This window comes from Neopsephotus bourkii, unplaced genomic scaffold (genome assembly GCF_033783945.1).
Source record: "Neopsephotus bourkii isolate Nb327-2 ecotype Australia unplaced genomic scaffold, CSIRO-AGI_Nbou_v1 NB_272, whole genome shotgun sequence".
NCBI lineage: Eukaryota > Metazoa > Chordata > Aves > Psittaciformes > Psittacidae > Neopsephotus > Neopsephotus bourkii.
Window position 1 is genome coordinate 8547397 of NW_026900781.1, and position 144179 is coordinate 8691575.

General features: G+C 38.6%; 1 protein-coding gene across 1 annotated transcript; it reads left to right on the forward strand.

The window, feature by feature from the left end:
• Window positions 1–16463: 16463 nt before the first annotated feature.
• On the forward strand, window positions 16464–95874 carry LOC133208425 (uncharacterized). The gene is made up of 12 exons (XM_061346251.1): window positions 16464–16617; window positions 33897–33952; window positions 40157–40223; window positions 40545–40721; window positions 52769–52855; window positions 56134–56217; window positions 62142–62311; window positions 77203–77312; window positions 78610–78757; window positions 80892–81131; window positions 94084–94347; window positions 95680–95874. The coding sequence occupies exons 2-12, from the start codon at window positions 33941–33943 to the stop codon at window positions 95872–95874; spliced, it is 1554 nt and encodes a 517-aa protein (XP_061202235.1). The 5' UTR covers window positions 16464–16617; window positions 33897–33940.
• Window positions 95875–144179: the final 48305 nt, after the last annotated feature.

Genomic DNA, 144179 nt, shown 5'->3' on the forward strand with positions numbered 1-144179 from the left:
ACTTAATTTGCCTTGAGATATCTGTATTGCATTATGTATGCTGCTGAAGTAAGATTTTTAAGATTGCAAAGCCAAATTTTACATTTCTGAAGTCAGGTGAACTTAGAGTTACCCATGCACCCTTTACTCAGTGCTGGTGAGGAGAGCTTTACCTCTCCCTGTAATTTTTATCAGCAGCATCCCCAGCCTGCCTTCCAGAGAGTCCCTGCTTCCTGTTCTTACCAGTGTTATCTCACTTCTGCTGCTGTTTGGCCAGCAGAGGCTCAAGGCTTTGCCTATGTCATTGTTTTGCAGCTCTTCTGGCTTGAATGAGAGGAACAAATTGAGGGACAGATTATAGGTTAGGTGAAATGAAAAGTTCCTAGATAACTTGTTGCTCCGGTTTATTAATAGGAAACCTAACTTGGCTTTTCTGCAGGTCAGGGCAACTGAATGCAGTGATGTTACAGTAGATAACTCTAGTATTCAAAAAGGTGTATGTGAGGCGCAATGCAAATGCCACTTCAGTCCATGAGGTTTTCCCAGTTGGCTTTCATGAGGAGAAAGCTGCTTTTCTTCAGCTGGCTTTTGGCTCAAGTGCTGTAGGGAAAAAGTGAAAGACTAGGATATGCCACCCAAAGCAAAGTGTGATTTATTCTCTGGTTAGTTGATATCGATGTGAAATTATCAAGTCTGTTATTGAAAGCTAAAACCTGGCATGGTTTTAGTCCAGCTAAATTCAAATATATGGTTCCACAGAAACACAACAAAGCTCTGCAGTGATAGTTACAGACATCCAGAATAAAGGAGAATTTATGGGTGTGGGGCTTTTTCCAATGGCAAACAAGGGACAGCTTGAAAGAAAGGATAGGAGGGAAGACCCTAAAAAAATAAACAATCCAACATTCCATATGCAGAGAAAACAATTTCCATGCCTCTTATCAAAGATGTGTTAAATCAGCTAACATTGATATAACTTCAAGCAATTAGGAGCACGCTAATAATGATATGAGTCTTCAGCTGTAAATAATTACGCTGCCTCAAGGCTATGCTTTAATTTTTGGCTTGCTGTATCTATAAACAATAATCAAACTGCAAAGCAAGTTGTGTTGTTTTTGTTCACAATTTGTGAAATGATTTCTGTACCCTACAGTGATGCTGATGGCTATTTTGACCTTCAGGAACTCCGGCCTGTGAGGCTAAGAGCTAATGTGTACTTCCATCGATCTGAGTTACAGGCACACAGCAGGTTACTGTGCCTGTTCTTCACAAGTACAAAAGCTGCTATCGTCAATCAGTGTGTGTTGTGAAAAGGGGGCTTGCTGCTGAGACTCAATAAATAGGGACATTAGGAGGAAATGTTATAATTGCTGCTACCCACATCTTGTTAATGAGTAATGTACAGTTAGACTCCATGCAATTGCAGCTAAACTGTTTATACAATTTATTCTTATGTTGCAACTAACATTTAACATAATGAAGTATCATAATTGCAGCCATTAAAGTCAAGATTAAGATTTGTTTAATTAGAATTAAGAAAATGTAGAATAGGCTTTGAAAATGTAGGGTTTATTGGGTAGAATCTGCAGCATGGAGGGAAACTCAGAGAATGGTTATTAAAGAGCTTTGTTTGTAGAAAAACTGTGCCGATGGGGCATGATTCTTCTGTCTCTCACCCCTGCCTTTTGTAACTCTGTTGCAAAATAAACAATGCACAGATGCGGCTGTAAAAACTGAGGACACAGCCTGGGCTTTAGTTCTGATTTTTAATCCTCTGATCAAATGTAAAATTATATTTATTTAGAAAGGAAAGTGTATCCTTGGCTTCCCATTTGAGTGTTAAATCACATCATCCAAAATTAGAGGGTCTATTTTCTCTCTGATGTAAACCTGAAATAAGTTTGCCATTAAGGGGAATTAGGAAGGGAATGATGACTCATGATGCAGAATTGGTGTGTATATATAGCACTTTAGGAATAAAGTAAGAGATTGCTCTCAGTTCTCTTAAGGCACTCTACAAACACACAGGCAGATTCAGGCAAGCACAAGTATTTGGGGGGAAATGTGTGGAAAACTGAGACTAGACCCCTGAAGTAGCAACAGAGAGAGAGATTTGTGTAAATACAAGCAGCTTTTCAGAAGTGTAACAGCATTCAGAGATGGCAGAAATATTGTAAGGCTTTATAAATAGAATAAAACTCTGTGTCAGACTTCTGATGGAGCAGAGTAGACAATACACTGAAAAAGTCATGTTGTTTTTGACACAGCTCAATTAGCTGGGAAGGGCAGTTGGGTGGGATGTCTCTCTCCCAGGGTTTGTATGTCCACAGGAAATGCCACCACTACCACTACCATTAATAATCTTGCCTCTATTTAGAGAAAAGTGTTTTTCCTATGTAATGATGCAAATAATACTATAGTTTTGGTTTGGTTGAGAAGTAACTATAATAGAACTTGTGTTTTGAAAAAACAAACAAAAAACCCCCAACAAATAAACAAAAAAAAACCCCAAATATTTAAAAACTGTATTGGCAAAATCTTCATGTTGTGATGCTGATATTTCTTTCTTCATTTTGAGGTAAGGGGGTAGGGGCTGGCCAGATTTGACATGGGCTGGTTAATTAGGCAGGGAATGGTTAATTGTTTTGTTTTGAGATGATGTGAATTTTCTAGTGAATAAAATTTTGTAGAGATCATAATTGGCCAAGATATGATGTTTGGGAATAACATAGCTTTTTATTCTTTTCATCAGTTCTAGAGGCTTGCAAGAAAATACACTTTTGTGTTACTTTCAGGCTGGATTTTCAACTTCCTCAGTGAATGCATTGCTATAAAGATTTTGATAATGGCATATTAAGAAACTCACTGATCATAAATGCTGCAGTCAAACATGATAATTTGTGCAGAGAATAATTATAGATGACAAACAGAAACAAAGGCCAATTAGGACGATTATTGCTATAGTGTCATATCAAATGAAGTTCGTATCATTCTTGTTTTCTCTGGAACAAATTTCTGGACAAACAAATAAACCTGTTGGTCATAGTTTTTAAAAAATGAACTGAATAGCTGTGAATACTGGTATGATGCTGAAGGTTACAAAGTGCTGGTTATTTAAGATTTAGAAGTCCATTGATTCCCTTTTAGAAGGATCCCTATACATATGGAATAAAATTGGCATTGATTTCCTTCTTGGGGGGGACCCTTGTAATTCAAAAGTTATATTCAGGTGTTTATTTAGCTGTAATTTAGCTTGCAAGTTGTAGTGAGTTGCACAGTTTTATGCATATTCTTACATACATAGTTGTATGTATGATGTTACTAGGCTTTCTTTCAATATGTAAAAATTAGGAGCTCTCTGATAACATTTTAAAATAAGTTATTTTAAATTGCTATTCTAAAATAAGTTGAAATGTTGCTGGCTGAAACACGGTAGTCTTGTTCTCACATGATGCATGCACAGGTAACGTGGATTCCCCCAGTGGCATGACTTGCTACTGGAATGATTTGGTTTTGAAAGCTAATGACCATTTATAGTTCCATTGCCTGAATTTTTTGGAGATGGAACAAAATGCCTCCATGATTCTTAATAGACCGTTTTCATCTTGCAATTTATTTCCAGCTACCTTTCCTATCTGGAAGGTCCATTTCTGAACTGGCTTTGGAAACAACCCACCCTCTCCACAGTCTGTTACTTGACCTGACTTTCCCTTTCTATCCCAAATCCTATTTCATATATTTAGTGGAGCTTGCTGCCCAGATGTGCTGCTTTTTTTGAACCTCTTTGTTGCTGTCATGCAAATAGTGAGTAGGAAGCTTAAAGCTCAGGGTTACCTGGAAAGGGCCATCTGAGTTATAAAATGAAACCTTGGTAATCACAGAAACATAAGACTAATTCAGGGAGGGCGGAAGTCATTTTTTTAAAGTGCCTTTAAGTAGGGAGTCTTGAGATGCTGTGTCATATTTGTTTTGAAGGTTATGAAGACTGATAAGATGCACTATTACAGAGGGCTTCTCATCAGCATCTTAGGTCCCTGCAATAGCAGGGGGTTTTCTAAGGTAGGTTACTCTGTTGGTTGTAGGTAGGGACAAAAAGTACCCAGCAGTCATCAAATGGACCTGAGAGAATTTCTTACCTGACCTTAAACTTTGCGATAAGGTTAATCCTATGTGAACACAGCATACTAGGCAGTCATCCTGGAGATTTTTAATGGCATTGGGAGCACCAGTCCACCCTGTCTCCAGCTGTGAAGTATCTTCTTCTTCCACAGAAATCAAGCTAGGCCTGAAAGAGGGGAGGGGGAACAAAAACTGCCTGTGCTCTCATTTGTTTGCAGCTGACAACTGGTCCTCTTACTCTAGAGAGCTCCAGATTCATTATTAAGGAAAAAAGAAAAATTAATTGTTATAGAGCTTATGGCAGTTATTTCAGAGGTGAAGTAGATGCTTTAAATCATATTTTTCAGAAATCAAAATGTATTTGGCATCTACCTTCCCTGCCCTTCACAGAGGACCCTTCCCTGGGTAGAGAAGATTTGTTGTGCTTTACTTGGCAGAGGCCTTACCAGGATTCACTTTACTTCTCAGTTGCCATTGGATGTGCTTCTGTGGGTTAAAAAAGATGAGAATAATAAACCCGATGCAAATTATGTATCTATGGAAGCTATTGTGCCTGAGTAGGTAGCACAAAGGGTTTCCAGCAGGGTGCCACCCCACTGAGCTGTGTTGTTGCAGCTCCCTTTGTCCGTGGCGCCTGGGATGCCGGTGTCCTCAGCTGACTCCAGCTGAAATAGGCAAAACAGCTCTTGGCAAGTCTTCACATCCCACAGCCAGAAGGGGATGCTCAAAAGTGAGCTAACCCACCCTGCCCCCTCCTCAGCCAGACCTCAGTTGGCACCCTATGCAATTAGGGTGTGTGACCCCTGTCACACCCTGTGAAAATATTCCTGTCTTTTATATCTCATTAAAAAGGCAGTTTTCCTTCTGCTAAACTTGGCTGGCTGGTAAAAGAAAATAACAGCGAAAAAAGATTCATCTTTTGGTAGCAGGAGGGAAAAATAAGCCCTGTTACAGTAGGTCTGTTTAGCCAGCAGTCCAATGATAACGGCTGCAGAGAAGTGGTTTTAGTTCTTCCCAGTGATAACAAGTTTACAGTTCCATAATTATTTAATACTCATTAGATATATCTATTTAAGTATGCTTCTTCTGATGCAAGATCTCTTGGTAAGCTAATTTGGAGTGACTCCCTGACAAATCAATATAAATCTTCTGGCAAATATTATTAAATATTTGTTTGATACCTATTTACAAGTAGGAAAATAATTTTGCTGCCAAGGGATTGTAAATGTGTGGAAAAACCCCTCTGACAGCTTACTTCACTCACTGTCTACAAGCCGGCGTCTGCATGCCAAAGTTGGTAGACTAAGATGAAGAACATAATTAAGGAAACATATGAAGGCTAGCACAGGGTTTGAGATTAATTAGCTGTGCGTCAATAATCTCATCAATATCCGATTAACAAATGACACATTGCCCAATGAAACATATTGATTCATTCACACTCCACACTGTTAATAAATTGAAGCTGCTTTGTTAAATGAGAAAGCTGACAAAATAACAGCTTCCTAATAATTCTCCAGTATTGTGATAAGAACATAAAATTAGCCCAAAATATACTTAATTTAACAGCACTGTCGCTGCACTTATGAAGCTTGTTAGCACAACAGTGTAGAAGATTTTTTTATAGTCTAATTATTAGGTTGGATACATTAATCCATGGATGCATATAAAAGTAGAAACATTATCTGTTTGTTTAGAACAGGATTCTTGGATAAATGAATTTCAGCAGAAGTGATGTGAGCCTGATGTATAAATGTTGGAACTGAAGTTTTAATGGGCAGTTTTTGTTTAATATGATGAAGTTTTAGTGTCCAAAATATAAAATTTGTCACTAGGATTTTTTTTTCATTTATTTAAGTACAAATGACATCAGTATTTTGCTTTGTGAAGACAAGATTAAAAAAATGTGATTTTTGATGAGGAAATTCAGAGAAGTTGATGAAGAAAGCAGGTGCAGAATTAAGGGATGTCCTTTTTTTCCCTTCTGTGCTTTGGAACACGCAGTCTGCTCCTATGAAGGAAGTTCTTCATAAAAATGTGAAAAATGTGTGCAGACAAAATGTGCTGTTACCTTATTGAACTGTTAAAAGTATTCAAACCTGCAGTACAGAAAACTCCAGTGGCGTAAATAACTGATAGGGTGTTTTTGCTATAGGACCAATACTACCTTATTGGTTTCTTATGGTATTTGAAAGAATACCGTAACAGAGCAACTGCAATAGCAGCTTGTACTTTGGCAGATTTGGCAGAGTGGCAGAGGAGCTGCTACAGCCATCAGGGTCTGGACAATTTTCTTGCAGCAATGAAGGTGGTAAAATACTGGCACAGGTTGCCCAGAGAGGTGATGGATGCACCATCCCTGGAGATGCTCAAGGCCAGGCTGAACATGGTTCTGGGCAATCTGGTCTAGTTTAAGATGTCCCTGCTCTATGCAGGGGGGTTGGACTGAAGAACTTTGAAGGTCCCTTCCAACCCAAACCATTCTACGATTATATAACATGTTTGTATTTTTTTCTGCACAGCAATGGGAAAAAGCCCTCCTTACAGTTTTGTGGAAGGAAATGCTGTTGTCCATGAGCTGCAGTTCAGCTTCCTGGTCTTCAGCGGTTTGGGTGAGGAAAGCCTGCCAGGTGACTTTCTTCTCCTCTCATCCCGCAGCCACATCTCTTGCTCCTTTGGTATAACAGCTATGTTCCAGCTAGCTGTAGTTGCTCTGTTGTGTGCAGGATCCCACCAGCTTTCCTCACCATCACACATCAAACCCCATGGGGCTGCGACAACCTAGGGCAACCTCCTGGGTCCCTCGCTGGCAGTGGTGAGTGGCAGGTGTGAGGGGGACTGGCAGTGCACAGCAGCAGCAGGATGCAGGGCAGCAGCTGTGCTGGCTCACTGCCTACCTACACCTGTGACATGCAAGGCTCCATGGGGAGTGGCTGCTGCTGCGACTGGCACAGTGACTGATACCCCAGAGTGGGGTCAAGCTGGGAAGAGGATCCCTCTCCTGCCTGGTACCCTGATGGCAGAGCTGTGGTATGCATTGACCTCTGTGGCTGGGTCTCAGAACGAAGATTGTTCTGCTGTTCAGGATGAGTTTAGTGGGTGATTCGGATGTTTACATTGCATCTGAACGTATGCCAAAATAACACTTTGGACAGGAGTCAAGGTATCTGGAATCTCTTGTGTCCAGACAATTTTGATTTTCCTACATATATGTATACACAACACATACATACATAGGCAAAATTTTGTTTCAGACCATTAGAAAAAAGTGACTTCTTTGAGCTTTCAAGTTACCTGGACCATGTTCTAGGAAATTTGGAAGGTTTGAAATCTGGAGGCCAAACCATTTGTTTTATTTTTAATGACTGCAGTGCTCTTGTAAGGTTTCTATTAGTCATTGTTATGCATTCAAAAAACCTTAACTCTTGACCTCACAAAAAAATTTATGACTGTGAATAGAGATTAGTGATCAAAAAGGCTCTTTTAAGTATTTGAGTTCATTGCCCTGTTGTTGAGGATTTTTCCCACACAGTGTGAAGTACAATTTCCAACCCAATTTTAAAAGAACCGGCTAGTGTTTGGTCCATCTGTAGCTGGCTCTTAACTGTCATTAACTTTTTAGGGCTCCATGATATGCTGAATAACTTGGGACAACTAATGATTTTATTACCAGTCTTAATATTTAGAGTTCCCTGTGGAGTCGTGTATGGTTCTTAATAAAACCATTATTTGCAAGATTAAAATCTCTTCAAGAATTCCTTTTTTTCCAACTGCACTGAGATTAGCACTCACTTGCAGTCCAATTTGGGAGAATAAAGAGCTTTATGTGAAGTGTAACACTTAAACCTGGTTTCTTTAAACAAATTATCTCTAACGTTAACAATCAAAAATACAATTTGCCAACTCCTACCCTATGTCGCTTTAGAACAGCTAGGTACTGTGAACTATTATTATTTGATTCTATGTTGGTTTAGGGCCTGTTGTTGTAACAACTAATTACTTGAACATGGAAGTACCTGGGTATTCATGCTGAAACAAGGATGTTGGCTTCTGCACTTTTATAATAGTAAAATATAGCCCCTGTCATGAAGGATGTCCTTGTAACCAATCTTGTGAGAGTTAGATTATACCACCAGGAGCACTAGGGGCATTATCTGAAATGCACATGTGAATAGATGTTAATTTATAGGAAAAAACCAAATTAATTTTTCATTGGGTCTCTAGCTGTGTTTTCAGCCTATGGTACAGTCACTGGGAAAGAATCTCATTTGATGCAAATTCAGTTTCAGACAGGGAGATTTTTGACACTAGTTAGTATGATATTAGCTAAATTTGTATCATGTTTCTTGTGCACCCACTGTTTTTAGAACTTAACAATACCCTCTTTCCACAGATATCCCCAATCTTCTGAGGCACTTATGAACACAAAAGCAATGATCTGATGCCTGTCTTGACACCAAAGGAGCATTTGGAGAGCTCTGTCGTGTTGTATAATTCATTGTCATGTGATGTGTGAATGCATGTCACTACCTGCCCTACCTCACTTAGAAGTCAGTGGAGATCACCTGCAGCTTCCATTGAAATAACTAAAGTTTCAGGTCCTTCTGCTGTCTCGTGATGTGGATGTTTTGACTAGATACAAATCAGAGTAATATCCCTCTCCATTACAGAGATGAGCAGCACCCAGGAACAGTAACTTCTCTAAGGGGCACATGTCCACCAGATATCATGAATGGACTCCAGACAGGTTCAGTCGATATAGTAGCTCCTGACAATAGCAGCAATATTTCAGAAGTGATTAACAAGGAAAGGATATATGTCTGCCTTCAGGGAATGATCCTCAAACCAGAAGGAGGAAAATCGAATTGGAAGCATCAAAAAAGGAGGGGAAAAATAAATCCAGTGTTATTAGGCCTATAGGACCTGAAGGAAAACTTAAGTAAAGCTTGTGAATTTTAGCTAGTGACTGGAGTTACTATGGCTTAGTAACTCACCTATGCTATGTCCATCCTGATTTCATAATTCAGCTAGACAGTCCTTTGCATTTGTACTACAGTTGTTACTTTGGTTTGATGTCTTCTATAATTAAAATTTCCACCTGAATCTGTTGGTTTTGCTCAAGGTTGAATGGTCCTGGTGAATTCTGCTTTATTCTTTGAAACCTTAGCTCATTTGTTCAAATCAAAATCTTGAGGGTGGTAATCTGGTGAAAAAAAAAAAAAAAAGTCCTAATATGCTATTCTTTTGGGGAAAGTGAGCTAACATCAGCCATTTTTAGCCCTTTTTTTCTCCACAGGGAGCAAAAAAGATCTTAAAGTTGTTCTGAAATGAAAAATCAAGTAGCTTCAAGAAAAAGAGGGAGAGGTTTCCTCACCAGCTGAATGTAGATGACTCTATTCTTTCTTTGTGTCGTTTTTTAAGAGCAGATGCCTTGGAGTTTCTGTAAGAGGGCTTACAGCTGATATGTGCCAACTGATGGGCTATGTGCCTAGGCCTTTGCCCTGCGCAGAAGCAGGCAGAAGTACCTTGCTGTGAGTTCTGTATGGGTCATCAGTGTGGTACCCCTCCTCCCTCCTTCTGAATGTCACTTCTAGGCATTTCCAGAATTCTGGGCACAGATATCTCCCTGGTTTATTGCTGCCGATAGTTGTAGCTTCAGCTGTACTGTTTGCATGGGTGAATGTTTACTCTGGGTCTTGTTCAAGTCCCAGCTTTTTAGGTTTCATGCCAGGGTCTTAGCAATCTCAGCAGTACAGAGTTCATCCTTACAGTCTGCTTGTTATCTGAAACACCTGCTAGCTCTCAAGTCCACAAGAAGGAAAAGATCCCTTGTATGTCACATCTCAACCTAAATGACAGATGAGAAGAGGATGCATGATGATGCTTTGTCAGTACAGGCTTCAATCTCCTCTAGGGATAGTTCTTCATTATAGCTCTACATCCTCCTGTGCTATAAGACCAAGTGTGGGGATGCCTTTTGTTTTCCACCAGGGAGTAGTCTGAAGGTGATGGTGTGTTGCATGGGTTTGAAGGTTATGGAAGAAAGATTGAAAGTGTAAATTTAGCAAATTTTGTGCTTCACTTAGTACAGGTGATTCCTGTGTTTTAATTTTTTTGGCAGAAGGAAAGCAAGTTGAAAATATCTGGGATACCTTTTCACAGTGTGAAGTGGCTGATGTTGACAGCCATTGTTCTGTTCACCAGTGCTGGACAGTAAAAGATGGGAATGTAAGAGCCAGTTCTATAGAGCTCCGCAAACCGGTGCTGAAGGGCCTTTGTTGCACCCCAGGTATTCTGCTTGTCTCTATTCTACATCCCTCCTTTCTTCCCTCCATCCATTCTAGGTCACTTCCTGGCATAGTCACTAACACTCTTGACATCTCTGGGCAGGCTTGTTAGATACATGCAGAGTAATACTTAAGCTGACCTAACAGAGTAAGCAGCAGAATTTTTGGGTTTCTTTCATGTAAGCTCTGGTTTCTGTGCCATACAGCCTTTCACGGGTGGGTGGTAACTCACTGAAATGGCAATTCTTAGAATTAGACACTCAAAACAAAAGACTTATTTTTAAATAACCAAATCCAGCAATCACAAAGAATGTAGCTTTTGAAAAATTGTCTTGTTTCCTTGAATCACATTTTCCTGCTAGTCCTCATCCCTTTATTGATGACAGATAGAAAAGGCTGTTGCTTGTGTTAGTTGTAAACTTCCCTTTGTCAGAAGCCTTTCCACCATCTGTCATTACATAACTGTATGTTCCCAGGTTTGTAGCTCTAATGTGTTTTTGCTGTTTTGTGTACAGTACGTTACAACTTATAAAAGCTTGAGTAAATAATTCATGTAAAAACCTTTGTAAATATTGTCAAACTGTGGAATAAATGATTTACTAAGAGGTCTCTTGGCTCAGCCTAGCAGCTTTATTACTGTAACTTGTTTTGTAAACAACCTCCTCTCCCCACCCTGTATTTTTTTCCATCAAGTGACTTTGTGTAAATTCTATTGCTAAGCACTACTATGGCGTTTCAATCACCATAAATAATGCAATATCAGCACTTTAACCACCTGGAGACTCTATTCAGAAGTCAACCAAAGGTGTAGTTTGTGCAAGACCCTTAAGGGAGTGTATTTTCAATGCCTGTAGAATAGTACACTTCCCACTGTTTTCATAGCTTATTGTATTTGCTGGAGATGGTTCCCTGTCAGCTGAAAGATGGTTTTCTGGGAGACTCCAGGTTTGTGGAGAGCTGGTACCTGTGCCTTCATCTCACATCCTGTGGATGTTCTGCAAATGTGGAAGTAAACCAGGACCTAGGGTTATGAGAGGTGGTTCTGAAAACGCTAGATTTTTTTTCCTAGCTTTTTAATAAAGTGCTGTCTGAGTGGTCGGAGGAAAAATAATCAGAAACATTTGTGTAAATGAATAATATGACTTTGCTTTGATGTATTCATGAGCCCCTTGTTAGCCTTCTGAAAATACAACTGAAAATGAAACGTTTCTTCAATAATGTTAGTGGAATGGGAAAATGTAAATGGGAAAATGTGTTACATCTGAGAATCCTTAAGGGGAGGGCACAGTTGTGTGGCTACATGTGTTTGTTCTCAGTTCATTCTGTGAAATGCAGGCACACTTAGCAGGTATCAAACCATTGGTAAACAACTACAGTAATCATGATCCTGGAAGCTGTGGACTATCAATTCTGTCAGATTGACCATGAATTTGAGTTAAAGCTTGAGTCCCAGAGTCTCTGAATGTGCATATTGGTTGCATGCTGGTTACATGGTGTGCTGGCTGGCATACAGACTGAGCAAACTTATTTTCAAGGCAGAAATACACATGCATTGCTGGAGAGAGTGCTTCACAGTGGATATATGCTGCTGCAGGTAGGTTAAACAGGCTGTCTTGGGTGTCCTGGTTCTGCAGACTTAAACTGAGGAGAGCATGGCTTTCAGATGAGATGGACAGGACCAACTTGCTTTCTGATCAAGGGAGACATGACCTGCAATTGCTCTGTTCAGGTGGGTGATGCAAGAGTTGCAGAATATGGTTTATGAGTGCAAAGATGGGGGCAGCTGGAGAACATGGGAATGATTTTAAGCAATCCTAAGAGCTGGTGGAGTCTCCAGGGAAGCAGAGCAAGCAGGTTATGGTGGCTTGCTTGGAAAGCTGCTCAGCTTGGCATGCCCACTTGCTCCATCTCACTTTGTTCTTATAGTCCATAGAAACGAACTATTCACTAAAAAGTCCCATGCCCAGAGACACCCTGTTTGTCTCTTGACCAGTTTTCTGCTCAATAGGTATGACCAATCCAGCATAAATGAACAGGACTTCCTCAAACTGGTAACCTCAACAGCAGATGTCTTCAGACACTACTGTTATGGAAATTCCATTTTCAGTTAACAGCTTTGAAGTGACTTTTTGCCAGGCTGGTCTCAGCAGCTTTGGATGGGCACTTCTAAAGATTTTTGACTCTGAGAATGGTAAAAAATCACTCACTAGATTCACGATATTATGTCTAATCTCAAAGCTATCCAGAAGAAAAGTACTGTTTTCTGGTTGTAGAGATGGCTTTTTTTACCTAATCTTAGGAAAGGAGTTGGCCATCTTTTTTAGTGCTTTATTTGGGTTTGTGGGGTAAGGAGTAAAGCAACCATGCCATCTGTGGCTTAAGAATTGAAAGTAAACTTCAAGAAAGAAATCTCTTGGTAAACCTGGCAATGGATTTTGGGTATTTCTTTGTCAGATGTAGTGAAGAAACCACCTCCTCCCTCTGGCTTTTTAACCCTTATACAAAGAGGATGGTAGTGTCCCAGTGTTGAACATAACTGAGTACATGAGAAAGAAGCTGCCGATAATAGTAGCATTTGATCATGTAGAGTTGATGAAAGAAGAAATAATGGTGTGCCCTCTATGAGTTATTACTGGTAGTTTCCATGAAAGTTAAGTAAATGAAGTCTGAGGCTCAATTAAAAAACATCTTTTCTTTCTTCTTGTGTGCCCAGGACAATACATTGTTTGCTATGAATAGACCACCCGAGGGCTGGTCATGTGTTTGGGTAAAAATCATAGCTTTGTCAAACAAAGCAAAAGACATAATTATAGTTTTGTTTTTTTTTAAATGAAAAACTCCTATTTTAGTTATTATTGTGCATTTTCAATTAGAAATGTGTTAAACAGTTGCCATTAGATGTTTAAAAATATGAAAAGAGCAAAATGCCAGAGAATTTGTTCTGCAAAATCCTTCCCCTGATCTGGCTCAGTAGCAACAGGGATTCCCTTCTCTTTTTCCTACGTCCTTTATTGAGGGGCAGGGAGGGAAGAGGGTTTTGAGGGAAAGGGAGGTTGGTGGCTCTTTTTTTTTCCCCTAGATGAGAAAATCCTTGAAGTCACGCTCTTTATCCCGAAAGGTATGGCCACAGAAAGAAAAAATAACTCTTGAAGCTGTAATTGGTTGTCGTATGAGATGTGAAATGCCTACCACATGTATGATTGTTATGAGATGTGCATTCCTTGTATAGATGAAATGTAACTAGCATAATGTTAAATGATTGTGAAATATAATAGATGGATATAGAGTGAGAAGGGTATACGTGCTGTACTTACAAGGTTGATGAGATCCTGCATGGTGTGGGGTAGGAAGAAAAAAGTCTCTTTGAAAGATTACTTTGTAGCCTCAATAAGCTTAGATAGAAGACCCCTTTAAATTTCCTTTTGCTTTTATGGTGTTCATGAACACGTTGGTGGTTGTTACCAGATCCAAAATTATTGTAATGAAAGCTATTTCTTGAGAGATCTGAAAGGGCCTTTTTAGAAGAGCAGGTGGGGATAGGACAAGGGGTAATGACTTTCAACTGGAAGAGGGTGGATTTAGATCAGATGTAATGAAGAATTCCTTTACTGTGAGGGTGGTGAGGCACTGGAACAGGGTTGCCCAGAGGAATGGTGGTGACCAGTCCTAGAAGTGTTCAAGGCCAGGTTGGATGGGAGTTTGAGCAACCTGAGGGGGAGGTGGGAGGGGGTGGCAGGGTGGTTCTGGAGCTGGATGATGTTTAAGGTTCCTTCCAACCAAACCATTCAATGGTCCTGTGCTCTGAGAGAAGCTTCTATTTATCTTTTATGTTAGTTATTTTAAAGCCTGTTCCTCTTCTGATTGTGCTTTTCTTGTTAAAATTTCATGTGAGCTACAGGCTAAACCTTGGAGACTGATCTATGTGATACTCTGACCTTGACTGTAACCTGTTCTTACCATGGAGTTAATCTGGGGGTTGTCACCTTGATGCTGCTGCCCGCTGTGATCAGCCTTCACTGTTAGACATCTATGAAGACTAGAGAACGAACGCTTTAAACTACATATCTTATTTCTGGGTCTTCCCAATGCTTGTTGACTTAAGGGCTTGTCAGCATCACTTTTGCTGGTCTGTTTCTCCTGGTTGCCTTGTTGGGGCTGGCTGTAAGCTCTTGATGGAAAGGAACTTGCATACCTGTGCAACTCTGCTGAGATTAGGACATAAACACTGGTGTGTTATCAGCATTATTTTCAGACTAAAGCCAAAACACAGTATTTTACCAGCTACTATGAAGAAAATTAACTCTATCCCTGGTTTAAACCATGACACCTTCTTAATCTGGTGACTTCTGCATCCTGTGGTTTGTCTGAGGGATATCTTCTGCATCACTTTACCATGAAATAGAAATTAATCATGTATTAACTAGGAGACATAGTTCTTCATCTGTGCTTCTGTTGTGTTTTTTAAAGGCAAATCTATTGGCTTCTGCTGTGCACCTATAGCTGGTGCTCCAGTAAGGAGAAAAAAAAAAAACAGAGAAAACTATCTCTGGATGACAAGATGACCTCTGTGTTACCAACTATGTAGACTGAGACACTGCATCATTTGGGTGCAGTCCTCACTTCTCAGGGGTTATACACATGACTAAGTCCTGTGCTACTGTCTCCTTTTAGGCTTTCTTGTGTTTCCTCTCAAACTGCTTTGTTTTTATATTATTGTAGCATCTAAGACTTCAGGTGAAGGCCGGGAACCCAGCATGAGAAGGGCAGGGCACAGAGCAACAAGCATTTACAGCCGAAGTGTTAGAAGAGAGATGAATAAGGACCAAGAAAAGAACACGGGGAAAAAAATCTCCATGCAGTAGGTATGGCACATCAGTAACCCAGCCTGCGGCTAGATTTTTAACATGCATTTAAAGCAATGCAAGTTTTGGTAATATACTGTTGCTATTATGCCTTTTCTGAATCGTACTTAATGTCTGCTTGGATATTAAAACCATCTTAAAATGATGGGTATATATATTTTGGCTGACTGGTGAAAAAGGGTGTGGAAACTTAAGGAAATGCAGAACAAATCTGTGTCTTTATTTCGTCTTCCAAACATTTATCTGGATCAAATATGACCATTAATATTTGAGCACATGACTATTGGAGAGGAATCACAAGGGAACTGATTGCAGTGGTGTATCGCACGCAGTTAAATTCTTTGGGCAAGACCTGCTGCTACAAGCACGAATGGAGTTCATCTCTTCTCCTTGCAGTGACGCAAAACTGTACCAGACACCTTCAGCTCCAAACTTATGAAAGGTCAGTAAAATACAGACAATCTAGAGCATCTACAGGGTGTGCAGTATCAACTTGTGGTGGCAGTAGACTGGCAGAAAGTCAAAGCTGTTACCCTAGCACATCTCCCCTGATTCAGGAAACCAGGGGGAAAGCACTAATAGGGGCTGCACATCTTCTGCTGTGCCTATATGATGCTACAAGAATGCATGTTACAATGGAGGTGTGTTTTGGCATTATACAACAGCTAGGTATATGCATCATAAAAAATAACTAGGACTATATATAATAGCTGGTGTTTTGTAAGCCCAGTGACTCAATGTGTCTTTCCTAAGGAGGGAAAGATGCACCTTTGCAGGTCCCACCTGCTGTTCCTTACTTAGCACTTGATAAAAATCTTCCCTCCTGCTCCTCTCTCCACTAACCAGGAGCCAAGAAATATCCTGTCACTGCTGGTTCCATGTGCAGGTGGATGGACATTGTAGGAGGTTTTAATCATGTTGCTTATCAGCTACTTCTACTTCATGACGCAAATTTATTGTCAAACCCTCTGGGAGAAATGACCTGTAATTATTTCATTCCGTGTAAGTTATCCAGATACGCTCTTTGATAGCAGTGCCATCACATTGATTTCTGGAGTAGCAGCAATTATTATTGAAGAGAAAAATAAAAAAAGCTTTTAGACCCCTTATTTAGACCCAGTTTCCCTCTCTTTAAGTATGAAATGGTGGTTTAACACTGTTTTCTTTACCTTATCATTCGTTAGATACAGTTTTGGAGAAAAGCATAGTGTCCCACAGAGGAGCTGGAAAGGCTTGTGGTGCTGATGTGCTCTGGCACCTGATGTGTGCCAGCAGCCTTCTCATCAAGGGGACCTGGACGTCACTGTCACCATAGAGACAGAAATGAGGATTCGATTTCAAAAGGTGAAGAGAAGCTGGCAATTAGGAAGGTAAGGCTGGGTCTGTCTCTCGGCTGTCTTGAATGATTGCAGAATTATGTTATATTTGAACGGAGGCCACAATAGAGGGATGCTGCACTGCATTTTTATACACATGTGCAGGCATGGGCATTTAAGCATACATGAACTGCTTTGAGTAGACTTGGATGAAAATAAACCCAATGGAGGTTTTTAAAAGACCTTGTTAATGTTCTGCCTGTGTTCCTCTAATTAGTTCTTCTTTTGCAGGTGGTAAAAACTCAAGACTTGAGTTCTTTTTAAATTTTATTCCAAGAAGTCATTAAATATTCACTAGCTCAGTATTTTCTGTTTTGCACAGAAACTGAGTGACTGGTGATGCATTGTAAATTAATGCTTTTCACTTCCGCCCCTTGTCATGGTCTGCTGTGCTGTAGCAATAATATAGATATAAAGCAATGGTGAATGTTGACAGGCAAGATAGGGATCAGTCATGAGTCATTGTTTAACCACACGGGACTTTTTAAAACCTAGGTTTATACTAGTCAAGAATAGTTTGCAAATAACATCTCTACTCACTCTTACATCAACAGGTAAAACCTCCCCTCCTGATGGCTTACCCCATCCTTTGCAGATACAACGTTAGTGATGTAGTGACTTGTTTAAAGCTTCAGTTTGCAGCTTGTTTATAACCTCCAGCAAGGTACTGGCCCTAAAAGGATTTTTCTTGCACCTTGAAAACAAATTATATCTTCCACAAGTATAGCTCTGATGGGAGGGGAATGGTGGCAAGGAGGAGTTCATCCAGCAAAGCAACAGGTGAACTATTAATGAGTAATGCCATAAAAGCGTTACTGCCTAAAAGGTGGTAGAAGGCTTATAGAGACTGATAAAAGACCTTGTCTGCAGTATCATGCAGTTTTGGATGCCACTGGAGCAGATGAGATGGGGCTGGAAGCATGTTTCTGATCTCAGGCCAGGGATGCTCAGCAGAGCCCTCAAGATCCTCTTGTCTCAGCCCACCATAGCTCCAGTGGGGAGTAGCCAGAACACAGCGGGTTTTTCAACCATGACACGCTTTTTGCCTTGACAGCTGGAGGAAGTCTGGCACGGGAGCCAAATCTGTTGGCTTTGTGGCTCTGGGGTATCTTTCCTGTTTTGGGAATTCCCCATTGTGAAGGTACCGCTGCAGTTTGGAGCAGAGCTGAGATCTCAGCCCCTGGGGCTGTCCACTCTGGGAGAAGGTCTTGGCAAGGATAAGTGTTGGGTTTGTGTTTTGTTTTGTTTTCTTTTTTTCTTCTGTTTCTAGGTCTCTTTGATTTTATAAATATCTAGGTGTCAAGCAAAATTTTGGTATTTACCTTATGGCTGAATTTTCCATGGGGATGTTTGCATGTGTGTGTAATACCGTTTGTATTTATTTTTCCTACTGCTGTTGTCACTCACATTTTTTGCAAACAGAACAACAGGCAGCTCCCTTTGCAGTAAGCTTACAGTCCAACTGCTGTGTAAAGACAGTGGAGGGCACAGAGAGCCTGGGGGGTACAAGGAAACCCTGGGACATTGCTTGGGCTGCTGTTGTCAGACCTCTACAAACAATGGTAATGTGTGTTTGCTTGATACTAATAAGAGGCAACCAGGGTGTATGGGAAGAACTGAATTCTCTATTTAGATGCAGCTGCTGTTTGCATTTTTGGGGGTGCCATTGTTGGGACATGCAGTGAGTTGGCTGACTTCCATAACAAACTGCATTTTTAACTGATTTTATCTGATGGCTGCTGCAGGATCTTGTCTACCCAGATTTTAGTCATTCACCCTGACTTCTGTTTTGGGAACCTTCTGACCAAATTGATCTTTGATATTGATATGACAATCTGTGCTGGTGAACTTTCAGGTTTGACTCACTTTCTGGGATCAGCCTATGTCTCAGTTATGGCACACTCTCTTTATTAATCATTTGATCATGCTTTTTAGGGAGAATAGAAACTGTGATTAAGTTAGATTCAGAGAGTTCATCCAGTTCAGCTCCCTGTCTCCCATGGTGGTGGTCTCCAGTTGTTTCGGAGAAAAGAAAAAGAAAACTTGTATTAAGCAGGAAGGAGATATTTTGTGATTCTCACTAAGCTTTAATAGAAAATTTGTTGCACTATTTCTTTAATTATTTTTAGAAATATTTTTATGTAACACATGAGAACATTCCTAGCCATGCAGTTATCACATTCTTTTTTGATATATTAAATTTTTTGGTTTTGTGGCATACTTTGACAAGTGGTTTTCAACTTTGCCTTCTCCTAGGAAGTATTTTGTCTTAACATTTGACTTACCCCCTTCAGTATATTGAATGCCATCTGCTCTTGAAGTACAAGACAAGCAAATGCAGGTCTTGTTGGTGTGTAGCCCCGGGTTACCCAGCGTTTTGTGCACTTGAGTGATGCTTTCTTCAGCAGACAAACCGTTCTCTGAGAACTTGATTACCAGTTGAGATTACTACAAAGCCAGATGTCAAGAGGAGTAGGATACCAATATTGTATAGGGAATCAGATATGAAATATTTTACTGATGCAGAAGCTGCTTCTGCGGGACAGCAGGAGGAGTGGACAGAAAGCTGTTTGATGTCCAGCCTAGAGCCCTGCTCTTGGCACATTTAGTCAGTTGCTCCTTGACTAGAGGGGACTAGTCCCTACTCTCCTTTTAGCCACTGCTCCTGTTGCTCACCCCCTACAGTCTGTCTTGCCATGGAACATACATGCTTAATCTGCTGGGGGGAGAGTATAAAGCATCACCTCTTCTAACAAGCACCACCTTTCACCCCCCCACCCCATTGTTTGTTAGTGGTGTGGGTAATATAATTCTTCTGCTGCTCATTATTCATTCTTCTATGCTGCTTCACACTTGACTTCCTGTGTCAAGTGGTCAAGACCTACATCTGGAAATTATGCAGTAACAACATTTTTGTTCCTTCCTTGCTACATCAGGAATATTTATTTGGACCAGGTATATACCATAGTCTGCCTGATGGTATGAGAAGTAAAGCAACATCAGCTATCTTTCTTATAGTGTTATTCTGTGACATTGTCACTTCATAAGATTTCCTGAGGTTTTCTTTGGCTCATGCTGTTAAAATTGGCCACAGTTATGTTTCTGTTTTGAGGATAAGGGAGTACCTGTCTGAAATCATGCTTTCATGTTCACCGGCATGTAGATAATTTACCAAGTTGTGTTGAAAAGATACACAAAAGAGAATGTGAAACTGACGCTGAGCATGATTTCAGAACATAGAACTGTTTGCTCCTGTAAGCAAAGTATCTTCACTGATCATAGCAATCATCACACAAAGTTAGATACTGCTTTCTTTCTGCACACTTCCATACTTTTAGATGCTTTTGTTTTCCAATTGCTTCTGAGCTCAGTCTTTCAAGTAACCCTTCAGATACTTACAAAGCCTTTATATTTTCATCTACACTCATTCTGTAAGAGGATGAATGAGACAATATAACTGTTCTGAGTGCTCAGTGTTGTAGTAAGAATATATAATCCCTCTTTGTGTTAACCAGTGGATTCTGGGGAGTGTTTCTGAGTATGTGGAAACCCTGCTGTGACATTGACATTTCTCTCAGAATGGGCCCTAGTCAGTGAGGATAAATTTTCAGGCAATCCAGCCAGGATTTTTCCATGTCATAAAGGGAATGGTGAGGAACTCTGAACAGGTGACTCAGTGCTGCTGGTGCTGAGTTAGACCTATCACTGTACCCATTGCACAGGCACGCAGTCCACACCCAATTTCATCCTCTGCCCACACACAAATGTGTCATCTACCTGTGCGTGACTGAAGTGCTCATATCAGACACATTTACTTGCCAGAATTGTGGGAACTGTCCTAAAAGGTTGTTATCTTCTTTTCAAATATTTATCTCCTCTCTGATCATTCTATCCCCTCTTTGGATCGCTTATATCTTCTAGGGTGTCTGCTTGTGCATGTAGGTCTGCATGGGAGAACTGCACTTGCAGAGGCATTTCTGAGTCATGTTGATCTAAGGAAAACTAGTGGGAGGAAGCTGCTAAGCTAAAACAATATATGGAATAGAAATGGATCCGCTTTCTTATTTTGGATATAGATATTGTCTCTTAATGACAACTATTCCATTCAAAGATTAGCTTGGGCTAGTGGAATTGTTAAAGGCGTATGCTCTTTATTTCCATGAACAGCAGAGGATTAAAATGTGGCCATGTCTGGCATGTCATATGCAAGCAGTGCTAGAATCAATTTAATTCTATGAAACTTAGTGCTATGAAATTAATTCACATTCGCCACACTAAGAGAGGCTGTGAATTCATTCAGCTACCAGGAAAAAGTTACTCTCTAATCTAAAGGTATGTGAACACATATATCTTAAGGCTTCACAGTAAATTTTCAGATGTATTAGAGATGTAATCTTCCAGGTATTTGGTCAGGACTTGAGTGTGTGTGTATCACTGAGATGAGGAACTTTAAGCAAAGTTCTCTGTGGTTTCATAGGTCTGCAGTGGTTTTGAAAATCTAAGGCCTCAAGCCGTCTTTCAGAGCACAGGAGATCCTGCGTTTCCTTAGGCAAAGGACCAGAATTTCTCTCAAAGCAAAGGTGGAAGCTAAGGCATGGTCCTTGAGAAAGTGGTTTCTAAGCTACCTCCACCAAAAGGGAAAGAGGAAACGTGATCTGGCTGGGAAGAGTTGCTCTAGGTGCTGCTTACAGACCAATTCCTTCCTAATGCTAAGCACCCTTAAAGTGAAAAAAGAGATTTTTCCTGTGAAAATGAGTAAGGAAGAAAATAGAGGAAAAGTAATTTTTTCTTATCCTCCTTTCCCTCTCAGAGGAATGGGGGATTAATGTTTTTTGAAGAAGGCATACATGTGGAGGCATGGTAGAAAACCAAGATTTACAGCAGCTATCATGAAATTTGTCTTGGTTCACTTTCCTTTGACCACTGGTCCCAATAATTCCTGATGTGAACTGAAACCTGAAGATTTCAGAGAGTCCTACTTATGAGCTGAGTCATGGCTGAGTCACATCCTGCCTTACCTGACATTGCACAAATGATCCGGTGAAAACAGCGTGATGTGACTCCTCTATGGTAATTTAAATGAGAAGAATGGTTGCTGGCATGCATTTCTCAACATGTGGTACAACAAAATACTTTTCTGCAGAACTGTCAGCAAAGGCTGGTGCAGAACAAAGGAGGCACAGGCATTAATCTGGGTTAATGATGGACAAGAGGTGGTGGGAGGAGCTGAGAAGATCTGAGTCTTGTAGCTTGTGATATTTTTCACTGGAAAGCCAGGAGCACAAGTTTGACTAGTTCCCAAATGAGTCTGAATTTTTGGCTAGTATTTAAAAAGCAACTTACTGTATTAATGGCAGCAATACAAATGAAAAGAGGAAGATCTTTATCAGTTGTCTTTACTTTGATTTTATTTAACTTTTATATCTAAAACTACTTAAATATAACTGTAAGCACACATCACAGTGCTCTTAGTATCAGAGTTAAGATGCTGTTACATGGAAACGAGAAAGAAGGAGCAATGTGACACAACATCTACAAGTGATGAGTACTGTTCCTCAGGGGTTGGTGTTGGGACTGGTGTTTAACATCTTAGTTGATGACATACACAACGGGATTGAGTGCATCTTTACCCAACTTGCCAATGTTGCCAAGCTGTATGGAGATGCTGACACACTAGAGGGAAAGGATGCCATCCAGATGGACCTTGGCAGGCTTGAGAGGTGGGCCAGTGCAAACTTCATGAAGTTCAACAAAGACAAGTGCAAGGTCCTGCACACAGGTTGCAGTAATCGCAAGCACAAATACAGGCTGGTTGGAAGAATGGATTGAGTGCAGCCCTGAGGGGAAAGACTTGGGGAAGTTGGTTGATGACAGATGATCATGATCCAGCAGTGTGCGCTTGCAGCCTAGAAACCAACCATATGTTGGGCTGTATCAACAAGAGTGTGACCAGCAGGTTGAGGGAGATGATTCTCCCCCTCTGCCTTGCTCTCCTGAGACTACATCTGGAGTATTGCTTTCAGCTCTGGGGCTCTGTTGTGGTTTAACCCCAGTCAGTAGCTAAGTACCACACAGCTACTCGCTTTGCCCTAGTGAGGTGGGGAAGAGAATTAGAAGGGTTAAAGTGAGAGAAATCATGGGTTGAGGTAAAGACAATAGGAAGCAAAACCCATGTACACAAGCAAAGCAAAACAAGAGCAAATTGTCATTCCCAATGAACAAGCAGGTGTTAAGCACCTTCAGGAAACCAGGGCTTTTTTATGTGTGATGGTGTGTTGTGAAGACAAATACCATAGCTCCGAACATCCTGAGACTATCACTAGCAACAGCCTGCAATGTTTGGAGTTTGAAGGTTGATGTAGCTCTACTAAAAAGTGTGGATAACAGCTTATGAAGGCTGAAGACCTGGCACAAGATCCCTGCTAATATCGACTGTTGTTTTCCTATTGTTTACAACTCCTTCATGTAAGAACAGGCAAACTTACTGCTAATATACAGCCCTACCTAACTGGGTTTCACATGGCCTCATTCTTCTATATCCATGATCATGGCAACCTGTTTCACACCCACATGTGATTTCTCAATTTCCGCTGCTGCCCCTTTCAAGTATCTTTGTGCTATATGAAGCAGGTGCTAGTGTTTAGTAACTTTCTGCACCTGTAGTGCTATTGGTTTTGGACACTGCAGTTGATTTTCCTCACTTGGGCATGTCAAGATGCAAAATATGCCTCTGGGGTTAGTGCTGGAAAGTATTCAGTAGCACCATTTGCAGATGGGGTGAAGGAAGCTGCTCTCAAGGCATCTTGTCTGTGTCACGGCTGAACGTTCATGGTCTAAGCTGAAGCAAATTATTTGACACCCTGATATGAAAGCAGCCTGTTCCTGTTGTCTGTGTGCCAAAGGAAGCTGTTTCTTAGTTGATGAATGAGGTATGAAGTGTAAACTTCACACTGAGACTTGTGCAATTACCTTGAATATTTTCAGGAGAAGGGGATTTAGTGTTCCTGGTCAGCTTGAACCAGATGTCGGCATTTAGGCTGAGATTTCTTTTTGAAGAACGGCATACAGACCTGCTCTTGGTTGAAACTGGAACAAGGGTTGTATCTTGCAGAAACTCATTAGGGACTGTAGTGACAGGACAATGGGTAACAGGTTAAAACTTTAATAGGGGAAGTTTAAATTGGATATAAGGAGGAAGTTCTTTACTGTAAGGGTGGTGAGGCATTGGAATGAGTTGCCCAGGGAGGTTGTGAATGCTCCATCCCTGGCAGTGTTCAAGGCCAGGTTGGACAGAGCCTTGGGTGACACAGTTTGTTGTGAGGTGTCCCTGCCCATGTCAGGGGGTTGGAACTAGGTGATCTTAAGGTCTTTTCCAACCCTAACTGTTCTATGATTCTATGATTAATTTATTTCTGTCTTCACCCCAAATTTAATTTCCAAAAAATGCTTTTTTTTTTTTTTTTTTTCCCCAGCACAGGTAACCTATGAGCACAATAGATGCACTCAGGTACAGTGCATGAGACAGCTCATCTCCTGGGGCAGTGTTGCATCCTTTCTTGCATTGCCAAAGCTGTTCCCCCTGTAGGGAATGATTTTTGTGCAAGGATGCTTTCCTGGTGGCTTCCAAAATCCAGTTCAGACAGGGTGAACTCTAAGGGCTTGAAAAAGGTTCCTTGGTCTGGCAAGCTTGACCCAGCCTTTCCTAGCTTGTATGCCCATGCTGTCCACCAGTCTTTGTAGTTTAACTTGGAGACTTGTCCACTGTTGCACAATAAACCTGAAGCAAAGCCAACAGCTGAATCTAAGTTTTTTGTGTCCAAGTAGAATATTTTGATTCCTGAAACTTCCTTTCTGTGACTTTTCTCCTTGGGGTGGGGAGGGAGAGAGAGTTAGGGGAGTTAAAAAAAAAAAAAAAAGAGTTAGTGCTTTTAACATACTGAATGTCTCCATATGCTTTGTTGTGGAATTTGTGGTGTAGTGAATCTGGATACATCTTTTTGTTAAGGTGAACCCATCTTTGAACTCAACATTAAAGACTACAGACCTATTATAACTCTTGTTAGAGGACAAAACAACTCTTGAAAAATATTATGCCTGTTGTTTTGCAGACCAAGAGGATTGTTGGTTCTGATCTGTCTTATTGTTTTTCTGTACTGTTGTAAATGGCTGATGGAAAAAAAATGAGTCAGTACAGTGAAGCGTCACTGTTAGCATCATAAAACCACTACCTTTAAGACTCCGCATACTTTCCTTCCATCCAAAAGTGTGCACTTCTGAATCTCTAGCCAAATACCCTGGATCTATCTGGTTTACTGGCATTAAACAATGTATTTAAGACAGCAATAAAGTGCTAGGAAGTTTATAGTGTGCTACCAAGGACCAGTAATCACATGATATTTGTTGCTGACTCTGATATGCTGGGTCTAGTACAAGGGAAAATAAAAGCTCTCGAAGTTAGAGGCAAGCTTTATAATGCTCATTCTTTGTTCTTATATATATAAGCAGAACATCTGAAATATGTTCATCTGTTGCAAGTAGCTGAAACAACTGTGTTTAACCAGGTAGTCAGAGGATGGTGTTTGCATGTTAGTCTCAGCCTATAGTCCCACAGTCATGGCATTTTAGAGCACCTTTGGGATCTTATGGAGTCCTGCTGGATTTTACTTGAGGAGTGTCTTGCCCACACACAGCTCACTGCAGCATAAACATCTTGTGATGAATCCTGCTTTGTTTTGCTTTATTTGGTCTTAATTAATTGAAATGCCTAAGAACCAGTTGAAAGAATACATGTGACGGATCAGTCAGCTTCACTCACTCAAGATGAAAATGTTTCCCAATCTAGCTCTCCAGTGCTCTGGAAGCTTCTTCGAAACCTCAGAATTTTTTAGGTTTTTTATGGATCTTAAGAAAGAACAGGGCAGACCCATTTCTTTTTCACCTTAAAGATAACCTTCAGGAAAGTGTGAAGTGTTAAAAGCCTGATTTAAAAAGTTATGGCTCATCAATAGCAGGAAGTTATTACTGGTCTGTTGAGTTGTTGTAACCAGCAGGGACCCATCTGCCACTCCTATTGTAGGTAAACCAGGTCAGCACAGGTTTCACTTGATAAGAAGAAGAGTAGCAAATAGCCACTAGTAAGAATTTTTTATGTAAATTATAATTTTTTTATTCAACTAAATAGCTAAGCCCCTTGTCAGTAAATGAACATGAATGAATTATGGTAACAAGAAAGCACATGTGATCTTGTGTTGTAGCAACACCTTATTTAACTCTGTGTTGATTCTGCTGTTAATGTTTGCAGAAGGAAACCCTCTGCTTTCTAGGGTAGGAAAGAATCATGTTAAAATTTCTGATGGAAAAGTGCTCAGTATTTGAGTTATCTTATATCCACTTTAATGCTTTCAGTTTTTAGAATGTGCAGTAAGTATTTGAAACTGCTTTCACCTTCACTAAATGAGAAATAATTCTCTCAAGCCAGTGAAATTATACCAATCTGAAACTGCTGAAAACGATGTTAGAATGAGCTCCTTATGTCCTTAATTTGGTATTTGGGTGGCAGAGAGGAAGGAAGGATGCAAGATCAGAAAAAAAGGAAGTGCAATCATACCTTTTTAGTTCTGTAGAAATTTTTACATGTTCTCTGACTACAAATGTTCTCAGTTGAGAATGGGTTTCTACATTAGTCTGCTATATTCAATGAAGTAATTAATGCAAACAGAGAAGTGTGTGTGTGTTTATCAGAATTAAGACCTATGAATTAGACTTCCTTTTCAGTTATTCTTCCACTTATTATGCAATGTTTTTCAATTGTAGTAATTGTCCAAACCAAATCCTAAACAGACAGTCACCTTGTATCTTAAATGACGGCTACATGCTTTGTAGAGTTGCTCTTCAAACTCTTTTTTCTGTAGTAGTGAAAAATACAGTATTTTTAGACTGAACTATGGGTGTGACAGAAGCTAGGAAAAGTCATGAAAGACAAAACTCAACAAAGGAAGAGATGCTGGGGAAAAAGCATTTTCTGGCTCAGCTTACCTGCGTCTCAAGTGAAGCTGTCTCTTTTGACAGAGGCTATCAAAATGTCAGTACACCATTAAAACCTCAAAATTCTCTGATCCGTAAGCCTTTTGCTTGCCCTTTACAGAAAGGCAAATTTCCTGTCATCTTAATTCCAGACTACACCAATCCCAGTCAGAACAACCAGTTTTGTGCAGCTGGTGGTACCTAAGTTGGTGAGAAGAGCGCAGGGCTTCCCCGCTCTTCCCCAGGCAGCAGGCAAGTGAGAAGATGTGCTATGTGCTATCCAGGAGGGCTGGACTGCAGTAGCATGTCTATTCTGTGGTTCTAAATCCTCAAGTCATTGCTGCATGCTACTTTGATGAAGTATTTCCCCCCTCCTCTTTTTTTTTATTAACAGTACCTATTGTAATAGAGAAGTTCTAGTAGAATCTGTTTCAGCTCTGCTGACATCAATCAGTGCAGTTTTCTGCTTCGTTCTGATGATAGATAAACATAAATATTTTCAGATCCTTAGTTTATGGGGCTGACAGTAAACTCTAACATCATTATGGGGTTGAGTTTCAGGATATACTTTCTCTGACGGGAAAGCTCTCTTAGGGATTTTCTTCCTTGATGGAGTTCCTTGTGCTCTGGATGTGTTGGTACAGTCATGTGCAGGACCAGTGAAGTGATTCAAGATAAATAATAAAAAAAGAAAGTGTTTTGGGGTCAGGTATTTTTAACCCAGTTTAGATCTACAGTAATATCAGCCCAATGAGACTGCAGTGAGCTTCAGCCCAGGGACAGGTATGAATGGCTGTAGAGAAGTGGGCAGTGGGAACTTATTAAGCTGCTTTGTCACCAAGGAAAACATGTCATGGGATTGATGCTGACACTTCTATTTCATTGGATGATATGGAAGTCATGCAGAGGGCATCTCATTTTTACAGCTACTCCATCAGTAAGAAACCAGCTTTGGGCCTATTAGACTATCCTAAAACGCAGGAATTTGGCTAAAGTCATGGTTGACTATCTTTTGCCTGCTGAAGGTCTTGTGGTGGCTGTTTTGCACATATAATAAATGAGACATTGCTAATATTTCTTTCAAAGGGAGATCTGGTTGTGAGAAACTGGAACAGGTTGCTCTAAGAAGTTGTGGATGCCCCCTCATTGGGTATGTTCAAGGTCAAGTTGGACAGGGCTTTGAGCAATGTGGTCTGGTGGAAGGTGTCCCTGCTCATGGCAGGGGATAGTAACTACGTGATTTTTATAAGGTACTTCCAACCCAACCCATTGTGTGAATTTGAATCCAAGAGTCAGAATACCCACTGCTGACCTTCTGGCTGGAGAAAAAGAGCACTGTTGCAGCTAGCTACACTGGCCAAGGACACATAGTTTAAAACATGGGAGGAATGATTTTCCAGCTATTATTGATTGAAAATTAATGGAAACCACTACAGACTTCAGGCTGTGTGTCTCTGGCTCTTATCAGCTAATCAGATCTTAAAAACCTAGCTGCAGCTCTGTTGGTTAGTCAAAATATGCCTTTACGCAACGCCATTTCTAATTAGTAGTATACAAACAGCATTGTTAAGCCCCTATTTTGTAACATAACCTCAGTTTCCCTTCATCTGTACTCATGCTTTGTTAACAAGTGCCTGACAGAGGAATGCACTCATTGGGTTGAATATATTGATATATATGTATAGTCAATGTCAGCTGGCAGACAGAAGAACATAAGGAGGAGTAATGTGAATGTATGAACAAACAGCCTATGTTGTTTCATGTTGACACGTATATGACACTAATCCAGAAACTCATGCCAGAGGCAAGTGAAATGTGTTTTGAACCACTAGAAGTATTCCTTCTGGGATTGGTCATATGGTATGATTTCTGTCTCTGACTGAAAGAAAACTCTACTGATTTATTAGCAAGAGGATTGATATCTGAAGTGGTATATGCGCAGAAAGTGTTACTTTTACAAGATGCATTTATGTGTATTTTCCAGTGTATCCTTGCTTAATTCAGAGACAAGACCTTTTAACATTACATTTTTATACATGCATTTGAAATCTTGATCTGTAACTGATTTACAGGGAAACTTTAATGGAGAATTATGCTTCAATAATCATAGGCCCATTCCTTTAACTGGAGAGTAAAAATAATTTCTGATTGGTTGGCTTCTCTTTGTAGTGGTAGTAGAAACCAGAGAATGAATTGTAGAAGTTCATGAGAAAGTGCTAAAGTCTATGGCTAATGCGGATGGTCATAAAATGGACTACTTACTCCCTGAAAATAAACTGGCGAGAAAACTTGGACACACTTTTAAAGGAAGTTGGAGCTGTTGTTGCCAAAGTTGTGCACAGGCAAAATGTATTATCTTTGCTGACAGGTTTACTGATGGTATTTTCTACCTGTCCAGATTTTTATTTACTTTTGCATATGGTGTCCCCTTACATTTTACAGTATTGTTTTTGCACAAGAAAAATCATTCACTAGTTTTGTTTTTAAAGGAGATATGTTCTTTATGATTTCATGTACAGGTCAGTACTTCTAATTGGCAAGCTACTGTAATGTGAAGGCTGTGTTATTTAAGAATTGTAAGTCACAAAAGTTTTTTGTAATGAGAAGAACCTTTTGTATTGGATAAGGACTGGGATGTATATAGGAATGGAGAAGTAAGAACTGTGGTGGTGATGAGGTTCCTGGCATGATGATGTTGTATCCAGAGGGGTCAGCAGAAATCCACCATGGCTGGTAAGGCAGGCAAATGCAGAATACTATTGTGCCTGTTTTACAAGTGGAAGAGATTTAGGCATTACCGTGACCATAAGGGAAGCTATTTCCTTATCGTGCTCAGTCCCTTGATTATGTTACCATCTTGACCTGAGCTGTTCCTAAAACTTCTAGTGGGCAGCCGTGCCAAAGAAAGAGCTGGCTGGCAAAACTGGCAGCTTGTCATCCTATTCTGGAAGGCCTTTTGTCCAGGCTGGGGCTGGCTTTGCTCTTCCTCCAGTACTGACTTTACCTCTAAAACTACTAGTACTTTCAAACATGAGTCCTGAAACTTCATTAGGAGATGATCATTCATAAACCAGGCTCTGAAAGCAATGTGATGAGGGTTTGTGTATGGTCCTTTCCTTTTGGTGGGAAATGGGAATATTGGAAAGGGGCCACCAAAATTAAAATTTGGCATTTGCTGCTTCTACAGGTATTGCTGACATTATCTAGTGTACTGGTTTTGGCTGAGATAGAGTTAAATTTCCTCACAGTAACTTGTATGGGGCTATGTTTTGAATTTGTGATAGAAGTATTGCTAACACAAGGATGTCTTCATTACTGATGAGCAGTGCTCGCACAGAATCAAAGCCTTTCCTGTTTCTCACGCCACCCACCAGTGAGTAGGGAGGGGGTACACAAGAAGTTGTGAGGGGACAAAGTTAAGACAGATGACGACCACTGATTGAAGGGACATCTCACCATACAATATCGTGCTCAGCAGTAATACTGGGGTTGAGAGGCATGGGTGGCAGTTGGCCAGGGCTGTTGTTGGAGACAATCAGGGCACCAGTTGGTGGTGAACAATTGTTTGACTTTGCATCACTTGTAATCTGTGTCCAGCTCTATTGCTTCTTTTCCTCCTTAAAAAAAAAAAAAAATAACAAAACTATCTTTATCTCAGTTCAGAGTTTTTGCCCAGTTACCCTGTTATTTCTTTCCCCCATTTCACTGGAGGGGAGGTTGGTGAGTAAACAGCAGAGTGTTGCTTGGCTGCCTACTGAGGTTTATCAACAGAAAAGTTGTTGATCTATCTACTTTTCCAAGTACACAGAAAATTATTAGGAACACTACAACATATCAAGAAAAGTAAGTGAACATGAGGTTAATTTTGTGCATTAATGATCTTTATGAAAGCATATTTGCAGTAAACTCCTTACTTTTAAATTAGAAATAATAAAAGGCTAGAAATTATGTGAGATTACTTTGAAGGACCTGGTCCCAAAATTGGTGATTAAAGAAGGATAAGCACAGCACTTGTGGCTTCAAAGGTCAGTCCTGCTGAATTTATGTGACTGATGGATTCCTTTCACCAGAGGTGCAATTTTCCCCTGAAGAAATACTTCTTCAAGACCAATGCTAGCCAGCTGGTATTTATAGGAGAGTCCAAAGGGAATTACAAGTAGGTTGTTAGGGTTATCATTTACTCAGTGGTTTCTGCCAATATTGTATCACAGAGATCCCTCAGCACTTCTTCTTAGCATGTGATAAATTGTGTACCAGGTGAAGGTGAGAAAGGAGTGAGGGCGGCCACTATGATGACAGACTGTTGCTTTGCTACTACTGCCATGAACCTGCTATTTCTCTGCCAGCAATCACCAGCACCTTAAGTGTGCCCAGCATTGCTCTCCTTAGCCTGTGATAAGATGCCTGCACATTTGGGAATCCTTTAAGGAAATGCTGAGTACATGGCTCAAACAGAACAATTTTTTCCTTCTGCATGCCACTGTGGCAAGGGCAGTACATTTTATGGCTACATTTGCAAGACCCTTATTGTATACCAGCTCTGCATACAGCCCAAGTGACTTCCAGTACCTGATAGAGCATAAAATATCAACTAGCATGAGAAAGAGGTACCTCAGCCTGCTCCAGTGGTAAGGTGTGCTGTTTTGATCTCTTCCAGATATGACTGGTGACAGGAGCCTGTCTGTACAGTTGTGGTGTTATAAGAGTTATTTTTGTTGCATCTCTCTATTTCATTAATTTTTTGATTAAAATCGGATTATTTTCATTACAGAAAGCTATTCAAGTATCGTCTGTATTTAATGTAGCTTCCTTAGGTTTTTTTCCGCACAAGAGGAATAAAATGGAAAAAAAAAAGAAGAGGAAGTATCCAGTTTAAGAACTTCTGCATGGTTGTTTTGCTTTGTCATTATACTGCAAATGTACTTAGAAGTAACTAAAGTCCATCCCTAAATCATGCAAAACTTTACATCAGATGGGTATAAAATAAGATATTTGGTGGGATCTGAAATAGATTTTTATGTTGTGTTTTGATTGATGGAAAAATCATGAACTTTCTTTCTGCTGTACTTTTTCAAGACTGCAAGCCAGTTTAACACTAATGATTCAGCTGTTATCCAGCTAAATAAAATAGGCTGTTGAGGTTAAGTAAGGCCACAGTCAATGTCAGTTAATACAGTGTTGAATGTGTTGCCTGGTTAGTATTACAAAGAAAAAAGGAAAAGCAATGTCTAGCACCTTCATTTAATAAAAACCACCAAAGTGTCCCACACCCAAATAAACAAAAAATTTGACCAGAAAACCCAAATAAAAGGAAGTTTCTGAACTCTAAGAAAATCTCTGTTAAGGCACTAATGTTTTTAATGTCCCCTCTGAACTCATTGTTTATATATCTTTGCCTTTGCTTCCCTAATTTGGTCAATCATATTCTTTAAGATTAGATTCCAAGTCTGCCTGTTAATGTTTGGATTCCTGGGACTACTGTGGCTTTGAAAGTCCTTATTACTGCATCTTTGGCTTGTCTTCAATGAGCAGATGTTGACCATGGATGTACGCTATAAATTCACCTTTTCCATCTTCACAAGTTCTTTCTGCTGACCTTTTTGTGGTTCTACTTTGAAAGGGAAAGGAGCCATTTCAAGCTTTTATTGGTTTTAGTTCATACAGGTTCTTTTTTGCTGCTCCCATTTGAGTCATAACAAGGAATGTGCCACGCTATCAGGATCAAAACTAGTTACCTGTTGCATTCAGTGGAGGCGCAATCAGATCAGAGTAGCAGCTGGAAAAGTGATGGAGATACTACCTTGGCCTGGAAATAAATCTCAGATTCTGTAATTGGGACTCTGGTGTTGTTTTCTGAGATATATCATGACTACATACATTACCTGAGCCTCCCTGTGTGGTCTTGGTGGGACTTTATTTTCAGTATCATGAAGTGCTATGAAGCAGAGGAATTTAGGCACTGTTTCTGCAACAGCTGCAGGCTACAGTACGAGGGCTGTTTGGGCAAGGCTGAACATAGGAGGACTGGAAGTTGCCAGAATCACAGTCCCCAGCATTGCTGCAGTGGCCTTGGCACCCCAGGGAGGGCAAAGAAATTGAGGAGTGATGGCAAAGGTCAGCAGGCTCTCAGAATCAGCAAAGCCTGGGCAAAAGCTCAGCCCTTCATTCATTACAGAACAACCAGAGTGACAATGCAGCCTTTTTCTGTGGAAAATCTGTGGCCCTGTCCACTGTCCATTGTGTTGATTTCAATGAAACTTACATGCGTACTCAGAATTAAGCACTTCTTTGCCTGGTGCTTTCAGGAGAGAGTTTCCTCAACTGGGGCCAAACATGTACTTTGTACAGGGCATCTTCTGACCCAAAAGGTCAACTAAAGCTTCTGAGGGACTCTGAAGGGATATTTTTAATTGTTCAAAGCCTTGTTTAGGTTTTCAGGCTCTGCAAAATAATTTGAATGTGTGTTTGTATAAATGCATAAGGGAGAAGCTGGCAAAGGAGGAAGCTTGCTATTTGTTGTGTTTCAGGTCTTGCAACTGTGGAGTCAGATTGAGTTTTGCTATTGATTTCAGTGAGTGCAGGAACAACTTGTCTAGCTGTTTAGAATTAATAAATTTTTTTTCCCACATGGAGATAAAAGTAGCTAGTACAAATTTGAGGCATTTTTGCTGATGTGATAAATAATTTTGAAGTTATTGTATGTTTGCTTAATGGTTATAAACTTAAAGTAGAGGATAATTTCCATCCTTCTAATGGAAATCCCAGTACAGGGAATGAGGCACAAGTGGGACCCACTTAAATACTGGATGACAGAAGTATTCCCAAGTCTGGCAGGTTTGGCATTGCAATCTTCAGGTTAGGTGTATTCCACAGCAGTCTCTGTGTTGGTTTAGCAGTTACTGCCTGGGGGCAGGAATCATCTAGTCATGGGCTACTGCCATGCAAACCCACATCTTTGGTGTTACTTCATCTGAGCTTAAGGTATGTTTTTCTTGTTTACTTTTGTTAACTGTTCTTTTAATGTGATCTGATGTAAAGCTGTTTTCAAAACATATAAGGTGAAGGAACAGCATTATATCTCCTCCATTTGCTGTTTGGCAAGGCAGGAGCAGGTACTGCAGCAGCAAAAGACACCCCATCCCAACAGGTTTCTAGGCTGATGCTGTTCAAGTCTGTGTGTTAAACCTTAAGGGTATTAATGACTGTGTGCAGACTGAAAATTCAGATGTGTTGCCTTTCCTTTGTTGCAGGAGAAAGCATTTTCTGCTGCAGGTCTGAGAAAGGGCAGGCTGGCATGGAGAAAGAGGTAAGTGAAGAAAAAACGTGCTTTAAAAGAAAAATTAAAGTGGTTATTCCTAGCATTGCTATTTCATAATATTATTTGTAGTGTGATGGGAGGGAAGTCAGCAGACGCTTAGGCTCCTTTATATCATTGACAAGTCAAGGGGATGATTAACGAGAGTACCAGACAATGTAATGGTAGGAGAAGGCCCACAGAAGTTAAACAAAAGTGCCTTCAGAATTTAGAGAATTCCCATGATCCATAGTAGAACCTCATTGTGCTTGTCTACTGTTTCTATTTTTGATTAGATTTATAAACACAGCACCACATATTTTCATGTGGCTCATAGCCCCGGGGCAGAGTGAGATTGACTGCACTGAAACTGTGAGGCTTGTGAATTTCGGGCAAGGGATGGAGTGAAATAAGTAGTGTAATTGTTTTTGTGGACTGACCGTGGGACCTCCTCTGTTCTGAATTACACATGGTTCAACCCTTTGACCTAACCAACCTCGGCAATGCCTGCTAGATCTCCTAAAGCTGTGCTGAAAGGTCCTATCAGTGACATGTTGGAACATTATCTGTCATGTGAGATGTGTGCCAACAACCATATTAAACTACATTAATTACTAGTGAGGCCATGTTTGTGACAATCTCAACTTCATTTAACCCATCATCATGTTAGTTATTGTTTAAACAGGAAGTACAAATGGGGACAATTTATGAAATCTAGATGCAGCACCAATGTTTTCTCTAATAAATTATGTGTTTTATTTTGTTTTAGTTCTTTTTTTTTTTTAGCCCCCAGCATTTTTGTTCTTGTCATCAACTCTGTAGCTTGAGGGTTTTTGGGGGGTACTTTTCTATTTTAAGAGCAAACAAGAAAAAGACCACTTCTTAGTAACTAAACTAATATGCTAGTTAAATGGGTTTTCCTTTCAATGCAATTGCAAATGATACCACAGTTGACTGAAGGTGCCATGCATGTTTTCTAGCAAGAAGGTAACATGTTAAGGTAGTTTATGTAAGGCTGAAAGATCACATGTGCGTTATTTGCTTGATGTACTCCTTCACTGCTTTACACTCCAGCTAGCGCATCTCTGCACAGCCATGCTCACATACCTCTGGATCAGGAGTGAAGCATTCATTTCTTTTGAATCCTTGGAGACCAATTTTCTCATAGGCCTGACCCTGCAGATAGCAAAGCATCCAGGGGGTCCTCAAGTGGCAGCCCAGTAGGTAGAAATTTGGAAGGATTCTCTGCACATGGTCATTTTCTGAAACAATTCTAAATTTTATAGTGGAAGAGGCAAAAGCTCTCCAGTATGTTCCTGCATGGGCAATGTATGGGTTCAATTGCACCTAGCTGTGCCCAGTATTATATTAAATTAGACATGGGGGTTTACATCTTCCACCTACACATTGAGCTCTTTTTTGACAAGGATTTTGCTTTAGCCTCATTTTCTAGATATAACAGGCTTAAATGAAGAGGGCATTTATTTATTTATTTATTTATTTATTGCTACAGAGTCAGCAAAAAAAATAATGTTTGACCCTACTAAATGTTGTTCTCATTATCAGTGAAGAGTTTGCTCAATGCAAAATCTAACATGGAGTGCTTAAAGCAGACAGGTGCAAATTACAAGCTGTTTCTCTTTAGCTGCCATCCCTTAAATAGAAAAATTAATAGGCTAGGAGAAGGGAAAAGGTTCCAGATCCAGCTGCATAAAGGAAAGCCTTATCAGGGACTTAGCAGCTGGTTGCAAGAATTAAATGCTGTAAATACCAACTAGTGCATTTGTGTGTGTACGTTCACAGAGGAATATGTTTTTAGTAAGGCTCCATTCCTTTCTATGCTACTGGATCATTCCTTGAAAACTGTGCCTTGCTTTATGTTGAAAGACTAATGCTCTTTCTGAAGTGAATGAGAGCAGAAGCCAACATACCTGTTCCTATTTACCATCATTACACTCCTCAGAGCATTTCAGACATTATTAGGTTCTTGGAGCTGTACCAGATTGACAATAATTCCAGCTACTTCTCTTTTGGCTGTATACAAACAAGGCCCCAAAGGAAAAAAAAAAAAGACCAAAGGAAAAAAAAACCCAACAAAACAACCTACCACCAAAACAACCAACCCACAAACAAAACCATGGATGAATCTGCTGAGCTAGTTTTCTGATGTTAGAAACAGTTGTTCATATTAGGAACACCTAATTTAATTTCATGAAAGAGACATAACATGCCAGTATGTGTATGAATCTAAGGTATGCATTTCCTAAAAGGAACTAAAACTCTGTCATTCCAAAGTTGCTCTTCTTTTTGACTTCCAGCTTGCGTGGGGACTGCTGTCTGGAAGCAGTAACTTTAACTTTAACTCTAAGGCTGCTGATGAGGTCTGTCTGTGTGATCTTCGTAAGCAGATAAGGGTAGGGAGACAGCTCAGAGCAGAGCTTGTTTACAGCAGGACAGAAGAAAACAGCTAGACATAAATGAGGGTTGACGGTTTCATGAAGCACAATTGGTTGATCACAGATTCAATATGACTGCCCTGAACTGAGCGATGATCCGTACAGTATGCAAAATTCACTTTCTTGCTGGTCTGTGCCCACCAGCCTTCCAGCAGCTTTCCCAGAGCCCCTCAGCCACGGCTTTGAGTGGAACCAGAGCTGAACGCAGCATTGTTGTACCCGATTCCTTTTGACAACAATCACATTCTTTTAAAAACTTCATAGGTTTTAGTTGTCACTGGTTATAAATGAGGGTTTTTTCCCTTGCTGCTTCTGCTGCTGCTGCAGCACTCACTGCTCTCCTGCAGACCCAAATGCGTTGTGTTCTGGTACTCCTGGTTTTCCTTTGTTCCAATTAGTATCGCAAAGCAGGTAGTGCATTTTCATGATGATGGCATGCAAAAAGGCATTTAAAGGTTTAGGTCACTTTTTGAATGACATGGCGATCAGTTTGTTCTGTGCTCAAAAACTTCTAACTCCCCTTGTCTTTGCTGTAATGGAGCGCACTCAAGGTAAAAAGGCATTAAAAAATAAAGAAGTGTAAAGGCAAGATGTTCTGGTTTTCGACAGCTGTGGTGGAGCTTTGAGATAGGGTCAGCAGCAACATCACCCTTTAAACTTGACTTTGCAAGCAAAGGACATCCCCCTTGTACGTGATGATTGTGGATGGAGAGATCTGATGTGTATTGTTTGTGGTTGCAAGTTGGACCACCTCCACTGCAGGTGTAAACCAGCACAGCCTTTGTAGTACTTGAGATTCTGGCCTCAAATTGCAGAATCCTGCTTTTTTCCTTTTCTTTCTTTTTTTTTTTTTTTTAATAGGAATGCTTTTTTAATGTTCTTTTTTTTTACAATTTTTAAATAATTGGAATGGTGGCTTTCTGTACAAATGTGCATTCATGCACATTTACCCAGGTATGCTCACACAACTGGACTTTGCCTGTAAATATAGCAGGTGGTCACTGAATGAGTTTTGTTTAATTTGCTATTGGCAACTTAACTTTTGCAGGTACATATAAACTGATTAAAGCACCATTGCTTTAGACATAAATTTGCACACATACATAAATTAACTAGTAGTGACTAATGGTAAAATGAATATAAAATGCCACTGGATAATTTCCTGCCTATTCTCTGATGAGAAGGCAAAATATCGTAGGGGGAGGGGGAATGAGAAGGAAAACCTAAAATGAAAAGGGTGTGGAAAGATTGTAATTTACACTACTTAAAAGTACTCGTGTAAAAGAGAGAAGGATGACGAAACTGGATGGAGAGAGGCAGTAAAAGAAAATATCTTCTAACTTCCTCTGAAGCACAAAGTGACAAGAACATGCGTTGATTACACAAAGGGTATCACCAAAATAATCTGTTACTCAGTTATACTGAGAAGTAACCCTGAAAGAACTCCTCTCTGCTGTTAAAAATCAGGTATTGCTCTCATTCTAAAAATATGAACTCATGAAAAGTACCTTTTGAAAACCTGATCACATTAAGGGACAAGAGCATCATTTCTTTGTAAGTAGGACTCACAAGCCTGTTAAGTCACAGCTATGTAAAAATCCTAATCTGCGTTTGAATGAATGAAGTGCCAAAGTGTGCCTGAGTAAAACAAAATTTGTTGATAACTATACTGAATGCTTAAACCTTAGTAAACAAACAAAAAACAAGGCACACAAAACCCGACTCCAAAAAGTCAAAACCCACTATACATCTTTATTAGATAGAGGGGAAGAAAGGATACTTTTTTTCTTCTTGCTGTGAAAGGAGCTTATGCATTTTACAGACTATAAAATTGAAAGTCAACTATATATATATACATATAATACATGAATAATATAGCCTGCAATTTTTTTTGCGAGGGAAATCTGACATGCAGGAGGAATACGTAAAATGTAATGCAGATCATCTGAATTCTGTTGAAGTTATGGATGTATGCTGATTTACACCAGCTAGAAATATGGTCCAGAATTTTTGTAGATGATGTTTTCTTTGGTTGTTAGCACAGAGTTCAAGGTTTTACATGATTACATGTAAAGATTACATGCAACATAGTAAGAATTATCACACAGTAGTATTATGAATACTGTTGAAATCTTTAAAACTTAATTAAAATTTTATAGCATGCAGGAGTGCAGCAAAGACTTAACATTGGAAAAGAGGTGCAATTCTAAAGATACTAGCTTAGCAAATACCTATTTTTGAAAGATTTTTCAGTTGGGGAAAAAATTGGAAGCAGTAGGGTAAATATCTGAACCTATTGAGCACCTGTCAAAATTATCATTAACTTCAGTTGTGCTGCATGTGACTTAGAGGAATTATTTCTGTTACAGTATTTATTTTTTGTAGCTTTCAGAAAGTGTCTGGTCATTTTCACACATACTTGCCTTTTGGTAGGGTAATAGTCTTAATTTAGAGCAATTCTACTGTTATCAGAATAACATGTGTGTGTGCATATATACATGTGGATATTAATATCTATATTAATCTGTGAGTGGTATGATTCGGTTATTTTTGCCAGATTTATTGATTTTGTCTGCTGGAAGCACTTTTCTTTTTTTTTTTTTTTAGCTAGAAATTGACACCCACGATCAAATGGGAAAGATGAATGCTGTAAAAACTGCAATTTTTCAATTACTCTTGTAATTAAGCCTCATGTATTGACAGTTTCCAGGAGCTATGTTGGCAGGAGTGGTCTTTATCATTGGACAATTAAGCAACTGGCTTGAACAAAAATAATGCTCTTTTCAGAAACTGCTATGTGATGTTTGAAAATAATAAATGAGTCTAAACTATTTTCTTACTTCGGTTTTGGTTTTGGTTAATATTCCCAGACATGCTTTGTTTTAGGTAATCTTTGCCTGCTTTGACTGTTAGCATCTGCTCTATAGGGGTCTGTAGCGATGTTCAAGCCCATCTGTGATTCTTGCTAGCGCTGCTTGAGGTATTATACAAAGATGGTGTTTAACACTTGGGCCTCTTAATGATAGTAACGTGACCGCATATTTTTTGAGCCCTGCATACCCACAGGAATTAATGTGGAACTTGACAGAGTTTAAGTCCTCCAAGATCTCTTACTGTTTGTTTTCTCTGTAAGTTGCTGGCATCTCTCTAATATAAGGTGAACTTTTCACTGTTGTAATGAGTCCTGCTTCCCCTCTACCCTGGACCAATGTTTTGTGACATATTATTCTAAATTGGTTTGGGGTTATTTTTATTTCATTACATTTCATGAAAGTGTACAGCTCATTCATTTTTAGCTGCTCTGTGATGAACAACTACACTGGTTATGTAAGTGGACCTAGAATATAAGACAACAGGGGATGTCGGGGAAGTCTGTCTACAAATACTCTGCATAACCAGACTTTTCTAAATGAAATGCTGCAGTTCTGCAAGTGAAATAAAGCAATTGCTGCAGAAAACATACTGAAAGACTAGTCATATAATGTTCTTCATTTGTTGAGGTTTCTTTGCATTAATTAAAATTGGGAAAAAAACAAAGTATTTTAATGTGACCTTCATTTGGCATTTTTTTTAACTTTTCTTCTATTTTATTTAATTCTTCCACTTCTGTTGTTCAATTAGTGTTTGACCCCTTTAGCAGAGATTTAAATTAAATGACATTTCAATGCCATCCCATATTTAAAATACTGTGTTAGTTGTGGATCATAAAGGATGATCTTCGTTCTTTAGCTAATTTATTCATTTAACAATTTCCCTCCAGAAGTTCCAGCAGAAGGCTCTGAAGCAAACTAAGCAGAAGAAATCCAAGTCGGCTGAATTTCTGATGGGTGAGCCTTGCTTGATGAGTTATTGCTCATAATTTGTGTAAGGATTAATTAACTAATTACAGACAAATGGCTGTGGGCGAAATTTTGCTCTTGCTTGTCAGGGTGCAATTTGTAATTATTTTAATCATTTATTCTTTCCTTTTTTTTTCTTTTCTTTTTTTTTTTTTTAAGAGTTAATTTTAACCTAATTCTGTTTTGGCGACATTTGAGGACGATACACTTGAGTCTTTCAGCAAAGGAATTACTAGAAGGAATTTTCTGCTTGTCATTGAAATACACTTTGCTATAATGTGGTCTTCTGACCTCCTTGTTTTCTTATAGTAAAAGAAGAGAGAGCAGCAATAGAAGGCATTGAAAATCCAGCTTTTAATGTCAGCAGCACAGATCTTTCAGCATATCAGCCTTCAAAAGAGAAAGTTACTACACATGACAAGCCAGATAGCACCCTTGCAGCTCACCAACAAAAACTCAGGCTACAAGCCCATGCTGAACCAAGAGGTGAGACATCAAACCTGATTAGCCTCAAATGCAGAGGCAGTCATTGTGTTCTCCATTCAACCTGCATGCTTCACGGCCTGTACTGGGCGTTCCCAACCTGATGTGTCCAGACAGGAGCCCCTGCAAACCCTCCATGGGAAACCCAAAATACTGCTGAAAACATTGGCTGTCTAAATATTTGGAGGCCCAAGCTCTGTCTCCACGCTCAGGTGGCACCCTGTAATGTGGTGCAGGTTGCACAGGGCTCCCTGCCAGTCGGAGGGAGCATAAGAAGCACTTACCCATAATTCAGGTTGGGTTGGGTTGCTTTTTGGAGGCACCATAGCCAGTCCGAACACACAGATGCTGCTCCCTCACATTAAGTAGTTTTAAACAGCTTATAGATCTATGATTGATTGTTGTCCTTAGGTCTCCCATATGCCCTCAGTCAATCAGCATCTTGCCACCTCTTTGGCTTCGTTATTTTTTTCAGCCAGTGTTGCTGGAGCAGAGTTCTGTTTGCTCTGCTTGTCCAAGGGAGTGATCCTGGCTTTTAAGCTCAGCTTTGATGCAGCACCAAAAAGAGTCACTGCCTCAGGAAACAATTTCTGTTTATTATTTAGGTTTATTCAAACAAACTATAAGGATCTTCACTGATGTCAGTTTCCCTTTCCAGAGGAAAAGAAATATTTTTATCTCTTTTAACCTTTTATTTAATTATTCCATTTAAAACTACTGTTACTGCTGAATGTTACTGTGAAGGGTTATTTTTGCTTAGTAATTCAGTGAGGAAAATAATTTAAAGACATCTAGTGAGCTATAGGAGTAAAATCTTAGGCCAAGACTTAACCTAAAAGAAAAATGCCTGAAGTCAGGCTGAAAATCTCCCTTAAGTACCCATAAAAAAACCCCAAACCCCACCTTATTGGACTGTGTAGTCTCATGAACTTCAAGTGGACTGTGTGCACCACGAATATCCAAATGTGCATCCAAGGCCTGAGATCTCCCAAGGTACCAAAGTAAGTAGTATGGCTTTGAAAATTGCTGGTTACCCAACACTTCCCATTAAACTTACAAGCAGCAATACTGCTCACTGAGTAACCTTGCTTGCCAGCCCAACTATTAAAATGGGCAAGTGCCGGCTGGTGAGAAGAACTTCAAGCATTCGCTTTTAAAACTCTGAACCTTGTTGTGTTAAGATTTTATCCTTGAGGGACTAGAGAGCCCACGGCTCCTAATGGCCCTTGCAAAATTAGGTTTGGTTTTCCATTTGGCCTTCATGTGACTCTGTGCAGCGCCGCATGGAGCAGGAATTCTTCGTCTTTCCTTTGCAGCCTGTCAGAACAGTGATTAAGCAGACAAAGGGATTGATTGTTTTTTAATGAAATAGTCTATCTGGCAAAAAATGAAGTCGGGCTCGCTGGAGACTATCCATGCTTTCAGTCGCCTCTTCAGAAATTTATGAATAGTTCCCGCAAGAAAACAACACATTTTTTTAAAGACTGAAATGTGTTTTTAAACATTTTGATTTTTCATCCTAAGTAGCATTTTGCTCAAAAAACCTTAACTGAATATAATCTTTGTGAAATGAGTAGAAACTGGTACATTTTGCCTGGAATGCAATGACTTGATACACTGCTAAGTGTTTCAGTAATAGGAAAGGGAAACTTGCCAAGAGTTGGAAAATTTTGTTTCCCAACACCATGTCTCCCTCCTTGACCTTCTGTTCATCCAGTTCACCAAAAGCTCAGTTATTCGCATAGCTCTGCCTCTAAGTCATGCAGCTATTAATAAATAAATAAATAAAAGATAATCATTCATTTATGCCATCATAAAAATGTCTAAATTGGAAGAGACCTCTAGAGATTAGCTGGTTCAACCTTGCATTAAATTATTCTTAGTCTAACTTATGTCAGGACTTGTTTGGCAGTCACAGGGGCCAGTTCAAATTTATCAAGGACTGCTAACAGAACAACAGCTTCAAGCCTGTCCTGAAATCTGGGGAGAAAAAAATGAACTAAACCTTCTGGTACCTTGTGAGCTAATTTTTCCCTATTCCCAAGTGTAACAATACTTCATTAAAGAGGGAAAAGGAAAAGCCAACTGCGTAGGTAAATGCAGTATTACATGAATGTAGTAATATAAAAATGGTTGTATTTTGCAGTCCTCAGTGAAACTAGGTCTACAGGCATCTTAACCATTCAGGTGGCAATCTCTTGTTGTCTTGGGCTGCCAGAGCTCAAGGGCTCAGTTCCTTGAACCTTCCTTCCTTTCCTTTGTTTCATGTTCTTAGCTGTTTTGTACAGTTGCTGTCATTTCACACACAGCAAAACCACACACGATGCTGAAAACTTCCACCATTCTTTACCACAGGGGAAACTCTCCTGCCTCTCAGCTCTCAAGAGCCACCGTGCAGTTCACAAGAAAGATTTTAGTACAAACGTCTCCTTCTCTTGTTTTCCCCTAAGAGTCAAGACTTGCATACCACACTGAAAGCTGTTTCTCTAGGAGGGGTGCCCACATGCCACAGGCGTGGCTTGTTGCCCTAAACTTTGCTATGCCAATCAAATGACGGTCCTTTTACCACTTCATGCCTGGCTTCCTTACCTTAAGGGAAATGCCTGACAATCACAACAACACAGCCTGTGTAAAACAAACATATTTGAGGGCCCTCCATGACTCCCTTCCTCTTTTTCCCCTTTTCTTCCCCAGATGCTAATAAAATACTCTTCCTTTTGGTATTTCCTCCCCTCCACAACCACTGGGTGCTTTTCCAGCTCTCAGCCCCCAGGCTTAGGTTCAGTTACTTACTCAGTGGGGAATGGCATTTGTCAATTCTAATGCTCAGTGTTAAACTGTAAAATCAGAACCAGTTATAACCTTAAGCATAATTATTTCATCGCAGCGTTTAGCAGATTACAGGTTGAAAACGCTATATAAACATCAGGCTGGATTTTCAGGCTATGCACTTGAAGGCAGGACATGAAGATGGCATTGCCTTTCCATTATCTCTCCACCCATCGCCCGTGTCATTAACGGCAGTGAATAAATAGCTACAGGGGTTGCTATCATTTCCTTCACCTTGCAACAGTGTCACAGCCTGTTCCTCCATCAGCAATTGCTGGAGGGAAGTGTTCTCTAGAAAAACCTCCACCTACTTTTGAGATGTCTTCTCATACACCTTCATGCTGTGTATTCCAGACACCTTTAAAACCTGTTCCTGAAATCTGGCTCTGCAGAACATGCATCACTTGGAGATTAAATAGCCAGTACAGACGTGCATTATATTACATCTGCCCCCAAACAGCTTAATTCACCGGTATGCTTGTTCCGTATTGACTTTTCCATTCCCATTCCTCCAATAAAAGGCAATGTCCTGAAAAGCAGTTTGTGAATTGACTCTTATTTTCAAGAAACTGATTAAATCTTTCCAGTATTTTTGTTTTGTTTTGGAGGCTTTTCAACTTTTCAAACCAGATCGGTGCAGACTCTTCTTGTGACTCAAAGTGCAAGGCTTCTGCATCCTTTGCTTGTGGGGAAACTGAGGCAGAACATGAGGCCTTGTCTGTAATCACCCTGCAGTTCCATGATGGAAATAGGAATAAAACTTCTGATCTCTAGTCCATTACTCTGTTAGGCCGTTCTGTATCTCACACTGTGTTATTCCCCATGATGGACAAAATTCTAAATTTTATCATCAGCATCAGTTGTTGTTCAAGAACAGGTCATTGAGTAACTTTTTCTGCTGTATGCTTTCCATCATTGCTTTTATGCTGTGAAGACCCAGTACTGCTGTTAAATGTTATAGTGATCCATGGGAACTGGCTGACTATACTCAGATTAATCTCCTGATTTTCAGCCAGCTAATTGGTTGCAGTGGCTTCTATCCTATTTTCTCTTCTTGATTCTATGCTGACTCTGTTGATTGCTCCTATCACCTTCATTTGTTTCACATACTGCTTGTGAAATTAAGGTCATCTAGCAGCAGGTTTGTCTTTGCCAAACTGTACAATTTACTTGTCTCTGAAAGTACTTGGAGTTTCCTTGTGACTAAATCTGATCAACTTTTCTGCCCTTCTTCCCCTCCATAAATATTGAATTTGCCAGAAATTTTTATGTTGGGTGTACCAGTGGGAGGTCTAATAGACCAGTTTCCCTGAGAAAAATATTTTAGGTTAGAACACCCAAACCTGGAGTGACAGGAAGCTGTCTCCACCCGTTTTTCAATTGCCAGATGTCTGCTCTCAAGTAAGCTAGTATCAGTTTTTCCTCTTTTCTCCAGAAGAGTTTAAATGCATCACACTTTTTAGAGAGTGCCCTAGTGTGCAGGCTGGCTTTGTAGAGCCTAGCAAAGGGCTTCCAGCAAACTGTCATGAAGGAAGGACCAGATCTTCAGGAATATGCTATCTTTGCTGATGGTAGAATATGAAGGCAGTTGCTAAACCTCAGATGGATTATGTATGTCACAAGCAACCACGTAACTTAGGGCTACTGTACTTACAATTTTATCATATACCTGTAAAGCAAATGTTAATCTATTTTAGCATCCAATAAATTTTGTCCTCAGCTGCTGTGATCAGAGAATATGCAAGTGGCTTGTATCAATTTGTACTATTTAGACTATTTAGTGTTCAGTACAGCTACAGAGCTACATGGGTTTGGGCCAGTCCTGAGAAGAGCCCTGTGGAATGGCACTGTTCACATTTCTACAAGATAGGCAATATTTCCAGCCCAACCATACAGAGGGAATATATGTCAGAACAAATTAGACTGATCTTTTTTTGGTGCTGGCCACACATACAAGCTGCAGAATCCAGGCATGGGGCTTTCTGAGCATTCTCCCACTGCGTGGTCTGCCTTGCACCTGGTGGTTGCATAGACACCTTTGGAGACTCTGATGGTCTGTGGCTTTTGCATGGAAGATGAAAGAAAGACTGATTGCGTTCGCCTGTAGCTTGTGCACTTGTGAAAAGGCTAGAGGCACTTTGACCCTGAATGTTTATGATTCAAGTTAAAATTGTCTCCAGATGACAAGTGCTCATTCTTTTCCCTATCAACCCCCAATACACAAATCTTTTTTTCAAAACTAGATTATCTCCTGAAATCGAAAGCTCTAATTAATTATACCATTTTATCTGCAACAGGCACTGTTAACATCTCGTATCATGCTCCAATAAGTTTGCCCACAGAGATTAACAATCTTTGGGGGGAAAGGGGGGAAGTAAGCTCTTTTGACTGAAGACCAGAAACTATTCTAATTAGCTCAGGTAAAGCATGGCATTAACATGGCTCTACTGCTTCTGGGAGCCAATTAGTCTATGTGGTGCTCTGCTGCATCTTCTCCTAGCTGCAGAGCTAGGTTGGAAGTATCTAACATGGTGCAGTGTGCATCCTCTGGGGAAAATCCCACTGTAAAACAGAGCAGTTCTGCTCCTTATCAAAAGCCGAAGTAGTGAGAAGCGTTTGCTAAGGAATGGCTAGTGCAAAAGGTAGTTTGACTGTGGCACGGAAATATCAGCCTTTTCTTGCTCTAGAGTGTAACTGAGTGAGGAGGACTTAGACCTGGAAATACGTGGACAAAAAAACATCTTTGTGAAGGAACTGTATGGAATATCAACTTGATTAAAAATGTCAGCAAGTGCATAGAATTCAGTCAGTTTACAGAGAACAGAATCATAGAATAGTTTGCGTTGGAAGACACCTTCCAAGGTCATCACTTCCAACCCCTCTTGCAATGAGCAGGGACATCTTAAACTAGATGAGGTTGCCCAGAACCACATCCAGCCTGTCCTTGAATGTCTCCAGGGGCAACGCATCCAGTACCCCTCTGGCAACAAAGTGGAGGCTGAAGCTTTTTGAACAGACTTTTTTTTCTTTTTTTTAATTGAGTTTAATTTCAAATAAATGATAAGTACTCACTGGAAAGACAGTGAATGCAGATGAAAAAAACAGGTATCTGCTGGAAACTTGCTTTTGTGCTGCATGTGAAGGAAGTGGGAGCTTGTAACACTGGCTATTTGGGTTGCACAAAATTTGCATAAGGCATGGGACCAGAAATACAAATCAAAACCATGCCCTTTTTTTCTTAAACAGTGGCAAAGTTTGTATCTAATAATTCAAGTTCTGTGTATGTGGTTCCATGCTTTCTGATTCCAACAGGGACTTGAAATGGAAATGCCAAACCCGGTATGCAGGGCATGATGGATCACCATGTATGCATAGGAATAAAAGGGTTGTCATTGGAAGTAATTTTGCGTTGAATTACACAATGTGTAATCCAATTGAAATCAGCAGAACGGCACAAGGTGTAATGTAGTGTGCAAAATGTGATCCATTGCATGCAATTTCAACAGGGATACTGTACCACTCATCTAAGTAATGTGCTAAAATTGAATTTGTGAAAGGTAGGGGGAGAAGAATTGTGAAGAATGGATGCATTTTATAATCGGGGAAATACTCTTTCAGAAGGTGACTGAATATATGTTTTTAAGGCTAATTTATTACACTTGGAGATCGGTTGTGTCATGATAGTGCTGTTGGGCCCTTGAAATTCAGCAAGTTCCCTCTGTGGAATACTGTGGGACCAGCCAAGCCTGCCAGCCTGGGAGCACTCAGTATCCATTTCCCCCATTGACATGTGTTACATTATCTAATAGCACTCCTAAATGAACTCCATCATCATCAGCAAATCTTTTTCTCACGCCTCCGACCAGCAGTGTTTCCCCAGGAAAAGCAGCAGGTCTCACACTGGTGTCCCTTGGCACAGTGCCCTCTGTTGCCTGCAGGGGAAAAAAAAAAAAAAGTAAGGAAAAACCCTTAATTCCCATGCTGTACCTTTGCTCAAACAGCAGCAAATGTAGTAAGTCATTCAGGGGCGGCGTTCGCGGGTGATGGTGATGGTGGGGAAGTGGGTACTGTAAGTGTGACACAGAGTTTTTCAAGTGTCAGGGAAGGGAGCAGCATGTTCTGCGCTGCTAAGGCTCATGAACAGCCCCTTGCCAGGGTCCTGTCAAAGCTGACAAGTGAGTTTATTCAAGGCTTGCAATATAAACATAAGACACAGTTATGTGGTTTACTCATTACCTATGGCCTCCATTGAGGTTAAGGAAAATGACATACGATACCCTTAAAACTTTTTTAAAATTGAGAAGTTGCCTGGTGATGGTAGTTTTTAACAAGCTGTTGTTTTCAAGGTATAATTTACTGTCCATTCAGTTGCCTAATGTTCTTCAGTTTGAGGATGCCATTAATGTGCAATTTTTCATTGAATTCTGCTTGGTACTCATGAAAATTTGAAGCTCTGTGTAAGACACTCTACCCCCTCCCCAGCATGTATTTGGTTACTATCTGGAATAACACTGTGCTTCCCAGCAATCTTAATTTAGATCTACAGCTAAAATAATATATATATCTATACTTATAATATAGATGATAATGTAAGATGTAAATATAACTCAGTAATGATCTATCTTAAGGTATTCAGCTTCTATGTGTAACCTAGATCAGACTATACAAACTTAATTAAAGGCATTTCTAAGAGCTATAAGCTGAGGTAAATGTAACAAATATCATGGTTCAGCAATGGTAATTAAAAATACAAACAAAAAATATAACTTCTGGTTAATTCTTCATAATTCTTCATTTCTTTTTACTGAAAAAATAAGAATGGACAATTAACATTTTTTTATTTTTTTGCATTATATATCAATTCACTATGTTTTTCAAAACTAAAGTGTTTTTTTTTTTTTAATATCTTAATTCAATTAGATATAATGGAGTAAACCCCTAAACTTTGATCTTCTGAAAGTTGCAAACTTTTTTAAATTATTTTCCAGTTTTAAATTGTTGTTTAATCAACTAAAAGCATATAAATTATCTGGAAATACAGCCAGTTTTTCACTGTGCAGGAACTTTCCTCATTGTTTATGAAGTTTGGGTTGATGATTTTTGTTTTTTTTTCTCTTCTGCATTTTGTGAGAATTTTGTTGGTTTTAATGCAGGCTTCTTTCTACATTCTTATGTTTTAAATTTTTTTTGTAGTTCTTTTTAGATTTTTTTTCCCAAAATGCAGATTAGAAGCAAATGCCCGTATCTACAAAGAAGCAACTTACAGATATCAAATTTTGTTAATGTAGGTACTGAATCGTGAAAATAAGTGAGCAAGAGTCCTAGTCACAGACTCACCATGTTTTGAGAAAAGGCGAGTAAGTGAAGCAGCTGGAAACGCAGGAGGTTGGACCCTTCTCTCCCCTTCCTCCTCATTCCAAGCCTTAGTCCTTAATGTCCAAGTTGAGGTGGGTTCCTCTACTAGAGGGGATTCAGGTCTGACTCCAGAATGCTGCTTTGTCTCATGTGGTTGCATACACTTATAAAGAAACCAGGAAATATGTTAGCACAGAACCTTATGTTTGGGCTGTCCAAAGGGCCTTATCTGCAAAGTAAAATGAAAAGTATCTCTACCAAATTAGTTCAGTTCTGTTGAATGGATGCAGTGAGTGTTTACCATCATGTTCACTAACAGGAATTGCTGCTGAAATCAGTCTGTTAAGACAGTTGTGTGCAAAGGAGGACAACTCTTGTCTGTTTCTGGATGAATCAGTATGTATCAAAATGCTGCCTCAGACCAAAATTTCATCTTTTCAAAATGCCTCTATCTTACTCTTACCTTAAACAAAAGGTTTTTATGAGTTGCCTTATTAATGCCCAGTAATGTTCTGCTAAGTCATTGGTAGATATATGTTGACTACACTGCTGCCTGAAAAAGGAGAGCTGTTATTTAATAAGGCAAGTTTCTCAGACCATAATCTGCATTCTGTTTTCTAATGAAAGCTGGCTCATGCATTTTTGCTTATATCCCTAACATATCTGCATCACTCTGAAAACAAGCACCAGTAAATGCCTATTCAAGCTTTTAGTAATCAGTCACCTGATTGTTAATAATTTCATTTTTTCATTGGTGAGGAGGCACTTAAGTCTAGCAGAGCTTTGTCTATTATTTTATTAAACTAAAAACCTAGATCAGTAGTACAATGTGAATTGAATAATTACTTGTTATCCAAATTCTGTGCTGTACTTTTCACGTGATATTGACATGGGCTACCTGATCACTTTGTGGAGTAGTAGAAGTAGAAATGCAGTTTAGTCATGTAATTTCTGTGGTACTCTCAGGACATAGACTGTATAATTGACTACAGACAGCGTAAAAGCCATCTTAGAGTTTCATCCAGTCCTAGTAATATGTGTGTAGTCCCATGGGCTGCATCTAAGGATCATGCTAATTTTATTAGCAACTCCTATTGCTTTAATTAAACTGTATAAATTCCCACCTGGTCACTGTTGTGCCAACACCTTTCCTTCAATTTTTATTTTAATGTATAGATAATCTGTGGTTTTGGAGTTCCATTCAGATTTCCTGAATTATCCATTGTGTTTTCCACATGATACAACACAATTTTTAGGGGTGAATAGGGTTTCAAATTGAGTTAATGGATTTAAGTGAACCTCTGGATCAAAGCAAAGACCTGTGTTTCTGAAGTTGGCCAGTTCTTTGTAGGAGCCAGGTATTCAAAACAACTTGCTGTCCGAAAGCACCAAGCTAAGCACATGCTGTTCAAAACACCTGCAAGCAAGCTCTGCATTAACATTTGCTGTGTATATGCCACAAAGCAGAGGGATGTGAATTCCTTAGTGGACTGTTAATTTACATGTTATACGCTTTCAAATATTTCCAAAAGCAAATGTGAAATGATTAGTAATCTGTTCATGTGCTCACAAAATGTTATTAGAAAAATGCCTTGGGCAGTATGTTATGTTGACTAAAATGGATAATTTTGTATTTTAAAACTAAAGCAACTTCTCCAGCCCCAAACAAATCTTAGGATCTGCCCAGAGCCCAGGCTTCCTGGTCACAGCAGTTCTCAAGGTGTATGTTGAACTGAGGGGGGAAAAGGCCAACACCACCTCCCCCACCAAGAGCCATGATCTAAGGTTTGCAGCAATTTTGAATCTTCAGAAAGCCTCACTGAAAGTCTTCTGTGGAGTCCTGCAGTTTAAACTGACTTACCTACGAAATCACCGTAAGGAGGTGATTCTGGCATTTACCATTCATTCTACCTATGTAGGTTTTAAAGTCTGCATGTTGCTCTGGAGAAATCAAACCTGGTTCTTCTTTTTACTTCTTCTGCATAATTTTCTGTCTTTAGCTCTGTGCAGTTCTGACAGACCCAAAGTCCTGGACAAAATATCTCATAGTCCTCAAGGACATGTTGAGGTTGTTCTTTCCTTTTTTTTTTTTCTTTCTTTCTTTTCTTTTTTTATTTGTATTTTTTTTTTAGTTAAAGTCCAAAAAGCAAGCTGTTTAATGACATTTGTCAATGTATCTCTTGCTTGAATAATGGTTTCCATGCCTCACAGATTCAAATATAACATGACACTTCCTCCTAAATGCCAATTATTCTGTCCAGAAGTGCTGTCCAGAAGTCTAATCCTCAGAGTTTCACACCAGATCCCCAGAATAAAGAATATGGGGCATTAAAATTGAATAAAAGCTGTTGTGCTATTAAGACTATACGAAAAGCCTATGCACTAGCTGAATATTGCCTGTATGGTTGCAACATACTTTCCAGCAATTTACATTTACAACTATGAAGTAATTGAATAAAGAAATGCATCATTATTTTCTTTTTTTAGCACATAGGCGAATTATTTTGCCAACATGTGAAGGGGTGTTCATATAACATCACGGTGCTTTGTGCTAGAGAAAAACAATTACAGTGAATAAGGTAGAATGGCTCTGTTATTGCAGTACATAAGACTTTGATTACATACTGCCAAGATTCATACCAGCCTAGTAGTTGTTGACAGATAAAGTAACAAAAATGAAACTCATTTATTTTTTCTTTATTGAGACCTCAAGGTAAAGCAAATTTTCAGTTCTTGTACTTACTACATTGAAGGAACAGAGACTGACAGTCAAAATGTGCCAGTCCAGAAATATAAATTAAACCTAGTTTCATATCAAAGTTTCATTTAGTCTCTGAAAAGGAGCTGCTGCTTGGATTGTTTTTGATCAGAAAACAAATACACTGCAGATTACTATAGTGTACCTTGGATGAATTAACCCCCTTGTACTTTTAGTTCTTATGTATTTTCCAGGGTATAGATCTGTGTCTATCTAAGCAATTTTAAAATTTGTTATGGACTTAATTATTTCACTTTTAATCTCTTCAGTGATAATTTACTGTGTTTACAAACCAAATGAACATGAGGATGTCTTTAATGAAGTGTAGCACTTTTGCTGAAGGAAGGATACCTTTTGAGGAAAAAGCTCTCCCTCCTTCCTTGTGTAAAGAAAATTATTTTGGCTTTTACAGAGAGTTCCTCTAGGCAACTAGAATGCTGCATTATTCCTTTATAAGTCTAACAAACTACTTTTGTTTGTAAACTTGATTAGCTTCTAAAGAGCAGATAAAACTAGTTGTTGAAATAGAAGTGCTAAAATGAGTGGCTTTATCCCATCAAAATCATCTTGTAGTTACCTAGCCCAACTGAACATAATTACTGTTCAGATTAATGAGGCAGTATTGTAGTATCTCCTCTGTAATTAAACACTTCTATGGTTGAATACAGTATTAAAGATGCACCAGACGTTGAAACCTCAGTGGTGAAATTTAAAACTGTTGAAATTGGAGGGGTCAGCTGTGAAACACAAATTCCTCTGCAGCATGATAATTCACTTGTACAACGTGTTTCAAGAAAAATTTGGCTTACGTTGGGGATGCTGCATTTCTTTAAGTTTTCTTATCATTCTATCATCTAAATTTGAGAATTTTTCTCATTAGTTCCTGAGCAAAGTAACATAAAGTGCACTTGTTTCCAGAATTACCTTTTCTGACCTTTCACAAGATGATAATTGCAGTACCAGTAGGCTTAGAGGACCTGTTTAAAAAAATTAAGCTTATAAAGTAGCAAAAAATGCCCCTTTACTTGCTGGTGTCGATTTCAAAATTAACATTTTGGTTCATGTGCTTCTAATAATCGCTGACCCTTACTTCATGTGCTTTCCACAGGAAATGAATACAGCAGAAATTACTTTGACCTGTTGATGGATGAGGAAATAAACCCAAGGCAGTGTGGGATGGAGGTCAGTGAAGAAGGTGAGGCAGAATTAAGTATGTAATTTTGGTGTCAGAATATTCTTTTCCATTCATGAAAATGAGGTGACAAAGATCACATATGCAGTTCTATTTAAATATTGAGGTTTACAATTTAAATTATAAGCCTTAACCGCTCTAAACAGGATAGGCAGTATACATAGTCTTTGATCAAGGACAGTGAGTTAATGGACGGGTAAAAGTGAGGCTGTGCTGTGTTCACTTCATTACCATAGCAAAATGAAGCTCGCTGAGAGAACATTGTCTGCACCATGTTCTCTTTAATTAACGAAGTTAGGCCAGAGCTGAGTACTAAGCTGTAGCTTTTTTGCAACCCAGCTCCCAAAGTCCTCCTTAAAGAACAGTTTTTGTACTCCCCTGAAAGTGTGTTTGCCTAACAGAAGGAAACCTCAGAGTCTGTAACAGTTCCAAGCAGATGAGGAGGCTTTTTTAGATTCTTTTTGCCAGTTTAGCAGAGATGTTTAGCTTTGCTGTCTGTGAGCGATAGTGAGGAGTGGAGGGTGTGACTTTGCTGAGCTGGGAGAAGTTATGCATAGGTATGAGAAAGATTAACCAGGAGGTATTGTCTAACGGAGGAAATTCTTTCGCTGTCATGGCTTTCAGATAAAAAAGCGGGTGGGAACGGGCCTGCCTGAATTTGCATGGACTTAAGTAAGAACATCATCGCTGTAATGAAGTGCTTAGCTACGCACTGAATGCTTTGGCCCAGATTCTTTTGTTAAGCTCTAACAACCTGATAGCACGCAAGACCCAGACTTCCTCTGTTACTTTCATAGGGCTTAAATTTTTTAAACCTTGTGCTATTTATACTGCAGAAATTCTTGAGACACACAGTTGTAAGTCATTGCTAAAGAAACTTGTCTAGTGTAAAGGGTCTCTGGAAACCATGAGAAACTTTGAGTAGGTACAGAAGTTTAAACTTTTGAGGTAGAAACTTGTGTGACTGAGAAAAATAGGCTCTGATGCACATCAGTAACTTAAATTTCTGTGTTCTGAATAAATAAAAAAAAAAAAACCAGGGTTTATCAAGAGTGAATTACAACTAACTCCTAACCCCTATATTTCCCAATTTTCTACATAGGGCAGCAATGAAGCCAACTTCTGGCTCAGAGTGTTTAAATAAAAGATTTTTTTTCCTGTTGGTACTGCCTTGCTTCATCTTATGAATAGACTTCATTGAGTCATGATCTGCTTCATAAGCAGAGAATGAAAAGCAGATTAGATTTCTGTAACTACACGTGTGCTTAAAAACATGTACAGATAGAGTGGTGACACAAGGGATATAGGGAAGTACAATTTTCTGTGGGAGAAGGTGTTCTTTTGTCTGTGTTGAAGGGGTGCGATACATAGTTAACCTTATTTTTTATTATTTTATATATATATGCATATTTTTATTTAGAACACCTGAAGGCTCTGAAAAAGTCCATAACACTATCCATTTCTGGGAGTGGGGTTGGAGAGGGGTTTTTAGGCACTTGCCTAAAGGCTAGACATGAGATCCAGATGTGAAAAGCTGTCCTTTGGTGTTTCTCTTTTTTCTCCCCAGCAAAACTGTCACCCAAAGGTTGGGGTAGCACTTGCTTATTAAAGGTCTGTTAGCAATGGTGCTGGCCTCAGTTTGGTTGTGTTGAAATCTGCAGAGCAGTTGTAATGTTATATTTTCCCAAAAGAGCTAGATTTCTCTGCCAAAAGCAAAGCTTCGACCTTGGAGATATGCAAAAGCTGTCTGGACATGGTCCTGGGCAACTTGGCTGTAGGTAGCTCTTTTTGACTGTGGAGGTTGCACCAGATGACTTCCAGAGGTCCCTTCCCACCTCAACCAGTCTGATTAAGTGATACTCACAAACCAGGCTCATAATTTGGTTTCCATTCCTTTACAGAAGTGTTAAATAAATGGAACTACATTTGTATGTAGTGGACGGAGTTAAAAGTGTAGTCAGAACTGATGTCTGGTCCTACGTGTTCATCTCCTGATTGGAAACTGTATTTGTTTACTTCTTTTTTCCCAGCTAGCAGCTTGTCATTAATGAGACAAAATCAGAACAAGATGGAGAAATCAGGGCACACTTCGAAGTTACCATCTTCTTATGACTTATGCAAGTCAGGCCCAATGCCCAAAGAGATTAGGTGGTGAAAAGAAAATCTTCAGCCACTAACTCCATTATACAAAGTTAAATATAATTTTAATGTGTTCATCATATAGGATTCTATAATGGGTTATTCTGTGGGATTGAAGATATTGACAATTATCTTTTCTATATTTGATAAATAAAATTTATTCTGGAAATTTGAGTTAATAATGCCCTGACAGCAAACACCGCCTCACTATGAATTTGCTTCCCCCCATCATCAAGGGAACATTTCCATGCTATATGCTCAAAGAAACGTAAAAAGATTCTGTACTTGCAGAAGAGATTTGCAAAAACCTCTCTCTCTGAATGTTCAGCATAACTGGAACACTCAGCTTTGAAATTTCAGGGTAAAGAAAACTCATTCTTTGATATTGTATCAGGCACTTAAAAAGAGCCACACAGGGTTGCTTGTAGCTGTATTTCAATTCACCTACCATGTGTGCGTTTCTCTATCCTACTTGCCTGTCTCCACTGACAACTTAGAGAAGCCAGGTTCTGGGAGATCTGAACAGTCTCAACTGATCATTTCTCCCTTGAATATACACACTTGAAGTGATTTTCTAGGTGTCATGGATGAAGGTATGTGTCTATGTGTCCCTTGTTCCTTTTTAAAATCTGTAGATGTTACTGGGAATTTGAATGACTGACCAGCCATGAATCTAAAATTCGTAGCATTCTGTAATGACTACTCATACTAGAGAGTGTGTTAGTATTATGGACAGCTAGGTAAAATTTCTAATAGAGATCCAGAATCACGTTAAAGAAGAAATTAGGTACCTTGACTTTTATTAAGAGTCAAACGGAATTCATCTGGTAATTTGAATATAAATTATAATTTCACTAGTCTATTAGCACATTAGTAAACCATTTTCAGTTCAGATCCAGTTATTCCTCACCATTTAAAAATATATGATTATATTTTTTTATTTTAAACTGTTTTTCAGGACTAGGAAGAAAATGACAGTCACCTCTGATGAAGCTATCACTGTGAAAACTGTTTTAAAGCGTCAAACGGTTTACTAGGTTTTGTGCTTTTATAATAAAAAATAAAAGTTAAAACAGTGTTTCTTCAAATACTACTGGAAGAAACAATAGATAATTTTCTGTTCTTTTGGTTTTTATTTTAAGATCCTGTGAAATTTGATGAGCAAATCCTTTATGGTAAATTGATGAAGCTTCTAGATGAAGAAAACATAACATTGGACTTACAAGGTAAATAACAAACATTTGCATAAAGAAAACTAAAACTCTTGAGTCTGGATGTGGGAGGAGAGTGAGTAATCTATCCCATTGAACTCAGAACCAAAAGGGACATTGGTTTTAATGTGAGCCTGTAAGATCTTTTTTGCCCAAATGTTTTTGTTTTGAGTCATGTTGATGTGGTTTTAAGTATCACTTAAGTGAGTGCTTTCTCTAGGCTACTTAATTGCATGTTGAATTCCACTCTTATGAAAGAAGACTGGAAATATCATTGCTAATGTGCTCAAAGCTAGAAATCTAAATTATTATTTAAGTTCATGAATGATTGGATCATTTGTCAGATGCACGGGTCACATCACGCACTGTTTGAGGTTATCTACTTGAGGATACACGAACAGGTAAGAAAATGTTTTCTGTGGCTTTGTTATAAAATACTAATTGATGTTGCATCTGCATTAAAAACAACAAAGTGTGAGAGAAGAGATTTCTTTACCTCAAGCCAACAGCCTTACTTTGGATTCACTTATTTTTACAGGCATTATTTAACACCCAGCTGATTCATGAGACTGTCTCCACCACAGCCTTTAGAAAAGACGCATGTCTGCTGGTCTCCTCTGGTTCATCCTAGGAGAAGTAACATATGAACAAGCCCTGGCTCAGTGATGCACTTATATTTTTGTGCTCCCAGCCCTCCTTTTTCAGCAGGTCTTTGGTGCAAATGTATTTTCTGGGTTGCTTTTTATTTTTTTTTTAAATCTGTATGAGGTTTCCTGTTATATTTCAGTTATGTTCAGGACCTACTCTGTCAGAGAGACAGAGTGAACAGTTGCCTACAGCACTGGAGCTCCAGAAGCTGCAACATGGTTTATAACTATTTAGTTTGTGAGCAACTTTATTCTAGAAGTGACAAATATTTTCATTCACATAGGATTGCAAAATCCCTTGAACTGGCACTGGTCACGTCAGTACTGTCTTTGAAACCTGTTTTGCCTCATTTTAAATGCAAGGAATAAAAAAAGTACAACCATCACCAAATTCCCAGCTAAATTCATGCAGATACCTTAAGCAAAATTCTTTAAATAATTATTAGCAAGCTCTCTATTTTTGTATGTTATGTTAAAGCTCGATGCTGCTGAGAGAGATTATAGCAATGCTGTTTTTATCCTGCAACAACATAGATTAAAATAAAATCTTGTTTGGCTGTGAAGTCAACCTTAGTTCTATAGGAAAGATTGACATGGGGTGTCTATCTGAGCTACTTATGTAATCCCTGTTTACCAATATTTATGGCATTTCATATTCCTTAATGACCCTGTATGATGAAGGGAAATGTTGTGATGTCATTTTACAGGCTGCCCCAGGGTGGGGTCTAGTCCTTTTTCCATTAGCTTTCTGAGAGATAGCTTCCGTGGCCCTCTCAAAGTGGTGAAGGGAGAAGCGCCTCTGGATAGTGGTTCAGTCCACCTCATGCAGACACCTCTTAGCTGATTAGACAAATTGTGCCCTGGAAGCAGTTCTTCTCTTTCCTTTGGGTCTAGAAGGCTCTTGGATAGTTCACTTAGACTTGTCTGTCCTTTTTGCGTGGCTAAAAGCAAGTGAGATAAATTGTACCATGAGTACTTGTCTATTTGTAAGCAAGGGAACAGGGAATAAAGAGAAAGCCTTCCCCGTATATCAGTGCTTACTCTTTCCTCCAGTTAGGTGCCCTAAAACTTCATCTTACATTAAAAATAACATTAATGAACATTGTTAAGATGAACAAACAGATGCTTTACAGAGGATAATAGAAAATAACATATTTAGAGAGGAATCTGGTTTAACGGATCTCCTCAAATGTTTATAATATAAACTCACCAGGTATGTTTAAACTAAAAATGTCTTTTTCTCCAACTGGTTTTATCAAACCCCCATGAAAGGCAGAATGCTCTTATTACTGTTAAGCTATGTGGATGAAAGGCATCCAAAGCCATTTGAACATACATAGTGCACTCTGTGGATGGTGATCTTGTGCTGAGGCTGCCAAGGTTGCTGAGTTGCTAGCTCACCGATCCAATTCAAGGGCAAGCAAATGCATTAACACATATGTCTTGATTCCAGGTACATGTCAGAGCCCCCCATGTAGGTATGAAGGCAGTGAGTATGGAGACACGTCAGACTGCAGCTGTCTTGTGTCTTGGGCCTCAGTGCTTTTATTTCTTAAAAGTGTCACAATGGTTATCAGTGCCACAATGGTCCTATGGGTGAATATTACGCCCTGTCCTACCTGAATTTTTCACTCATCTTGGCTTGGGTGAATAAAACCAAGAAAAAAGCAAGATTTTTCCTGAGAAAGTGAGGCTTGTGCAGTCTCTACCTCTGTGTGTGTATATCAGGCTGTATTTATTTCTACCTGTGTTTCTCCCTCCCAATTTTTGAACCTGTTGTTCACTTCCAATGCCCTTGTTGGTTTTTTTTAACAGAGAACAAGTCTCACAGGTCTGACATCCCTACCAGTTCTATGAAAGTGGGCAGCTGAACAGAGCAGACAAGCATTATTAATGTCTCCACTGAGGGAAAGCTAATATGGGAGTTTGGCCCTTATTAGACATCAGAAAATCCATAGAAAACTAGGATTCATTTGGTTCCACTCTTACAGAACTGCTTCTTTTCTTCATTTGACCACTGAGCTGAAAAATCACGTAGTCATACAGTCCTAATTAATAGATCATCCCCAAAGGAAAGAAAAGAACACGGCTCAGAATTTATATAATTGCATATTTAAAGCATTTTGCTGCTGAGTAACCTGTTGGTCACTCTTGTGTTATGTGTTAGTTCATATTATACAGCAACTTAAAAGGCAACAGTGCTTTTTTAGAGAAGATGTAGACCAAACGTCTCTCAAACAATGTAAGATTGTGATCCATGTGCCATCTAAAGTGATGCTAGATGAATATAATTAAAAATGTTTTCTATTATATTACTTCCTGGTAACAACTGAAAAATTGAAGTGCTATGGTTTGCACCATTTTAGTTGTCTGAAACTGATGTGTGAGCCTTTGGTGATGTTTTTTTTTTTACTACAATTTATACAGAGTCTTTGAGAACAAAGCAGCCAAAGTGCATTTTACATGTGGAGTTTATAGCTACTTTATGCATTCAAACCCATGCTGGTGAACCTACCCTTTAAATTCTCATTTTATCATATTAAACCATTACTGTCTGATGGACAAATGCAGGAGTAAATGAAGATACAAGCAGCCAAGTTAATACCGGAGAGATTCTTTTAATTACAGCACAGCATCTGCAAATACAGCTTGTGCTAAGAAGTGATTTAAACTACGCAGAAGTATGACTCGCAGTGTTAAGTACAGCTGAGGCAATGAAAAGTTTGAGGCAGATGCTAACAACTTAAAGCTGCCGATTTTTTATTAGGTTATCGGTCTACCAATGAATTTCCTCTTAAATTTTCAGCCATTTGTCCCATGTGTACAGAGTAGTAATATTTTTAACACAATGGCTACTTTTGTACAGCAAGGAGGTGGAGGCTAAGTTTTGGTCAAGAACTGCTCCAGGGTGGCAGCTCAAGCCTCTAACTTGTGTGTCAGTTCAGACAAGGAGCAAAATGGCTGTGACAAGAGTTTCAGAGGTTTCTTTGTAAAGCCAGTGCAGAAGCAATAAACCAGCTAAACAGCCCTTTACCGTTCCTCTAGCTTTCCAGTATCTGAAGGGAGCCTATAAGGATGCTGGGGGAGGGACTCTTCATTGGGGACTGTAGTGATAGGACAAGGGGTAACGGGCTAAAACTTAAACAGGGGAAGTTTAGATTGGATATAAAGAAGAAGTTCTTTACTGTGAGGGAGGTGAGGCACTGGAATGGGTTGCCCAAGGAAGCTGTGAATGCTCCATCCCTGGCAGTGCTCAAGGCCAGGTTGGACAGAGCCTTGGGTGACATGGTTTAGTGTGAGGTGTCCCTGGCCATGGCAGCAGGGTTGGAACTTGATGATCTTAAGGTCCTTTCCAACCCTAACTATTCTATGATTCTATGATTCTATCTTCCCCGTCTTTAGCTCATTCAAAAATGAACAATTTGCCAATTGTGCTTAAATGAGCATATGTATCTTTTTGTCAAATATTTATAAAATTTGAATCATAACTTCTCTGTGTTTTTAGCAGTTATTTCCCTTGAAAAGTTTTTTTGAAAATGCTCTTTCTCTTCTTTTGCTCTTTTTCCACAAAACATGTGCTAATGATCCCAGTGTCTTCCACCAAAACTGGGTTAACTTGATCTGATTCCTCACAGAAATAATAAATGCAAAAAAGAAAAAGGATATTTTGATGAATCACTGCATGGTCACCTTTGTGAACCAAATGTTTTAACTCTTTTTTTTGACATATAATGAATATCTCTCTATGCCCAGGATAGGAATTTGCAGTCTTCCTAGGATGTAAACTTGCACTGCTCCTGTGAAATCAGTAAGCATCTGATTTATACCAGCTGAGCATATGGCCTGTTGTGTGCAACACAGCACTGAGTGGGAACAAGTGGTGCTGCATCTCCTGCTATTGGCAATGTTTCATTTTCCAGCACTTCCTGGATTTTCTCTCTGCTAGCCAAACCCTTAATCTTACAGTAAATTTAAATGTAAATATTGTTTTGTTTTTGCAGTTAATAGTTGTAGGTCAAATCACTTTTCATTAGGCTTGTAAAAAGCTACATGAAGAGATTGTGTACCCTCAGGTAATGGTTTGGGTTGTTTATATCTACTGTACACTTCCCCCAACATGATTTTGAATTGTATCCTGTTGTAATTAAATAAAAGAAACACCCTACTTCCTGTGTGTTGGTGGCACTGAGGTGATTTAAGTACTCAGGAGGCTCAACAATTAAAGTCATTAAACAATGAGTAGTGAGCAAAACTGAAAATGTTAATAGCCTTAGTTTTATCTTTCCTTTTCTGGTCTTCATTAGAGAATGAGAGACTTCAAAGGGAAGTGAGGAAAAAAAATATCTTTTAACTGCTTTCATGTTTTAGGATGGACAAAGAGAAAAGCAAATAACTTGATATGGCAGTTTCTTTCAGAAAAAGGCACAGAGAACTATAAAAACTAGCACAGAAATATAAGGCAAGGAATGTGGACAACCAGTCCCCATTCCAGGACAAAAGTCAGATGTGCACAACCTGATATCTGTAATTTCTTAGTGACCCTAATGTGGAGAAATAAGCAAAAAGTAGATGTCCATTATCTATGACCCAAACTAGTAGTAGTTTTGTAACAGATATCAATGAGAAGATCAATTTTTTTTTTTCCTTAATGTATCATGAAGAATTAAACTGAAAAAAAGGATACAGCTTCTCTTTAAGATTAACTTTATGAATGGGTTTTCTTTTTGTTTACGTACAGCATGTACCCTTTGGTTCTGCATAAGTCACTGCAATGAAATCAGGGGAATGGTGTGGGTGAGAGCAGAACTGGACCTAATTAATTAAGCAGGAGCTGAGTGCACATACCTAGAGGAGGAATCTGATCCTCTAGGGTGAGTGTAAGGAAAATGAAATGTTCACTGTAGCTCCACCTAAAACTCTTTTCAGTTGCAGCTATTCCTCCTCTTCCGCAGGAGAGAAAGGCAAAAGTTGTTCTAAATCCCAATTCCTCTAAGACTTACAGGGGAGCAACGTGACCATGGAAATGCAGAACACCCTTTTAAAAACTATTTAAAGAACAAGCTGCATGTGCTAAATCTGTACCTGTATGTAGGTGCTCCCCTTGAGGACAGTTTTTCTGGTAATGGCACTTGAAACCCCCCAGTTGTTCTACCACTGTTATTTATTCCTGTTCATTGCATGGCATGAATGTTTTAAAATGTTGATGGGCCAAACCTGCTAACTGAGAAGGTACTAGCCAGTGAATGAACTCCCATTTGCTAAGAGATAATCTGCCACTTTTGTTTCAAACAGCCAGTGTTGCCAGTGAGGATTTTCCAGACTCCGTGATGCCTGTCAGCTCCAGTAAAGCACATGACCTTCACAGGGAGCTTGAAGATGAAGAGATTCCTTCATATATCGAACAATTTGAGAGAGATGTTCAGGATGACATAATTCTGCTTGGCAGCTTTTCACTGGAACAGGTCAGATTTAAGAAGTATAAGACAATTTTATCTCTTGCTTCATAACATGATGCTGGCTTGTTAACCTTGTACACTCCAATTCTATTTCGCTGCCTGGCAATACACATATTGAAAGGGGAAAAGATAAACCCTGTCCCTGGCTTGCAATATATGACTGGCACTTTGCTAAGCTAACAACAGGGCCTTTATCTTTGTCTCCATTTCAATGTGCATAAAAATAGATTGCCTTCATTGCTTAAATAGTGGAGTATCTCTGACTGCTCCATAGTAAGTATTGCAATTGAGTTTCAATCAAGTGCCTAAACTTAGGACATCTCTCTGTGACAAATTTAACAGAAGCTTATTCATCTACCAGTGAGAAAGTTCAGATTGGAGCCCAGGAAGGATTTATGTAGCATATTCATTGTACAGAGGATAAGATTATTACCAAATTATAAATCTGTGGTGTTTTTTGTGGTTACAAAGCTTCTTTTGGTTTTCCTTTTGTCATTTCATAGTGTAAAGGGACAATGTGAGGCTCATATTGACAAAAGCACAAGTTTTCAGGGCTGAAATGATACTTGTGGGCACCTAACTATCATTTGTCCCTTTGAAAAATCTCATACCATGAATAGGGGACAGAAAGGGAGATTAATTGATGAATCTATCATTTTTAATTAGCAACATGAGAACAGTGAACTGGCTCCGATGGGCTTAAAATAGGTTATCCAATGACTGGATGGTGATCTAAGCTTTCTTTTATTTTCAAAGGGAATTTTTAGAATTTTTTCACTGTAGGACTAAACCTCATCGTTGCTGTCTGCATATTGGCGAGGGACTCAATTCACTTCCTTGCTGCTTTGCTCTAAATCCTTGTGTAGTTGTATGTCATTCTTTCTGACTTTTTTGTAGCTGTATGCGCCATGTGCAGAAGGTGACTTGGGGGATATTTTTCAGAGAACATGAAATGGGAGAGAAACATGAGGGAAAAGGCCTTGAATAGTATGAAGAGCATCATCTGGCTGAGGGGACTAGTGGAGTAGGAACCTGGGAACAGGTGAAGAGGAAGAGCTGCACCTTTCTAGAAGAGTTTATAATATGCTGAGAGCTAACACTTTAAAGTTTGGGCTATTCAGACAGCCCCAAATCTTCATGAGGCTATGATACCTGAAGGAACACAGTAGACTTGTCAAGCATTTGTTTACCCTTCCTCTAAACATGGTCACTGGGAGGCTGGTCATATTACTTGGACTCTTTTTGGAGATGCTCAGCAAAGTTTGTTTCCTATACAGAAGCAAACTATCTGGTCATCACAAAACGATGTTCAGCTTTTTATCTGACAACCATGGGTGTGAATCCACATGCGATACAATATAATGCTACTTCTTTATTCTCTTTCGGAGAAAAAAAGTCCTCAGTTAATGTGATTGAACTGGTCTACGAGTGGCTTATAGTTATGGACTCAATACTTTATACTGCACAGAAGAGGCCTTTAATGCCTCTGTTTTCTGTCCATTCCTCCCTCACATCTCTAACTTCAGTTGTCTGTTATCCTGTTTAGGAATTCAGTCATGCTGACATGGTATCAGCATTATTGAATGATGGCATAGTATCTGCATCCTGCAGTGAGGAGGGTAACGAGAGGGTCACTGTAAAAACTATATTGTCTTCTAGATCAGTGATGTATGTGTCTATTCTTTCCTTGGAAGCACACAGAAATCGTGTATTCAGTCCCTTTGAACAGAAAATGAAAGGTGACATTGGAAGTAGAGGCTGCTAACGTGAACCTCTTGTGTCATATTGGCATTCAAAACCATTTAACAATAATGTAAGCATGCTTATTCTTCTTTAATTGACTTTCTTTATTCTTTAATGTGCCGTATTTACTCTTTGATCTGCAGACATACCCTTGAAGCATTGCAGTGTTGATGCCTTTCCACAGCTGCTACAGGTTCAGTACCAAGACTGCTGCCATGGTCTTCAGAATCTGTCACTGCTATCTTTGGGATGCCTCCAGCTGTTGTAACTTGAATGTATGTCTATTGGTTTGAAATAGTCTTAAATTTGGCAGGTGGCATTTACTTCTTACCAGAAAAAAAAAAAAAACACCCCCAAAAAGTCTCTCTTCCTTCTGCAGGTTTAGTAAGTAGCACATGTACTTTAGCCAAGTGTAATTTATGATTAATTTAATCTGCCATAATGACATAAAGTGAGCCTGAAACAAGCTTCTATCAATTTCGCTGTTAGAGGTAACATAATATTTTTAAATGTCTACCAAACTGAATAATTAACCCTGGGGCTGAGTGAAGAAATCTAATAGATACCTCTCTCACATTCCTTTGCTTTGATAAAATGAAAATAAAACATGGGATCCCAAGGATTAAAAATAAGTGACAGTTTACAGTACATAAAACTGGTTTTATAAGCGAAGTTCAGAAACACCCTTGAGTTGCTGCTATTTCCTTTCAGGCTGCCAATATTTTCTCCAATGAGACATCTGATTCACACTACAGCTTTGCTGACAGCGTTGGCACAAAGAGGACATCTATGTATTAATTATCTATCCCCTTAGTTCATTGCTTTTCTTCTCTACTTTGCAGCTTTACAGTAAATGGGTGGTTTTTGTTTAAATAGCAGCTCAGTGCATGAGATCAGTGTGATTAAAAGTTTTTGAAAGAGCAGATGCACTTTCCAAAATAAGTATTAAAAAAAAATGTTTATGCAAGATTCTGGCTCTGGAACTTTAAGTTGCATTGTTACTTACTTCATGTTTTGTTTTGTAAATACAAAAGTTGATAGTTGAGATTGGCAAGATATGTAAGGGAAGACCTGATAGATTCTTGTAAAGAAAGCATTAAACAGATGTCAGTGTTCTGTTAACACACACATTAAAGGATATTAAATTTGGAAAGCAGTACTGTTTCCTGTGGCCTAGGCCTACAGATTTCAAAATCCCCAATGACATTTGCTTTTAATAAATTAAAATAAACTCTACTGAGAGAAAATCATAAGTGTTGTGGTAGAAGCTGGGCAGGTAAATACAAGGCTGGGTATGCAGAATGCCACAGAAAGCCATCTGTCATGAGACAAACAGAGACACATACTTATGGGCAGAACTTGATCTTACAGAGCAGACAAATATGCAATGAAAGACCTGACATAATGATAGCTTAAAGTGTTTGATTAGAGGCAAGGTGCTCTCAAACCATGAGAGGCTGCTGAGGATGCAGCTAACACTGGTGATTGTGGTGAGATTGCACTTGATGGGCCTTTGACAACATAATCTCTCTCATCATTAATTCAGATGCCATTGAAAAATACTAGGTCTGTGGTTTCCAGCTCTTTCTGAACTGAGGTGATAAAAGTGGCTTTCAGCTTTATGTAGGTACTCTTAGAAAAAAATTATTAATAGGACGGGTGGATGAATCAATACTTTCAGGAGCATCTTTCCTGCTTGGCCATCCTCTTTCTGCAACTTGGCTGGTATTCTTAACTGAAGGTAACTTGTTCATAACCTCCTTTACAGGATTCAGCTGCTACATTTAGTCCTCTGTGCTGGACATAACACCTTGCAGGACCTTATCATTACAACTATATAATCAGTTCTGACCCATGACCTCAATGAGAATTACTCAAGAACCTCTGGAAGTGCAAGTTTTGCTCTTCAGTACCAGCAGTTGAGTTATAGTAGTAAGAAATGAGCTATTTGTTGCAGGTGGCTAGTAATAAAATATTGCCTTTCATCAAGAGATTTACCTTTTGGTTAAACAAAGGTTAATGCTTCTGAGCAGTATACTTAATATTCTTACAGGGTGAATATCAGCACACTGACTCTTTGCCAAGTCACAGTGAGATCAATATATATGATTTTGGAGTGATTAGTTTTCTTTTGGTGACACGTAGATAAAAATTGGTACTATGTAAGATGATGACAAATCTACCCTCCAATCAGGAATTTAATCAGTGGAATTAGATCTCAGTCTCATAAAACAATGCACATTTGCCTACATGTTCTAATTTGTTGGATAATACTGTTATTTATATTCTGATGGTACCTGCAGACTACCCCTCATGGAAATTGTGGCCTACTAAGCATCGTACAATCCTTTGTGATCATTCTTCATGAATCATAATTCTTGTGTGAATATGCACACCTAAAAGCTATGCAGAATTCAAGGTGATTTTTTAACTCAGCCAAAACCTGGCTGGTACTTTTTGACATTAGCCAAGAATTTAAAAGACTGTCATGTGAAAATGAGTCATTTTTTTTTGTTTTACTGAGAATTGCAGGTCAAGAATACAAAGCTGGTTATGTTCCATTTACACCATGTCTTAAAAGTGAGCGACTTCAATTTAAGTAAGCTACTTATATGCTACACTCATTATTTGAGTGTCAAAACATCTTTATAGTTTTTTAGTATAATGGTTTCCATTTAATTGATGTGAATAACGTAGGAATTACAGGTATCTCCATTTTACAGAGGAAGATGGAGGGCAAAGAAAGACTGAAATCCACACCATCAGAAATGCTTAACACCTAATTTTTTTTAAAATCTGTGATTAGGCCAAGCTCCTCAAATTCATTAAAGTCCTGCCAGGTAGACTGCTCTTAGACTGGTGAAAAGCACTTTAATGGAACCTGTATTTGAGGGAAAATAACAAAAGGTAAACTTGACAAAGCTTTAGGCTTCTGGTCCTTAGACTTCTGATGTCCTGCCTAGTGACTGTCCATGGCCCTCAGATGTGTCAGCACCCACACAGCAGACCCAAAGCTTGATCACGATGTCAGTATGTATAGCTGTATAGTTATATAGTATATATAGGCTCTATAGTATATATAGGCTGACAACTTCAGATTTCTAAGTATCTTTATTCTCTCAGATTTGCTCCTGCTTTCTCAGTGGAAAGCCTGGGAACCCTTCAAATTTCTAAGGTTCCTTCCTGGTTGCTCTGGACACTGAGATATACACTTTGGGTTTAATTTTTATTACTTTTATTTTTTTTCTTGTTTGTTATTTAAGAAGTAGGGGGTTGGACTGGGAATCATGTAAATGTATGTCAACATGAGGAGAACTGTAGAAAAGATACTCTTTATGTTTGTAAAGGGCCTGTCACTGTGCTGTCACAATACTCATAATATTGCTATAGCTGCTCTTTCAAATTGTAAGTCTGTTTTGCTTTGTTAAGGAGTTGTGTGGAGCTTTAGTTAAATAAATATTTAGGAGCAAGTAATGAAGATCTTCTAAGGTATTAACTTAGTTTTTACTGTGTTCTTTTACTCTTTAAGACCAGACAGGTAATTAAACAACTAAACTAATTCTTGATATTCTATTGAGCTGGAACAATGAATCCTACAGCTACTGTAACTGATGATACTGCATTTGCTGCTGCTTAAGGTAATCTGACTGGTCAGCTCTTTGGCTCATTATCCTAATATAAATTCCAGTAAGGAAATCTATTTCTACGGTTCAATAAGCAGAGGCAATTGGAAAGATTCTTCAAAGAGAATCGGTGATTGCCAAGTCCTGTTGAAGTTTAAGTGACTCCATCAAATACTGACCACCTGTAAAAAGAAAAAGAAGCATAGCTCAGATGAGGACTGTAAGCTGTAAGTATGCTTTACTGAAGTGTAGAGGCATGAACCTGCATAAATAAATACAATGAAAACAGATTTTTAGTTGCTCAGGTATTCGCTGGAATAACTTGTCTTTAGTGGTTGGTTTTTTTTTTTAATAATTTATTTAAACTTTTAATATATTTGGAACCAAACTGTAGTCACAGGTGTAGCAAAGCATACTGTTGGTTAGCTTTTATAACAGGAGACTCCTTAGCAGCACTAATAGACTGCACAGGTTTTATGAGCTACAGATAAATGAATTGCTGTAAATGTTGTAACATTTTTTGCTTCTGTAGACTTCCAGTAGAGATGAGTTTGTTGAGCAAAACCTATGCTGGATGATAATTCTGAGCTCTCCTTCACAGAACAGACCAATTCAGGTGGGAAGGGCTGGACCTCTGGAAACTGTCTAGTCCAACTTCCTGCTCAAAGCAGAGCTGAGGTATATTAGGCTTTCCATGTACAATGTGGGTTTTCAAGGGCTTTGGAATTGTTCAGACGAGTTTGTTAGTGTGAAACATAACCAGGTGATCTGTGAGAGGTGTATAGCTACTGGGAGAGACAGTCCAGTTGCATTACATGCGCATTTACTTAGTACAAAGGTGGAAAATTATCACTGTTGCTCAACAAGCTGGCAATCTGTCAGCACAGTTGGTTTCTCTCACTTCACTACGAGTCAGACCCTTACACAAGATGCAGCTTTCAGTACTGCGTGGTTACAATGAGAACATATATTAAAATGCATATATTCACTTGAAGATGTGTCAGCATAGTATATGTTATGATATAATTGTTCATATCAGCATTCAAATCAGAGAAGGAGGCTTAAATTTCAGCAAACAATTTCACCTATAACTTTCAGCAAAGAGATGGAGCAGGATGTGGGCTTGCAAGAGGAGATCTGTTCTCTACAGTGAAAAATCATTAGGCATGGCAACTTGTCATTTCCACTGTTGTAGTTAAGACAATCATGTAGTAAACTGTACTTAAAGCATTGCTTCCCACTTTGTAATTTTCATATACTAATTGCAAGTGAATGTCTCTTTTAATTATAAAGTGCTCAAGTGCATGTCTGCACACTTGAAACAGGATAATGTGAAAGCCGGTACAAATGGAAGTTATTGGATAAGGTTAAAGGCTATGCTTTTATATTACAATTATGGAGACAAATTTGTGAGTTAGCGCTTTATTGACAGAAAAAAGAAAGGGGACTCAGAAAGATGGGGTGTATATATATGCTATATATATATATATACATTCTACACTATAACCTCTGACTTAAACATCAGGTTTTGAGGGCTTTAACAAGGAAATTAGTGATTATGGTTCACTTTTCCCTATCTGCATAACAGACCTAAAATTAGATACCTGCTTTAGGGAAGAGTAAAAGGATTAAAGGAGTAAAGTTTCATGAGGGACTTTGAAGAGGCTATAGAAATAATCAAAACATTTTGTGCTGAAAAAAACAATTTTAAATTGAGGAAGAATGGGGAAAAGCCACAAGAAAGAAGGAGTCTCAGTATTTCTGATCAGTATTTTCTTTCAGTTTTTCTTCAGTTGTTCATGTCGTGATTTGCTGTTGCTATCCAGAAAGTAGAAAAGATTATAAAGCCCTTAAGTTCATCACCTTGCTTATGAACACTTTTTCTTTTTTTGTTTTTAATGTGAACTATTAAATGTTAGATCCATAAGTTGACATAGTTTACTTATTTTCCACTAGCATTGCTGCTGCTACATAAGTATACTGGAGAGAATGTGTTCCCTAATAAAATGTGGTTAGTATCTTCCACTGTATCTCGTTAACATTTTCCATTGTATCTTATTATTTAGGCTAAAATTACTTAGAGCTTCTTAGTAGCTGGTGATATCCAGGCGAATCTGGAGACATATGAATTTGCAGAGCTTTGACAGGCTAGCACGTTTCTGCTTAAGGTCTCTTTATCGATGGCAAATGCCATTTCAGTGTTGTGTATCTTCACTGCTTGGATATGGTTGTCAGGCACTCTGATAAATGGCCTTGCATACGCTTACTACACTCTGTAGATTTTGATGAGGACATCAAGGCTTTATGACCTTGAAGCTACATCTTCTCAACTATGAAATACAAAGCACCTGAAGTAGTAGTACCTGGTGGCTCTGAAGAAACTACAAGCGATCCCTCTGTGAACAGCAAGAGGAAATGAGAAAGCAAGTCCCATTCTGAGGCTGGAAAGCCAAAATCTTTATTTTTCAGAAGCTGGGTAGCTCCAGAAGAGACATCCCTCCAGAGTTTCCTCAGTCCATCTTAAGCAAAGTGATTCAAGTTCTTTTAATTTGTTAGTACAACCATCTTGGAACAAGATCCTGAACAAAAACACATCTGATTTTTGGAGAAGTTCAGGTTCTTGTTTATCACACCTACTTTACAGCCAGCTCTAGTTTCCATAACTGTTCAAAATCAGTGTTTTTAATATATATGCCTTATAAAAGTGTCCACCTCAGCAGAAAGATACAGTCTTCTTGTGTTGACTGGTAGCTCAGTCTTCATTGTTAGAGATTGTGTGATGTTTTCCACATGTATCAAAATGATCAGCCTATAGTTGTCACTAAATGTGTCTGTACTAGTGTAATAAGTCTGTATCGTGACTAAAGTAAATCTCACTTTGTGTTCTGCAGTGTCAGTTTTAAAACAGAGTATGAAGTGTTTTGTTTTTTCTTTTTTTTTCTTCCTAGCTGTTACAAGTGGCTCACTTGTCTAAGCTTTAAATTTTGTGCTCATGAGCAGTAAATTGGTTTAATTTTCTATTTGGAAGGAAAGGTTGCTTTGTTGTTTTTTCTTTTTCCCTTTTAGAAACACGTCTGAGAGTTTGTGGCACATTTTTGGCAGGGTGCACTGTGAATTACACTGACGTATGTCCAGGATTTTGACACAGCTTACCTCCTGGTTTGTGACAATCTCTGAGACAAGGTCACCCAAATTCCAACAGGCAATGCAATTCCCAGGTCAGGCCTTATCTAGCTAGTAGAGTCTTTGCTTTCAACAAAGGGTACTTATGCTGCTTACCTCTCAGTACCTCACTTGTGTTCTCTCTGTAGTTAACATGGAAAGGATAAGCCTCTCAAAATCTCACTTTGCCTTAGAGGAATGTTAGCATTTTTTGTAATTTTTTTTTCATCTCAAATGGTTGTTTTTTGTTTTGTGATACACAGTGCACTAGATGTTGAAAGTATCTGGGAGTGAATCTCCACACAGCAACCAGACTATGAAGGAGGAGGACTAGTTGGCACAAGTGGGACTAGAGACATAGGTTTTGTTTCTAGTCCTGCTGACACTTTGTTTGCAGGGCTCAAGCAAGTCACTTTCACTGGCATTCCACTTCTTCCACCTGTAAAATGGGGTGGACAGGATTTACATTGCTGCATAATGTTCTGGGATGCAGAATTGGAAATACTGGGTAAAAGCGTTTATCCTGGTATTTGTTTACATCTGGAAAGACAGCACCAGCTGCGCTGTGATGTACCAGTGTGGAGTGGAATGAAGGGGGAGCACTGGGATCCTCTTCATCTGGGATCCATATGGGTGGTGGGAGTGTGCTGGACACCACACTGGTGGTGTCTCCATGTTGTGTTCTCACAACAACAACTCTGCTGCTCTCCACCCTGGGGAGGAGGGCTTGGGGAAGTGGACCCCCAGAGCACTCCTCACTGTATGGGAGTAGGATTTCACAGGGCAGGGGCTCAACTGGCTGTTTCAAATAGCAATGAGGTTAAGTACCTCACAAGAAGGTTGTAATACCAGTGCTAGGACTCACCAGAAAGGGGAGGGAGAATATTGTCCCTAAATGCTCCATTTTCTGCAAAATGGCAATGGTTTTGCTTCAAAGCTTTGCTGGATTTTGTGGGCTTTCTCCTAACAGAAATGAGTGTTTGGGCTGGGTTTTGTTTAATTTTCTTTCCAAATTGAAAATTACTATAGGAATCAAGTCCTACCATTTGTGAAGTACTTTCACAGTGAAAATAGACAGTCAGCACTGATTAATAGTATTGAGTCAGGCTTTTGTTTTCGTCTGAAGTAGAAACAATGCTTACCATTGTGTGTCTCTAGGCTGGGCCCAGACTGAAAGACCTTTTTCAAATACTGGTCTTGATCACGCTCTCTGAAATCAGTAGATGGGCCATTTGTGCAATTAGACCTCAAGATAGCTGATGAAGAAACTGAGAAAAATGTGTGAAAGAGACGGCTCACAGCTAAAGTAGTCCCTGGTAGCAGGACCAAGTGATGCCCTGATTGAGCCTTTCTGCCTTTCAAACAATACCCTGTTTCCTCCAGTGCATCCTAGGCTTTGAAGGATATCTCGTGGTTCACAGATTTTAGTAACTCTTTTTTTTTTCTTTTTATTTCGTGAAAGGGAACGAATGCCCTATATCGACTTCAAACTAAACCACACTTTATGCTTTCTTGTTGGGAACGCCCGTTGTCAACAATGGGTTGTTTTTACAGTCTAGACAATGTTGGTGTCATGATGAGAAACAAGGGCTTAGCTATGTGTGTGATGGTATATGTCATTGAGAAAAAGCATTTGGGTTTATTCTAGTAAGCCTCTGATTCGAGGGATATTGCAGCAATGATTATTCCACATTTAAAAAAAATAATTGTATGGGCTGTTCTGTTTTTGAAAACTTACACGTTTTTTCCTCTGTTAAATTGCTTCCTGGTGATGGAAACGTCTGGGATTTTTTTCTATTGCATCTGCTCTCCTTTTTCTTACACACCCCTGAGGTAATTAGTGTAGGTTAAAATTTACATAACTGACTTTGGGGTTTTGCAAATAGGAAAGATGGAAATTTATTCAAGGTGGTGAATAATTCATTTTAAAGCAAGTTTCCTGGTGTGGTTTTTTTTTTTTTTTTTTTTTTTTTAATCATGTAGAAGATGTATTACAGACTCATAGAGGTTTTCTGAATAGGACCCTAAGCATTGAATTTTTGATATATTTTATTTCTTGGTGTAGGTAAAGAAATATTAACCATGACTCATTGCACTTTTCCTGTTCAATAAGATTTGAATAAACTTAACAAATTTATTAGGTAGATGATAGAGCTTTTTGAAAATTTTCATGACACACTGTGACAAATATTTTACGAGGATCCAGAAGAAATAGTTTTAAATCATATTCCCATTGCCACTTCAGAGGCAGAGAGATTGAAAACAGTGCAGTTCATACAGAGAACCCTGATTCATATTTTCTGTTGAATATTCATTATTTAATTAAGATTAGGAAGATAAACAAAGGGATTGGGCAGCTATGGGAGTCTGGTAATATAATCATTAAAAAAAACCAACAAAACCAATCAAAACCAAAAATCCCAGTTCTCTACTTCTGGCTCAGCGTAAGCCATAAGCCTGCACTGGTAATGTTTGACTGTTGTAACGTTATAGCTACTTGATATTTTACATGAAGTGAGTTTTCTATTTCATCTTGTTTCTTAATCTAATGCCTCCCTCAAAAATCACTATCCCAGGCATCACCAAGATCCAGAAGACAAATTATAAACCAAGCCCTCTTCTCACTTTCTAAATTTTAGCCTTAGCTGCCTATTCCAAAACTTTTTAAACCTTGTCCCATCTGCCATCAAGCTCTGGAAACACCTGATGTCTTTCTGATCGGTAGTTTTGTCATTAAACCTTCTCGGGGACTTTGAGCTCTGCTGCTGGGCACCCTTTCAAATGACCCAGCCATGACAGCCTGGTGCCTATGCTTTGCAGGGACGACTACAGTCCTTGCTGCCACTGGGACAGGGTCCCTTATGTCTCAGAGAGCACATCCCTGAGGGGCAGCTGGGGAACAACCTGCCCTTGCTCTTATCATATTCCCCAGTGGCAGCAGTCCTCACTGTGCTATGGAAAGTGGCAGGAAGGGTGGATCCAATTCCCCTAACCAAATGTCTACCAGCTCTGCTGGAGCAGAGCCAGGACTAGAGCCAGCTCCCAGCCCTTCCTGGCAAAGCATTGTCTGTGGTGATTCATTGGGTTGGGGAAAGAAAATTAGTGACAGTATTTGTGGAGGTGGGAAAGAAATGGGTCCTGGTCCTGCTCCAGGGACTCCCAGTGAACATAAGCCAAAAGCTGTTCAGGAGCAGGAGGGCTTGGTTCCCACTAACAGAGGAGAGGTGGTGAAGGGAGAGTTGCCCATGACAAAACTGCCATATGGACAGCTGGAAGGTTGGTCATGTCACCTTCATAGTTGTGTATACGTGATGCTTGACTAGGGCTTGGAGGATTTACTGCATCCATCTGAGGCTCTCTGCTGGGACTACTAACAAATCATAGTGTGTTTTGAGGAGACCATGTTGTATCTGCTTTCATTTTACAGGGTTAAAGAAGTTATGCTAAAAGTTGTTCGCACAGGGTTTTGCAATTTGTTTCTGTAGTATTGTTTTTTTTGTTTTTTTTTTTACTCTGACAATTTTCATTTTGGAAATAAGCAGGAAGCTTTGCCTTAGTCTTCAGCACTGACTCCTAAGCTTGCGTGTAAACAGCCAGATATTTGTCCAAGAAAAGTAGGATTTAGAAGAGAGACTTCAACAACTAGATATGGAACCTCCAATGGAGAAATTTTCTTCACTGACTATTGCATTGTTTGCTTACCACATTTTTTTTTTTTTTTTGGCTTTGAGACTTGATGAGGGTGCCAGTGGAACATAAATTTACACTATTCATATGAGAGTATAGCATATACAGTAGGGCAGCTTCTTGTACCTGGGTAGTGTTGGATGCACATTTTATGCTCATTTCAGGGAAAGCAGTAGAAGATACTGGTACAAGAAATGCCCTTGAATATTCAGTGAGGTCTCTTAATGGTGCAGGTCAGAGAAAATAATTTGCCTTCCTGAGTTTACAGCCTTCAGAATTATTACAGTTTTCACGTTTTGCACAGAGAATGCAGTCTAAAAGATGACCGGCTTCTCAATGGAGTGACTTTTTCAGCTTGCTGTGCAAGAGTAAAACAACTTCAGGCCCTTTAGCTTCATGCTTGACAGCTGCAGAACTTCAGGGGGAGAGGGCTGCTCATGTGGGCTAGCTTCCCACACCTTGCAACCACCAAAAATGCCAGTTCCTTTTACCAATTATCTAAAAACAGTTGTGGTGAGATAAGGCATCAAGGTTTGGAGAAGACTTAAAGTGGAGAAAGTTGTGGGCTCTCTGGTGATCCATCCTTAAGTGTTTTGTGTGTTACATTTTGGTGTGTGTGTACAAACACGCTGGTGTATATACATAGTTTGCGTGTATATGACTGTATTAGGTATGGTAAAAATAAGGACAGTAGGGCAACCATGCACAAATACAGTTTTTACTGATCAAGCTTTTAGAACAAGATTAGAGCTCAATTTCCAGTGGAAATAATGGAGTAAACATGAAAAAATAATGGAATAAAGAACTGTGACTGAAAATTCGTAATTGCTTCTGAAAAACCTTCAAGTGGAAGACCTAAGTCAAACCTTTGGAAAATTGCACATTTATGGCTTTTATTTCCATGTTCTTTTTTTCTGTACATTTGGAAACAAACTGTAATTTTTTTTCTTTTTTCCTTTTATTTTTTCCTTTTTGGCATATTGGTCTCAAAGCACCACAAGGAGGTCTCTCACCAGGAGAAACAAAAGTTGAGAGCCAGGATTCATGAACTCTGTCAAAGGTATGTCAGATAAGGGCTACTTTGTACTTCTATCTAATGTGTTTTCCTTCCAAAAATCTTTTAGTGCTTTACAGATATTAATGAATGGAACTCCTCCCAAACAAAGAACCTCAGGCCTAGAAAAAAATAAGCCTGTGCTTTTGAAAGAAACCTTTGTTTTGGATACCTCCATTTTATGGCTTGGACTGTAATTTTTAAATGCTACAGATAGCACACTTCAAAAAATGAAATGGCTTCTCCCAGCACCATTCATCTCTGCTTCTGAATTACCCTTAGAGAGTGAAGGAAATATGAATTGGAACAGTGTTTTTGTGATCAAGCTATGTGTGACCTTCAGATAAGTACAGGCATCAAATTACCTGTAAAGAAATGAATGGAGGAAATAACCGTTGTGGATACAGCAAAGGAAGCTGTGTTCTGCTATGACAGCCGATGAACATGTTGGTGAGCACAGAAGAGGCTTAACTTCACTGAATAAATTATCCTTTTCAAACTAATACCCAGCAAAAGGAGGGAAAGGAGAAAAATGGTGCAACCTGAAAAGAGATCAAATGCGTTTATTTAAATGTTTGATGTTCAGTAATGAAAACTGTTTACCTTCATAATTGTATATTAGCAGCTAATAAAGGCAATAGATACAGTAGTTTAAAAGTAATAAAATCAACAACAAAGTGTATTTAATTTTAAATTGAATTGCAAGCAAATGGGTGTCCTAATGAACCCCTATGTCAGTGCAGCTCTAAACAAATTAAGTGAAATAATTTCCATCATGAGAAACTAAATAAGTACAAACTTTCCAAACAGACCATTCTTCTTAAGGAAAGAAGTTAACTTCTCAGATGTTTCAGGTCTATGAATTAGATAGTGCCATTCAACAACCGTTACATTCATCTTCTGTTACTTCCATTTAGACCATCTGGATCCTAATTGCTTGACAGCAGCTCAAGGGTAAAACTTCAAAGGTGGCTGACCCTGTGCTTCTTGTATTCAATCCTAAGCACTGGAATCTTGTCCTCAGTTCTCATAGGTCCTGCCTTGTGCAAAGCTTCCATGTATGTCATTGGCTCTAGCATTTACACTGACCTTCTGACTGGTTCACTTATTGTCTGGGCATTTACATGATACAATTGTAATGGTAGAGGAATCAGGAAAGCAGTTTAGTTATGCACCAGTGGTGGTTTCACTGTGCATATATATGTTTCTAAAAATCAAAACCAACAAAATCCAAAAACAACTCATAAGCAAGGTCTGAGTAGAAACTGATTTGTAGCAATGTGCCAGGAACTTGGAGACTGGAGCATCTGTTTCAGAAGACGGGAATTTGAACTATGTGTTACCTAGCTAGCACGCATGCGTGAGCCTGGGATGTTTAGCATGATTGCACTTTCTGTAATTTTCTTGATAAAGAACCATGCTAATTTTGTGGAGGCTTCTCATCACCTAGCATGCAAAGGAGGAAACAGGAATGGAGACACTGGAGTGGAATTTTCCAAAACCAAATACTGAAGGAAAAAATGAAATACTGAAGAAATACCTCAGAAGTTCAGTCTAGGAAAATGATGTTGGTTGTTTCGTTTGTTTGTTTTTGTTTGTTTTGTTTGTTTGTTTGTTTTTAGTACTAGATTTTAACGTTTTCTTTTGTGGCTAAAATCTTAACTGAATATGTGCCTTGGCAACCTAAGAGAGCCTATCCTCTGATTGCCTCTGTAGATGCCCAAGTTAATCCTGAATGGTAAGTGTACCTGATGCAGTGATTTCTCTTTGGTCCCTATGGTTCCTCTCAGTATGCTGGAGGCAGCTCCCTGAATGTCCAGGGTGGCCTATGGCTGCTCCTTGCAGTGAATGGCTTGCTCAGCCTCCAGCTCTTAAGAGCTGCTGTGTCTGTGCTCTGCTACCTGCCCTTTGTCTCCACCTGTGAGAGTGGCTGGAGCACTGTCAGCGTTGGTGTGGCAAACATACCCTCACTAGATTTTTAAAGCAGGTTGTGGAGGCACAGACTGAAGTGTTTTGAGGTCAGCAGAGCATCTGCAGATGTTTTTACCTAGGGCAGTTTCTATTTAGATACTGGTGCTGAGCTGAGATAGAGAAATTGCTCATAGTTCTATGTCTATTGAAGATGGGATGGGATTGCTGAAGCATATGGCTTTACACTGCTTATTGTAAGTGACTTAGTTTTGCATTTGCTCCTGCTGTGATCTAGGGCAAGTTTTTTCACCATACTTTTCCTTCTGTGTACCCTGTGCGCTAGACAGGGCAGCTTTGGGTTACCCAATGTAAGGATGTCCTTATATTATTTGCTGGTGTTCTGTGTTGCCACAGGGACCTCTCTTACAAAAAAAAAAAAAAAAAAAATCTTTGAGTTGATCTAATTACCCCCTAAAATTATTTTAACTAAACAAGAAGTTAACATATAACGGCTTAATGCTTCACATACAGCAGAAAACGTGTGTGTGTGTACACCTATATATCGACTTACATAACTTACATAGGTTTTTTTTTATATATATAAATTAAGATTTTTGGAAGATTTATAAATGATAAAAGATTTATACATAAATTCAGAAGATTTTTGTAAAAGGGAAGATTTTTATGTGTGTATATATATATAAATATTTTTTTTCAGTAGTTTAAAGAAACCCAGTTCTCAAGGAACCAATGGTTTCTAAAAACCTTTTCCAGCTGAAGGTGTCAATGAGTCTTCAAAGGGTCAACAGAAGCAACGGCTTCCTACTTTAGTATTCTTAACCTAGAACCTGAGCCCCAGTGCCAGACAGAGCTGAGAAACTTTAGGTACCTTGTATTGACCTGTGTCACAGACTGACAAACGCCGTTTTATTACTGGGGCTGTGACTGCATTTTTCGTATACCGCTTTTTGAAGCCTAGCCATTTCTCTGCTTTAGTACACCGTTGTTTCTCCTGGGTGCCCTGCAAGGCTTATGATATGTTCAAAGAAAACATCAAACTGTGATATATTTGCAACAGCAAGTGCTTTCTGGGTCTGCAATTGTAGTTTCTTTCATTTGAATAGTTCTTCCCTCTTCTCTAACTGCTGCAGAGTGAGAAGTCAGCTGTTGAAAGCAGAGGGGAATGAAAGTGAAGAAGAAATGGTAGCCAGCTTTGGTAACCTTGCAGTTCTGAATGCTGGATTAAATGTAGCAACAGGACCTTGTAAGAAGGTGAGGTGTTCTTCATGGAATCATAAAGTGCTCTTTTTCCTGATGCAGACTCCTAAATGACTAGATCATTCGCATTGTGTTGTTTTTTCTCTTTTCTTTTTATAGTCTAAGAGGATAGAAATTAGCAGGTTTTCAAATATGCTTCTCAGCAGAAGTAACCATATGCTTAAAGAGAATGTCTAAAGCTATTAATGATGAATCATTTGGGCATGGCTAGAGTTCTTCAAAACAGTTTGTCAGTGCTGGCCAAGCAAAGTCTTTCAGCAGGAGATGAGACAGCTATGCCACCATGCAAATGAGACAGGCTTGAAATATGATGAATCTTCTATCTCCTTTTCCTACTCAACTGACACTCGCTTTGAGGAAGGTTGTAAATGCAAGAGAGATTGTGGTATAATTCCTCAGACTGGCGTTTCTGCCCCCCAGTCACTATTCGATTATCTTCCAAATTGCTGTGTTTCAGAGAGATAAAGATTTTTTATGGCTTGCTGACTTGAAACAACCAGAAGAGCCAGAAAAGAGATGGCTAACCGGCCATGCATAGTAATTCCATTGGTAAATGACAAAATCTTTGTTTGTATGACATTTCCAAAATTACTACAGAAGATGAATCTAAAATACAAAATGTCACATTTGGCATGCAAAACTATCACAATATATTTCAGTATAAAATTCATAGAGGCGTTTAATTTAGAATGTGTTTAATAACGAAGTCTGCCTGCATCAGTAATCCTGCCTTGAGGTTTAAAAAGATTGTCTTATTTATTCACATAATGTTAATTTTTTCATATATGATTCAGAAACCAAAAATATTAAGGTTAAATCTTCATTGTTAATTAAGATTTTTTAATTAAGCTGAAAATAATTGTCATTCAGATTAGTTGTTAAGTATGGTTTGTGTTGAGAAACAAAAGGGAGTTTAACAAATTCATCTGTTTATGTAACTGCTTAATTTAATTCCAGAAGCTTTCTATCTATATGGAAATATGGTATCTCTTCCAAAATAAATCCAAGACAGGATTAAAGAAGAGATTATTAGCTACTGTAGGCTTAAACTGTGAGACTACTAAACCTAGTAGTCAAAGTAGCCATTTGATTCTGAAGTGTGGCATGGGTTCTTGTATCACATTGCACTAAAAGACTACCTAGCACTATGTTTTTTCAAAATACTTGAAGAAATAGATTCCTTAGGAAAAAAGAAATCCCTGTTGATAGCTAAATAATTAGTTATTGCAAAGGAATTTTATCAATTGAATTCAATACTGGGGCCAAGCTGGGACTCCCTGTTCAGTGCCTGACCCTGCAGATTGCATTTGGGCAGAATTGAAGTATCTGCTGGTGTAGTGGGACAGTCCCTACACCTTTACTCAGGCAAGACTTGTAAGGATCCTAGTGCTGTGTCTGTTCCCCTCTGCCAACCACTGTGCTATAAGCTGTGCGTTCAAGGAAAGCACCAGAAAGACAATTCTAATACACAGCACAGCATTTATTCCACACTAAACATTCTGTAACTCAGACAACATCTTGTCAACAGCAAGCAGCAGATGTTTCCTTTTGTCTGGACTTGGAATAAAGGTGCCTGTAGGGAGTTGTTATTAAACTCTACACGTGTTGCACTTTGATTACTATTTTTAAGAGAATCTGATTATATGATAATCGGAAGGTGAAAGTATAGTATGCATATTACACAGCACTAATAGCTTTGGCAAGACTCATAATTAGTATAAAAACATGGCCTGCCCTGTCTTTCTGTGCCTGCAGCCTGTTCACCACATCATGCATTGTGCCTGTCTTACAAAGCATGCTACACTCTTGAAGGTATTGTTTTCCAGTTAATTCTGCCTTATTGTTGCAGACTAATGGCTTCCGGTGTCATACTTCAACAGCTCCGCCTTCCCTCCAAAGATGCCAAATACTACTAATAAATAGTATTTGTATTTTTTTTTAATCTGTCATCTCTGTGACACTTGACCTTCCTAATTGCAGATCCTCAGTTAGAAATAAGTAATTGCAGGTTGAACAAGAAGTATGTTGTCTGCTTTTCAGTAGTTATTTTCTTGAAGAAATTTGTCCTCGCTAATTGTATAGTTAAGTTAGCTCTACCCAGATCAGTAACTCAGAGTCCTTTCCCTAGGTTGACTGCTCCAAGACACCACAGCTGATAGAAATTCACGTCAAATGCCTAAGGGGAGTCAAAGATAAGGTCCCTAAAGGCCACTACACTCTCAAAGTTTCTGTTCTCAGCCGCTTAGGTGGTGATTTGCTGGAGTGGCCCAAAATGAAGGAGCAGCCTCAGGCCAGGACGACGCTGCCTGTTAGTCACAACGGAAACTTCTACAACACTGAAATCTACTTTGAACAAAGTATCCAGACAGTAAGCAACACTTCTTAAATATGCTGTCTTTGCTTTGAAAGTTAAAACACATCTGCTCTTTCTCCTTCAGGCTTATATATTTAATGCATTCCATCATGTTAATAATTTATTTAATAATTTAAGGTGCAATTTAGGAAGGTGCAAATTTTTTCCCCTAGGTTAACCTTCATCACTCACTCTAAAAGTGCCAAATATACACTACATCATATACTGTTGTCAGCTAATTTTAAATTTTACTTTTATTCTCTCTTATCTATGCAGCTTGTCAGCTATGTAATTTGATTTCTGTAAAGTAGCTTTAGAATAATAAATGAACGAGTGGGTGTATATAAACACATGAATGCCCAAATCCTTCTGTGAGTTTTTAGCTCCATTGACCTCCATTTGCCAAAAAAGCAGCATTTGGATTATTTTGGAAGGAACCCAAACACTTGAGGCTCTATTCTGTCTTTTGTGACTGAAGCACACATATTTTCCTGCCTAAGCATGCTGTGCGTGGCAGGATTGTTGTGTGTCAGTTGTTCACTGTTGTAGCTAATGCCTAGTGCTGGTTGAAACAGTGGTCTCAAATAAACTCTCTGGCACATGAAAGCTTCTTTACAGTTTGAAGAACAACCTCCATCTCTCTGTGTGGGTTTTTATTTGTGTGTGTGTGTGTGTGTGTGGGTGGGTGTGTGTGTGTTATGAGACATGGGTAGAATGAGGAGGAGAATCTTTTCAATTTTCAATTATTTATTTTGTAGTATGACCTGAATGACAGATTTCTTCCTCCCCACCTTCTCTTTTGGGGGTGTTGTGTAGATATGGAACGCAAATGCAGTCCCTATCCCAAAGAGCTTTCAGATAAAGCAACTTTAATGTAAGGTATTGATGCTTTCAGTTATTTGGAGATAGGTCATTTCAGCTATTGGGTTTGTGATTTAAAGTGCTGCTAAGTCACGTTTTCTGCTTTTTAATTGTGCACCATGTGAAATGGATAGTGAACTGTGTATGTAAATACATCTGCTGGTATGAAAAGAATCACTTATAGAGGGAGGGAAACTTTGAATGTGACTGTCACATGATGTTAAAACACATACATGTATCTGTTGGAGAAATCACTGAGACTCCTCCAGAAGCAGGACATACGGATCCTGCTTACTGCCTTGAAGACAAAGTGCTGTCATCTTAGACTCCACTGAAAGAAGACTACAGGCAGTACAACTGAATGACTGGCATGCCCTGCTTCTTGCTTTCAGAATCTTGCTTCTTCTGAGTCTTGCCTGCTACTTTTGCTCCTGCCACTTTTCCTCCTGCCTCAAGAACATTCCCTGTTCAAAACTGCATGCCTCTCTTCTCAGTACTAAGCAAGAGCTCGTTCAGATTGACTCATCTTTTATCTAGCTGCTCTCAGATGCAAAAGAACTCCTGTCTTGGGTTTATGGAGTAAGCCCTTGATTTGTGGAGTAAGCGCAAAGTCCACATACTTGTCTTTCTGTTGGTCTCTACTGGGTTGTGTAGACACCTCAGTAACTGCTTAAAGGTGGCTATAAAGCTTCATCCAAAGGTCTGAGAGAAATATTTTGTACTTTTACCACTTTTCCAGAGTTTGTTTTAAAGTCCTTTATGAGTCTCACAGAGGATATTTAAATCAAAAAAACTTCATTTTTAGTCTAGAGAACCAGGGTACTGGTCTCAGGCAAGTCCACTAAAACTGTGGTACCATGTGGAGAAGCTGGATTAAATGATCTTCTGATGATTCCCTGTCTTCACTATGGTATAAAGACAGCAAAATCTTAATGTCATCATTTTAGAGAACCTTCTCCACCAGCTCATTTTGGAGACATAGGTGTTATACCCTTGATGATTCAACCTTTCTGTTCTTCCACCTCGGTATTGGCCCATAACCTTAACGTTTCAAGAGAAACCGTCTATGCTGAGATGAGGAAAATTTCAACTTCAGATGGGTAGCATCTACTTCAAAACTTCATGAAATCTTAGTGCTGAGCTTCAGGTGAACATCTGGGTTTGAACACAATCTTAGACACAGCACTGCTGCCTTGGGATGTATTACATGGGGAAAAATGCAACTACTCACAAATGAAGAATAAGCTTTTGTTTTCATTGGCCAGAATAATGGTAGAAGTTCAGTGTAAATATGGTGAAAATGAAGACATGCACATTTGATATTGAAGGAAAGCTTAGTTTTAACTAATATATTAGAAGAATTGTTCCAGAACACTACATCTTTCCAAAAATAATAACCCTGTCATGTTGGCAAAGTTGATGTCAGCATGGGTTACCTGCTGCGTACAGAAAGTGCTGGTCATGTAAGTTAGATCTGCCTCAGGGCTAGTCTGACTTGCGCACCCGACCTTTCAAAAATGTTTTTTGTTCATTAATCAATGCTCTTTACTCCAGTTTGCCAGCTTCCATTCTTTCCCCTCCTTCGCTGTCTTCCTCTTTAGTTTGTCAACCTACCTCCCCCAATAACCTCTGACTGCTTATTAGACAGCAGCTCCTAGTAGCTCAAGTTAAATTTTATTTGGCTTTCAGTAGGACCAAACAGTCATATGAGTCATTCTTTTACTTGAATTACCCTGGATAAAACACCTATGAATGCTTATGATTGCAATAAAATGCAATTCCTGTTTCAACTGATGCAGGTTTTTTTTTTTTTTTTTAGGAATAGCAATGTCCAGAAGCATGAGCTGAAAGGGACTTGTTTTAGACTGCATTTCAAGGACATATGTTTAGTCTGTGAAAGGGAACTTTAGATTTGGATGGGTTAATGCTGTCTGGTTTAGATAAAGCAAGAGCTGTTTTGAAACTTCACTACGTTATAACACAAACTGAATGTGAACCCAAGATGAGATTAAAAAAACGCAGTAGGTTGACTCAGGCGGTAAAGAAGCTTTGTTATTAAACTTTTCATGTACTCATTTTCCTCAGGTCTGAAATGTAAGTTGAGTAGAGGGTAGGAAAGGAAGTATGTTTACTGTGCATCTAGTAATGCAGTTGCACAATTAGATTGTCCTTGGCAGCACCTGCACAGATAAGTCAACATCATCTTTACACTAGACCAAGGATTTTACTAGTATAATTTCGTTGTTGCTGCTAATGGTAGCTAAGATTCTACTATAGATAAGACTCAAGTAGTCAGTAAACATTTTCGTTTGCGGTGTATTTAAAACAGTGTCTTATTACTTCATAGGATCTTTACTTCTTGTCCTAGGATTGTTTCATGTCCCAGTGTTAGCAGGTGCATGTCACATTTTTCAGCTTAATAATGACTTGAAGAGCACAAACGAGTTGTGGTATGTGAAAATTTAATTTTGTTCAGGAAAAGTGTTTTTGTTTTTTTTTGTTGTCAGTTTTTCTTAGTTCAGCAAACATTAAAATAGTTGTATGAAGCAATTATAAAAGAAAAAATCTTAACTTTTCAAAGTAAAAGTATTCATAGGCTTCAATGGCATGAAAATTGGAGTGTGGCAAAAATATTTCTCTTTTAAAAAATGTCAGTTATCAGAACCAAACTATTTTGCTGTACATGAGTATTTTCATCTAGTAAGAGAAGGAAGTTTTAAGGAGAATGTTTCTATTTCAAGTATCTTCAATAAATTATAAACTTTTCTGAAATGTTTTTCCAGAAAAAATATTGCCTGTTAGGAAGAAAGTTTTGTTCAGAAAGGAAAGCTCGGATAGGAAATCTTTAGCTATTGTGAAAAGCACTGTAAGCCAATGAGATTGCTTGAAAGTGACATTTAAAAAACTTTCATTGAGCTGTCAAGTCACCTGGGATGTCAGTACATCCCTGATTAGGAGAAGCAGAGACAATCATGTCAGTGTGGGGCTTCCCAAGGTACTTTTTAACCCTGGGTCCTGCTGCACCCGTTCAGCATCAGTCCTTATTCTGTGCCAGGCTTCCAGAACTGGCACTTCAGCAAAAAAATAGTGAGCTTCAGAAATATGTGAGCACTGCTGCTACTCTTATTGAACAATGTACCTGGAACTTGGCGTAGCACTAAATCAGTTCATATGCATATAAAACCACTGTTGCTGACAGAACAGTTCACAGATCTGTAGATTTTTAAAGAGTATATCAACTGGTTAATATTTATGTACCAGTGTGGCAAGGTACTCGTAATATTATAACAGTAGCTGGGTACCATTTTGTTTTACTTGAGGGAAATTCAATATGAATAAAACAGCAACTTTTCAAATATGACATTTAATCCACGCATGTAAATCATACCAGAAGATCTATTATTCATTATTAAAAGGGCACCATATTTTTATTACACTGAAAATGAAACACAAATGCTGTGAAAAATTTAGTGCCTTTTCCTGAAGTTTCAGGACACTTATCATGCAGTCATCTAGCAGGGGCTGACACTCATTTTAAAATATAGCTACAAAATTAATAAATTTGAATTCTTTTGCTTGAAAAAGAGGATGTTCTATTTCACTGAATGAGGTGGATTTATTTTTTATTTAAGGCTTCCTAAATACTTAAGATGGCAAAGTACTTTGGTAATGTTCACATTCAGAGTTAGATATATAACGAATAAAGTTCATATCTTTGCTGTTATTAGTCATTTCAGCATTTTCTTCCCTGAAGTGCATTTTGAAAACTACATATAACAGAAACTGATTAACATGACCTACGGTATTAATTCTTAAAATATGATGAAACAAACACTTTCAAGGACCTTATTTTCTGTATGTCAGCAGCTGTCTAAGGACTGTGATGCTTTTAATAATTACAAAACAAGGTATCATTAGGAAAAGTAGAGCACAAACTTTTTTCTCCCACTCCCCTTATTTTATTCTTGAATGAAATGCTGGCATAGATGAACATTTAGCTCTAGGACACTTTATAGGGCATAAGATAAGAGTTTGATACACTATGAAAAAAGATAGGAAGTAATAATGCCTGGCAGTGCCAGAGGACTTTCAAAATGAGAGACACTTAAATTTTGCCTTGATGCAATTATTTGTAGTTGGGTTGATAAGGTGCTACGTGAACCTTTTGGTAAATGCAAGAATTAATCTTAGACAGATGCTTGTATTTATTTGAAGACTGGAGGTTTAGTTTGGTTTTGTTTGGGGTTTTCTCTTTTTTTTTTTGTGCAGCGGGAACACATACTTGTTACTGTTTCTATTTTGTTTATCTGGGTTGTTTTCTTTTTTTGGGGGGGTTGGTCTTCAACTCTTATTTGCTTACTGTCTTTTTGCAAGAGCTTCTCAAAATGCATGTTTTCAAAGCAGTTCTGTTCTGCTGTGGCATCCTGGGAGACAGACCTCTGCAACATGCCACGAGCTGCCCTCAGACTAGGTGCTGCTTAGACCACATGGCTAAGAGCCCCATGCTGCTCGGGTTGGCTGCTAGCCCTTCAATAGTGCTCTTCTCCCCAGATGGCCATGAGTCATTCTCCTTGCTCTGCGCCCATCAGAAAGTGTCATAGGGACTTCCTTTGATCCAGTGCTCTGTTGTATACAGATCCTGTTCCATCCATAAGCTTCAGCCAGGTGGTTTCTCTAGAGACCTTTACTAGCCCTAGGTGGACTTTCCCAACATGGAAAACTCAATTTCCAGCACTGTGTGATGACTTGCAGGGATTACTGAAGTACTGCATCCAGCTCTGGGGCTCTCAACACAAGAGGGACATGGATCTGCTCAAGTGAGCCCAGAGGAGGGCCATGAAGATGATCAGTGGGCAAAGTCTCCTTTGAAGACTGGCTGAGAGAGTTGGGGTTTTTCAGCCTGGGGAAGAGAAAGCTCTGGGGAGACCTTATAGCTCCCTTTTCGTGCCTAAAGGGGGCCTACAAGAAATCTGGAAAGGAGCTTTTTACAAGAGCATGTAATGACAGGACAAGGGGTAATGGCTTTAAACTGAAAGATGCTAGATTTAGATTAGCTATTAGGAAGAAGTTCTTCACAATGAGAGTGGTGAAGCACTGGAGCAGGTTGCCTGAAGAAGTTGTGGTTGCCCCATCCCTGGAATTGTTCAAGGCCAGGTTGGATGGGGCTTTGAGCAACCTGGTAATAGTGGAAGGTGTCCCTTCCACTAGAAGGGGGTTGGAAGTAGATGATCATTAAGTTCCATTCTGACTTAACCCTTCTATGATTCATTAAGTCTAGTGTACTGACATTGCAAAGCCATTGCATATTAGAATCTATTCCATCTACCTTATTTAGCAATATGCAATTGATTTACATATGCAAGAGGTTACTACTTATTCCAGGTTTGGTAAGTAACTGGAGTTAATTTTCACATCCTTTTAGTTACTGTGTTCTGGTGGTGGAGCTCTTGGAGACACCCACTGGACTGTGCTGTGTGTGCTCTTTTAGCTTAGACCAACACATACTGTCCAAAGATCTCAGAAACTGTCCAAAGACCTCAGAAATGTGGCCTGGCCTACATTATAATGCATCATACCTAATGAGATTAAAGTATGTGGTCTGTGTTGGAAAATCTAGTAGACATATATTAAAAATCATGACTGTCTAGGGAGAGGCTTTTATTTTGGACCATTCCATGGCCTATTCTCTACCTAAAGCAAAATTATATCTCTAAGACAGCTTAGTGTAAACCATGAGATACAATAGTTATACAAGAGCCACATATTATCTGGGGCAGATCAGCAAGAATGTAGAATGCAGCAGCCTCTGCCTGTTTCCTTTAGCTCCAAGTAAACTCCAAACAGCAGAGGACACCAAGAGCAAAATAAATACCTGCCACAACAAAAAAATGCTGTGAGTGGAAAAATGGAGCAATTCCATGCCTCACCAGAGCTGATAGTCTGGAACTGTGAAAAGGGGCTCAAGCTGTGTTTTGTCCATATCTGCAAGTTGTAGAAGCCAGCAAAATGCCCTTGGAAAACAGTTTCTTTTTTATACATAAAAGATCCGGTTTTGGAGCATTTTACATTTCAAATAGTTATTTATGGACTCAGGATGAGCAGGTTGGTTGCAAAGCTATACTACATAAATGGGAGGAGTAGTTTATGCCACAAAAGAACAAAAAGTGATCCTGATTAAACGTGCAATTTTTAAGCAGAGCACAAGGAAAAGAGGGTTTGTTATCAGGAGTTAATCTTGTTTCTTTGCTGAAGGGGTGATAGCTGAGCCTCTGGAAAGAGAGCAGAGCATGACCAGATCTTGACAATCCAGAGAATACTGCAGGAGGGTGAGCTTATTGTCACAGCTTCCCTGGTGAAGGGAACATTTCTGCGTCCTGGGCTGGACTGAAGCTTATGGACAAAGGGGATGCTACGCTATGTGATGTGTGATGTGGAATCTAGAGCAACGTCAGGCAAGAGACCTGAGATGGAGCAGTGGATGGAGCAAAAAGGAGAGGAAAGCTGCCTGTTGTTGCACCAGAGCCCTGGGCAAGCAGAGTGACACTGCTGTGTGACTCAGCCCTGTGTGCTAGCTGAGCCACATCTCCATGAGGCTCCTTGGCTCTGAGTGGTTTACTGAGCAAAGTATGTGTCCTCTTGACACTCTGCTGTTGTGTGTCAGTGGCCTAAGTTATCCCAAGAAAACTCATGCTCTGACCATGCTGGAATCAATCTTGGGAATACATGAGGTGGGAGTGGCAGGAGAAGCTGGGGTTCCTGCTTTCCTCTAACAAAGACAATTTCTGCCCTCACAAGATGAGGTCAGAATCTGCCCAGGCCAGCGGTATATCACCAGAAACACTTGGGGAGGCTGGAGCTGGCTGTACCATACGTTACTACTCCCTGCTGGTCAAAGAACAGAAAAGAATTAGCAGCAGATGTGCCAGGACAATTAGCAACAGATGCGGAGGCTAAAGCTCACAGAATGCAAACATTATTCCCCTGTATTTGGGAAGATAAAAGGCCAGATTCTGGTCCTCTGGTGTAAGGTAGTCGTGCTGCATGTGATGCTGCTGGAGTTAACTATGCCTTGAGTTATCTCTCCTAGAGGAAAAGGCAGTGGGGAATTGTTGCTCTGATAGCATGGGAAAAAGCAGGAGGTGTTTCCATCAGGGCACTTGGTGTGGCTCTGGGAAGGAGCCAGGCTGCTTTGGCACAGTGTGTCAGGAAAAATCCTGCTTGATGCCACTGCTCCAGGACCGAAAGCAGTGAATAAATTGCCTGCTTACAGATACTGCTGCCATGTACTCCATGCAGCTCATCTGTGATCCTGAGCTCGTGTGCTCTGCCACAACCACTTCTGGTCTGTAATTCTCCACAATCAGGGAGGCTGGGATACTAGGTCACAGGAAAGATGGTGGTACTGCATAAAGGCTTAAGGAGATGCGCAAGCTGCAGAAAGAGGAAAGAGTCAAGGTGACTTGACCTATGCCAGGCTTGAAAGTTTTGCTGTTTTTTTCAGAAAATAATTAAAAAAATGAAAATGGGGAAGTGAGTGATCGTGTGGAGCTGCATGGTCTTTCTTTGATTTGTGTGTTATTTTGTATTCAGATACCTGTTCAAAGACAGGCAGTGATGGAAGGCTGTGGAAGCAAGTTTCCAGTTACTCCAGGACATTCTGATGATAGATAGGACTTTTGGAAACCCTAATAACATGATATTTTATTTTTTACCTCAGTCTGTGTTTTTATTCCCTTTCCTCTGGCCTTTTATAAATTTCAAAGTTACACAAACACTTCCCATGAATGCCCTTCCCTCTGCCTATATGCTGGCCTTTCGCATCAACAGGGAGGTCTAGAAATCTGGTTGTGAAAGCCCCACCTGATTTTGGCAATAACAGCCTTGTCTCCAGCACTACTCATTTTACATAGTGAAATGATTTTTTATTTGTCAATGAAATAGCTTGATTGGAATTGCTTCTTATTTAAAAGGTTTTCTACTTGTGTTATACACCACTGAGATTTGTTTGCTGCAGTTTTCATAACTGGAAATGATGAGCTGTTCATGGTGTTTTGCGAGGCTCTTCTGTGTAACAAGTAAACATTGAATTACCTTTCAATATTCAAATTCACTTTAATCCATTTGAGTTGTACATGTTTAGTGGTCAAATTTTTGTGTTACATGGATCAAGCAATGTCCTTTTTCTTCAAAGTTGAAAGCATTTGAAGGCGTAGAGGAGAGAAGCAAAGGTTTATTTCTTCTCTGACAAGGTTAAAGCTTAAAAGTAAGTCAGACAAAAAACCTGAAATCCTCATACTGGGTCTGTTTATTGAAATATTCAAATAGAATTCATTCTCCCTCTAGAGTAAACAATTTCTTTGCTGAAATTATGGTGGCATATGGGGAAGTAAGATATATTACAATAAAACTGATATAAAACAGTTGAATTCAGAAATAGTGGCAAGAGATAATTTTAGTTCACTATGATTTAATTCAATTAAATGCAACACTGTTAACTGCAGACTAAGAAGAATTACTTGTGCCTGTGCAGGCATACATAGCATTATTTATTCTCTGCTGCATCTCTCTTTGCAGAAGATATTACAGCTGTAGGAAATGGGCACTGGATGCTTTCATAGCACTGTAAAAGGCTATATACCTCACAGACCTCAATGCAAATTTTACCTGAGCAAAGAGAAACGGTAAGATGTGGTGTTAAAGAGTAGACCTATTAAAACCCAGGATGCTGTGTTTACACAGTATGCTGCCTTTGAACATCAACAGTGTTGGTGCAGACTTGTGGACTGACTTACCAAATAGTGCCTCAAAAGAAGTTGCCACCAGCAGGGAAAATATTACTGATTTTTTTTTTACTTTTTTTTTTTTTATTATTATTTGCCCCCCCTTTTTTTTTTTTTTAAACTCCTTTCAGAAGCAAAACAGTTCATGAAAGCAAACTGGCCAGTTAGAGCTGTCTGTGCCTTGCCTGTCCTGAACACTGCCTTGAGTCTCTTGAGAGAGAACAATTACTGATTCCCCTCCTCTTCCTCTAACCCCTGAGCTATTCCCTGTCCTGTACCTGAACATGACAGCCCAAACCCACAGAGGCACGCAGGCACTCAAGGACCATGGATTTCAATTGGAGCAATGTGCCTAAATGTCTTTGTGCACCTATGCTGATGGGTCTGTGTGTTGTCAATACCACAAATCCCTCCTCCCAGGCTTGTTGCCGGGGAGGAGGCTAATGAAGGGCTGGCGGAACAGCACTGGGCTTCTTCCCAGGCCTGCCTCACTCTCTGGCTGAGAGACAGTGAGCTGTGATGGAAATGTAAGTTCTCCGTGGTGATGGAAATATATTTAGCCTGGAGGCTGTTGAGGGGACCTGTTTTCTTTTTGAAATTTTCTGCTTCAGCCTGGCTGTCCCTTCCTAAATAGCAGTTCCTTCATACAAATCACACTTCTAGTGGTCGTCAGGATGGAAATAAAATCCCATAGGAACCTGTGTGAGTGCTTGGCACATTAGCACAGAGTAACAGGTAGAGACTTAGCTGGGATTTTTCTGTATATTCAACAGAAAGAATTTTATTACTTGTAGGTATGTTTTATTTGACTGTGCAAACAGATGTGTGATACTGTTCTACCTGGGCCAGAGACCCAGTGTTCATGCATAAGGACTCCTAGAATGATAATCCTTACAACCTCAGTCTTTGTAGTACACAGGCATGTGACAGAACTCCTTGGCTTAAATACCCAGCTCTTGTAACTGTAAGCAAAGGGATGTTTCCTGTCTGAAAGAGTGAGTTTGCAGTCTGTGTCCAGTATAAGAGCTTATAGCAAATGAAGTATAACTGTGAGCAGGAAGCAAAGAAATAAACTTTTAATAGTCACAATGATTACCCTTACACCAACTTCTTGACCACTCTTTGTTTATAGGCAGAATTGCGACAGAGCATATACTGTTGAGTTATTATTAAGAAAATAGTAAGTGTGGGAAACAAGGGAGAAAACAAAAAGGATGTTGTGAGATGGCAGTGCTTTTAGCTGTGTGTGCTTTGGGATTGTTCAATAATGCAGGTAACTGTCTTTGGTCTTAGACTTGTAACCACCATCTTTTTTTGTAGCACAGAGGTTATTGTCTAGCACCCAGCTAGCCAAATGAAATGTATGGCTTGATTAAGGATCTCTTTTGTCAGTAATTTGTGCCTAATGTTTTTAGCTTTCCCACGGGCTGTTACAGAAAATGGTAAATCTGGTTTAAATGAAACCTGATACTGTTAATGGTTTAATAGCAGCTGCCACAGGGTTATGGCATTTTTCAACAGATGCTTCTGTTTCATTTTAAGCCTACACTAAGTCTTAGAATATATTTACATAATTAATATAAAGTACACCTACATAATAATGACAATATTTATAGTTTTAAAGGATTTCCTTAAGTTACTTCCTCTCTACTGCTGTTATCTAAAACTAATATATAACTTGAAACAGGAAGGCATAGTATTAGAAATATTAGTTTATATTTATCTCCTAAAAAATACAGAATGCAGCACAACTATGAACATGTATCATTTCCTAACATAGCAGTTATTATTATGGGTAAATTCCTTAGCTGCTTCTGAAAAAGAAGAAAAAGTTTGGCTGTACTCGAGTTGTGCTTATTGTCTTTCATACTGTTCTATTGGGAATATAAAAATGGTACTTATATTTAAAAATATCAGTCAAGAAAGAGCTGCATTGAGGTATGTATTTATGTGCAGAAATATTTGAAGTAGTAAAGGTTTGTGGCTGGTTATCAGCTGCAGAATGTTGTCCGATTTAGGAAATCTCTGCTAATATAAGAGAACTTCGTCATTTTACATTTTTAATAGTGGGTGATCAGTTTGGATGGATGCATTCTATTTGGAGGTCTTATTCTGAGTTTCAAAAAATACCAAGGGTACAAGACACTTAGAGGATACCCGTGAATGTGGTGGTATTCTGCAAGTATATACCAATTCCCAGGGAAGAGAGAAGACAAAAATGTTCCTTTTTCTCTCTTAAGCACAGCCTTCCCTTGTCTTGAAAGGCAAGGAAAAGCTGAGCAGGAGTCTCTGCAAGGCAAGCATACTAAGGCATTTGCTGCTATGAACTTTGAGGACTGAAATGCAACTAAAAAAATGTGGAAAACATTCAAATAACAGAACAATATCTCTATTAGGGAAGCATCCAAGAGAACTTTTTAAAGAGATGAAGCAGTCCTAGCTCTCTATAATCCAGGAGAATGTGTAGGAGCAATGACAAAGGAGAAATTTTGGTGTTTGAGAGATGTAGCTGACGTACTTTTTCCCCCTGTCCCCAAGTGGCTACCCTTCAGAGCTGTTAGCCAGTGTATGATGGTAATCACCTTCCCTGTTCTAGTTTTTGTATGGTTTTTTGTTTAATTTGACCTTTTGAATAGTCTTTGCCATGGGAACACAATTGCTCTAGGCCCCTAGTGGTAGCCCTCTTCCACAGCTCCAAGCTGCTCAGAAGAATATCTTTAGCTATCTTATGAAAAGTGTAAACAGTATTTATTGAGTTTATTACCTCAAAATTCTTTTTTACACTACCATGAGGTTCACATACTTTGCAAAAAGAGTTTTCCTGCTTTAATTTAGAGGAGGAGGGTTACTATGTACCAGTATTATTCCCAGAACTGGGTGGAGAAGAGTTTATGACTCAGAGAGGAGCAAGACTGCTAGTGTTCTCATTGGGTATTTGGATGAGCTCTCCAAGGCTGATGCAAGAAGAAGCCGTTGAATTTCAGTAAGCCCTCACAGGGACACATCAGTTTTCCAAATTTTATTGTTTCTCTGTCTTGAAGTTTTCTAGTGGCAATCTTTTTCCACCACCCATAAATAAAGACAGAAAGTGAACAGTTTCAAAAAGCCAAGGGCAAAAATGAAATAATAAAATTAACATAAAAAAACCCACAACATTTTCTATCAGAGTGAAAAATTGTTCAAATACATTATTTGGTGGAAAGAGCTGTTGTTTTAGTGTGCAAAATTGGTTCAAAGTTGTGAAGTTTGTAGAGCTTTATATGATACAAGAAAGCTGGTTGTGATGTTTTTATGACTAATACATCTCTCTTTTTCTCCTTTGCTAGGTTCTACCACCTACAAAAGCTGTGAAGCCAGGCATGGTACTCCTTTTTGAACTCTTCCTTCTTCGTGGGACACATACTTGGATTGATCGAGAAGTGGGATGGGGAGCTTTTCCTGTGTGTGACAACAATTTTAATACTTTGGAGGGAAAATTTAAGTGTCCATTCCTTAGAGGTCATTATGACACCAAAATTGACCGATTCAAGAAAATTGAAAATTTAATTTCTCAAGACTTGGATCACTGGTTATGCAATCTCTATTTCCAGGTTTGTATTTAGAAAAATTAGGCCTGTTTTTTTAGTAACTGTCCCCCAGAACAGATTCCACTTTCCTTCTGTCAGCCCTAAAAACAATACTGTCTTTCCAAGAAACAGTTTATCAGCCTACCCAATAGGTATATAAAGAAAATGAAATGCATCTCCAACTTTTACATGAAATTAGTGGGGTTTTTTGCAGCCAGATTTTAGTATTATTTCAAATATCAAAGTATTATTTGGGGTGCTGAGTAATTGGATCAAAAAATTAGATCAAATTTGGAAAAAAAAAAAATAAAAGCAGTTTGAGCCTGCCACCAGTACATGTTAATTTTGTCCACCGTTTTAGGAAATCTCAGAGGTACTTCTTCATGGCTACAAAACAAAAATAACTTTTCTAATGATAATTTTGCATTTGATATTGTTTGTCTGGGATCCCCAGCTAATGAACAAGGCTCTGTTGTGGTAGGAAACTTACTTAGAATTATGTCCAAAACCTATTCACGATGTGATATTTTTTGGCTTTCTGGTGAAAATGGTTCTGAAATAAGAACTTATTTTCAGCGAAAGCATTCTCTCTTTCTGGACTGGGAAATTAAGGCCTTTATTGTAAGTGAGGTACAGTCCCCCATTCAGAATCTTAACGAGACCTCAAACTTATATTTTTTTTATAGTTATGTCTGGCTCAGGAAAAAACACACCAAAATAGATGAACTTTGAAGGCATCTGAATTATAACATGGGGGTTTACTGAATAGAATATGTAGTTGTTATTTTTCTTGTAGTGATGATTTTCAGGCAATCTTAATTTTGGGGTCTACCGAGAATAAAAGAATGTGAATATAGCTTAACAATCATGAAGATAAATAAGAATTTATATACATATATTAAAATATACCTAAGATATGCTAGGAAAGAGAATTTCAGAAATGACATTAGTAAAGCTATGGCATAAAAATGACAAGAGTCAAAATGTAGGGTAGTAGGGGTAGGCCCCAAAGCTGCAAAATTAGTCTTCAAACAAAACGTGTAAGCTGGGATGATTTAGTGATCCAGGCTATCTATATTTTCCCAGATGATTCTGAATTTGGATTGTGAGTCACACCCATTTACTGGGATGTCTGCCTTTAGTCAGTAAGCATGGAGAAGGCGTACTTGGGAAACAGATGAGAGGCAAAACTTAAGTAAGTTAGTAGTAAGTTAGTAAACAGAGTAAAGAGAAACAAAAACTTCCTAAAATCCTTATAGAAGCATCTCAGGCTTCTAGGGTTCACAAATATTGTACAAACGAGTGTGTTCTGCTTATTCTCACTTTTTTCTTTTTTTTTTTTTCTGTTTGTAATAGATAACTAAACTACCACAGGATTCAGATGAGCAAAGTAAGCGTGGTATGCATCTTAATCTCCTGCCCGAACATGTTATGTATTCAAGCACTGCTGAAAAGAATGGTGTCTCAGAGAATGTTGAACAGCCTGGACTGCAAGGTGATGGATTCAAACTTTCATGTTTTTATTCAGGCTTTCATTGGAGCAACCCATAGTTGCATTTTAGTGTTGGCTTATCGTTATTGTCTTGTTAAACTAGATTTTCCTCATTCACATATTGGTCCAATATGTATTATAGCAGAAATATGGTGAATTTCTTTTTTTTTTTTTAATTAAGATTGCTTAACTTCATTTTCAGTTGTGAGCAATTTAAACCAGCCTCATTGCTGAGGATGAAACTTTCCATTCTGGCCTCTGTTTGAGACTAAATAATGCTTGGAAAATCATAGCAATAAAAATTCAGCTGCTTATAACACCAAACTTACATGAAGAAAAAAAAAAGAAAAGATACATTTTTGTCTAATTATTTCTTGAAGAACTCTAGCACTTCCCTGGGCTACAGCTGGGCCTTCAGATTTGTCAGAGAGGTAGTCCTGGCATCAGCGGTATGCCTTATGTTGCTCCTACGAAATCCCATTAAGATTCAATCAAGTGGTAACTCATAGAAAACACAAATTATTATTTTGCTTATCTGCAGCAGATCTCCCAGAAGCTTTCTTAAAAACATTACTGAATGTTACTTGTAGACTGAGCATCCTCCCTGGCCTCTATGAGTCTCATGCTGTAGCTACACTGAATACATAATTGACCATATTGCAATGGACTCTGTTAGAAATCCAAGAATGAGAATGGCAGGACATTGCTATTTGTTTTTCTTTTTCATAATGTGGGATCTGACTTCCATGCATTAAAATAATTCTTTGTCATATACAGACATTTTTATATTCACTCTTGTTTAATGAACTGAAGGATGCAGCCAACATGCAGGTCGTAGTGTCTGTGAAACATATTTGCAGATCTGAAATTGAGGTTTAGCTCTTCAGGCATTTGAGAACATCAGCAGTGATGCATTGTGGAAGGCATGGGAGGAGAAAGACTAGGATATTGGAAAAAAAAGAAAGAGAGCGGATAAGCAATAGTCATATAGCATAGAGAATGGGCAGCTCAGGTTGGAAGCATAACATGAAAAGAGGCCAGTAAAACTATTTTTCAGAAAGTAAGTATTGATTTAGGATATAGAGAAAATGAGATTTGCCTTATGATGCTTTTAGGCTTAGTAGTAACTGCACTGTGATCTAAAGGCTTTTATATTACCACCCTGATACCAGCAGCATGGAAGTGTAAACATGCATTGTACTGAGGAGCAAGGTCATTTTTGTTGCCATATATCTTCTACATATCTGCTATGGTGCACTGAGATGCAGCACAAAGCCATGAAGAGTATATTCAAAAAGTGGAGCTGCAGACAATTTTTCTCAACATTCAACAAAATTTTTCTTTTTCTTCTTCATAACAGAAGAGTTATGGGCAAGTTCTTAATAAATCAAACTTGTCCTTACTGTTGTTTGGTCCTACCATCAGTCTTCACATGCATGCAGAAGCACATGTATACATAGAGGATGCAATTTAACAGGTCACAATTCTGGAAACACATGGGAAAAACTCATGATATGCAGTTTGAGAAGTCCAGAAGATGTATTTCTGAGAACTGACAAAGAGCATTAGTATATATCATATTTTGTGTGCAGACCTCTGAAATATGCTAATAAGCTGATCATGGAAGATCTGCAATTTCCATGCCAAACAGATTTGCACTAACAAAATTTTAAGGAGTAATTTTTGATATTGTTTATATTTATTTATTTTTCTTGGAGTTTTCTTTAAAGGTATTATTAGCTGCTAATATCCCCTATGGGTTTGTTTTTTAATGTGTCTATGCAGTCCTACAGTATGCTGTTTCTGCTGGTGATATGTTGCTAAGAGATTTAATAATGGGTAAACAAACACAACATGTGGTAATCCATTTAAAATTAAAAGTTTATTAAATGCTAGCTTGATGACTTTCTGGCTATTTACAATTAAAGGAGCAAACCTTAGAGAACTGGAGATCACATGGTGAAAATCACAACTTCCAACATTTCCAACAGAAAAATGTGTTTATGATCTGTGGCAAGCTGTCGTGCATTGATATGCTCTATAAATACTATCTTATATCTGTTAAACCACCAAAAGTGTGTTGGGAAAAGCTCTGTTAAAATTACATTAAAGTTGAGACACAAACCAGAGAAAGCAAGAACAGTCTAAATGAAGACTAGTGCTCTGTAACTCACTCTACTGCAGTAGTCTAAATAGTGAATGGTCTTACATATCAATGCTGTATATGGTACTGCAACATATAAGAAAACAGATCAGGTTAGGAGATAATATTTTAACCTTCACTTCAAATTTGTGTTTGTTTTAGAAGTTTAAGACAGAACCTTCATATTATTTCCATTAACTCCAGGCTGCATTATTCTTTTAAACCACAACCCTGCGTTGGGCTAGGTATGGCTCTTTCCTGCTGCACAGAATCTTTCTTCCAGAGTACAGTGCAGGGGAATACAACCCAATACCTCCCATTCTACCTCCTTGGTTGATCACAGATGCACAGTATCAGATCTAGCATATCTTTTAGTCCAAATGGTATTTTCTCTCTGTTCTTTTGAAGTGGTATTCCATGAGAGATTCATGGAAAAAGACAGCTTCTGCTTTCATGACCACCATCCTTTCCTTTTTTTTGAGAAAAGCCTCTGTGGCTGTTCTGTTGTCCCATAAAGGGATCAATAGTCCCTGTCAATGAATAAATGACATTTTTTTCTGTGGAATTCATTAGCCATTGTGTGGAAGGTAACAACTTTAACAGAATAAGTATAGGTAGGAAGATTTGATGAAAAAAACAGAAACGTTGCCTTGATAGGCTTAGATCTAAACCCACCCACTCTTCTAAATGCATAAAAACTTCAGAAAAATGTGGCTTTCCATATAAAAAATTAAATATAGAAATTCTTCAGTAGAGCCCTTTTTCTCACTGTGACATCCAAAGCAAGATCTCCTTTGACTTCAGTGTCCATAGAAAAGGGAATTCACATGTGCAAAATGTCACTGTAACTCTGTAACTGATCTTTCATCCTCAGAAAAGTAGCTGAACATCACTCCTATATTTGTTATCCAGTTCAAACACTTCTAGGTCGGAGTCAGGCTCATTTGGGAAGTGTTACTATGCACTTGTTGGGAACATTCTTCTAAATAGTCGCTTTCTGTCTGGGCTGTTACTCTGGCAAATACCTATTTGTGCCAATCAGAAATGGTGACCGAATAAAATAGGCAAGTACAAAACCATATTATATATACTTATATATATATTGTACTTTGACACTTGGTAGCTTGTAGAACCAGAGGAAAACCTTTCCCATTCTAGTAACTTACACCTCTTTATATTGGCCAGTTTGAAGTCCTGAAGTTATGGTGATCAGTGTACTAGCATATAATGACATGCAGTCAAGACCTAATAAGTTCTCCTCCCTTACAAGGGAGAAGGTAGAAGAGTTGCTGAGGATGATCAAGATACTGAAACAATAAATTATTTTGTGCCCAACTGTGTGCAGGTTTCGGTCAAATTACAGCAGAAATCAATACCTATATTTAAATAGTCATGACCAATTGTACATCTTTTTAACCAGAAGCTATCCCAAGCACGACAGAGTGAAATAAAGATGGGAGTTTTTCTCAGCCTGGCTCTGTTGGAGGAGAGGTGTTATCAGCCAAGGTTTTGAAGGAAAATGTTCAAAGGTAGCCAGACTAGTTTGGCCTCAGCAGCAGGATGATCTTTGTATAGTAGAGCTGTAACACAGGCTGTATTTTCCTGCGTACAGTATTGTGTTAGTATGACTACATTGCTTTCAGTGTCTGGGATAGCAGAGATGTTTGTTATTACTGCTTTGCTGGGGAGATTTGTCACATGGAAAGACTCCCACAGACTCAACTGTCTTTGGACTAAACACCTGCATACAGATTTTCTGTGCTGTAACATTTTCTTTCCAGAAAGTCTGCTTGTCCCCTCATTCTCCCTGTTCTGCTGTACTTTTGGCAGTGTAAAGAAAAAAGACAACTCAGCTGTTTGAGAATGGATTTAAGGACACTTATTTCCTTACAATGAAAAATAGCTTATTTTTTTTTTCTTAAACTCATTTTTTCCCCTCCCCTACAAGATTTGTTGCATAACAGCAGCACATGTGACTTATGTGCTGCATGCATCAACCAGACGAAAAGTTAGAAGAGCTGAAATGTTTTCAATTCCCAAATGATGAGTTTATAATAGAAATAAATGTTATACAGAAGAATAATTTTCAGGTATACAGTTTATCTGGTTAAGGTACAATTACGAGCCTTTTTTTTAGTCTCTGTCTGCCTGCCTGGCTGTTAAAATAAGGTTGGTTTGTACCACTTGTCGTTGGCAGTCCTTGAAACTTGCTGAAGTTGTAAAGCTTTAAACAGTTGCGCAGGTCTTTAATGTAAATTAGTTTTGACAGGACTGCTAGGCAAAGACCTGGACCATCCCATCATGATGCTAGCCGACAACCCCTTACTGCTCCTGGAGCAAGGAAACATGTGGAAGGAATTGTTCTTTTACATTTCACAGCTTGTCATTTCCTCTGCAGGGCAACCTCTGACCTCCTCGAAAGATCCTGACACCCATAAGGGAAGTATTCCCACTGTTGTAAAGGAAGTGGAAAAGCAGTTTAATGCTGTGAAAGGAGGAGAAACGTGTGTGTTAGAAGAAGCAGGGAGGAAAAGAGAAGAGCTTAAAAAGCTTCCAGCAGGTTAGGACTTTTATTGTGTTATTTAATTTACTCAAAGTTTGCAAATAGATCTGCTTGGCATGTGTGTAAACACCCCCATCTCCTTTCCCCCTCACCCTGTGGTATCATCTCATCATTATTTCTCTAAGCAAAGGAAGCGATGGAATAGTTTAAATCAATTGTGAGGGATCAAAAGCAGCGTAGGCAAAAAGGTACAGAAGTGGTAGGCTCCCCTGTCTAAAAAGTATTTGTAGGCCAAATGTGTTAGTAATTACAAGGTGTGTGTGGAGTTCACTGACAACATTAGATTATGGCTGGTGTTTCCGTGACATTTTTACATCCTTTCATTTTATTTGGTCATTTATATCCATAGATCACAACATGTTGCTGTTAGGTGCTTGGGAAGTATATTTTTCTTACTAGAACATGTTAATAGCAATATCCTTTGTTAATTGTGCTGAGCTAAATTGTGTAAGAGTGCCTGTCTGTATTAACATCAGGTAGCAGTTACTTCTGAGATGTGGAGTTTCTTTTGAAGGCAAAGCCTTACAAGTTGCACTGTGTTGATTTTTTTGTTTGTTTGTTTGAAGTACTGAGTAAAATGTATGGGTCTGAGAACTGGGTAACACAACTTTTGCAACTTGCCCTAAACTCAGATACCACCATTGATGGCCAGAGGCAGATTTACTATGGGACAGTGATCTGAAGGGATCAAGGTTATAGACAGCCACCACCACCTAGTAACCTGGGCAGTGAATCATGCTTTCTGTCTCATGATAGAAAAATGGCTATGCAGGCACAGTAATTGCTGCTGCCTGTGCTCCCCTTTGTGCTGAGGCAGTAGAGAGAGGGCACTGGGAGCAGATCTGAAATCTGCAGTTGCACCCATTGCTCGTGACATTGCCACCCACCACAAACAAGGTGAGGGGTAGCTTTTGTTTTAGGGATAGGACAGTTCTCACCGCTTATCTGTGTAAACAGTAGTTTTTAGTTGGTTTTGAGTCTGTGGACTTCCCAAAATTCTGCGGTAAAACCTGTGGATGTTGATGAGAAGTCAATTGATATGCTAGCTTTCCTTTTATGGCAACCCATGTAATGTAGTTTAAAAAAAACCCATTTGAAGCTGTCCTTATCTGTTGACTGCCAAGAAGGCTAGGACTATGTATCTGCTCTTATAGGTAAATTTGTTGACTATCTCATGTTGAGCAGGCACAAATATAGGTAGGAGCTATTATATCATTATTTACTCAGGATTCATAAACACTAAATATTGTTGCTGAATATCATAGATGTGTAAGAAGTAGAGTACAGAGCTGGCATCAATTTTTGTTAAATGGTGGTGGTGGCAAAAGTTTAAGCATGTTACAGAAAAAAGTAATAAAATTTTTCCTTCCTTCAAGGGTTTTCAATATACCTCCAAATAAGATCAACACTTCTTTAACACGTCCTTTCTAAACATTGGTCCTCTCAAGAATGTAATCACAGGCCTAGCTTAGAAATGTTTTTTTCAACTTTGACCTTAGTGGAATCTACTTTGAAGTCCATTTAGTTCATTTGCCCAAGATTAGCTGTGCAAAGCATCTTAGAATACTCACAGTATTTAAAACATGAGTAACCTGTATGAACAAAGTTGGTTTAAGAAATATTTAACTGTATTTGCCATTTGCTTTTGGCTGCGTTTAAATTTTTTCACTGATTTCTTTTCCTTGCCAACATTTGCATGCTTCCTTCTTCAGAATGTATGACTCAAAACCTAATTATTAGTTGTGCAGGTAGACAGCTCTCCCCTTTCTCCCTTTGTCGTTGTTGTGCAGGTAGACAGCTTCTCCCCTTTCTCCCTTTACCCTGGTTACTGTTGCTTATTTAGGTCTAAAACTACTATGTTGAATTTTCATTCAAATTAGTTAGGTGGAGTTTGGCAGAGATCCAATGCCAAGCAAAGCATTTTAGAGCCCACATTTTCAATTCAAGAGGGTCTCTTACAAATTCCCCGAAGCAATGAAGTTATAGAAGTGGCCTGATTTTGAAAGTTACTGAATTACTGCCATATCAAAGTAAGGTGATGTTCAAAAAGCATTGTATTACATCATCAGAGGATCTGACTCAATATAGTCTAAGAGATATTATAATCTATTGAGGATTTTAAAAAGAGATCTTGTATAATAGGGAGTCTACCTGAACTACAAGCAGAGCTCCAAAAGCATTGATGGATTTCAATTAAGTGAAAAATGTTTTTGCTTATCTTAATTCATGAAACAACAGACATTTTTTTTTATGAACTCAATTTCTGGTACTTGCTAAATCTATTACATGATAATTTAATGCAAAACTTTGTTTTCAAAAGGCATGTCACTAAAGCACAGATTTTCTGTGATAGAACGCTGTCAGTAATGTAACCACTAAACTCTAAACTCAGTATCTGCATTCAGAACTAAGGAGGGAAAAAAGCTTCATCTTAAAATCCCCAGATAATTTCTGCAAAACCATGTATAAACTACAATTTATACTGTATTTGATGTTTAATTTGGAGCTTCAACAGTGCATGCATTTTCATCCCCACCAATGCTCATCCCAGCAGGCAGCTGCCCCCCAGCCTTCCACTCATATGAAGCCTGGTTTCTTTCTTCAAAGCCCCCAGTTATGCATGTTCCATAGTAAAAACCCTGGAAACATGTAAAATATTTCCCATAAATTTCGCTAGTCAGCCTGTTAGAAGCAGCCTGCATTCTGCTCATTTTTGGTGTTTGACGGCAGTTCTGTTGTTCCTTCAACCCTCTTCTCTGTCATCTTTCTATGACACACCCAGGAAAAATTTTTAGTCCCTGATTTTCAAAGTTTACAGCTCAGCTTTTGTTCAATGTCGGTCTTCTAAAATAAACTACATATTTAAATTTAGATATTAAACATTTATCATATTTAAGATCTGTAATTAAAAACCTCTCCACATCTGTGGAAAAATGTTAGGAAGTGAATTGTGTCCTTTCATAACATAAAAATCCTATTTCTGTATAAAAAAAAACTTCAAAATAACACCTAAGCAAAGATGGCATCAGGCTGAGGGGTTAAGACACTATTAGATAACACTCAGAAGTTTATTCAGAACATATTAAGATGTCCTGTCCATATCAAAATACCAGACATGAGAGACAGCATTCTAATTTTATCATTACCTTTGGAGAGACATTATTTCATTTCTTAAAACATGCTTGTGTAAGTGAGAAAGTTTTGTTGAGAGGGTTACATTTATGCTCACAGCCACTTCCAAAGCAATTTCATGAAAACTGGTAAGCCTTCCTTTCAGTATTTCTTATTATACTACAATGAGGTGGTTCTCCTTCTGACATGTTGTTTGCTTTTACATAACAGTTTTATGCAGATGCAAAAATAATTACCTAAACAAAAAAACAACACCCTAAAGCTATTCTTACTGGTAGTTCCTCATGGGTGCCACTTTAAAGGGAACAAAGTGATGTTTTAAGATGAAGACTGCTTGCCCTTGACTTTTTCTACAGGTTAGAGCCTCGAAGGCAGAACCTCAGATGGCTGAACCTCTTCTTTCTTCGCTGGTCTTTTCTTCCTCTGTGCAGGACAGTGTAAAGGACTGGGCTGAGTCTTGCAGATAGGATTAAACTCAGCTCCTGCTTACATTTGTGTAATCCAAACTCTTCTCTTTGGGACTCTTACCATGATGTTTGATTTTCCATGTCAAAATCTCACAATTTCTCAATGTTAGTTCTATATGCAGCCTCCAAAAGTTTCACGTCATGAAGAATCTCTTTCCTATCCCCTCTAATTCCAGTTCAAAAAGGGTGTATCTACATTGGCATTTAGGCTTCTAGGGCACTTTGGAAGTGAAAACCTTACCCCAGTTGCTGATCTCTGGCTCTCATTGAAGAGCGATCTCAGAGAGCAAGCACTGGACTTTAGGATGAAGCTAAGAAAGTGGATATGCTTTAGGTGTGTGTCAGGTATTAGTGGGCCATGAACTCCCAGAGCTAGTCTGACATAAACTCTTCAATGCACAGTTGGGTCCTCACTGTTTCATGGTGTCCTCTGCATCACTGGTTTAATTCTACAGATCCACTCTTGTTGCACCACAGTATTTGTTACAGAAGATGCAACCAAAAGGGGTATTTTCCAGACTGAACCTAGAGGATAAAAAGGCCGCATTATAGTCTATAAGATTTAAGAAGCAATAAGGCACCCTTCATTTTTAAAGGTCGTGCTACTCTCAGCTATTGCCCCAAGAAGGCTGAAGCTGAGAAAAGTAATGGAGTAGCATTAACATTTTAGTTCCCAACCTCTTTCCACCCTGCTTTAAAAAATATAGGTCCCACCTGAGCTCAGGGTCTTGGTACAGGTTACACTTTGTATTCCATATTAGGTGTAAGCTGTGTGTAGTATCTAAAGTGTTTTGTTGGGACTTAGTATCACCAAGAAATGAGACAGCTCTCAGTATTATCAGGGTCTGGAAACAAACTTTGTTGCACCATACATACCCAAATCCAGGCATTTTACATTTTTTATGCCCATTCCACAATGGTGGGAAAAAATGCCACCCATTGTTTTTCTTATACATATGTACAACCTTAAAACTGTTCTTCTGGACTTCTTATTAATGCCTCATAGCAGGTTTATAACATTGGAATAAGAATAGTATTGTCTTTTCCAGACCCTGGTATAGCCACCTTTTCCTGCTCTTATGCATGTGTTTGTTAACTTCAAATAAACCTATTAACAGAGAGTTTACACCTGCCATTGCACCTTTATCATAGCTATGATACCTGGTTTTGATCATTCTTGGTATTATTTTCTTCTCCTCAAGTCATTCATTTTTATCATGAATGGTATTATGTTCCCCTGTCAGGGACAAAATGTATTTTCAGTCAATTTACTAAAATAGTCACTGCTAAGTGTTATATCTGAACAAAGTTGACACCTTTGACATTTTCTAAAATGGCAAAACTAACTGTATTTAAGGTATGATTTATGGGTACTGCATGTCAAAGGAATTTCTGTGTTATTACAGTTTCTGATGCAGCCATTCCAACTCCTTCAACAAATTCCTGATAGTGCAGCTAATTAATGCTTTATTAGTTTTCTGTGGTCAATTATAACAAGTTATAAAAAAGTAAAATGGAATTTAATAATAAAAAACTGTGTGAGTCTTGTTTCTTTCTCAGAACTGCTTTGTTTTGTGCATGTGGAAGAAACAATTTCTACATAGCTCAGTTTTATAAGACACGTTTTTCCCCACTAAGAGCAACTCCCATGATTAAAAAGTAGACTGGAGTCTTTAAATGTCTTTCTGATTGCTGGCCTCTATTAAAAACTTCTTAAAATAATAGATAGGTTTAATTCCTCAAGCCAAAGAAAAATTATATCATCTTAAGTATTTTCCATATTTATTATATTGATGAGACTTGGCTATAGAGAAAAAAAACGAAAGCAAAATCTCTTGTATTGCAAGTTTTAAATGTACCAGGCTAAGGTTTACTTAATTAGAACCTCCAGGCAATAAAGGAGCCCTTTTTTAAATTCTGTGAATCTTAATATGCTAAATAATGCAAAGCTTCAGCTCTTCAAGCATGAGACACACATCTGGCAGCTTAACATTTAAATTACAGAAAAAAAACCACTTCAGTAGTAATTTTCATGAAGAAAAGAATGGGAAATGTATTACAACTAAATTTAATTTCTTTTTAGATTTTTCATCCTGTCTAATTGTAAGCATTTCCCATCTTCTTTATTTTTTTATTTTCATACAGATTTTTTCTGTACTTTTTATTGATCTTTAATTTGAGCAGCTTCTTGCTGTTACAGCCATTGAAGAATTACATTGTTTTTACTTAGCAAAAATTGTTCAGAGAAATCTATGAGGAATTAAAGTAATGAGCTCACTGGTATAGAAAGAAAAGAGCATTCAAAGCCTTACAAATAAAATATAAAAGGAGCATGTCATGATTAAATAACAAACTTGAGCTCTTTCTCCCACCCTTTCCTTAAATCTAGAATATCATTGTTTTCTTTATTCTTTTTATTGTGCTATTTTTTTTGGCCAATTTAGATACTCCCTTATTCATTTATCTCCAAAAACATTGTCAGTCTTCATTACTTCAGCAAAGCTATTTGGCAACCCATTTCAGTGAGCCAAAAAAAAAAAAAAAAAAAAAAATTAACAAAGAAAACCACAGTAACCATCTTTACAAAGGTATATTTATATTTTAATAATGTATTTATGGGTTCATACATGTATCACATATATGGAATACGTGGTGACAATTTTAAGTGTTTATATTACTTGTGCACACACGTGATATACCCAGCAGCTGTGTTAGACTGATTTCAGTAGACCTCTTCTTTCACCCCAGATGAAAATACTTGTAAATACGTCATCCACTGTGAATGCTCAGTATATATACATGTATATGTGTGTGTATATATAGAAGGTAAGATGTAGATATTTGTGCATATATATGCAAATGCACAAGCTCAAACCTGTGACGTGTTTGTTTATATTGTATGCCTACAAGTATAACATCTAAAAGCAGCTCCTTCCTGTAGTGCGATTTTAAGTACACTTCACTGTCTTCTACTGAGGGAAGCGGAAGTAACTGAAAAAAAAATAAATGACATAATCATTAAGTATATTTTTGACTTATCCTCCACATGCCGTGTATTAAGAAGTCTAATACAGACCTTTATTTTTATCACACCACTGCTTCTTCTGATGTGGGACTACATTTTTGTTCACTTGGCAGATCACTGCTTTGCAGAACTTTGAGGGACACCGTACTTGAGTAAACATTGCTTAGAGAAATGAGTATTTTGGAACCTTGTGCCTCATTCTCAACCCACAACCATGGCCCTACAAGAAAACGAACTTCCTCCTCTTTTCCAGAGAACAGATCCTGAGGTGGTGAAGATAATCTTCACTGACATTCTTCTTGTTTCTATTATTTCTTTATTTCTACTTCCAGCACATACACTTCATGTCTATGCACCACAGTATATAAAGTCTTCTCTGCATTTAGAATCCTAATGTTTCTGGAAGGTAAGGGAGAACTAACCATCTATTTAGAACTATGATGGAGGGGAAATAATTGTCTTCCTGGAGTTATGCAGGATCGTGGTGGAAAAGGGAACAAAATCTAGCTCCTTCCTTTCCAGAACTTTTATGTACCAATATAATTTTTATTTTATTTTTATTTTCTTACAGAGAATTATTTTTACCAAGATTGCCATGGCTCTGCAGACAAGTTTTGGGTGAGGGAAGGCCAAGTAGGACATCACAAGGTACTGGACTTGATCTGAACATTACCATCTCACTTTTTAAAATGTTTGGAGCTTCTGCCAGGGCTATTCAGGAATGATTTGGGGGCTTGCTTCTTGTTGTTATGTTTCTTTAATCTATCACTGTGAATTTTGTTATAGCTACCATAAGGTATCAAAAGGCCAAGGAGTATTGCTGTCTCCTGCATAGATCTGTAGAAAGCTAACCTGTTCAGAAAAGGAATTTCAAAGGAGTAATAGGAAAGACTATCCAGTAATCAGACAATGGCAGCTAAATCAAGGCTGTGCTGCAGGATGATATTATTTCAGTAATAGTCAAACACAAGATATATTTCCTATGAATCTATAACTAAGCTTTCATGTCCTTGTGCAAAAGACCCCTACATTCAGGTATCTCCACTATCCTTATCTGTAGTATCTTAGTCAAGGACATAATTAGTTTGTGAACAAATATGGTGTCATCAGTATAAGTTACCATGAAATCACATCTGTATCACGTCAACACTGTCTGGGTGAAATACTACTGATGCTTTTCGATATAATGTAAATCCTGAGAACTAAGACACAAACACTGTTTGCCTGAGAATTGCCTCTACCTGCATTATCTGTTCTAAATTAGATATTTTCCAGTGGAGGATGCAATTTTTCTCTCTATATGTTGCTCTACTTCCCTCCTTATATGTTCTTGGCTGCAAACAAGAATATTCAGATTAATCATTCTGGCAATTTGTCTCACCCTGTTCTAGGTGTATCCTAAAACATTTTTAATACTTTTAGTTGCCCGTGGAAACAAGTCATCATGGTAGAGTACTACAAACTTGTGTGCTATGTGTTTGTACCTGTACTATGGCACAAATACTCAATAGCTGGGAATTGTAATCACAACTTTGACTTCATTAGTATGATGATCTACATATAAATATCCATAAGCAAAATTAGATAAGCCATCTGGAAATTTCCTCCATTTTAAATTACTAGGGTTGCAAGTGATTTATTTCTTTAGGGAGGAAATGATAACTTGAAGAAACATAACAGCACACTGATGTTTGCATGTGTGTGTGTGTAGCTTTATATCTATAGGAAAACCAATTTAAGGACTGATGGAGTGGGTGTAATGGGCAAAACAACCCAACCCATGGGAGTGGCAGAGTGAAATTCATTTCCTACAATCCCATAATAGCACTTTGCCTTTGATCAAAATGCCACGCTCTTATAGGAACCTCAGTTGTGGGTGGCTTTCAAAGCCACATTAAAGTGACCTGGTTTCAGTAAGGTGCGTAAGCCCATGGGTTATTCAGCACTGTCTAGTCCCTTTGGACTCAGTGAAATGACTCAGAAGCTTACAGTTATTGACATGTTTAAATAGATTTCTGAACTGAGCCTCTTATGAGAATACTTCTGCACAAAAGAAAAGTGAGCATGTTAAATCTCCTTTCAAAGGTTGTAAGAGCCCCTCTTTTTTAATAGGATGAGAGAACCCTCATCTTCAGAGAGATCCTTGTTTTAGCATGTTCAAGATTTATGCATTTGGTATGAATTATGTCATTTAGACCTAATTGTATCTCTGGAACTGAAACCATCTTCTAAAATAATGTTACGCAGTAATCATATATTGGAAAAAATTAAAGACTAATGTAAAAAACAGACTTAAGGCAGTTCACATAGTGGATTATTCTCCTTACCTGTTCTTTTTTTTTTTTTTTTTGTAAATATATATATATTTAAGTTTATAATTTTCTTACAAAGGTAACAGAAAGACTTTTGTGTATGAGCTTACCTTTTGAGGGTATATAGAACATATCAGCAAAACCAAAGGTGTTATTGCTCTTACCCCACTCCCCAAATTCATGTATGCTAGGGAGTTGCCAGTAGTCTCCCAGTGAGTGTCTTCAGAGTGATATGCACTAGTGACAACTCAGTTTTTTTGGGGCGGGTGTGCACACCATTGCATGCATTAAAGGTATCGAGTGGTGGCTGTAAAGGATAAAGTGTTCCCGGTCACTGACTTCTGAGACATGTAAAATATATTCTGTGGCCACAATTCCATCCTCATACAGATGACTGAGGTTCTGCTTTTGTACTACAGACAAGATCAAACACCATTTCAGAGAAATTCTCTCATAATACTCTCTAACACCTTTGGGATTTACATCTTAAATATTAAATATTTTTATATCTACTTTGCACAGGGATAGTTTCATGGAGACAATGTCAGTGCCAGCAAGGTACTTTGGACACACTACCTACTCTGAAACGTTGACTTTTCCTAGGCAATTAAGTCGGGCAGTCATGTGGCTGCAGTCTTATCTGTAAATGCCTGGTCTTTGTATTCGAAAACAGCTTTGAGCATGCAACACAATTCTGTTCTGTGTAACTATTCATGTTTGCATAAAGTTTTTTTGGCAATATATTCCACTGCTTGTAGCAGGTTTTCTAATGACCATTGAAAAGAAGATGATTATATCATGTTTATTGATAACTATATTTAGCATTATGTAGGTATGGATATGAACCTTTATCTGTTACATCCATGAGCCTTAAGTTCAAATTCAAATTGTAGATGAGGTCTATGTAATCCAAACTTCATAATGTAAATTTGATTTTTGGAGCAAAGTAGTTTACTGAGTAAAAAAAAAAAAAAAAGTCTTTGTAGTTTTCATCATTTGCAAAATATGCAGTAATGTGGCTACATCTAATGAAAACACTGCATTCCCTGGAAGCCCTAAGATTTTTTGAGAATGATAGAGTAAACCTAGATGTTTTGTTTGTTGGAGATTTCATAAATGTGAAAGTCAAAACTGACCTGAAATCATTTAAGCAGGCTTCTAGTATAGGCTAGAAAATTACAACCAGTTGATCCATGAAATCGGCATCAAGGAATGGAGAACCAAAATTTCCCTTTGTGGTTATCTCTAAACAATGTACTTTCCATCTCCATTTCCATTTTCCACCTCTGTCCAAAAGAAAGAACAGAAAAGGAGGTCCTGTTTCTAGTTTGGGCATAACAGTTTTTAACTTCCATCCCTTTGTTCTCACGGGGCTTTTTCACTAAATGTTAACAAACCCTTACAGAGTTTGGTTTTGTGCCTAAGAATGTACTAATAGATAGATTAATGAAGTCACCTTCAGATGTCTGTTTGGTGAGTTATGACCTTATTGTGTCTCTTGGTGGAAGTGATGTTTGATTCTCTGTCCATGGGTAACAACATCAAGCATGCAAGGAACCCAATAGTCACTCCAGAGAGAGGCAATGCCAATTCTGAATTAGACCCTGTGCATGAAAGCATGTTATTCCAGAGATGAGCACAGATCAGGATTCTGTACTTTTTAGCTCAAGCAGTATTTTAAATCAGTGTAAACTGGCACCAGCACAGATTCAGTACTATCACTCTCCTTCCTTGTTCTGGCACCAGTGCTGGGTGGCCTGGATCAGAATGGGTCCAGCTGAGAGCTAACCCAATTAATAAAAGAAATGAAAAGAAAGAGGCCAAGCAGCATTAATTCCTTCCCCAGATCAGTTCTCTCCGTATGTTTTACAATGTGGGTGTCCAAATTTTTGTACTGATGGAGTGTGGTGCACCACATGGGAAAAAGCGAGCAGGTAGAGGGAGACTGGATGATTTCTGGAGTCAGCACAAGCTTACGCCTTATGCCTCCTTGAGAGGGTTTGTCAAACCTTTTAGAACATAATTCACTGAATTATACTGTGTGTGGTTCTGGGTCCCACAATTTAAAAAGGATGTGAAGGTACTTGAGTGCATCCAGAGGAGAGCAACAAAGCTGGTGACAGGGCTGGAAGGGATGTCCTGTGAGGAGCGGCTGAGGATCTTGGGCTTGTCTAGTTTGAAGAGAAAGAGGCTTAGGGGGTGATCTCGCTGCTCTCTGCAGCTTCTTGAGAAGGAGGAAAGGAAAGGGAAATGCTGAGCTCTTCTCCCTTGGATCCAGTGATAGGATGCATGGGAATGGTTCTGCAATGGGAATGGAAGCTGTGCCAGGGGAGATTTAGACTTGACATTAGGAAGCATTTTTTATGGAGAGGGTGGCTAAACACTGGAACAAGCTTCCTGGACAGTTGATTGATGCCCCAAGCCTGTCAGTGTTTAAGAGTCATTTGGGCAATGCCCTAAACAGCATGTTTTATCTTTTGGTCATTCCTGAATTGGTCAGGCAGTTCAACTAGCTGATCTTTGTGGGTCTCTTCTACCTGAAATAGTTTATTCTGTTTTTAAGCATTTTGAGCCAGCTTTGTCATTGATGTTTTCCAGGTTTGTTACAGAGCGAGGAGCAAAACAGAGCTAGAAGTTAAAACTAGGGTGAACTGGCAGCTCTTCCTTTGCTAGCTGTGCCCAGCTAATTACCTTACTATTCTAGCTTGTTTTTTTTTTTTTTTTTCTTTTTTTCTTTTTTCTTTTCATCTAAAGATCAACTGGAATAACTCACCTGACCAATGTTATCAAGAAAAGTCAGATCCTGGGAACAGGGGAAGCCCAGAAGAAGGGAAAGCACCTGCAGAGACCAATTTTTACTTGGAGGAGTTAGAGAAATACACTTTTTCTGTGTGGTAAGTAATCTCAGCATCAAATAGTTTCACAGCCAAAAAGCATCCCTTGTTATTCCTGTGTTATAGAGGTATCTACATTCAGGTGAATGTTGTTAAGCTGCAAAATCCAACACAGATACTATTACCACTGCAACGTCAGTGTGTCCCCTTCGTGTGTGCATGTTATGGTTATGACATCATCTGCTATTTCTCCACAGAGCTCATTTCTCTGGGTGTGTGCTATTTATTTGGGTAAATATTAAGGATTTCATTTTCTGCTTTTTGGTCACTGTGGCCCCTAGCCTTATTTACAACATGCAGACCCTGCCCAGCATTCAGAATTACTGGTATTCTTGTATTTTCCTTCACAATAGAACTTTGCCAATAAGTTACTTCTTCTTTGTAAGATCACTGTGAAGTAAGAAAGGGGTGTTATTTTACCTTCACAGATAGGGACATGAGGTAAGATATTTCTAGCACTTGTAAGTAACCAAAAATGTGGGGTTTCTTTGACTCCTTAGTGTTATTTATGATTGAAGTTGATTAGAAAAAATTTGGAAATATTTTTTGCTTGACAATGCAATTTTGACATGCCTGCATTGCATTGAGAAGTTGTATCAGGGGGTGAAATGAAAGAGGATTTCCAGTAAAATCTTTTCAGCATTTTAAGAGCAATACAGTACCTTTCTTGGATGTTGCTTTAAATACAACTTTTCCCTGTTATAAAATACACATACGAGGAATGACTTGATAAAGTGAAATTAAAAAGACTGTATCAAAATCAAATCTTTTAAAGTACATGTAAATAATTATTTTTCTGGGATTTTAATGTTTAGGTAATTACAAAAGTTGAACAGTTATTTGTAATTAGTAGAAAATAATGAAGACCCAATCCTTCATCTAATAAAATCATCTGAGTCTTACACAGCTCTGTATTTTGTTTCGTATGTTTAAAGCCCAGCTGTAATGTACATCTCTGGCACCTATGAGCTTCTGCAAATCAGCACCTAGAGTTTCAAATAAAGCATCCAGAAAATGAGCATTAGAATAGGGTGGATGTCTGGGAAAATGTAGTTTTAAATTACTTCCCTGTCAAAACATTTGAAAGGGGGATTATCTAATCAGGCAAGCCAAGCAGCCTTCAGCATCACTAGTCCTGTAATTCCCTGCTCTCACTTGCCACATTCGCTTGGTGCCTTTAAAGTTTGGCAAGAAGTTATGTAAAGATCGTACAAACACAAAGTACATTTTCACTATAGAAATCTGAACTTGACCCTAGGGGTGGTCAGCCCTGAGTGTTGCAAGAGGCAGAAAACGAGTGGAGAAATAATACACAATCATATAAGTAGACTTCCATAATTCTGCCAAATTCATCATGGCTGTTTTTGACAATTATGGGCTCCCCCATCCTGGCCATAACTAAAGAACAGGTTTTAGAGTAGCAGTGTGCATTCCAATATCCTTGCTCACTCCCACTGTTTTTTTTTTACCTACTTCAATTTTCAAATTGAATTAACCAAATTTTCATCAACCTTTTCTATCAAGGAGCTTGCTTTCTGTGGCAGTGAGCTTCACTATCTCTTCCCTGTCTTGCAGAGTTACAGTGACAATGTTTAAAGTCAGCACCACCAATCCTTTGTTATTTTCAGAGTTGTTCATATTTATAGTGTTGGGAAAGGTGACCAAGCCCAACCTTCCTTAGTGCTAAAGCACTTTGGGAGTGAATACTGGTTTCTGGTGGTTGTCCCTGCAGCAGCCTGGCCCCAGGCTTTGAAGCTGGTGGCCTTTGGTGCCCAAAGGAGGAGACGGAACTGGCTGTTTTCTAAGTTGGCATGCACCTCGCTGTCTGGTTTGGTGACCAAGAAAAAAAGATGGTTCTTTCTTCTGTCTGCTTTTCCTTTACTTTTCTTTGTCCATTCTTAGGAAGCCCACTTGACTTTGGAGCCCCATGCCTGTTGGGAAACTAGGTCTGCTGGGGCTTCCTGGGGAGATAGAGGTACGTTTGAGCACAGTAAGTTACAGGGCATGAACCATGTATTCCTAGGATGAAACAAAGGCTACAAGGCACACTTCATGGTGACTGTGCTGCCCGTCCTTCTGTGAAGACAGCTGGGGCTAGTATTTTATTATTTTAATATGCTGCTCTATTTACTGTCTCTGTCATCCTGTCTGAAAGAAGGACCAGTGCTTGCTTTATTTACTTACTTATTATGTGAAAGTCCCATGAGGTGAAAATATAACAAGATTTAGAGAGCATTCTTTGCTTTCTGCTCTGCTTCTTGTATACTGACATATTTATCAGAAAGAAAAAAATAGGAAAACAAATGATTCCACTCTTGATCAAGTAATACAGACATTACAGTTAGCATGCCATGTAAAGTTTGTGACCTTCATAATATATATATTTTTAAACTTAGAGTTAATTCAGTTTGCATGTGTGATTGCAGGAGTATTCGGTATCTTACGAGCTCTTAGTTCCATCTGTTACTATACCAGCATGATGTTTCAGTTGTTACTCACTTCTGTCTGTCTCTTCTCCTTTCCTTCTCTCCTACTTTCTCCATCAAAGGGCATCAACTCCTCTTTGTCTGTTTCCAGACCTTCCTCTCTGCTAGGATTGTTACCTTTTAAAAAATGCAATGCAAGATAATTAGCTACTACAAAAATTTTTAATAGGACTGTAGATCTGGGGGCAGCTTAGATCTCCATAAACTTCAGAGTTTTAGATGCTCCAAGATGCAGTCTGAGCAATTTCCTTGATCTTTTATTGCAACTGGTAAATCATTTATTGGGCTAGGTTATTTTACAAAATCCTCTTTAAAAACAAAATCCCATAAAATGTATTTATCATAAAATACTGCACAACCAACAGTCTTCAAAGCTGTACATACCCTGTATTAATTAAAAGCTAGTGTTGTACTGTAATAAGTTAAAAGTATCCACTCTGTCTCAGTCTGTCTCTTCACCCCACCCCACCCCCCCAATCTCTCTCTGTATATTTTTTTCCTCTCTTCTTTCCTCTCTCTCATCTTCTCTTTTCTTATAGGGCTTGCCAAAGGGGAGATCAGCTAGTATGAGCAAAATATTCTTTTGTGATCACAAATATTTTTCTGATAATTGTGTATTTTTCTTTTTGTTTCCATTGCTTTAGCATGGTTGTCCTTTACCATTCATATTAATTTGACAGTGGTGTCTCACGTCCGTAGGCCATAGTCAAACCTCCTTACAGTGGGCATTACACCCATATGTAATACAAAGATCATTCTGGCTGCAGAAGCCCACAGCCTTCAGCTTCGATCTTGCAGCTTGCACAGAGTGACTTTTCCACTGTGCTTGCATGTGCTTGCATGCTGCTTGCATGCAGTCTTGCTGACAGCAGCAGCTTTTGCTTAGGTCCAGTGAACTGGTTGTGAGGGGAATGAGTCCAAAACATAAGACTAAGAGAAGAGCTTAAGACAGCAGACAAACCTGGTCACATATTACAGGGACGTGCATGCCACTGAAGTAGTTGGCCATGTTCATGGCCCTGTAGCTGCTAAGTGGTCACTAACTGCTTTCCAGACCTTCCTGGAGAGCTGGCCCCCAAGACTTTGACTCGCACCATGGTTGTGTTTGTAGAGATAAAAGCCCATGTAACTTGCAGCAGAACATGAATATTTTTAATGGTTATTGTCTAAATAAGGCAGGTAAACTCTATGCTCTTGACAGAGAAAATGTTTGGAGGAATTTTGATTATTTCAGTGCAAAACCTGCTGTCAGAAACTTTCTAGCTCTGTTCTTGTGTTCTCTGAAACAAGCAAAATTTGAGGAAGAAATGTTTTTAATAGTTTTTTTGTCACTATAGTAAAATTTTTCCCGAAAGTGCATACTGAATACAGATCTGGGCATAATTTCAGCACTTCAGCACTTTAACACTGCTTTTTATGCCTAGTTTTAGGAGAGAGAGGAAACAGATCCCAGATTTCAAAATCTGTCTTCATACAAAAAAGAAAAAAAAAACCCAGAAAAAAAAAAAACCCAAAACAAAAGAAGGCATAAACACTTTCTGTGTCTCTAGAAATATTCAGGCTTGAGTTTAAATATAAATAATGAACTAGCAGTTTCAATCACCAGCAACTTATCATCAAACACAGCTCTTAAGAGTTAATATTACACACTAATATAAAAGTAACGATCATCCTTTGTCTCCATGCAATTAGCTTTTTAACAACGTGCCTGTAGCTGTACCCAGGCTAAATGCTGCTTTGAAATATTTTCTCCTGAACTCCAAAAGTGTTAAGCTGACTCTGGCAGCTTCTGTAAAAATGATTTATTGTAGGGTGCTGCCTTTTGTAGGGAAATACCCAGTGCCCCACGCACCAATGCTGCACATTGCCCGTGGTAGCTTGGCTTCAGGCTTGGCTGTGCATCATCTTAAGATAGAAGATGAACTGGTGTCCCTCTTCACACAGGCCCCTGTAAGAAACAAATCCTATCTCTATTTATATATTTGCACCTCTGGAATCAGGGGTCAGGGGGAAGGACCAGGCCTTGCTTCTCACTTGCAGAAGTCAGGAGCAGATGTACCCCCTGTCCAAGACAGGTAGCAAAGGGAGAGTGGAGAATAAAAATGCTCTTGGCAGCATATGCCAACCTGGGTAGGGTGGATGGGGTTGAAGACCCACTTGCAGCCCTGCCTCTGAACCTGCAAACTTTGTATTTTTGCCTGCTGATTTCCACCACCACCCTCCCCCCCAACTGATTAGGAAACTGAGAGCAGGAAGAGTTAACTGTAAACAGCACAATTTTGTAAACTTGTTTTTTAATAAAAGCAATAAACTTTCCTTTTATAATACACATGTGATTTGGCATTGAAATAAATGCAGATGCTTCTTTGCTCGGTGTATTCCCTGTTGTGCTTTCTAAAACACCTTCACATATGGTTTGCCTCACTCCTGTGAAACTATTTGTTGTTTATGTCATACAAAGAGAACAGATTGAATTTACACTGAGTAAGGAGGGCATTGGAGGAAAACCGTTGTCTGAGTGTTTAAAATTTGTTCAAAATTAGTGTTGCCTCTTTGAAATTTTTCCCTGAATTCTTCCTTGAGCTCTACTAAAGATTTCATTAGAATAAAGAATGAATTCTGTGGCTGCCTATAAATGCAACCTTTTATTCAAATAGGTAACATTTGGCTAAAATCAAAGGTCAAAATTTAACAGTTTTTTATAGCTGTTCTAGTAGGATCTGTTTCATGCACTATATGTAAAATATTGCCATTAAGAGTGGGCATTCAACTTTCTGTGTGAAAAGGAAACTAGTTCTTTATTGCTTACTATAAAAAGTGCTAATCATGTAAAGGTTCAAGAAACAGTTTGTCAGTAACTTCCGGCAGTACACCCGAACTCTTTCATTTTTTCTAATTTAATTTTGAAGTGCAATGTAGTTAGTATTTTTCAAGGTAGTGATTTATTGGCATGCCAAACTTTACCTATTTGAAGAAATCAGAAGTCCACCATTTTCTTTGAATGCTTTCAAATCTTCCATGGCATTCCTAAAAATGCTTAAGTTTTGATTGCGTGAGCACAGAGTCACCAGGATTAGTCCTGATTATGGATTGTTTGTGGGAGTTTTGTTTTGTAGGCAAGTCACAGCAGAACACAGTCATGGATTTTATTTCTCATGTATTCAGGTGCCAGATTGGTGGCTAGGTTGGTGCATGTCCTCTTGTATTTTAAGTTCAAATTTTTATAGTAGAGTGGCACATATCTCTGTGAAGTATTTGCTTTAGTCTTAGTTTTGTCAGGATTTTTCTGTTGCAGTAGAAGTTTATGTTTTGGAAAATCATCCTATGGACAAATCATTAACTGCATATAATAGCATCTTTCCTCGTCTGAAAGCTGAAGCTGCCTGTTGCTTCTTTTATTATATAGTATAACTCAGAAATGAGCAAATTCCAATGCACTGCATATGTTTTTAGAGACTGTATTACTTTGTTGCCCTGTGCAATTGAAGAGTTATATTCCTGTACTCGTACATTGTAGTAAAATGGTGGAAGTGAAAGGCGAATGACAAATAAGGTGTATCTCCTGGTGATGATTCACATGTAGAGGTAAAGACTGACAGGAAACTGAAACCAAATTTGAAATCAATGAAAAGGATTATGTCAAAATTTATATAAACTGCTGGAAAAATAGGAAACAATTTTAAGTATTGAAAATACATGCTAAGGAAACATAAATATTTATTCAGAACTGTTTTTTACAGGAGTCTTTTTGCAAAGCCTTCCAATTTCTATGCACACACTTGATCTTATCAGAATTTGATGTTATGATGACAGGGAACATCTACTATTGTGTATGGTACTTATGGACTTCAGTGCAATTATGCTTGATGATAGTTTTATTTATATGTTCACAATATAGGATGAAAAGTGTTGGAAGCTGCTGCTCTTCCTCCTGCAGGTTCCAGATCTGCAGAACTTCACCAGCTGGTAGCTGACCTTGAACAACAGAGAAATTGGTGATACAAATCATTGTAGAGAGTGTGAGTTGAGAGTCATCAGTGACAGATATTTGTCTGTTTTCTCTTTTCTCCTCCTACCGCCCCCCCCCCCCAGATTTAATGCTCTTGAGCAGAAAGGAGCAGTGATCCCAGCTATTGAGCAACCTTCAGTACAAAACCCAAGTTTTCCTAGAGATCCTGACAAGACACTTGTGTGGTTGACATCTGATTATACATAATGGAGCTGAAAAAGCAGGCAAATACTCTGATGCTGGAAAAATTCACAGTTTGACCTAGCCCTCTCCAGGAGAGTGTGTTTATAACTCCCTGCCAAAACACGTTTTCCACTCTCCTCCTCCCTGTTAGAAAATTCCTATTTGATAGCAGTGTAAGAAGATGGTTCAAATTTGGCAATAGTCAGGGGAAAACTGGGTATATTGACAGAATATGGTTATCATGCAGGTTTTTGACAGAAATTAGTAGTTTCTCTTTAAATACTGGGAATGTGGACTCTGCAGTTACTGAGCAGCCTGGGCTCCCATAGTAGTTGGAGCCTTTGCCATGGGGGCAAAGTGCCGCCAAGAGAATGTTGCTGGCATTTCTCCCTCACAGGCATTTCACACCATTCATCCTGATTCCTGTTCAGCACAAAAGCACTTTTTGACACAGCTGAATTGCTTTTTTGGTTTATTCAGACACGTAGGAAGGTAGAAGACTTGGCAAGCTGGCTGTGAAGCATCGGGTAGAGAAAGATGTGGTTGTGTTTGTCATTTAATATGCATTTAGTTTTCATGAGCTAGAAACGATGACATTACTGATGTCTAGTGGAGAAAAGCAAAGCTATAAGTGCACCATACACGGTCATCTCTAATGAATAGAATGAATAAAAATAATACGTGCATTACATAGCTAACTGTCACATCTTCAGGGCACTACAGTAAATAAGTGGGAGTTATATATGTGCATTAGTGGCAAAATGGGTACCACACTTTGGATCCTATTGAGTACAGTGTGGAGAGAAAAATATGATAGATTGCTGCTTTTTATCTGTCACTGCTGTGGCACAGAAGCATAGACCATATGTATGTAAAATGACTTTGTTATTTCAGTAAATTTTCTAACTCTTTCTGTTGTAGCCTGTAGCAAAATGAATAAGTAGCTGAAGATCCTGGTGGGATAGTTCTGAATCTATCAGAATAAAATACCTCTGCAGAGGCATAATTATTTTTAAATATACAATGATGTGTGACAAAACAGCCAGATAAGTTAGGAGAGTCTCTGCCCTTACAAGTTTCCAGTACAAAATGAGACACTTCACAAAGGGTGGGAACAAGAAATGGTGGTTAAGCTGAAAAGAGGAGGAGCCAGGAAAGTTTAGGCAAATATGAGCCTCATTGTAATTGGTGACGCTTTTTTATTATCTCAGAGGTGATGATAGTGTGGATGACTCTGAAAATCATCCATCTCAATCACCTTGTGGGACCAGTATTTCATCCTATGTATTTTGTCTCTGCTTTAAGTAGAATACAGTATCTCCCTCTGTGGTAATATCAAGCTGGGGCAGGGAAGATATGAGAAAGGTGAATATGAAAGAACAGAGAGGATCTGCCACTTTCCTGGCCTTGTATCCAAAAATCCAACCCAACCTACCAGGTTTGGGAGTCTGTTTACAATATTCTGAATGAAATTCAGTCTATTTACCTTTTGATTCAAGAGGAAATCCAGCAAATGGGGAATTTGCAGTTGCCATGCTTAATCGCTATGAAGGTGTGAATCATTGTCTTGAGCTTAGTTTTAAATAGACTAGGTAGCTCTCTGATGTTTTGTCCTCATAAGCTTTTTGTGCTGGTACCTGGATCTATCCCAGTTTTTATTTTGGATCTCTGCTGAGTGATAATGACTGAAAACATGCCAGGCAGTTTGTTTTATGGGATTCACAGTGATGAAACTCCTGGTTCAGCTGTTCTTTCTTGCAGCTGTACTGAATACTGCGTCTTTCTCACAAAGTGCAGAGATGCCCTCTCTGACAGTTGATCCTCCAGTCTAAACAATTTCAGGGGAAGAGAGCTGGGGATGGAGAAAAAAAAATCCCATTCCTTCATCAGTTCCATTACTCAGAAATAGAGGACAAGCTACTTTACAGAGCTTTTAACTAACTACTGATGTAATTTGTTCTGCATTGTTTGCCCATTAATCCAAGAATTACTGTTCCCTTTGAAGCTTGCTTTATATAGAGGAAACAATGCCACTCTTAACCATCACATGTATCATCTTATGCAGGGTAACTGTTTGTATTTGCCTTGCATTTCAGTTAAATGTAGTACAGGGGTCTCCTAATGTCTTTGGTTGCTTGGTAAATTATAGTATTTCAAAGTTGGAATAATTTCCTTTTAAAAACATTGTATAATGATTCTCATCTTCTAAAAGACATCAGGATGTATGTGCGTGCCACAAGTATTCAATTTAGCCTTAGACATGGCAGGAATTTTGAGAACATAAAAGATTCTTTCATCTCTGTGTATCTGCCTTTCCCTCTCTGGCTTTCACATATATATATCAGATATAGAGCTTGACCTACAAAATATCAGCAGGTGAAAGGTGCATATTCAGTCCAGTTCATCACACATTTCACAGTCCCACACAGTGCAACTGGAGAAATACTTCCCTGTCTGTACATTTGTTATATATGTAAGTACATGAAGATAACCTCCAGATTTCCTGGAGATAGCTATGAGAACAAGAATATCTACCACAATAGCATCTCTCTTATTCCTCAGTTTTCAGGAAAAAATATGATAAATAAAAGGTTTAAAAATCCATAATGCCTATATTTTTCCATCAAGACCACACTGAATAAATACTAAATTTCCACATTTGAGATCCCAAAAAAAGTTAGTAGCTGGTCTTGGAAACCAGTGATTTTTGGGTGGCTTTAGGTGGAAAACACTTCCTTAATATTTTTATTCAGTCCCTAATAAATGAGATATAAAGATTACAGCAGCATTGTCCAAACATGGCCCAAAGAATGGCTCTATCCAGCATCTCAGTGGCTTCCAGCAATTCTTTTTGATCGCTTGTATCCGAAAGCTTAGTGCCAGCTGTGTTGCAGTCACAGAGATGTGACTGTAGTCTACTGCCACTGATCTGTGGAGTCATGGGAGATTAAAAAGCCTACTCTAGTTCATGGGTAAATTGGCCATTATTTTTAGTTAGTTCCTCAGGTGAATGCGTCCATGCTATGCTAATAATCAGTCTGAATTAGTTCTGGGAGAGAGTTTTCAAAGCAGTGTACGGCAGGCTGGTGTCCCAGTGGTAGGTTCTCTCTAGTGTATTAGTGTGGAAATCTATTACATTAAAAGCTCTGTTTGTTAGACTATCCTGTTTCTCTGAAGCACTGTGCCCATTTAACCCACTGTGCTAGTTATTTTCCTAAGGATTTTCAGACCTGTACTTTTCTAATAAAAATTAACAGTGGGAGAAAAATGGGTGGATGTGAAATTCAGTAAAATTTGACTTGGACAAGATAAGAAATTCTCAATTATGTAATCAAGTGATAAGAGGAGTAATATTGTAAGCCTGGCCTGCACAAAACTGCAGCCATGTGGAATCTTCCCATTTGCCCTCCCCGGGCTTTGGATCAGGATACCTGGAGATACCAGCCATATTTCAAGGTTTTATGATCATTGCTAACTTTGGAAACACTGCCAGGCTTCAGAATAAGGACTGCATTCCCATTATACCAGGAGTAGCCTTTTCCTTTGAGTGGTGTTACAGGAATGATAAAAAATTCTTGCTACTGGAACGCCAAGCTCTGTGGGACTTAGATGTGACCTGACATTTATACAGTTCATCACTACTGTAGATCAAGGAATGCTACTTTGAGCAAAGAATGCATATTCATTCTTTTTTGTTAACCTTTGCTTCAGTGCATTCATGACAAGATTGTATGGGTATGTAGCTGTGTTTTAACAGTTTTTTAATTTCAGTTGTTGCTTCAAGCACTATGCTGGAAATTAGACACTTTTAGTAGTTCAATTATTGTTGATTTATTCATCCCTCTTGTAGATACAGTGAATGTAGTTACTATAGTAAGGTTATCTAGTTCTGAATGCCAAATGCCAAGTTTCAGAGCTTACATCTTGGCAACTGCAAGACTTATTGGCTTGGAATTTGTCATGCCATCAGTACTGCCTTGTAGCATTTATTTCACAGATTTTCATTAAACGGGTGAAGACAAGAGAGAATGGTGCTACCAGTGACATTGTGCATCAAACTGTTTACTAATGTTACAGGGAAATCAGCTCAAAATAATGTACTCCAGGCTTTATTCTGCCATTTTTGTAGACTTTATTGGAAGTGTTGCAGCATTAAGCTGAATGTAAAGATGTAAAAATGCTAATCAGGAAAAATACTTGATTTAATATTGCCTTTTTTTTTTTTTTTAAAAGAGGGAAGCTCAGAACAACAAAATAAACAAAGAATGCTGCATAAGGCTTAAACATTCACTAGCGTTGTTCTAATTTCTTTTTTGGAGCAATGAGTCAGCAGAAACTTGCTTAAGTTCCACCAGATTTAGCATCTGCTCTTAGTATTTCCTTAGACAGAGAAAGCTACAGTAATACAAAGGGGCAGATCCTCAGCTGAGGTAAGTTGTTAAAGCACCATTTCCAGCGAAGTGATCACAATTTACTCTGACTGAAGCATAAACTTTCATGCTAACCTACTGTAACACTTTCCATCACACTGTAGACTGTCTACATGTGAAATATAATGCACCTAATGGCATTTAAATTAGCTATCATTGGAGGCATCTGTCATCCTATAATCTTTCCCAGCCATTTGTAAAGTCCTCTAACACTTAGTCTCCCTCTACTTTGCAGTATCATCTCTTCTGGTGATGTTACTGTACACCTGAACATATCAGCTCCCCTTGCCAATACTTCCGCGTGCAGCTTTAACCCATGCCTTTTACCCAGAGATAACCCCTCATGACATCTGTCAAGCCTTTCCTCTAATCCTATCATCTCTAAAAAGGCAGCTATAAATCATTAACATCTAGACCTGCTTAGAGTGATGATCAGCTGAGACTAACGTGACTTCGAACAAAAACACATCCCCATACATAGCTTTCATCTTACATTTGTATTTAGTTCTTCACTGTGCGGTTTCAGTACTGTATTATGATCTCTCTGCAGCATGAATGAACAATGTTATTAGTTCATTCAGCACCTTGGATGCTTCTGGAATAAGATACAGATCAGTGTCACTGCACAAAACTGATTCTAATAGTTTATTCAAAAAAAGTAGTAGGCATGTAAGAATAGCTGATACACTCAACAGTAATCCATAGCTGATAAGAACACTATGTACTGTAGTTATTATTTTGTTTCAGCAGCAGACATCAGCTAAAGGTTTCATCTTTGTCTAGGATTAAAATGCAAAATCACAGATTTTCTTTCTTAATTCATAGTTCAAAGCTTATCTCCAAAATAACTAAAGCAAAACTTTCAATTAGAAAAAGAAGGAGCATAAACTTTTTTCTATTCTGCTTATTTCTTCTTAGAGATTGACAACTGCATTTTACAGTTTAAATAGAGAGTTTGTATTGAAGTTTTCTGCATATAGTATTAGCCACAATTTGGGGATTTAACTTTAGAAAAATGACATCTTTTGAGCTGACATTGCTTTGTTCTTTGTTTTTAAAAATGCCAATGAAATACACATATATATAAACACCAAACCTACAATTGATCCACATTTGAATTTCTCTTTGTCTGTGAATTCTTGACCTACTGATACAGTAACTCTCTCTTCTTTATCTGGTTAATTTGTATATGTAAAATATTCCTGGTTTCATTGCTGTCCCCTTTTCCTTTTTAGTAGTTCTCAGGTTTTCTCAGGGAGCTGAAGAACACGTGCCATTGCAGAATCCTTTCTAATCCATGTTTGCCACTAACTGAATTATACATGGGTGGCGTAGCACATATTCAGTCTTTCATCCTTATCTGTTACTTCATCATTACTTTCAATCTGCAGTGAAAAATGTGACTAACATGTTGTGTGGTATAAATAGACACTGCAGTTTGAGATCATTTATGCATGGTTTGAATTTTGATGAAATTTTATACTGCCCTGTGGGCTAAACACTTAACCTAAGTGATTGTCCCAATAATTTTGTTGAATCAAACCTTTTCAGATGGAAGTTGTACCTTTCATTATCTTCTAAATTGTTTACTATAAAGCTTTCCAGGAGTGTTAGGAAGCAAATAAAAGGGACACAGTTGCTGTTTATCAGTGTTTCTTGTGAATCATTATCTTGTCCCTATAAATGACTGGAAATAAGAATATAAAATATATTAACTCAAAAGACTGTGTTTTTGCATTATTGCAGGCCATCCTCAACATTTTTTTTAATTTTACATCCACAAAATTGGGGGTTATATATATGCAAAAGTGTAAATGTAGAACTACTTATTTACAAGTATTTGTGTATAAAGATATTTGTATTTGGTACAATTCAGTGTTCCAATTTCTGTAATTCTTAGTTTTAATTTTTTAATTGCCACAGTTGTGTGATCTTCCCAGTTTTAGTTATTTTTCTATTAAAATATCTTCAGCAGTATTTCTGTCATTTTGAAAAATTATGCTTTGGGTTTCTATTTGGGACATTTTTTATTTCAGTTACATTCTCTCCATGTAGTTTTATGGGTTTTGATGTTTAAAAGTCTAGAATTTCTTATTATGAGCCAAAAGCAATCACTGGACACTGACATTTTAAGTATGACAATAATGCAAGTAATTGTCATTCACACAGTTATTTCTATTTCTTGCAAGAACCAATTACAATACAGTGCTCTTAACTTTTAAAAAGCATCTCCTTCAGTTTTCAGCTAAGTCTTTTGTTGAGATTTTAACTATTCATAAGCATGGTGAGTTGCTGTTCCAGCAGCGCTCGCTACTTTCTCTCAGCTATTCTTAATATCCCTAGTTTCTTAATGAAATTTAGGGAAAGGATTCTCTCCTCAGCTGGCCTCCAGAAAACAGCATCTTTTTAAGAAAGTTTAAATTTCCAGTCAAGCAGAATTAAGTGGCTCAGTTCAGAAAAGCTGCCACTTGGTTGCATGTCTGCCATGGCATAGACAGGCACCATGGTACCCTTCTGTCCTCTGGTCCTCTTGACAAAGGTAGGTCATCGGGTGATCTCTTAACCTGACTGTCTTCCTGGATTTCTTTGGTAAAAACCTGGGTACATGCGGTGAAGGTGGAGGAGTGGCACTCAGGTCTCATCTCCCCATTGTCCTCCAAAGCTAAGGCTTCCCAGGTAGGCTGCATGCGAGAACCCCATGCAGCGTAGTCTCTTATCTTTTGTATTGCACACTGGGCTGTTTGGTGCATCCAAGTGAGGTGATTTGGCAAAAGCTCCTCACACAGCATGTGGGCTGTGCAAATGAAGAGCTTGTTACCAATTCTGGTAGGAGTGACTGCTGAAGCAAAGCAATTTTTTTTTTTTTTTTTTTCCCAGCACCAAAATCTGAACATTTTATCAAGAAAAAATTCCCACGGAAAGGCAGTTTTCTGGCAAGCGCTGCTAGTCAGAACTCTCAGTTCGCCTTCACACAACAGTCTCAATGGAAAATTTTATGGCTAGCCCTAGTGCAGACTCTTTCAGAGGTGTTGAGCGCCCACTGTGCCCATTAATTTAAATAAGCCCATAATGTGGTTTACGTTTAATAAAGTTGCAGCCTCCACATGAACCAGGTTTACTGAGTGTTGCCTTCTTTCCTGCTGGGTCTGAGTCTGCTGGTCTGGATAGTGTAAAAGTATTGGACTAAAAGCACGCCTGCATCCCTTGTGTCCATTAGAAATCTCCAAGCAAAGACTACAGAGAATGTGTTTTCACAGAGTAGCGATGACTTTTATTCAGGCATAAGTTTGTACACAAGTAAAGTGGAAAATGAATAGGTTTGTACTTAGAAGAGCCCTTTTGTTGGCCGCCTCACTACTAATTTATCAGAATTGAACTCTAAGAATTCTGATAAATAACAGCAATGTGTTGCTTTAGTACTTGCACAGCACTTGAAAGATAGCTTACTATTAATTTTAAAATTTTCACATACAGTGGTAGAATAGAAAACACCGAGTGCATATCAAGAAAATAAGAAAAATGAAAACAGAGCAGATACTTCAAAAGTGTGAATTAGGTTGCAAGTCTGCTGGATTCAGCAGGGCTGTTAAGTCAGCTGAAAAACCGTTTAGTTGCACTTTCTACAAGAGAAAGTATGTGCTCTTTACAGAAAGGAAGCGTGAAAAACAGTGTATGTGTGATTGTGTGCCGATTTGTTCATATTTACAGCGAGAGAGCCCAAGTAGCTGTAGCTCACAGCAAACATTCCTTATCTTTAGCATTCTGAATTTAAATAGACTAGTGGTGGATGCTTTTGTAACCAAACTTGATTGCAGGCTGGCTGCATATATTTCCAGTATTGTGTCATTCAACTCTGATCATAATAAATCTGACCAATTTATTGTTCAAGCCTCTGCACCAAGCCCTTGTCTACAATTGTGTCCCAGCTTATTTGTTACTAAGGAGGAAAAGATCTGTGGGAAAACATTTTTAAAGTCCAGTGCAGATAACTGTCCAAAATTTTCAGTACTTTAACATCAACCGGTTAAGAGGATCCACAGTCACCTTTTAGGTGATTGACTTGCATGGTGAAAACTTAGTTTTTCCTTTCAGTGGCATACCTGGGTGTGCTTTGCTCACTGTGGAGCTCTCCCGTTCTCTGTCTTTCCCAGAGACTTGTGAAGCATTCCCCAGTCCTCCCACATAGCCTCTGGCCAAGTCAGAGCGCAGCCTCTCAGAAAAAGAACAATCCACAGATTGCTTGGATTGCACAATGGAAGATATATTTTCAACTTGTACTCGTCCTCCTCCAGTGCAACTTCATGCCCTGCATGGTCTGCCACAACACTTGTCAGGGCAGTATCAGAGTGAGTGACACACCAGTATTTTGCAAACTGTCTCAAGCTACCTGCTGAAATGAAGGAACCATATGATCCCATCAGAATCAAGGATGTGTGGTATTACTGCTGTGATTGAGGTTTTTTGGACAAAGCACTTTTCACTAGAAACCAAAGACTTTCAAAAAATGAAACTGTGGGAAAGAGCTAGTGTTAACTTTTCTTCCAGTTCATGAAAGGAATATTTTAACAAAGTTTGGAGACTCTTGAAATATTCCATCTTGATAGAATCATAGAATAGTTAGGGTTGGAAAGGACCTTAAGATCATCTAGTTCCAACCCCCCTGCCATGGGCAGGTACACCTCACACTAAACCATTCCACCCAAGGCTTCGTCCAACCTGGCCTTGAATGCTGCCAGGGATGGAGCATTCACAACCTCCCTGGGCAACCTATTCCAGTGTCTCACCACCCTAACAGGAAAGAATTTCCTCCTTATATCCAATCTAAACTTCCCCTGTTTAAGTTTTAACCCATTACCCCTTGTCCTATCACTACAATCCCTAATGAGAAGTCCATCCCCAGCATCCTTATAGCCCCCCTTCAGATACTGGAAGGCTGCTATGAGGTCTCCATGCAGCCTTCTCTTCTCCAGGCTGAACAGCCCCAACTTTCTCAGCCTATCTTCATATGGGAGGTGATATATTGAAAAGAACATTTGTTTTGAAATTACTTCTGTTTCACATGTTTTAATGTATACAGATGGGCTCATTTTCTATTGAAAAGGTCAAAATAATCTCAAAGCACTTGAAATTGTTAAAACAGGTCCTTTCATTTGCCAAAATATCAGTACAAGAACATTTTTGGTTTTAACATTTTCATACCAACTCAGGATGAGAATTGTCTTCACATGAAGGGAAAGCTACTTCTCATCCACCTTTATTCTGCAATTACAAACTTCTACGAGACCTTCATGTATTAGTTAAAGTGAGGTCACATGCAGCATGAAATAAGTAATGCAAGTTCTCTTGGCCTGTGTTGGTCATTGCCTTGTGTAACTCCTATATCTCGGCAACAAAGAATTAGATTCAGAATAAAATAAGACCAAATGGAATCTAAGAACAGTTCCCCAACCTGCTACTGGCTTGCTTTACCTAGGAGAATATTCTTGTTGTCTCTGTCTCAGCATCATTACTGTATTCTAATTATGATGTGTGTCATGGAAAAATGTTATATATACAGACTTTCGTGCTCATTCTGCTTCATGTAGATGGTTTTACATGTCCTCGTTCTTGCTTGCAAAATCCCTCTCTGCCGTTTCTGCCCATTCTCTTATATTTCCATGCTCTCTTGTTTCAGTTTCTGTCAAAATCAATAGAGTTCAGGCCAATGAGAGCTATGGTATTCCCTGAATTTTTCATACTGAGCGGTTGGGGTATTCAACAGTTATTATAGAAAGACATTCAGAGAACTGTACCAAATTTTGTGTTCAGTTTCTCACCCAACTTCATAGAGCACAGCTTTTCCCAGATTCTCACCTTTGGGCCTGCGTTGAAGCTGAAGACTTTCAACATTTGTTCAAGATGTCTGAACTTTTAACAGGCCATGTGGCAATTCCAGGTGCATTCATTTGGCTATACAGGCTTGCTCTACAGCACACGAGAAGGGACTCCCCTGGACCTGAGACTTGTTAGACCTACTGTATGCGGAATAATAGCTTTCAAATGTACAAGAAATCTGGGGCTCTCTAGATGCCTTGGACTCACTGCAAACTTGCTGATCTCTAGACAGTACTTCCATCGTACTTTCTTGACTATTGGGTTGAGTGGGATTATGCAACACATACAAATCTGTTTCTTATGGGAAAGCCCATAGATATGAATACTCCAAGAGCGTGGCTGAGGTTACTTGAATGTAAAATGAAAAATACCTTGATGACTTTTTTTCCAAAACAAAATCGTAGAGATCTGACATACTGTTATGTAGTGATTTTCATTCTCAACAAAGAGTAGTATTTTTTAGTATAGCTCTGTATTAGGATATTTTTTACTATGATCTGTTAGGGGGCTAACTTCCAAATCACATTTCTTAATCTACATATGAAAAAACAGTCCCAAACAAATCACACTGTAAACTTCAGCTTCTGGAATTACGGCTTAAAGAATTTGGCAATGTGAAGTTCTCAAATGCTGTTTAATGTTGGGAATCTCAGGGACTTTTGTGCCACATTGCTAACTGCAGATGCAATATATGACCCATCTGCTTCTCTGTGTTTTCTTTTCTTCCTAACTTTATCTAGGACAGAAATACCAAATGATGAAATAGTAGGGGTAATTATAAAGTTCTATTAAGTAAGCTTAGATGAGCCTATACACACAGTATAACCAACTTGATCAAAGGATTTGCTGTCAGGCAAAGAGCTGACTAACAGGCAAATGATTGGAAACAGCTTTTTTCCAGCCTGTATTGGGTGATAATAATGTGGAAAGAATGGAACCTCTGAGGAATGCATTTTCACCGGTTATGTTGGAGAAAGCATGGAAGACTCTCAAAGGATGGAAGAGGCAGTCTCTTTTAGAGGGGAGGCCATTGCTGGGAAAGAAGATCCTGACTTGCTGAAAGAAGCTCTAACCTCTGTCAAAGGAATGCTCAAGAGTGGTAAGGACATGCAGAAAAGCTGATACATTTAGGCTTTGTAAAGCTGCTGCTTTTCTTTTTTTTTTTTTTTTTACCATCGTGTGCCTAAGGAAAGATGCATCATTAATACAGAGCAGTCACAAAGCTGGAGTACTGCATTCCGGGAGGTTAGACCTCGTCTGGAGAATAGCTAAGGCAACTGGACTAATGTATCTCATTTTTCTGGAGGTCTAACACCCTTGCCTAGAAACTACATGGAGAGAGGCCAAGGAAAGTAATGTTACTTCTAGCAATGCAATACAAGATCATGGAAAGAAAGAATGCTGGGGTAATTTGACAACTGACACATCAAAGCTTAGAGGCTATATTAAAAGAACTACTAGACATGTCAATTAATGTTCTTTTGCCTCACTAATGAGCATCTTAGCTATGACTCTTCTGTTTGAAGCAGCAAGCAATCATTTTTCTGGGTTCCTCGATGCAACAAGTTACAGTCCTGAAACATACATGAGACATGATATAATATAGTTTGATTCTTGTTCCTAATTTCATGAATGACTCTTAACTTTCAAACTGAAGGGAAATTTAATACTTATTTTGAATGTTAAATGATGTCTCTGTAAAAAATAAACCTTTGCAATTCAGTGCTTTTCAAAGCACCAGCTTGTTTCATACTTTTAATTTGATTCTCTTGCAGTAACTGAGTTTATCCACTAGCTTCAGTCTCAGATTCTAATCAAAGCCCCAGAAGGGAAAAAACCCCAAACAGCAAAACAACCCACACCCCAAATCCAAAGCCAGAGCACACTCCTTCTTTTGCTATGGGAACTATGAAGTTGGTGATGACCTCCATTAAATGCCACAGCCAACTTCTGACATGCTCAGCATGTGAGACCCATGACCCACAAACAGAAGGCCAATCTAAATCATGGAGTACTTGTATTTGTCTTTTATGTATAGAAACCTGCTGCTGGAATTTTCTGAGTGCCTCTAAAAATGTACCAGGTTTGCTAACAAAATTCATTGTCTTTGTAAGTTTTACCTTCGAACCTTGAGACCAGCAAAGCAAAAACTATTTAAGATGCAGACAAACCCTCCCCCCCCAAATAAAAACCAAACCCCTAAACCACCAAAATCTTCTTTCTTTCATTTTTGTAATGATTTGAAGTGTTTAAGCTGAAAGAATACCATCAAATACGATCTGTGAACTAATTTGCCTTCAGGTTAAAACAGAAGCAAAACAAAAAAATAACAATGTTTTAACACAATTTTAAGGTTACACAACTAAAATATCAACAAGAAACTAGGATATGTGAAAACTGAAGTTTTAGCCTAAATGTAAGTTCTGATGCACTGTGGAGCAAGTAAGTTTTAGGTCCTTTTAGGTCCTTTTAGATCCTTAAGGAAATAAAGATTATTAAAGTTACCTATTAAGCAAGAAAAAGAGCCTATAAAATACTAGGAGCCTGAGAGAGCATTACTATCTGAACTGAGGCAGAGGTTTTCAAAGTAGTCTGTATCCTGTTGCCACAGCACTCTTTCTAGTAGCAGTGGAATTCATTCGGTACCTTTGGAAACCTCATCGTGACTGCCCTGCCTGACTTCTTGAGGCTTTTGCTTCTATATGCTGCTACCAAACCTATGGAAACTCATAGAAGGGTGAGTAGGATACTTAGTTAACAAAACTGATACTGTATAAAAGTATTTGATTATTAGGCTTTGCAATTAAACAAAAAACTCTAGGTAAGAAGGAAGGATCAATAAGGATTCTGCTAGACCAGCAGATGTTGGAAGGGGAAGGTGTATCAGACCTGGTAGTGTTATTAGACCATCCCGGTGCATTTTTACAAGGGATGGTTTGCTCAGGTGAGGAAGATATAACTATTTTGTAGGTGCTTTTATTTGAATGACTTATCAATAGCATCAATTCAAAGGAGCATGGTCTACTGCAAGTCTGTGAAATCTTGTCTGAATTCAGACCAGCAGCGGAAAACCTTATGTGTCTAAGATAATGGGATTTTGTCCTGTAGGATTGTGTGGATGCCTTTACTTCAGATAGAAAGGCAGCAAATTAGTAAGTGTTAAGGCTGATTGGCAAACTGACTGACACATTCCCCCAGTAATCCAGCCTTTCAGCAGAATAAAGGAATTCTAAAGCTTAAATTCAGATTCACCTCTGTGGTGCCTCTTGAAGGTTATTTGTTTCTTACTTTTATTGTCTGGCCCCTTGAAAAACTGCAGTTGTGTCTTTCAGATATTTGGAGTTGTTTGAAAAATCTAAACGGTCTAAGAAAAAGCAGTATCATATTTTTATAACAAGACAATTAAAACTATTTTCTGTGCATTTAATTTTTTTTTTCAATGAACTACATTATTTAGAAATACATTTGCAGACAAATATAACAGAAAAAAGCCCCTAACAAACAGAAGTTATTTGCATGGGAAGTTCAATACCTGCCAACTATTGTTTACCAGAGGCAGCAAAATAACAAGCCTTTTGTTGCCCAAATTCATTATTCTTCTGCTTTGGAAGCTTCGGTCTAATGTGTTCTGAGTATCAGGGCTTATTTCTTAGCCAGGTGTTTTAGGAAAGCAAGGTTATGCAGTAAGGCTGCCTGTTGCTCTACTGCTAGTAAATTCTGAACCTGCTGGCCAGTTTTAGTACCAGGGGTAGAGTAGATGTGAAGTACCTCAGTTATTGCTCTTTCAGAGTGAAACACTTAGGTGCAACCTACTAGAAGGTCAGTTCCTCTGTTCCTGGAAATCCTTACTGTATGGGTGAAGTTTCGCAACTGAGTCCATTTTAGACAGTCACTTTTTTGAAACTGTGAATTTGCTGGATAAAGATTGTAATACTTCTTTATATTTGAACTGAAGAAACACATTTATTGCCATCTTTGAAAAGTACATGCTCCTTCTTTACTCTTGAGCAAAACTTTCTTTTGGTTATGGCTGCCAAGTCCAAAATATTCTACTGTGAGTGAAATACTGTTCAGTGAAATGTTGTTCAGTCTGTTGAAATTGCAGTTACCAAGGAGCCATACTAAAAGCTCTTTGAAACTGCAAAAATTCATATGGATGTCTATTAGCTGTGTATTTTACCAATCAAGCTTTATTTTTAAAGGAATATATCTTTTTCTACATCCTTGCTTTCCGTTCTCTCAGTAGATAAAGCTTTCTCTGAGGATGCTAATGTCTTAGGCCATCACACTATGCTTTCTGTCTCTCTTATCTGTGTAGCTGCACATATGAATGTATTTTTTGCAGGGACTTGTTTGTAGGTGTAATCTCCTTTTGGTACCCCAACATTCTTTACTTACCCCTCTGCTTCTCATTATTTGCCAATACTTGGTGTTTCTCATGGCAATGCTTTTTTATGTTTTGGCTCATACTGGAGTCATTTGGTCACACCTGGGTTAGAAGTTTTGAATGTGTCTGAGAGGAAATGCCCCCAGAGGAAAACACCCAGAGCACATTTTTAGCTAAAGCACACAAAACACATAGTGAGTTTATTATATTACACTTTCAATATTGCAAAACAACATTTCTGTGAGGAAAAGGATGGTCCCGTATCCCATTTGAGCTTATTTTTTTACACTGTTAGGGCTACGTAGTACCATTCCAGATGTGCAGTAATTAGCAGGAAGTTTCAGGATTTCTTAGCATCAAGCACAAAGGTTTGCTTCTGATAGAAAATGTCCCCTTTGGGAAGGAAATTTCAGATGAAGAGCATTTCACTGGATCAATAGAGGACACCAACAGAAAAGGAAGCCTGCATTTGTCTTGCCATGTCTTACACACAGCTATGGGCAACAGAGGAAAGTATGTTATCTAGAGATTGTCTCTGATAAAGGGATATCCCTCAAACTCCAGTGCAGCTAGCAATCACACATTGATTTTTCAGAAACAAGATGTGGCTATTTTTTAATTTCTGTTTTATACTGTGGAACCAGAGGAATAAAACCAAGTTTTCATGTTGAAAGAAAATTTATGAAATTTGTCTCCAAAGGCAGCAGGGAGCCTATTATAACACAACTTGAACACCTTGAACACAACTAGTATCCATTGTGTCATATAGTATAATGAACAGGAAAGAAAGCACTGCACAAGAAATTATACAGTTTTCTTTCTTTCTTTCTTTTTCTTTCTCTCTTTGTCTTTTTAAAGGCGAGAGACCTGATTTCTGTAAACAATCCCCTAAAGGTACTCCCCTACCAATAACAGTCCACTGTAAAACATATAAGGTTCTCATTATGTATCCTCCATGTCTTGATCATAATTTCTATCATGGTTGACATTCTGGTCCAGTTATATCAGGTACATTCTGTGTAAGTCCTTTAGAAGACTGGGATAAAGCCCTGCTGAATGCAGGATCATTTTGCCTTGGGGAGAGAGTTAGTCAAAGTGCACAGTTCAAGGTGGATTTCTAGTCGAATTCTGCAGTACTGGGACATTCTGAAAGAAACATTTTTGAATTGAACATAGCTCAGAAGGAATTAAATTAGTTCTTTAATGTTTGTTTTTTTCTCCAGAGCCATCAACACAAATTACTTTCTAAAATAGGCAGCTAAATATAATAACAGAGCATTAAACTGAAAAGAAAAAGTTAATACTGTTGTTACATGATGCATTTTGTTTGACTAAATTGTATAGATAATTTCCATCATAATTTCAGTGGTGTTTTTAAAGGTCTTTTAAAAAGATTTCAGTTTAGCATTTCCTATAGCTGTGGTTTTTCATAATGTAATTGAATTTATCTGTACAGTATCTAAGTTTTTTCATCTTGATAACTGCTTAATGATGTTTTAAATATAGTAGTATCCTTGAGTATTCTGCATATGCACATAACTCCCTTACCTTCTTTTCTAAGGCTCTTAAAGATTTAATTAAACTGGACTGACACAAATTTGCTTCTTTCAGAAAACAGGCTGTATTAAGGCACATTTGTTTTTTTCAAATGCAGTGTTATAATATCAGTCATATGCTCAAACCTGAGATAGCTCTCTTTCACCAAAAACCTTGAAGAAGAGTTCTTCCAAAATGGTTTGTTATTTATAGCTACATTTGGACAAAGTATGCCTTGTAAACAGAGTAAGTTTGTAATAGACAAATCTCTGGTTTTGAGGTTTCTTTTAAATTACATTTTAATTATATTTTCATTGTAGTTTCGTGAATTGTCATATCTGACAATGTTTAAATCCACAGGAATTTATTTTTAACTGTATTCTAATTGGTGTTACCAGGTCATAGTATATTTCATTCTCTTCAAGGATTGCTATTCCTGTGTCAAGCTTCTCTGTGCATGGGCACGTTGGTGTACAAAATAATATAAACTAAAACAAGGCAACTAATATAAAGTAAAAAATTATTCCCCAATGTCAAAATTGCAGTAAATACATGAAACATCATTCCCCCAGACTCTATCTGTTTTTCCTGCTTAGTTCTTACTTGTAAAATTTATCATGAAAAAGGAAAGGTAATTTTTTTTGTCAGGTCAGTACAGAAGTTTCTAGAGATCTGACTGGTATAATACTAATGTACAAGCTTGCAGCCCTTACAGTCACCTGTTCTTATGGTGCAAAAGTATGAATCTGCACATGAAGCAAAGGGTGCATTCAGTTTCACAATTGGCATCCCAACTCCAGCACCTTCACAAATACAACAATGTAACTGTGGCAAGGGAACAGCAAGCATGGAGGAATTAAATTTCTGTTTCAGCTTGTTGCTGTGAAAACCAGGTACAACTGACAAAGTAAAGGGGGTTTGACTTGTGGCTTGTCTGTGTTTCTGTAAGGTAAAGTTTCATCACTGTGCAGCCAGACAGGAAAAAGTCTTTCTGAAATGTAGGACTGTGATGTGCAATGTGTCTCCTGTCCGCTCTGGCCAAGGCAGGCATGACTCTGTTGGTTCTCACTGAAGGAAGGTGGCTGTACAGGCCCATGCTCCTAGTGAGAAGCTGCTGTTAATTAAGAGCAGGATGGAAAAGATCAAAGCTCTGCCTCCCCCCTCCCCTTTTTATCCTTTTTTTTCTTTTCTTTTTTGTTTGTTTGCACCCCACACGCGCACCACAAGGCTGTTTCTTATTCTGAAGCATCATCGTTCTCTGCTCCAGCACTCACTGGAACTCACCTGTTTGTTTGGTGGAGTTTCGACTGGCTCTGGGTTGCCATTTTAACTTGGCAACTTCAGACTCTTGTTTCCCAGTGGCCTGCCAGCTAAATTGGTGTGTTACAGATGAACGCACAGCTCACAGATGGTGTTTGAGTGTTTAGTGGCTCTCAGAAGTAGATATGTATTTGGTCAGGAGGAAGATCGCATTTTTCCTCCAGACAGAGCAAATGTCCTTGGGGAGGTTTTCTGTGTCAAGGTAGAAATTGTTCTACACATCAGGTACAGGGGGACTCTTTCAGCTTAAGCAGGAGTACTACCTATATATATATATATCTTTTTCTCCTGGGTAGGGTACACTGTTACTATTAACATAAATAGAAGGGTTTTTTTTATCTTGACTCTTCTGAACTTCTGTAGATGTTTTAAGCCTAACGTCTCTCTTCCTTTAGCTTTTCTTTTCTTCTTAACTGAGATTACCTTGAGGTGTATTTATTACTCTGATGTCACTGTAAAGTCTTTCTCTAGGTCCTAAACTGTTTTACTGCTCATGCACAAGGTTGAGCATTTGTGCTTACTTACTGGTAAGACAGCTTTAAAGATAGCGCTGTGTTTGTGAGATCTACACCTCTGCTGACATCTCACATCCTCCTCTATGTGGGTCATGTCTTTTTCTCATTCATTAATTGTCTTCTTATTTACTTAAAGTAGTCAGAGGGCAAGAAGTAGGGGAGGACTTACATGTTTTCTTTTGTTTCTTGACTGGCCTAGTCATGTCATGAGGATGAATAGCAGAGGCTGTTCGCTGCCTTTGTTCATTTCTAGAATGAAATACAAACCAGAGCTTCTTAAAAGTTCTGAAAGCTGCACTCGAGTTTCCTCGTTTCATGTTTGCTCCCATCCAGAGCTGGAAGCAGACAGGCTGGAATATTTTAACAAAGTCTGTTCTTGTAAGATTTCCAGACTGCTTTGCCAAGCCAAAGGCTCATGAAAAAGCAGTTAAGCATGAAATAGGCAAAGTTTTAGTTGCCTACCTAAACTGCAGGCGTGACAGTAATAATTTGTTTTTTGTCATTTTTGCTTTGTCATTGTCAGATGCTCAAAGCTGAAATATGCAGAGCTCTGCCAGCTCTCTACAAGGAACCACACTGTCCTCCAGCACTATTGCCACTCTGCTTACATTTTGTGATTCTCCCTTCCTCCTATGCTTCCTTCCCCAGCTTGGTAAGAGAGCTCTTCTTGTGAATGTCTCAGTTAGTTCCCTCAGGAAATTCTTAGCTAAAGGCAGGAGATGCGGTTCTCTGACAGCCTGATACTTTGGATAAAGGGACTGCTGAGGACACAAAGCTACTGCTGTTTGCCAGTTTTCTGTTGTCATAAACTCTTTTATAGTGAAAGCTGAGTGTCCACCATTTTGAGTCTAGCTTAGATGTATCCAGAGGAATACAAAGCTATCAGCACTTTCTTCACTTTCTCTTTAATGCATACATCTTGACCCATTGACCCGCAGTGTCTATCACCCAGTATGGAAGAACACAGTGGTCCCTCCCAGGCAACAGCTGTGCCAGCGTATGAACCCATGAGCTTGCTGGCATGAATAGGTTGTGGGAAAAGTTCAGCTGATGTGTTTGTTCTGGCTTCTGGCTATGCACGTGATGCAGAAACACCTGGGCTGTTTCTGATCCAGAGCTTGCTGCCTGCTGGCCATCTCCTTGTGAGCTGGCATAGCCTGGACCTTGGAAGGAACTCAGCTACCATCACCCTCCTTCTCCCCAGCTTGGTGGGGCAGTGTGGGTGTTGCCAGATGCATTTGCATACCTGTGTCATGTTCTTTGCAGCAAACCAAAACAATTATTGCAGCTATTGGCTGACTATTTTTCCTGCTTTGAAAGGATGTTTAATTCCTAAAGCCGTCCTCCAGCGTTTTTTGGATTTTGCATGCTTCTGGCAGTTCCTTTTTTCCACCACAGGTGCACCTGAAAAATAAACCTGTTATGATTTCCAGCATTTCTTCTCTACCATGATTTTTGATTTTTCAGCAAACTGTACAAAAAAAATCTCTTATGAGCATTTGTATCTTAAGGAATTACCTAATGTCCCCTCAAGTCTTTTGTCACCTGTCTTACTGCAGATAGCCCCTAGACAGCTCTTGTAACTATTTGTGGTACCTGCTTTCTTGGCACTTGCAAACTGAAGACCATGATGCATAAGTGTATCTTGGGAAAAGATGAGAAAAACCAGTATATTCATCCTAGGCAAATGTTCTCCCTGGTAATATTCACTTTGCATACAAATATTTCATTAGGAATCCAGTGGATAGAATAATGGACTGTAACTCAGCAGAGTGCAGTTCACAGCTCTGCTGTTTGCTTATTGGGCAAAGTCATTTGTACCATCAGGATACAGCCTGGGATAAAGACAATTTCTTTGTAATGCAATATGAGACCCATAATGGAAAAATACTATGCAGAAGGAATAAAATGACAATAATAAAAATAATTATATATTTTATATGTATGTTTATGTTGTGAAAAATGGAATGAATCAGATTCTATTCTGCCTCATTCTTCATCAGTGGTGCTTTTAACTGGCTTCCATTTTAAGGGCTACATGTACTCATGTATTATTTTAAGATGTACCTTCAGATACAGGTGTTCTTTTCCACTGAAAGTGTATAGCATTTTATTGCAGTAACAATGGGCAACACTCCCTACATCTTCCTTACTTTGATAAGCTGCAAAGGACTTCACAGCCAAATTTAAATACCTACCATTTATGGTGATGATGGGGAGGAGTCTTTTTTATTTGTGAACTGAGTAAATATGTGGCACAGATTCTTGGGCTGTCAGGACTGTGATTCCCTGAAAGTAATTTGCATAAAGTAATTCATGTCTGCATTTGCTCTAAAAATCTTCACAGGCTCTATGAGTAACATAAAACATTTATTTTGCCTTATTTTATGCAATGTAAATAATAGATACGTCCAGGACTAGATCCTGAATACCTTAGCTGGTGTATACCATTGTAGCTCTGGAACAAGCATCAGCTGAGAACCTACCCCACCATCAGTGCCACTCTTGCGGTGCATTATACAAATGTTCACCGTAGTTTGTCAGCAGCAAAGCTGTCACCCAACAGTACACACTGCCTTCTATCACCCATTACTTTTCTGTCATCATCATCAAGTGTAGCTTAAGAGAATCTGTGCATTGTTTCTTTCCTTCTGAACAATTTTCATTGAAATAATTGACCTGCTTTTATGATAATCTGGTCTCTGCTATTTGTTACTGCAGCATTTTGCAAAGAAAAAATGCAAAACTAATGCCCTAGAACAGAAACATTGAGCCAAATTATTTACCAATAATCCAAAGAATCATGGATAAATCCATTGCTCAAGTGGCTTCTCATTTGGAGATTTATATAGTTTTCACCCAGGGGTTGAGATTTGTTGGTTTTGTGGGGTGAGGGGGGTTATTTTGTTTTTGGAAGGTAATACTCATGCTCTCTGCCCTACAGCAACTTTATATAAATCTATTCTGAAAACTGTATCTGCCAGCACTGTCACTCCACCCACGAGCTTTCACTAGTAGCACCAGCTAAAAATATTTAAAGGAGCTGTTTCCACTTGTTTAGTGCATTTCATTTCATGTTTCAGCCTCTTCCTTTCTTCATTCTTCAAAACAGTCAATAAAGGATATAATTTATCCCAGTGTTTTGAAGTGACAAGCAGTAAACAGCCTTATAGCATGATTAATGAGTACTCAGGAATAGTTTGCTGCGACTTACAAGTAAGTTGGGGCCCACTAAATTTGTTTTAAAGTAAAGAGATTCCAGTTATGGGTTGGGGCCTTAACTGAGTCACTGGATATGCTGTATTTTCCATCAGTTTCTACTGTTTGCTGGTGGTGTTTATGTCAAGGTGTTACACAGTCACAGGGAAGTACAAGCCAGTGTGGAAGTAACACTCAGAATACGAACTTTTGGCAAGTTAAACTGTAAGGAGGACTTTAATTTTGATTTAAAAGCTGCAATGATGATCAAGGTGTATGATGAAAATCATGAAGTCTTTAAAAAATAATTGCTGTTCAAAAAGTAAAAATTAATATTGTTTGGTTCTACTTAATGGATCTATTTTTCTTTATTTCTTTGACCTCCAGCAAGCTTGGCTTTCCGTGGAGTTTCTGGGCTGCTATTGCTTTTTTCAGAAGAAATCTGCACTGAAATGAAGACATCATAGATATTCCCTGCTTAAGCAGGGTCATTGCCAGTAGGAAGCTTCTAGGGTTTGATAACAGCAAATGTGTTCTGAATTTATCTACTTTTCTTTGAAAGTTTGTTGAGTAGGTGGATTCCCTTGCTGAGAGAGCCAGCATCTCAGCAGGGATGAAATAGCTTAGAGATGGAGACACTAGGTCTGTTGACTTTTTGAAAGTGGAAGTAGGCTGGGGAGAAATAAAGTGATGAAGGCACAGGTTGAGTATTTTCACTGCTGCCTCAGTCTTAGGGTAAGTTTTATAGCCACGCTTTTTATGCTGTGCTCATGGTTCTTACACAAGCAGCTTCCACATAATGAGTAACAGAGCTGGAGTAAATGCGTTCATGAAACTGCTGTGAAAGTACTGATTTCATTGTCAAGTCCTGCCTCTGTGAGGAAGAATTTATCTTACCTTCCCAACCTAGTGTTTCTCAGTGTTTCTGGCATTCCAGGACTATTGTGTATGAAATAAGACTCAGTGTTTTCAGCATTCTGAGCTGTATGTCCTCCTTCTCAATGTGTGTGTTGGGTTGGAGGAAGGATTTATGTCTTGAAACATTTACAGGTGGTATATTGAGCATTTCACTCTGGTGTTGCTTGTTCAGAAGGAGCTTCATTTAGTAAATTGATCCTAAATAATCTGGTAGCAAATGACTCTTACATGAAATGAGGTGGTGATCTAAATCCAGACTTTTGTGGAAAATACATGGTTGCTTGTGCTTTTGGCACAGAGATGGAGATTGGCAGAGATCCTTGTGTGATGTGAATTTCCGACATGGGTGAGGCTGGGTGGGACATCTATGTAATTTGCTTGTTTGATGAAGGATCAGAAGTGTATTATGAGCTAAGATAGCATATATACATTTTTTCTTTTGTTTTTGTTTTTTTTTTTTCCAGTAACAATAAACTATTTGATCTAACTAAAATAACTGTTGTCTAATTCTGCCCTATTAACTCTCCTCAAGGATTGAATACCTTGAAATTAGATTTTGATGGAAGTTATTAAAAATAACAATTTCTTTATATTAAAGCAAATGTAGTGCAATCTAGCTTCAGAGTTCAGAACATTCAGGATGCAGTGGTTATTGTAGTATAGTACCACAGTCAATGATATTTCTTATTTAACATTTTTCTTTGTCTCTTTCTCACACAAGCCTAGACTGTGATTTCATAACATTAATGAAATGTATTGTAATGTTCCTGTATACTGCTCTGGGTAAATAACTACAATATGAGGAAGGTAACTCATAATGTGGCCATTAAGTCTGTAAAGTAGGACATTGTGACTAAGATACAAGCAAAGTGGACTGCAGTGTCTCAAAAAGCCCTTCAAAACCCTGACAGATCAACCTTCAGTCATTGCAAGGAGTGCATATCTCAGCCCAGCAGTTGCTTCTGTGAAAAGTTTTGGTGATTTGTACTTGAGGCCTTCTTAGTGACATAAACCATGTTTTTTTTTTTTTTGTGATGTGTCCCTGATGATTCCTCCTGTTCTTCAGACAAACTAGTAAGTAAAGCTTGAGCCTTCTTATGAGAAAAGGGGTTGGCTGACAGCATGCCTTTTCTTACTACACATGCATCATGTGCAACACTGAGGATCAGGAGTAGCATAATGACAAGGCTGGTCTCAAAATCCAGCTTTTTAATCCAAACCTAGACCAAATGCAGAATACTTTTATTTTCTCCACTGCTGTTCACAGTTCTTTTTGTGACTGCTGGGGAAAGAAATGTATGCAACAACTTAAATTCATATGTGTAGGCAGGAAAATATTTTAAAATAGCATAGAAGATTTAAGAGTATAAAGTACAGTGCAAGTGTAGCTGTTGCTTCTTCTCAAGTCATACACTACACTTTAAAAAGCCAGCATGTTTTCTTCTACAAAAAGATCTTTATATTTCTGAACTTTCAGAAGCCTTAATCAATATAAGTAACAGCTTGAGCATGATGACATCATATTTGGTTCTAGAGCACATCTCAACTGCTTAGTCATTTAAATCAGTGGAAATAATCATAACAGTTAGAAGTTTCAAAAGGTCAAAGAAGCTACTGTCTTTTCAGCTTTGAATCAGCTGAGAGACTGCAGTTTCTTGGAAACATAATGCCAAGTCTGCATCTCTGCATCTCATTTCTTCTCCCTTTCCCCCCTCCTCCCCCTGCCTTTGAAGCATTATAGTAATTAGCTTAAAGGGCAAATCACGCAGCACTCAGTAGCAGAATACTGTACAGTGCAAGTTGCTTTCTATTTTCTCTTTCACTTGAAACTAGTTTAAAGAGGAGTTTTAGCCTGCATTGTGTGCTGAAATATTTGATTGAAGTTCTCTTACCCAAATGCCAACAAGCTGTTCACATTTTTCAATAAAATGAATACTTTTCCAGTACATATATGACAAGTTCTTTTATCATTTTCTCAGAAAGAAAAAAAGTAATAAAGTGTTCATTGGAGAGCAATCTGTGAAAAAATTAAACGGAAAATGAAAGCAAAAGACTTTAAAAATTTCATTTTAAATGTTTTATTTATAAAAGCAGAGGCATAACTTCTAGGAGGAAGCCATGTATTGCCTAGACTGCAACAGAAAAAAATGAGTTTTCTGCTGTTAGATAAATTGGTCAATCAGAAACTGTGCCATGTTTATCTGTATAACAGAGCTCTACAGTGTTTTAGCAATTGCTATTTCTTATATGCTTTTCTGAATGATTCTTACTTTTATTTCCATATATCTCCAGCTGCCGTTCTGCTGCTGAAGTGAAACTATCCAGACAGATTGCTGAGCGTTTCCATTTCGTGGTGTATGCAGCCTTCTCAGAGCTGGGACCTGGACACTGGCGCTCTGGGGACTTCTGGCTGCTTGTGCTGCTGGTGGTTTTGCTTTGGTTTGTGAGACTTTACTTGCATTATTTGAGCCAATGGCTCTTCCTTCAGTCCATCTCAGTTCCTGTCACAAAGTAAGTCACCCTGCCTTCTTTGTCAGAATGTTTCTACAAATAACTTCATTCAAGGCAGTTCCTTTGCACTGTTTAGAAACATGATGACTAAGACTCATGCTCTTAGGCTGAGGGCTCTGCATGCAAGCCCTGATAGGAGCCTGCAGAGACTAGGAGAACAAGGACCACATCCAGACTCCAGAAGATCTTATATTTAAATGTGACCCTAACAGAAATGTGAATCTGCTAAAAATCTGAGTTTTCAACCCAGAACAGAATGTGTCCATTTGTATATCTTGTGTCATACCAATCTCTGTCCCTTCTGAGATACTCAGCAGGTTATGTATCTTCCACAGGAATCATTTGTCATTTTGGATCAAGTATTTTAAAATAACTAGAAAATGCACAAAACTAAGGCATTTAAAACATATTTGATGTTATTAAAGTGATCTATGTGTAAACTACTTTAAAGAATCCAATTT

Excerpts from the sequence above, each read along its gene's own strand:
- LOC133208425 (XM_061346251.1), top strand. Across the intron at positions 40,224-40,544 it reads GTCGGCTGAATTTCTGATGG|TAAAAGAAGAGAGAGCAGCA; the intron begins GTGAGCCTTGCT and ends GTTTTCTTATAG. Across the intron at positions 94,348-95,679 it reads TATGCAATCTCTATTTCCAG|ATAACTAAACTACCACAGGA; the intron begins GTTTGTATTTAG and ends TGTTTGTAATAG.